The sequence below is a fragment of the Rattus rattus genome, chromosome 8 (assembly GCF_011064425.1).
Source record: "Rattus rattus isolate New Zealand chromosome 8, Rrattus_CSIRO_v1, whole genome shotgun sequence".
NCBI classification, from domain to species: Eukaryota; Metazoa; Chordata; class Mammalia; order Rodentia; family Muridae; genus Rattus; species Rattus rattus.
The window spans coordinates 20382164-20526342 of record NC_046161.1 but is presented as its reverse complement, the minus strand read 5'-3'; the positions used below and the strand labels follow the sequence as shown (position 1 = coordinate 20526342).

General features: G+C 43.5%; 1 protein-coding gene across 1 annotated transcript; it reads left to right on the top strand.

Moving 5' to 3' along the window:
• The first annotated feature begins 24532 nt into the window (after window positions 1-24532).
• Window positions 24533-113284, top strand: Dpy19l1 (dpy-19 like C-mannosyltransferase 1). The gene is given in 23 exon segments (XM_032909477.1): window positions 24533-24617; window positions 24620-24883; window positions 41549-41573; window positions 42168-42255; window positions 44919-45056; window positions 47903-48023; window positions 48676-48769; window positions 62111-62168; window positions 71135-71226; window positions 74107-74206; window positions 77119-77196; window positions 83732-83818; window positions 85295-85354; window positions 85784-85864; window positions 91837-91938; window positions 93889-93960; window positions 96393-96442; window positions 100290-100314; window positions 101612-101731; window positions 103277-103451; window positions 104101-104200; window positions 105213-105338; window positions 110670-113284. Coding segments are annotated over 23 exon segments (2238 nt in total). The 5' UTR covers window positions 24533-24592; the 3' UTR covers window positions 110827-113284.
• Window positions 113285-144179: the final 30895 nt, after the last annotated feature.

The window sequence follows — 144179 nt, the reverse complement described above, 5'->3', positions numbered from 1 at the left end:
AGAAATATTACAATGATATTCTAAAACAAGTTTAAAATTGCATCAGAGAAAGAAAGCCTCATCAACAAATGGAGCTGGAGGAGCAGGATATTTTCATGTAGAAGAATGAAACCAGATCTCAGTTTTAATCTCAGTTTTTTTTCACCCAAGTTAACTCTAGATGGACCAAAGATCTTAACGTAAGTCTGGAAGCTCATGATGAGAACAGGAAGAACACTTCAAGATCCAGGTTCAACAGAGAAGGTTTTGGATGAGATTTTTTTTTTTAAAGAAATTATGCCTACTGAAAAATGAGACTTCGTGACAATCAAAAAGCTTCCATACTGTAAAGGAGAATCAAGTGAGTGGACAGCCAAGGGAAGGAGACCGCTCTTACCAGATGTCCCCCTGCCTTAGAATTAATGTCTAGGGTGCAAAAGGAATTTGAGAAGCTAAACAGGAAACCAGGAAATGATCTAATAAAATGAACGCAAAGTTCTCAAAAGATAAACTATTAATCAGCAGTAAACATGAAAATGTGCTTCTTTTCGCTAGCCATTGGGGAAAGGCAAACTTAATCACACCGAGATTCCATCTCAAGAACTGTGGGTGGAACCTGACCATGTACAGCCATTGTAAGCATTACTGCGGAGGGTCCTCAGGAAACTAAAACTAGATACATTGTATACCTCAACTAACTCCTGAGTACTTAGCAAGGGTCTTTAAACCAGTACCTCACAGAGACACTTGCACATTAAATGTTTATTGCACTAGTACACTGTTCAAAATGGCTGTCAAGGAGCAACTTTGGTATTCAGAAGAAGGGGTAAGAGAAGAATGGGTAAAGAAAATATACATATATGTTGGTGTACATAGCATCATTTAGATTCACAGCCCGATTTTTCTACCATTCAACTCTTCCTTCTCCTCTGGCATAAGAGCTGTCACCCCTTCCTAGGTTGTCACTTCTACCAACTTTAGTTTCCCATGAATTTCTCTGCTACCCAGATATAATGCCACTTGGGCATTGCTCGTTTTACACCCTTGCTGGTGCAGGACCTCACCCGAGGGAAATCTTTCTGAGACACAGAATCCCTTGTCAGGAGGGGACACCTTACACGTAAGAGATGCCCTTCCTAAGTGAAAAAAAAGTTCTTTGAGATCAGCAGAAGTTGTGCATTCAAACAGTTGAGGCACAGCGCACAACACTTCGAGGGCAAGTTAACTACTGGTGATGAAATTACATCGGCTGTACTGTCTTCGCATATTATGAAAAACAGACAAGTAATAATCCAAATGATAGCTGTGGTTTACTCTCTGTATTTAAATGATTTACTACATTATAAAAGTTAGCTTTATATCTTTAAGAATAGAAAGAGATAGCTACCTTAAAAGGATTTGTAATACACAAAATAGCCTTTTATATCTCACTAGTGCCATCTTCTGGCTGTGAATTGTATGACATTTGTCATGGATTTATGAGAAATACTAAGATACTAATTTTATACCTTTTACTAGAACTCAAAACCATGAATATTCTTTCTCCATCTGTGTGATTGCAGTGGTTAGCACTGCACTGGCTTTTCTGGCCCTCACCTCTCCCTTTCCAGAGTTTCCTCGTTCAATCTTCCCCACTATTACCGGTGAGAATTTAAACTGGTTCAGCCACGTGGGAAATAAGTATTACTACACAAAAGCAAACTAAAAGTAAACTACCATGTGCCAGCTCTACCACTTCTGGGCGTGTACACCAAGCACTGTAAGCCCTATCATAGAGAGCCTTACACACCCGTGTCTACTGCCGTGTGATCTCTATGGCTAAGAAACTGAAGCCACCTATAAGGAAACCAACACAAGAAAATGTTGTCTGGGAAGTTATGGAATTTTGTCCAGCTGTGCAAGAAAGTGGAATTCATGACATTTTCAGGAAAATGGATGGAACCAGAAATCAGTGTGTTAGCATGGGATGGTCCAGTCTCAGACAAGCAGGATGCTCCTCTCATGGGCAGAGCCTAGATTTTAATCAGTGTATTGTGTATTGTATGTGTGTGACAGTACAGGTCATGAAATTGGAGAGAAGATTGTGAGGGGGAAGACCTGTGGGAGGCAGGGCGAGGAACAGGATACCTGAGATGTGAATGCAGGGGAAGGGAGATGATTTAGGGGGAGGGGCAGCAAGAGGGACATGGGACATGTAAGGTGAGGAAGGAGAACCGATAAGAACAAAGTATGTAAGAAAACTCACAATAAAACCCATTGCTTTGTGTGGTTTTAAAAATCTTTTTATTGATTCTTTGTGAGTTTCACATCATGCATCCCAATCCCATTCATCTCTCCACCCCTCCATATTCCCCCTCTGTCCTTGCAAACCCCCCAAAAGAAAACACAGAAGCCAGAAGGAGATCTTGCTGCGGATGCTGTGTGTGTCACACAATACACCTGTCGGCCCAAACAACTTTCCTTGCAAACATTCATCATAGCCAGTCTTTGGTCTGCGTTGAGGCCTCTGGCTCCTGCTACACTATCAATACTGGATCCCCACTGGGACTCTTCTCAGATATCCTGTTGCTACCCTAGGTCGTGGAGATCCTGAAGCTTTAGTGATGCAGAATCAGCCCCTTCAGGTGTTCCAGCAGTTCACAGATGACGTATATACGGGACAAGCCATCTCAAAGCTCTGGCCTAGGTGGTGGCTAAATTGGTCAGCTCTGCCTATTTGCTGAGTAGAGGGGCAGGACCAGAGTTTCTGCCCTCAGCAGCCCACACCATGAGGACGATCTCACTTCATTCCCATGCCACCAGGGCCAACTCTACTGTGCTGCTCAGGTAAGATGGTCACTCTCCCATGCTGTAGCCATTGAGTGGCAGGGGAGGGCCAGCTCTCCCAGCTGTTGTGCAAGCGCCCTAGCAGGTGAGGGATGGGGCCAGCTCCTCCCAGTCCTTGGACCTCAACATGGCCCCAGGCGGCAGCCCAGATCAGGGATGCCTACATGACTTTGGTGGTATCATGGGCCATAGACATCTACACAGACCTCTGCTACTGCAGAACCATAGACTCAGACATGCCCTCAGTGACAGCACAGGCCAGGACCTCAGATGGCAGGCAGGCTACTCAGGTCAGGCTGACCCTTACGCCCCTGGTGTCTCCAGTTCTGCCTCTCTCCAGAGTGCATAAACCATTCTGCTTCTCCTCCTCGCCCTTCTCTCCCATCTCTCCACATAACTTGCTCATCCTCAAAGCGGTACTGCAGGGTGGTGGACCTCTGGGTGTCTTCTACCTTCCTGCCTTCCACTTAACTTAAGAGAAAAAAAATTATTCATTTTATTTTATATGTGAGTGTTTTTCCTGCACGTGTATGCTTGGTGCCTGCAGAAGTCAGAAAAAGATGCTGCACCTCCTGGAAGTGGAGGTATGGATAATTGTAAACCATCATAGAGGTGCTGAGAATGCAATGTGGATCCTCTCCAAGCAATTTTGGGATTAACCCAATTAACAATACAAGCGCTACACCAACTCCACAACAATAGTGTGCGGTCCAGGTGAGACCCAGGGGCTATCCATTATTCTCGAGAATACTGCGAGTGCGGCATCAGTGTCTGGGGAGGGTTGTTTCTTAGAGGACCCTCTGGTGAGTGACTAATGAGACATGTGTCTGAACGTCTTTGGATATGTTTTCTAACACTCCCCAGGTAAAAGCCTAAGAATGCAAGACAAAAGCCCCCTGATTGCTCTCACACAGCACCTGAATGCAAAGGCCTCGCTGTTTTTAAGGCTATGTCACCACAGAGGGATGAAAATGACAGAACAGGAGGGTGATGTCAGTGAGACACACAGCTTAGCCATGTATTTGATGGTTAATGCAGTCGGAGACCCAGAGAAAGCCCCATTCTCAAGTGACGTTTTAATAGACGGGGAAGAGTGAGGCTTGGGCTAGCAATGGTGGAGCCATCTCGGTAGGATTCGATTCCCTATTTTATGTTCATGGTGGGTTAGGACTATACCCTCAGTCCAAAGACACCGCCAACCTTTCTTCACCTGCCTGAGAAGAGCAGACTCAGTGTGAGAACTCTTGGCAGCTCTCTGATGCTTAAGTTACTGAAGGGTTGTTAGGCATGGAAGGTTGAGTGTTGCATGGTTCTCAGAGATGAGTGATGTGATTCTCATCCAATATTTTTAATAAGGCACAGAAAATGTTTCTCAAGCCAAGAATCTGCTGGCCCATTTGAAAACAAGGAAGACATTAAAAATAAATATTATCATCATCCTGCTCTGTGCCAGAAGGCTGCTGTCAAGAGTCTAAGGCAGAAGGAGTGACTGTTCGATTGCCTTACTTTATCAGTGCAGCACCTGGGTACTCCTAATAACTTACAAAGAGGGAGTGTTTGTTTTTCCTTCTGGTTTGGAGGGCTCAGGCTGTGTCGACTCCATTGCGTTCGGGTAATGTTGGGAAACATGATGGGAGCACGTTTCAGAAGTAAGCAAGTTGCTTACCTCAGAGAGCGAAAATAGAGAGGCAGAAGGTTCCAGTGACCCTTACTCAACTCACTCTCTTAGGCATTTGTTGCCAATAATATTTCTGCAGACGTTATTTTTTAGAAACTAGAAAAGGAGCCTGCGGTTACACTAATACTAATCCACACTGTGCTAGCTTCCTGTCACCATCATAAAATGTTCTTGCAAAGCAGGGAAGGGTTTATTTGGGCTAATAGTTTTAGAGTTTTCAGTCCATGGTCATTTGGCCCTATGGCGTTGGGCTCGTGGCAGTATATTGTAAAAGTAACTTTTATTTACCTGATGTAATTATCGTCTCAGAGGTTTACTGCTGAATAAGCTCACCTTTTCGTGAACTCTGACTGTTTTTTCCAACTCAGCCGTTTTGGCTCAAACTTCTCTCCATGTTGACTGATTCAATCTGGCTTCTCTCACCTTCTCACTGAATTGCCCTGCTTGGCCTCAAACTAACTCAGGTAATTTGTTATAATCTGGCTCCTAATCATGTTCTGGCTTTCGCTGCCTCTGCTGACTTGCACTGAGCTTCATGAACTCAACTCCACTGCACTGCACTCACTACCCTTACTCCCTACTGACTGACTCTCTCTCTCTCCCTCTCTCTCTCTCCCTGATAGCTCTTAGATAGTTTTTCTCTTTCCTGTGCTGTTCTCATGAAAGGTGGGCAATCCTATCTCTGATTCATTCTGTCAAATCTCTCCCTGATTCATCACTTTGCCCCTCAATTAGACACCACTTTCAAGCTTGGCTGCTTCCTTCTACAAACTAATTTTACCTTAAGGGTGTATACTAAGGGCATGTTTGTATTTCAGTCAGAGGGATTAAAGGTGTATGGCATGTCCGCATTCCAGCTGGATCACACAGATCTATGTCTTTGGATGTGACCCCTTGCCAGAGCAGCCATGTTGTTAGATGGAATTCCTATACAGTATACATAGTACATTATGGCAAGAGCATGTGATACAAGAAAAGCATTTACCTCATGACAGGTGACAATTAGAGGAGAGAGAGAGAGAGAGAGAGAGAGAGAGAGAGAGAGAGAGAGAGACAGACAGACAGATTTCTAAACCCTGTTCAAGAACATGGCTGTAATGACCTAACTTCTTTTCACTAGGCCTACTTCCTAAAGGTTACACTGTCTCCCAATAGGATCTCAGGCTATGGACCAACCCTTTAATAACTAGGCCTAGTTGGAGGATTCTCATGATCCACACTGTAGTTCATGCCAATGTTTTCATGAATAGAGAGGAAAAGAACAGAAGCAAAAGTTTAAGAGGCTAACTCATCATGAATAAATAGTTTATTTCAAGGAAGAATTCAGAACTCATTCAACATTAATCAATTAATGTATTGTATCATATTAGTAGGCCATCGAGGAAAAAATTATGTCTATTTATAATATTTGAACTTTTAAATATCTCTGTGTGATTTAGGAAACTTCATAGAGGGAAATTTATTAACTGATAGACAACTGTTAACTAACTGATATTGAATGTGAAAAGACTGAACACTTTATTTTTAAAAACGGGAAACACGTCAAGATCATTTACTCGTCTCATTTTTCTATAGCATTGTTCTGAAAGCTCGGGCCAGTGTGGTAAGGCAAGAAAAAGAAAAGAGAAGCAGATCGGAAAAGAAGACACACACCCTATTTTAAAAAAATCCAGCTATTTCTATATTCCTGTGTGTCTGTGTGTATTGTGTGCCAACTGTGTGCATCTGCCTGGGGAAGCCAGAGGATTCCCTAGACCTGGAGTCACGGTCATTTGTGAGCCACTTGACACGAATGCTGTCAATCACGCTCCAGACCTCGGAAAAGCAGCGAGTGCTTCTAAGTGCTGAGCCATTTCTTCAGCGCCTCAAACTCTTCTCTGACAAAGTGATTACATAGATAATACCGTAAAATCCAAAGAAAAGGTTCTAATGCTAAAAAATGAAAAGTGATCGAAATGTCGATAAAAATTAGTTTTATTTCCACATATTCCCCAAGAGAAATGGCATTAAGATTTTACAAGTATGCTATTTCTAATAGTACCACCAAACAACCTATTAAAAGTAAATATAGTCATAGGCTCTAGATGCTAAAAATTCTATGTCCTGATGTTTAAAGACTCAGTTGAGCGATAGTAATACATGTTTGTAATTCCACGACTTTATAGGAGGATGGGAAGGGATGGAGACAGGATGATTAGGACAGTTCAAGGCCATTCTCTATTACATCATGAGTTTGATGCCAGCTTGGACTTGATAAGACCTTGTGTCATCATTATCATCATCATCATCATCATCATCTAATAATAATAATAATAAATATCAAAGAAAGCCTAATAAATATATTATATTCACAGATTATATGATGTATATAGATGCATATAATGATGCATATGATGTATAAAATATGTCAGTTTTCCCTATACTACACTATATAGTCCATGAAATTTAGTGGAGAAAGGAGGATTTCAACAACTTGAATCAAGATGAATCATAGGGCTAAAGTCTAAAGCTAGATGTTTTGTAAGCAAACATATGAGGAAAATTATTGCTTCACATGGTCTGCTAAAAGAATCCTTATATATGACCCCCAGACCTGATGCATTCATGAAAAATTCTTAAATTGGATTTAGTCAGAGAGTGAGAATTTTCCCAGCAAAATTAATGTCAAAAGAACAAAGATAAGTCGAACTATTACAAAAGAATTTTAGAATACACAGATGCCAAAAGACTTGTGGCCAGAATATGTAAAGTGCTCACCATCTAAACAAAACTGGAAACAACAGGATTCTAAGACATGTCATAAATTTAATAGCTACTGCCACCATGTGGGCACGTGCATCCGTATATAAATGCAGTAGCAAACAGGCACATGAAAAGACAGTTGGCCTCATCAGTCATCAGGACAATACAAATCAAATCCAAGTTATTCATAACCGTAATTTTGAATGCTAAAGTTTATATAAACATGTAACACTATAGAATGCTAGGTAGAACTCAGAGCCAGCTTAGTAATTGAGGAAAGCGTTCAGCAGCACACTGGAACGATCTCTCGAACACAGCTCTGAGCAGTTATCTCACAGGAAGGTACTCATCTGAATAAATGAACACGAGCACAGACAGGGAAGCACTCTGCAGGTGAACCGGACAGCTTATCTGCACCACAACTGGAAGCTACCGAGATGAACTTTTACCAGGGAATGGATGCACAGTGAAGAAGAAAGTCAAAGAACACAGCAAGGTGTTGATCTGCGTAACACACATCAAACCTATTAGGCCAAGTTTAAAGGGGGAGACTCAAAAGTTGTATGTGGGGAACCTACTATCATGAAACCTTGGGGAAGGTGAGATTATAGGAAGGAAGATGAGGTCAGTGGATGACAAGAGTTCAGAGAGCAAGAATTACAGTAAATAGGGCACTTAGAACATTTGGAAAGAGTTCTACACAGTTGGGTAGATTTGTAAATGTATTTTTACTCAAAATGAGTGAACAACATTATATGTAAGTTAAAACTTTTAATTAGTGTTAAATTAAAAAAGTTAAAAATTTTAGTGTTAAATTAATTTAAAAATTTTAAATTAAATAATTGTTGCAAGTAATTACAGCTAGAAGACTGAGGATGGAGGATTTGAGTTTGAGGCAACCTGGGCTATAGAGCGTGAGACCCTTTATCAAGATGAAGGTGAAAACGAAGAGGCAGAAGGGAGGGTGGACATGCTTACTAAATCAGTTTTTCTTTACAATAGCTTTTGTTAGTAAGGGGTTTTAGCCAGACTGTCTGATTCATGACAAACCTATGAAGTACATTTATTCCCAAATTACAAATGATGAAACCCAGACTCAGAGAAGATAGAAACACTTATTATCATTGTAATTAGCAAATGGCCGAGCATTGAGAGTCTTCTGGCTATAAGGGCTGAGTTCTTTCTCTGTACCATGATGAGCTGATTCACAGACAGCAACACAAGATATACCCACAAACACACACTGCAAAAGAAACTTGTAAATCAGACCCACACATGAGACTCTGCAACTAACAGCAATTCAAATGTGCAGATAGAAAATTCCGTTGTTTTTTATCACCATCCTATTTAGCATATATAAAGTGCCATGAGTTGCAGACCCTGTTTCCTTGGAAATTGCTATTTCCAGGACATAGCAATTGCATTGCAGAGGGTACCATTCCAAACTGCAGCAAGTGAAGTGTGCATGTTCCCTGTCCCCATTAAGCTTCTGGTCCAGCAAGCTTAGTCAAAGCACAATAAAATAAAGTGGAGAGTTGCACACACGGTCACGAGGTACATGAAAGTGAAATCAAGTAAGGCAAGGAGATGGCGTAAGAGAAGGGTCTGTTTGAAGACACGGACCGCCTCTGAGGTTGCACCTTAGATGGAGAGATCTGACTGAAGCAAAAGGCAGGGTCGTAGGGAGCATTGGAGAGGTCTAGGAAGATCTTCCAGTCTATGAAAATGGCTAGCACATGTGCCAAAACACACACTTGCTGTGTGGCAAGTGACCTATGTGGCTGGGTGAGCGAACAATGCTGAGAGGGGAAGGTGTGTGGTTATGGATGTCCTTGTAGCTAGCTTCTAATATTCCCACGTACGTTTATCTCCCTGGGTAGCTTCAAATTCTTTATCCGGTCATCCCTCTGCGTCCTTTATTTATCCCCACGGTGTCTGTCCTTGGCACCTCACTGGGCATAGAGCAGATTCTGAATAAAGTCATGATGGATGAAGATGTTAGAGTAGCCCTGCAGAGAAGAAGCAGTTTCAGGACCAGCAAGCACATAATAGGAGAGGCAGGATTTATTTGTCTTGATTTGCTTTCTATCGCTGTGATATACATTAAAACCAAAAGCAACTTGAGGAAGAAATGGTCTATTTTAGCTTACACTTCCAGGGCCATCATCCGTGGAACCCAGAGCAGGAACTTGGGGAAGGAACGTGGAGGCAGGAACCGAAGCAGAGACCACAGGGAAACCTGCTTACTGGCTTGCTCTCCGAGGCTTGCTCTGCTTGCTTTCTTTTAGCTGTCCAGGGGTGTCACTGCCTGCAGTGAGCTAAGCCTCCGCAGCCATCTTTAAGAAAGAAAATGTCCACATAGACATGCCCGTGTGGCAAACTGATGGAGATAATTCCTTGACTGAGGTTCCCTCTTCCCAGATGGTTCCAGTTTCTGTTATGTTGGCAAAAACCAACCAGCATCATATCATTGCTCTTGGGACTAAGAGAGAGTTCTTCTGATGAGGGAATGCCCTCACTTGATCATGGTGGCATTCGGTATCACCTAGTCAGGGTTGATACAGTGATTATTCAGGGCTAAGTGTCCACTGTGACACTCCAGGGTTACCAGTCAGGCCACAAGTACACCCCATGTCTCCAGGATACGTAGGCCCCTTAGAAACTAGTGGATCTTTAAGGAGAATATTAAGAAGTGTTCTTCCTACAAAGTGTTCCGGAGGACCGTGCCTTTCCACGGGCAAGGATGTTGGTACTCCACTCTGGGCTTCTGACATGACACGGAGACAGAGAAGACTCACCAGGCATCTAGTCACTTCGTCCCTCAGAGGATTTCCACACGTCGCTCCAGGAGCTCTGATACTTTCTTGTATAAACAAAATCAGGGAGAGGGGGCTAAGCAAAGTCAACCAAGCTTTTGAAATGGTTTTCTTCTGCCCTAGGGCTTTCTAGAGCCTTAAGCATCCTAAAAGGACAGCATCCCTTTGTAAAATGCTTATAAACTGCTTAGTGAATTGTTGTCCTTGATGACTGAGTAAAATGTACTCGATGCACATCTCTGTCAGCTTCACGACTGTATACTGCCTAATTAGCAGCAACCGATTTTTTTTAGACTATAAGCAAGATAATAATCTAGGTTTACCATCTGGGAAGCTTTCCCTACTCCCAAACCTTTCTCCTGTTTCCTTTCCCCCTTCTCCTCTCCTCTACCTCTCCTTATCACCTTCCTCCTCTCCTTCCCCACTCTCTACTCCCTCCCCACTTCTTCTTTTCTGTACTATACGAGAATATCTTGAGTAAAATAAACTCAGAAAGCAAATAGAAACTTAGTAGTGATCATTTTTAACTGGCCATAGAGCTCATGAAAGAAAAACAATGAAAAAATATGACATCTTAAAAACTTAACACATACTTATTGGCTTAGCTCATGCCCCGTGTGAGTGCCAAATGAAGATATATTATATGTATCTATGGATGTGTCTCTGAATGAATGTGTTCATTAGGCCTTGAGCACAGTGCCGCTGTGCTTTGCTGCAGTTCGCTAGGGGGAGCCTTTCAGCAGGATTCTGTGCTACCGTCCCCTGGAGTGCAGCCTTAGAGCGCTGCAGTAGAAACAGCACAGGAAGCAGATGACAGTTCAGGATCTTTTTTTTTTTCTTTCTTTCTTTTTTTCGGAGCTGGGGACCGAACCCAGGGCCTTGCGCTTCCTAGGCAAGTGCTCTACCACTGAGCTAAATCCCCAACCCCGACAGTTCAGGATCTTAATAGGGCACGGCTAACTCAGGAAAGAAGCTAGACCACACCACCAGTCCGCACCCAGAACACACACTTTCCTTGCAAGCAACAGAGTAGGCAGGTGGGACGCCTCCCTCTGCAGTGCTGTCTGTGCTCAACTCCAGACAGACTACCAAGTTATGAGAGGAGGCAAGAAAATCACGGCAGGCGGTAGGCTCGGTGCCACCTTTCAAAGAAGCCAGAGCCACCTGTGCACAGCCAGATTCCAGGAAAAGCCAGAGTGCCCTGGAGCCTGCTCCTGGAGAACAGTGTGTTTGCGCTGCATGATCCTGGTGGGAAGGAGCTGCCCCTGGATGCCAACGGAAGGAGGAGAGCTAGGCTGACAGAAGGCTTGCATAATACCTTAACCTCCTGTGCTTCCCAAGGCTCAGAAGTCATCTGGCTAATTCTGCAGTGAGTGGATGAATTGATTCTACTCCAGCAGCTAAAAAAAAAAAAAAAAAAAAAAAATCCCTGAGTGATCTTGGAAGTCACTTTCTTGTAGCCAACAGCATAGAGAATGACTCCGGTTTAAAAGCAAGAATTTATCAACTTACACTGCTTTGTGAATTGGCACACTCAGCCAGGAGGTTTCGGTGCTTTGCTGATGACAGTGTCTAGAACTAGGCTTCTCTTGGGGACTTTTCCATTTGTAATGTCCAGAGCCTGGGCTGGGAAGAACAACACATCTGGGGTTGGTACATTGAAGGTTTCTAGCATCTCTCCTTACCACAGGGAGTGTCTCTCTTTGTGGACTTTCTAGCTTGGTGACCAACTGGATCCAAAAGTGCTTGTCTCAGGTGGAATTGTCGATTTCTTTTGTGATTAGCTGCTCTTTGATCAGGAGGCTGGTCTCCATGTTACTTCCAGCATGCATTTCTGGGGGCCGGGGAGAAGTGCTGCCGGGGACCCAGGAGACAAGTCAAACAACCTCATAATCGAAGGATACATAGGCTGCTTAGAGAGTCCAGGGGGTCTAAGTTTCTCCTACGTTAAGTCAAACAGACAACTTGTGATAGATCTGTGGAGGGTGGAGGTATAGCTGAGCTGATGAGGCAGAGGGATTCGCCTGGTGAACACTGCCATGCTGCCCACACAGAAGATGGAGGAAGACTTAAGTCGCAACTGGTATTATGCCCTATCGCTTTGAGCCCAAAACTCACAGTTTCCTCATTCACAGTGCACTAGCGAACAGATAACCACCCAAATCGTAAAAATAGTATTTCCCCCTTTACAGTCACAATAAAGCCATCTTGAATGAGTATTGCCAGTCAGTAGCTTTGCTTTTGCCTGACTTTGCCCTTGATCCAAATCAAGCTCTTAGATCGTCACCCAATCTCAGTGGCCGGCAGGCTATGCTCAGTCAAGAGTGGTAGTAAGTTAGTTGCCATTGGGATAGTTACCAGAAACCACTGCATTTGTATAAGACAGGTAAACATGTTGTTCTATACTCTTTTCAATTGTCGTACAGTTCATTTCATCAACTCTTGGTTTAGAAACATATGTATGTGCCACCTACTCAAAAAACATAGAGTGCTCAAGTGCAGGAGTGTTTGGGATGAGGCTGGACTAAGTGGCACATGGTATTTCCTGACTGGGACATTCTACCCCCTTCCTTCCTTTCTCCTCCCTCTTTCTCCCCACTCTTCTCACAGTGTGCTGCACCCCCCCCCCACCTCATGCTCGCCTCACCACTTTCCTTTTCTGAGTTGGAGCCCAATGCTTGCCCAAACTCAATGCTCCCCCAGTACAACAGTGCTGTTCATCAGAGACTTAGGATTTGTGGTGGTTGCTGTCTTCAACAATTCGTTGCTGAGCTAAACCTTAGGGCAGGATAAGGCTTTCTTCATATTTACCCTCAAAAATCAAGTGTGCTGCCCAATCCCTAGTGGGACCTGAAGTTACAAATCAACGTTGTTGTTGTTGTTGTTGTTGTTGTTGTTGTTGTTGTTGCTGTTGCTGTTTTTAATTATCGAACTTCCCAACCAACAAGGCCTTGAGAATGTTGAGATGATTAATTAACGTGCTGGTTGAACTTGTATCTCTTACGCTCATTGTGAGCATTTGGAGTCTAACCAAAGGAGCTACATTGATGTTTGAAAACAAACTTCTCCAATATAATTTCTTCTTTTTAATGAAATATCTTCAAGTGCATTCTACGTAAGAAAAGACTGGGGGAAAGTGGTTATATAAGAATGTGAACTGAATGCTGAAGCCCTAGCATTTCCACACAGACATTATCACTTGAAATAAAAAAAAAAAAACCCATAATTTTGGGTGGATTTCTGGAAGAAATCTGAAGGTCAGAGGAAACAAGCACTGAGAGCTGAGCAGTCAGAGTTCCCTCTTCCCAGGGCGACTTGCGCCCATCTTGGTTTCCCAGGGCGACTGACCCATCTCCGTTCCACTTTATCAAAGCTTTGCAGACTGGATAGGAAGGCAAGACTTGTGACCTTCCTTCTTCCCTTCAGGGTACCACCAAATGACGCCACTAAAGTCATGTGACTGCTGTGGTCCATCCGAGGACCAAATGCATCCAGGAAGCTCTCACATGAGTCCCTGGAGAAGCCCTGATTTCTTCCCTCATGAAGAGTCACGTGACCTTTCAAAGAACATTCCCAGTCGAGGAGAATTGACCTCTTTAGCAACAATAAATCTGGGCCTTATCCTGAAGCCTGGGGTCCTCCCCAGATACCCCAAGCTTATCCCTGCTGACATCCTAGCAACCCCTATCCCTCCTCCCCAGCATCCACATCGGCACCACAGGCCTTGGCTTTACCCCCAACTACTTTTTGTTTAAAATCTGTTTCCAGGAAGGCTGGAAGACTGACACGCACTGCTGATGTCTTGTTCTGCCTTCCAACTACCTTTCCAACTTGGTTATATAAATATCTCCCCATTCACATTTATTTTCCGAGCCAGTGGCTTCCCAGCCATGAGGGTGTCACAACACACTGGCGTGCTTCCATGGGCTGTGAGCAGTGGAAAAGTCATTTGTTACTAACAATAGAATGTCAGTCTGCCAGGGGCTTAGTTATAAATATATAAATTAAAGGGGAGTCAAGTTAATCCCTGCAAAATGCCACACTCTGTTGCTCTGTACATAACTTCTGAAAGCCTACGATTGGAATGACGGCCACCTCTCCAAAGAAGCAATTTTGAGTTTTTAAGAGACATCACAGATCACAGTGCCTGCCTTCCATGAATCCTGCACCTCGACGGCAATTCTAGTTCTATAAGGACGGAGTAGTACAGACCTCTTCGAGTCTACTCTTGACCTGCTGTGTAACCACAAATGAGTCACTCAGAGTCCCTGTGTCCTTACGCTACAATACTGGGCATGGCAACATGCACCTTGCGGAATGCCGTGCGAATTACACACGCTCGTGTTTGGCAAGGACTACAAGAATGCCTGCACCTGGGAATGGCTGGCCTTTGAGCGTTACCATTTGGAACAGTGAGCTTTTCCCCTCCCCTTGCTGTCTGCTCAGTCTGTTTTGGGGTGGGAAGAGCAAACGTGCCTTTACTGTGATGGGTACTGTACTGAGGTTGGAACAAACAGGTGAGAAAGCCTGATTTCAACAGCTGGCTTGTCACGGGGCTGCAGGGTGGTTTCTTTGAGGCACTAGCTGTGTCACCTCTGTTCCGGTTTCCAGTGAACTGCTCCTTGGCTTGCTGGGACCCTTCCTCCTCTCTATCTGCCTGTGCCCTCTGCCTTTGTTGTCCTAGTCAGGGTCCTCTGTTCTTCTTACCTCACTGGCTTCTTTCTCCCAATGATCTTAACGAGTCAGGGCTTTGAGAGCACACACAGCTGGCAAACATGGCCAGCGGAAGGAATCATCAGCTCCCCGATAGTGTTCAGTGAGGCAAACTGGTGTGCAGACTGGGCCTCTTGCTCTTGGAATAGTTTCATCATCTCCCCGTGTAGCCTCTGCAGATGGACTGGGCTTCACCGAAGTGGGCGAGTCTGCACTGACTGTGACTGTCTGGGGTGCACCCCAGGACTGGTCTTCTTTTACCCTGGATACTTGAGTGAGTCTCTCCATGCACACTGGACTCCCATGGAGAAAATAATATCAAAGGTTCAGCTTTGAAGCAAATACTGAAAGTGCTCTATGGGTAACTTCTTAGAGACTGGGTTGTGTTTATTTCATCAGGGGAGAGAGGAAAAGAAAACAAACTTAGGTCTGTGTGAGTTTCAAGGGAACCACGGATCAGTGTGTGTGTGCGCGTGTGTGTCAGCTTGCCGTAACACTGTTTTAGATTCAGCTGTGAGTAAAGACACAACACTGGACCACTGTGGCATCCAATCAGGAGAATCCAGAGGCTCAACGTGATTTTCTCTGACTTTCACATTTGAAGCAAGTGAGAACTGAAGAAAGTTCGGAGTCAGGGAGGACACTGGCCTATAGCATCATTAAGTTGCTGTGTTCATCCCCAGACATCCCACCAACACCCCCATACAACCCTCAAGCCTGGCTGGAAGCCAGTAGCATGTGCAGTTCCAGGACCAAGGCTAGAATCTCATGCTTAGTGAGACTGCGTCTTCTGTTGACTGTACTGTCAGAACAAACTGCTCCCCCACACACACCCGTCTGAATGTCCATCTTAACTCACAGCAGTAGAAACGGGGGGTTCTGTTCCTCCCAAGACTGCTCAGAGGTCACCCAAAGTATTCCTCCCAAGGTTGCCGGGAACCTACTATGGTGTTCCCTGCTCCACAAGCAAGGTCAAGGCACATGACTCCACTTTGGCTCTTTTGAAGTAGTATTGATTCTTCAATGCACGATGGCCACAGGTCAGGGACAGAAGTCAGTAGGTAGAACGGATGCAGTGAGTCCTCTTCTGAAAAGACCAGTTCTCTTCCCCACTACTCTCCCCTTACCTGTTGTTTGCTACAAAACTTAGTCAGAGCTTCTTGGCAGGCAAAGCAAAGTGTTCCCTCCCTGAGGGGTATATACACTGATTGGGTCCATCTGCAGCTGCCCCTTCATCTTTAGTTACTTGACAGAAAAACAATGTCCCTTGCACAAGCTCAGGTCATCTGGACACTTGTTTAATAAGCAAAGTAACTAAACCTCTAAGCACCTTGATTTAAAAATATATCTGTAAGATTACTTAAGAATAATGACTGTTTGAAATGAATAGTGAATGCTTTGGGTGAGAGGACTTTCCTCAGTCTGTGGCCTACTCACATATCAGGTTTAGATATGTGTCTCAGAGTTTAACCAAACAAGACCCGGATTTGCTTACGAAACAGATATGCGTTGTGCATTACTGATAAGCTTTTTATTACAACAAATGCCCTTGATTATCAAGAGAAAAATTCATTTTGGCTTATGGTTTGAGTGATTGCAGTCCGTGATTGGCTGTTTGCATTACTGTTGGCCTGTATATTTAAGTGGAAGGACACAATAGAGCAAAAGTGTGTACTTTGTGCCCAGGAAGTAACTTGCTTGCTAGGAACCGTGATGTGGAAGGTTGATGAGTACTCAGAGATGATGTGGAGACCACTTTGGGCAAATTTGGATGCTTTGATGGATTACAGGAGAGAAATGACAGGAGCTGATAAGCCAAATACCTAGGATTATAGATTGATCAAGTTTGAGGAATTACAAGGAGGGAGAATGACTTCTTGTATTGGGAGAATGCTTACTTGATCAGATGAGGGCACTAGAGAAAACACGAGTTGAGATTTGGGCATTTGAGGCAACAGGGGAAATTCTAGTACAAGTATTAGTGGGCAGCGATGTATTTGACTCTGAATGCCAGGGAGGGGAACTGAGGGCCCAGGTTTAGATATGTGTAGCAAAGAAGAAGATTATTAAGCTTTATTGTCAATGTGAATAAATTTAGGATCCCCTAGGAGGCTGAGGTACATGTCTGGGTGTTTTGTGCCAGTGTATACAGAAAGATTATTTGAGGAAAAACACATCCTGAGTGTCTGTTAGCATGATCCCACGGGCTGGAGGCTTGAGTGGTTCTTCTCTCTCCCATGACCTGGCTGCCATGAAGCAAACAGCTGCCCTCTGCAGCACACTTCACTCTCAACATATGTTGCTAATCCAGCGTCAGAACATTGCCTGGGGAAAATGGAATAAAAAGAAAAGAGGAAGCTTTCAAATCCTGGGGAACACGAGTACTTGTAAACAAGAGGTACTTTCAAAGGAGAACAGAATAAAAGCAGACAAAAAAAATCTAGTGTACCCATGAAGCTGATAATGTGGAGGTTATTAGGACCTTGGCAGGAGGAAAGCTGTAGAACATTATATGCCAATGCCAGGGTTCTGTGAGCCTAGGAGGAAGATAAGGACCCAGGGACAGCATGTAGAAGAACTCTGCTGAGAATATCTATGGATGACGGAAGGATGGTACTATTAAAATACTGCTCTGAAGGGAGACACTACTTAAAACAGATGATTGACCATACTTGTGACTGTTGAAATCACCAAGAAGAATCAAAAATGAACCACGCAAATAGTTAATAAGGATAGAATGAGACACCAAGATAAAAGGATGGTGTAGCCTATCAACCAGAAGAGAGGTTGGGTATGTGAAGGAGCCTTTCTCTCTTTTGTGAAAGGGAAAGAAACCAAAGGTAAGTCACTGAAAGATATGACAGCTCCTTCTAGAAGTGTTCAGTGACTTGATGGGGCAGGAGAAACTCTCTTCTAGGAATGAGAGGGTTGGTGACATGTGCCAGTATAAGACATTAGTAGATGTTTCCTCCATCTGCAATGGAGAATAGGGTCAGAGGATGTAAAAGATAGCTGTTAGGGTCTTGTTGGTGATAGAACTAAGGATCCATAGGGCTTCCTAACCTTCTAGGTTGTGGCATTTCCCTAGGAATTCTTAGCAAGATGGCTGCGAATCTCAGAGCTGAACAGTGAAATTTTGCTATGTGGGTGAGATTGATTCAGGCAGGGAAGGGAGGTCGGATTCTGCCAGAGTTCAATGGTGGCCCTATCAATGATTCAGAATAAGAGACGGGAAGCACCAGATTGGATAACTTGGATTGTACAATACAAAGGCAAAGGCATATGGGGGTGGTGAAGAGATAAACGAAGTGAGCATAAACCTGGGTAGGTAAGATGGATTAGGGATGCTGGGCCCTGGAGAAGGAAATAGAAGGAAACGAGAAGCCTGTTTCTCAGAACTGTGAAGACAGGGTAGGGTTTGATACAGTAAATGATGAGTGAGGAATGAAGGACTATTATGAAGGACAAGTGCTACAGATATAGTGTTTAGATGGGGGCAGAAAGAAGCTCTAAGAAAGTACAGTGGTTGGATGTATGAGCCCACCATAGATGGTTTTAGGTGGAGATCATGGACAAGCGCTGTATGTGATGGGGACAGACTGGAGATCTTGGGAAGACTAACACAAGGCTGAGTAAAGGAGACACGGAATGGCTGCATGAAGCCTCCCCAATATTCCTCCTGGTACAATTTTCTATTGCTGTGATGAAATACACAAGATAACTTAAAAGAAGAGAACTTTATTTTAGCTTACAGTTTCAGCCCAGTTTTAGCTCAGTTGCTTAAAGGTGAGAAAACCTTGGTAGAAGCACATGGGCAAAGGAACCAGCCCACTTCGTGTCCGTCAGAAAACAGAGGAGGGGGTAGGGGTTCTGCTGTCTCCCAAATACTGTCCTACTTTGCTCCCAAATACTTATTTTCTATAACCAGACCCATTTCCTAAAGACTTTACTTTCCCTCAATAGTGTCACTAGCAGGGATTATGCACATAATTTTTGTGGGGATATTTAAAATCTGAATTATAACATTATATAACTGTCCCTGAAAGTTTCATGTTCATCTCACAAAGGAAAATGTATGTAGCCCTTCACCAAAGTATTAAAATATCCAGTATTGTTCAAAATCCAAACAAAAGTCACCTTTGGGATCTAAGGGAAACTCTTAGCTGTGAACTGTAAGCTTTTTAAAAAATAAGTTACACACTTCCAACATACAATAGCACTGGATAGACATTCCTAATACAAAGAGGAAGAAATTAATACCAATAACACTGGACCAATAACCCCAGTCAGGGAACACTAAATTCTATAGTGCCAATGTCCCCTTAGTCAAGCCCTACTTCCAATAGTACCATTATGAGAAATCAAGCCCTTAACCTGTGACCCTTTGAGGGACAGAGGGTCAACCTGATACAGGCCTGTGTACTGGTGACAGAAGACTGACCATATATTTTGTGAGAATTAGTCCCAGTTTTCCTCTTTGTCTGGGTGTAAGTGAGAGGAAGGCTTGGGATTCTGGTAAGGAGCTAATGGAAGCATGCTAAATGCTAGCAAGTTCTGGTCCAAAGGGGCTGGTGGTGGATTCTTGTCTTCCATTAGTCCCAAGACCACTATCAATATGGACGGGTCTGTGCCCTTTGGGTGCTGTCTGACCCAGGCAGATGTGGGAGCACACTGAAAGTCATATCATGGGCTATGCATTCTGAACTTTTCATAGCCCATTCATAAGGTAACTCACATTCAGTCCCGTCTGCAAATTTTGCTCTTATTTCCTCAGAAGTCATGAGAGCTGTACCCAAGCTGTGCAAATACATGGTTTAGGCTGAATCCAAAGTGTTTCCTTCTCTCTTCTAACTGCACCTAGGCCTAGGCCTAGGTTTCTAGCCTCTGTCCAATCTAATTTTCCCAGTTGACTGATTCGGTCCAGTTTCTCTTGGCTTCTGTCTAAATTGCTCCTCCTGGCCTCGTACTAACTTCGGCGCTATGTTCTAATGTTCTGTCTCATTCTGCCTTATCTGTGTCTAGCTTTCTCTCTCTGCATCCTGTGTCTGTAAGACTGGCCTGGCAAAACTGCCATACCTACCCACCACCTACCACCCATTTTTTTCTCTCTCTTGCTGCTCTAAAGTGGTCTCTCTTCCCTTGCTGTTCCCATGTGAGTTGGGTGTATCCTATCTCTCACTCATTCTGCCAAATCTTTCTCTGATTCATCACTTTGTCTGCCCCTCAATTAGACATCACTTTCAAGCGTGGCTGCTTCCTTCTACAAACTGACCTTACCTTCATTGTTAGGGATTAAAGATGTGTACCAAGAGCCTGTCTGTATCCTGGCTGGATTAAAATCCCTCTACACCTTCTTTCATTCCAAATAGGATTTCAGATGATCTTATTAAAACATGCTATCTGCAAAATACAGGCTTCAGACATTTGCTTTTCCCTGCTTACTGTGAGTTTCCGCATTCCTTCTTTCTATTTACACACAAAAAAATCTATGCCTAGTCTACATTTTACTTCCCTCTGAAAACCCCTCCATCATGCCAGCCATCACATCTTTTGAATTTAGTCCTTATGTTCTAAGTAATATATTTTGTTATGTGAGCATATTTTGCACTCGTGTATTTTGCCTCACCAATTAGACCTATGCTCTTCCATGATAAGAGATTTGACATATGAATTTTTAATGTCTCTAATATATGCTAAGGCATTTGGGACTTAGTAAGCCTTCGATAATTGGAATTATACTTTAGTTTAAAGACATGCACTTCTGCCAGAGTGATGGGCTGAGTACTACAACTAAGCCTAATAATAAACTCTCTGGGGAACACTCATGGGGCTCACGGGGGCCTGAATACTTTAAGTTACAAGGTCAGAATAAAGAAAGACACAAGATAAAAAAATATAAAAAGCAACAAAGTAGCAGTTTATATATTTTCTCCCCACTTAAGAGATACCTTAAAACAATGACAGGCTAATGTTGGAGCTTTGCTGGAAGCCAGTTGCTACACAGATAGATCTTTTGTACCAATTTAAGTTTCAGTGAAGTGACAGGACTATTCTGGTTCCTGTCATGGTAGAAGCAGCTGTTGGGCCAGGAAACCAGAATCTGGAACTAACTGTAGGGCACTTCTTTAAAATAGAGCTCAAATGATCTAGCTCCAGAGAATAAAAATTAGCACCAGAGATTCCACATTTGTCTGTTACCTATGAATAGGAAAACAGTGGGGTGGGGGACAGAAAAGGCATTTGGAAGATCCAAAATAGAACTTTAAATGGTGACACAGAGGAGGCCAACTCCTAGCACGGCCTCCGGTGATTCTGCTTACTTTCTTCATTACTCATTTGATATTACTAAGTTTTGCCTTTCTGGATTACTTGCCTTGATGTAGGATTTTATAATTTTAATCGTCATTCTATTATATCCTCTGCCACTTATCCTTAAAGTTGCACACAAAGTGACTTCAACACAAAGCTTGTATTTCAGTGGGCAAAGTCTAGTTTTATAGTGAGAAGAGGATTGGTGTTTTGTTCAGGGATCAGCCTTGGAACCTTTCTTGAGTAGTAGTTCTTTCTGGTTCCTGGCTTAGATTGTTTCTCAGACTAGTATTCTAGAAGGGTCACAGTAGGAAAAAAAAAGCAGAGAGAGCATAGTGAAGGAGCTCATGGCCAATACTTAATTTAAATTCACTATAACCTTGTAGTGATTCATGTGAGTATGCACTTTTTTTGCTTTTAAGATTTATTTATTTCATTTGTATGAGTTACTGTCCCCAGACACACCATAAGAGGGCATCAGATCCCATTACAGATGGTTGTGAGCCACCATGTTGCTGGGAATTGAACTCAGGACTGTAGAGGAGCAGTCAGTGCTCTCAACCACTGATCCATCTCTGAAGCTCAACATGTTTGTTTGTTTGTTTGTTTTTTATTAATAAAATGTAGCTTTTAGTTTGTCAGTTTTTTTACTTCAATATCAACCTGTATGTGCAGGTACTGGCCTAAGAACACAGAGCTGAATAAACTGTATTCTGGCTCTTTTAGGTTTTTAAAGATTAAATCAAGTCTTGCATATTCTCTAAAGACTTCATTTTCAGATTCCCAGGGAGAATCATGCTAGGCACCAGGGCAGCAGGGATTTCAACCACCCCCCCTTTTTTTTTGCTTTTGGATAAGGTATTGCTGTGTAGCACAGGCTGTCCCCAAATGTGATATCTTTTTGCTTTACCTCACCCTGAAGTGTTGCAATTGCAGCTATGCCTGTCAAAATCATCAGTTAAAAAAAAAAAAAAAAAGCCCAAACCAAGCAACGCCCCCTCAACAGCACACACTTCGCCTGTTTGTTTTCTGTGGATAGCTTCACAGGAGAGGAACTAAGATCTACTGGGTCCACCCCACCCCTAAGTAGTCCTTTTCTAGGTCAACCGTGCTAATTTTCAGTCATGTTCTGAGCTTGGGTCAAAGCTGCAGTTAAAGATGAGTACAAGAAAGAGAGATTTGGTTTCTTCCAGAAACTCAGGCCATGTGGAGAACGTGAAAGAGCTAGGGGCATCATGTTACGGGTGACTGTTTGATCATGCTGTTTCCTGTTAGCATTTTGTCTAAGCTCCACCCCACAGTTACCTGGCAACAGGCAGGTGTGCCTGACTCACTATAAAAGAGGCTGCTTGCCCCCTCCTCTCTCACTCTCTTGCTCTGCCTCCTGCTCCTGCTCTGTCCCCTTGCCCCACCCCCCTCCATCTCTCCACCTGGCCTCTACTTCTCTCTCTCTCTCTCTCTCTCTCTCTCTCTCTCTCTCTCTCCTCTCTCTCTCTCTTCCTCCTCCTATTCCTCTATTCTATACTATATCTTTGTGTGGCTGGTCCTTCTTGGGAAAGGGAGGCCTCAGTATGGCCCTGCCGAGGCACCCTCTTCCCAACACCTTACCACATCCACCAAAACATATCCTCCCTCTCTTTATCTTTTTATAAACACATCACCCATCCATTCATTTACTGAACAATACAATTATCTGACAATTGTACCAAAAGAAATGTCGTGTGGTTCCTCCCCACCTCCACCCCCGTTCCCCCACCACAAATTCCCTCACAGAATTTGAAGCATGAGGAAACTTTTTCTTTTCGTTTTTTACACACTTTAATTTTTTTCATACAGTATATTTTGATCATTTCCCCTCCCTAATTTCTCCCAGAACCTCCCTACCATTCATCTTCCTACCCACCTCAATTCTCTTAAAAAGCACAAAGATGAAAACTAGAACAAGCAAAATTTCAGTACAACAATAAGATGTCAAAGTAAAACAGAAACTCCACAAAAACATAAACACAGAGTTCTCTTTTTTTGTGTGTATTGGCCAAATACTGGTGGGCCTGAGGCCTGCCCTGGAATGTGGCTGACCCTCCTCTGGAAAAACTGACTGGGAAGCAGTCCTTGACGCTCCACATCTGAGGGACAAGCAATAGAATACTGTAGCCCCATGTGTCTTCTAATTAATAAGCATGCTAGTGATGAGATTATCGTTGATGTCTTTGGCAGACACGGAAGTAAATTTCTTTCAATCTGGTGGGTTGTAAATTTAGTATCAACCCCATATATAACACTGTATCAACCCGATACCTTGTTTCACAGTACAAAAGCATCTGTATGGAACCGTCAATCACTTTTTTATAGAAGTGTCTTGTTTTTAATACATAACTTAGTATTCAAGCTCAGGAAACTTACAAAGCGCAATATAGCGGTAAGTCCTCTCACAAAATCCCTTCTTTGTGCCTGAGTTAATGAATGCTCATATTAATAAAGTCGTGAGCAAGAGAAGCTAGAGCCTCCTGAAACCCCTGTAATTACAGTGGAGAAAAGTGGAACGATGTGCCTTGATTTCCAACATCCAGACTTCTTGGAACAAGCTCATTTGGACAGGAGCCAAGAAATAAGTCTGCTGCAATTCTCCACGGCTTTGTGCAAATAGCGATGGGCTGGAGGCAAGGAAGGTTAACTTGGAATATATTCTATTCTTTCTTTCTTTTCCTCCTCTTTTCCTGGGCTTCTTCATTAAGTCCTACATTCTGCTATGAGAAAATTCGTTTTCAAGTGTCGCATCTTTTAGCAGTTTCCATACTTTCAGGATACATCAGGTAAAAGTAACATGTGGATAACCTTCCCTGGCAGGCCCTTCTCATTTATGACTTGAGTTTGGGTTCCCACTCAGGCTTTCAGTTTACTTTCCCGCTCCAACCTACCGGCCACTCATTTGAATACTCGGTCCAGTCCCTGTTTCTCATCCTTGAACCAGAAAGCTGGCTGGCTGGTCTAGAGTGGCGAGGTCACACTTTACCCCGTTAGTTTTCTGCACAAGCCTAATGCACAGAGCCCCGGAGCGCACGCACGGCGCCGTCCCGTGGCCATCCGGTTCCCGCTCCGCGCGAGCCCGCGCCACGGCGACCTCAGAACCCCACCGCCCGTTCCCCAGGGCGCACGGCCGCTTCCGGGAGGTCGTCCACGCCGCTCCCCGGGCCGCCGGTCCCGCCCCGCTTGCAGGCCGCGCGTGCGCGCTTGGCCGCTGGAGCGCGCCTGGGCACGCGCGCTGGAGGGGCGGGGCCTCGCGGCTCTCAGTGTGTCCCCGCCTCCGCCCCGCGGCGTTCCGCTGTTGCCCTGGCAACCCGAGAGCGGCAACGGCGGAGGCGCGGGAGTCCGGCGCCGCCTCCCGGCCGCCCCCCAGTAGGCAGCGCCCGCCCAGCCCGCGCTGTCCCCGCCTCCCGGCCCGCCCTCGCCGGCCAGAGTGAGCGACCGCCAGTCCGCGGATCCCGGCCGCGGTCCGGGCGCGCGCAGCTAGCGGCGCGACTATGCCAAGATGGTCCTGCAGGCGCGGAGCAAGCACCGGACGCGGCTTCCAGGCCGCCCCGGCCGGCCCGCTCGTCGCCGCCGCCACTGAACAGGGCATCCGAGGTGGCCGCTGGGGAGCTGGGACCGGAGCGCGCGCCGCCGTCGCCGGGGCGCAGGAGCACAGCAAGCAGGAAGGGGCCCCGCGCAGAGACCGCTGCGCCCGCCCCGGACGGCCTCGCGGGCCGCCTGGCGGCCGGGCTGCACTGGGCGCTGGGCCTGCGGCGCGGGCGCGGCCGGACCTGGAGCACGCTGCTGCTAGGTGAGCCTGTTAGCAGCCCTCTCCGACTTTTCCCGGGACGCTCCTGCCTCCTCCCTACTCCTCCTCGCTTCTTCCGGGGCTCAGCTCCACTCATCCTCCTCCCCGCCGGCCGCCCGGGCTTTTAAAAACATGGCCCCGAGATCAACAGCTGCTCGGCTGGCCGCGGGCGGGCTGGTCCGCGCGGAGGAGACCCTCTTGTGCCTGCAGCGACAGTCCACTCTTTGCCCCTGCCTCAGCCGCTACTTCGGAGAATGGTTTGCTTGGTGATGTGAGCGATTCCTGGAGCTCGCAATACTCAGGTTTCCTGTCTTAGAAAGTTGCCAAACTTATAATTAAATTTTAGCGTGCTTTTCCCCTTCTTGGCCGCAAACACTGAGGGTGGCACTTCGTGGTTCTGTCACTTTGCAGGCTTTGTCGTGTTTTGGATGCCTAAGCTTTAACCTTGCCTGCTGGCATCTTTACCTTCTTCCATGCACCAAATGTAACCGTGAGCCTAAAAGAAATAAAGTTGAAGCAATCACGTGTGGACCGTCTTCTGGGTTCGTTTTCGATTAACTTTGTTGGATAAGGCAAGTTTATAGAAGTTTGGATTAATAGGCCTAATTTTTCCAAGCCCGTCATAAAGATTCTGTAATATTTTTTTTCACTATGGGATTTAGCTGTTGAATTATGTAGTGATATTTTCTTACTATCTTTTCACCAATGCTTAATGACCTCTGAGAGTATGGGGTGCTTGAAGTTTGGGGTTTAGACAGACTCTATAGCAAAATCAGCCTTCTTGTGGGGACAACCTCTACAGCAGCCACATAGTTACTGAAAGACAGTCATGGCAGTGTGTGGGTTCACGAAGGCTGGCCTTGTTACTAGAATTTTTTTTTTTTAATATTTGGGCCAAGATTTGGCAAATTCATAATTTTCATCATGCCTTCTTCCAGCGGATAGCTTGAGAAACTGGCAAGTGTACAGGTTAAATTCACCTTGGGGAGGCAGCGTGGTACAGTGGATGAGATCGAAGGCACCCAGACCTGGTGCAGAGTGCTTGATTTTGGTTAAAGTCTCACTTTGAGGGCCTTTCCTCCTGTGTTATGTGGAGTTATCCCATGCCCTACTTTACCTAGGGATGTCCGGAGGAGCAAAACTAAAAACTCTGTGGGTGATGCGTGTTTGTGCCCAAAGCACTTAACAACATCAGTTCCTATGTAAAAGCAAATGCATAACCCTGATTTCTGGTCCCACGACAGAATAAATCTCCAGTTTTCGTGAATGGCTAGTATAAACATCAACCGTAGTAAAGTAAGGGATGGCCCTGAGTATTTTAGGGAGAGATAATAATAGATTTTAAAGGATACAGCCTTTTTCATGTTTTACGGTACAATCCTTTGGGGTTTCTTATACTGGATGTCTTATATTTGGATTTAGTAATGCCCTTGCAGAAATACTGTTTTGTTCAATGCAGCAGGGTAGCTTTTCTCTCCATCTGCTCTTTTTGACGTTGCAAGTGGAAGTACAGTGAATGTGGCAGACCCTAGTCTTAGGTGTACCCTGGATAGAGGTCACAGGGGTGTGGAGTTAGGAGGAACACCACAGTCTTTGTCTTCTTGCTTGACCATCTGCTGTGAGACTACACAACACATGGAGAGAAGGCTCTGCTGAATGATCAGACCTGGTGTCCTTGGTTCAGCTCTGGCCCTGTACCCTCAAGACCGGTATCCACAGTGATATCCTTTGTGCCACCATGTTGCCAAAGCTCAGAAAGCCGCTGATCCTGAAGTGGTTCTAGCAATTTCCATGTGTTTGTAGGCTGCTTCGTTCCCTCTGATTTCGTCCTCCCAGTGTGGGTGAGAGTTGCATTTCAGGGTGGGCCTTTAAAATAACTTTTGGTCTTCCAGGTTGAGAGGTGTTGCCACTCACTTGTTGCTGGAATTACTTGTAGCTGCTCCACTCTAAAAACTACATTTTAAGCTGTCACAAAATGGCTTTATTTGTACTTTATAATAAATTTCCCGACTTGAAGAGCCATTATAGCAGCACATGGTTAGAGGTTTTCTTCATGTGTGCTGGTCCTGATAAGTCACCCATCAAGGTGGCTCTTCCCATTGTTCTGCAGCGATGAGCATTGCCTGTTTTAGTAAGTACATATGCTTTTCTTACATGTGACATTACTACTTATTTAATGGTGATGATTAAAGAGGTTCAAAATGTTTATTTTTAGAAGTTTTAATTCACTTGCTTCCAGCAACAGAAGGCAGTGGTGGAGGAAGAACCTTGAAAACGTTTTTTCAAACTTTCCTGACCACAGTAAACAATACACATTGCCTGCAGCCTGTTCCAACCATAGAAAGGCCATCCTAGCACATGTCCGTATGGATTTCTGGGCTCAGGCTAGAATAATTGAGCTGTCTTCAGAGGTAAGGGCAGGGTTTAGAAACCTAATGGCTGGCAAGGCCATGAACAGTGGGAATGTAGTACTGGAGAGGAAAGAGCAAGGCTTGGAGAACTGTCCCTGTCAGGCGGGGTGCTGCTGTGCTTGCGGGAGCCCACCCAACCTTCCCTCACTCTGGTCTCCTGCTTGTAGTGACCTTGCAGGCTACTGAAACAGCCTGTGGAGCCAACCTCCTGGGCCTGGGGTCGAGGCCCGGGTGGAGGATGGACAGTCACCAGCAAAGTTCCAGCTCAGACTGCCTTTCAGAAAGTTCCTTTTCTTTCCCTCTGAGCTGGCTAATTTTAACTGTCAATTTGACACTGCTTTAAATTACCTGGGAAGAGAGTGGTAGGAATTATATATCTGCGCTCGGCCAGTAGGAGGTTGTCTTTACTGTGGACTGATGGGAGAAGACCCAGACAATTGTTTGCTGTTCCACTCTACTCTGTAGGCAGTGAGAGAGAGGAAGCCGGTGAGAACAAGCAAGCGGAGATGAATCCACATGCTTCTGACTCCCAGCTCCTCTGTGAGTGTGGTGCTTTAGGCTCTGAGCTGCCTTCCCTGGGGTTTTAAGCCAAGTAACAGTGACTAAGACAGAAGGTTATATGTGTCACTTCCGGCCTGGTTCCTGTGGCAACTGCAGCCCCCTTGAGCTTCACGATGTTTGGGTGGGACTGTCCTGTGTTCTGAGGGACTGCGTTCCCTCTCCTGTGCTGCTTTTAGTCAGGATATTTCACAATAGCGAGAGAAATGAAACTAGGGCTTCCCTACAGCCTCATGTCTCTCTTTCCGGGCTAGCTTCAAACTTGTTGGGCTTCTCAGCCAAGAATTTAGCTTTTTAAACATTCGGTTTAGGGGTGTGTAAGATGAGAGATCTGGATGAGACCAACAGTTCTTAACCTGAGCGCTACACTGGGGCTCTCTGAACCCTTAAAATGACCCACGTATCAGAGCACTTAATTGTGTATCTAGGAGTGTGAATATGGCAATGGGGGAGTGCACTGATGGGTTTTAAGTGCTTATTTGCTTTTGGTGCTGGGGATTGACTTTGGGGCTTCTTCATACATGTTAAGTAAGTCCTGTACCTCTGACTTTTTGGAAGCAGATGAGTACCCCCAGGAAATGGAATTTTCATGGCTGAAGTTTACTGACACTGTAGACCCCAACTTTTCTTTATTTTTCACTTATTTATTGTGTGCGTGTGCATATGCAAGTGTGTATGTATATGTATGTATGCATGTATGTATGTGTATATTTGTGCATGTGTTTGTGTTTGTGTGTGTGCATGCATGTGCATGTTCATATGTGTGTATACATGTATGTATATGTATGTATGCCTGTGTGTATGTGTACATATGTGTGTGTGTGTGTGTGTGTGTGTGTGTGTGTGTGTGTGTGTGTGTCTGTATTGCAGCGCTTGCATGTCAGGATAAAATGCAGGTATCCGTATCAGTTCTTTCCTGCTGTGTAGATGTCTGGGCTAGGTCTCAGGTTGTCTGACTCCGTGCAAGGCACCTTTACCCACTGAGCTTTCTGCTCCGCTCTACCCACTTTGTTGAAATAGATGCAAGAACTGTCCAGTTGCTATAGTTCCCATAATCTTCATTGTTTCCTCAGAGTGGGGGCTATCGGTTGCCACTTGTCTGATGGAGCCTCATCTTTCTTACACCTACCTGTGTCCTGCACCTTATTAAAGAAAGAGGAAAAGTTCTGGTAGTTGGAGAGGGCTCTGTTTCAGGGTGAAAGTGAGAAAAATGTGTACTGAACACATACACATAATAGCTAGCAGTCCGGGACTGTAACGTAAGATGCCGTTTGTAAAAATTGTTAAGCTGTAATGGGTGCTTTGAGTAAAAATGGCCCCCATGGTCTCACATATTTAAATGAAAATGAAGAGGCATGAATCATTAGGGAGTGGTACTACTTGAGAGGGATTAGGAGTGGCCTTGTTGAAGTAGGTGTGGCCTTGTTGGAGGAAATATGACATTGAGGGTGGGATTTGGGATTTCAAAAGTTCAAATCAGGCCCAGTGTCTCTTCCTGCTATGGCGGATCCAGATGTAGAACTCTCCGCTTTCTCTCCGGCACCTTGTCTATCTGTGGGCTACCATGCTTCCTGTCATGGTGATAATGGACTCACCTTTCAAGCTGTAGGCCAGCTCCAGATGAATGCTTTCCTTTGTAGGAGTTGTCATGGTCACGGTCATGGTGTCTCCTCACAGCAATAACAGTGACTAAGAGAAAGGTTATGTCACTTTTATACTTCTGGCCTGGTTCCTATGGCAACTGCAACCCCCTTGAGCTTCATGATGTTTTGGTGGGACTGTCCTGTGTTCTGGAGCACTGTTGTGTGCCTTGCACAGGGTTTAACAGCGTCCCAGGTGCTACCTAGTGGCACTTCTCCAGTGGTGGCAACCAGATACTGGCCAGTGTAACTGGGAAGGCAGCCACCATACTGAAACTACTCTTTCAAAAGTCATGGCTTACGAGAGCCTGTGACTAGCCAGGGATAGGGAGGAAGCCTATAGAGGCAGGGAGTTGAGTCTGGCTGGGCACTGGGACCTGGATGGGCCAGCAGAGGTGTGGTGTGGTGTGGTGTGGTGTGGTGTGGTGTGGTGTGGTGTGGTGTATGGTGTGATGTATTGTGTGATGTGATGTGGTATAGTGTAAGCCACCTGGTATTTCAGAGCTGACCTACATTGCAAGCCTGTTTCTACACTCAGAAGCTGTTTCAACTCTTCCCCAATGTTTTCCATCATTGTTTATTTTTAAGATGGGGATAGTAAGTACTTTGATTAGAGTAAAAGAATAAGTGAGATAATGCATGCCAAATAGTATGCGTGGTTTCTTTATAGTCCCCATGTGCCAGGTGCATTCTGGGAAAAAGATAGCCAAGGAAACTGGAAGCCTACTCCTATGGAACTTAGATTCTGAAAGTAAGACTATGTGACTTGGTGGTTTCACTTCGTAGGAAGGGCATTGGAGGAAAGGAAGGGCTTCTGCATTGGAGAAAGTGAAGCAAAGTGAACAGATGAGATCCCAAAGCCAGGGAATGTCCATGTTAATAAAACCAAGAAAAGCTGTGTAAGGTGCTGTGTGTTTGACCTTTGCCAGGTGGTGAAGAAGCAGTGGGACCAATCTCAAGGCTAAGCTGGTGGGAACTGTACAGAGGATGACAGGGTGTGTCTCTCTCCCAAGGACGTGTAGGAAGGGAGGGACAGGTCTCAGTTACCCTCTCAAGGAGGAAAGGTAGCCCGTGTACCAGATCTACAATGGAGCTGGGTTTATTCCTGTAGCAGTGGGAAGCCCCTAAGGAGTGTTGAACAAGACAGGGTCATGTTTACATTTTAATTTTGAGAACTCTGTGCTAGAAAAATAGGCTGAGACAACGCAAAGACAGCGGAGGCCTCTAGCACCACCCTCAGGTGGGGCTCTGCCAGGGCCCACAGGAGTTGTCCTGAATAGAGGGCATGGCTGTGGAGATGGTAGGAAGGATCGCCTACAGATGGGTTTTGGAGATGAAAGGTAGAACTTGGAGATGAATAGATCTTGGCGTGTGGGAAAGGGAGGGAGTGTTTTCCAGGGCAGACAGGGAAGGCTGTAGCTGTGGAGCAGGACAGGCTTCATGGAGAAGAGCAAGGCCTGTACCCCAGACACTGTTCTTCAGGTGCTTATGGGACCTTCAGTTGGAAATGTCAGGTGGTGATAGGACAGAGGTTCTGACCGGAATAGACAGTGGTAAGTTTCCAGCGAACAGGTGCTGCTGTTCAGTCAGGTCAATTGGCTTCGTACACCACAAACATCGTACACCGTGGTTGGGTGCATTGCTGCAGATGGGCTCGTTAACAGTAGACTTGGGGCTGACCATGGCGTTATGACTGTCATATTTAATCAAAAGGGGTGCTTAGTGCCTTATGCAAGGTTGCTCCTGGAATTTTTAAGGTCAAGATTTGAACTCAAGCCTGGTGTCTTCTGAGTGCATGTGTTTAATTGCTATGTGGTGTTTCCTTTGGTGAGCGTGCAGCAGGTAGACCACATGAAGTCCCCCAGCCTGTTCTGAGAAAGCTCGGCAGTTTGTGCAAGGACAGACTTCTGCCTTGTTTCTTTCTTCAGAAGAAGTAAGGAAAAGGAATTATATATAGAGAGATACCAGAATGAAGAATGGAAAGAAAGCAGCTTAGTAGTTGGGCTGTAGGAGGAGAGCTGAAATGTGAAGCCCAGGGAACACTGGCCCCCTCCTGTGCTGATTTCCAGGCTAGAACTTGTACCCAGCCAAGCAGGCAGCTGTGAGGGTGTGCTCCTGTTAATTACCGGAATCCCATCAAAGCCAGAGAAAAGGTGGAAATTTGGGGGTTTGAAACCAATTTCTCCCTTTCTAAAATAGACTCTGGTTAACTCTTAAGAATACTTAGAATCACCTAAATATGCCTTGTTATTAATAAGATGCTCTAAACATGAAGTCTCTGAACATCAGGCGCTCCCAAGCACTAAAACTTCATGCAGTGAACTTAGTTCACTTCTTTTAAGCATAAGGCTGTATTCTTTATTTGTGATTTCTTTTTGTCAATAATAGTACATTGATACTGAAAGAGACTGAAATTTAATCTGTCTTTTCTCTCTGTCTATCTCCATCTTTCTATCTCTCTGTCTAACTCACTGTCTCTGTGTCTCTCTGTCTCTATCTGTCGGTCTGACTATATCCATCTCTCTATCTCTGTTTATCTCAGCTGCTGCTGAACAGCTGGGCATTTTAACCTTATCATATTATATTGTATTACTATCTCTTATGAGTGTAAAGATATATTAATGTCTTTTGTAAGTTTAATTAATGACATTTGCATTGCATAAACTACAAAGCTATATTATTTATGTATTTATTTCTCAATTTATTTTTTGGCTCATCTTTTGCCATTAACTGTGATTTGCCATTAGGACATTTCTAGGAGATGATCCGTCACTTTCCTTCATTCCAGCACTTCCCAGTGATCAGACCTAGTAAATGTCTCATCCTCTTCCAGATACACACTTTTAATCTCATTAAAGAAGCCAGTTTCCTTTGGGTGATCTTTTATAATTCAGTCAAGAACCATTTCAGAAGAGTATATTTTGAAAGTACAATTAATTTTGAGAATGCATCATTCTACAACAGTTGTGGAATGTGCTTTAATAATACTTCTTTTCTTACCACTATTATGATTAAGTGAAAAAAAGAAATAAAAGGAGGACATGACTGTTCCTAAGGGGTTGAGATTTTTATTATGGACATAGGGGAAAATACAGGCAGAGGCAGGGACATCGGGGGAGTCCAGAGTGGACATGACCAGGAGACTGGACCTGGCCAATCTGAAGAGAGTGCAGAGGGAGAAGGAAGACCGAGGGAGAGGGTCAGGGGCAGTGGCCAAGAGGCCAAGGGACCAAAAGGTAAAAAGAGGTGAATAACCAAAATGGCTGGGTTATATAAGGAAGAAGAGCTGGGCTGGAGAGTTCAGGGTGTGCCAGCCTGGAGGAGCCTGCCACGGGTGGGGACTGAGGGATGCCGGGAGAACCTGGATCAGTCCACTTTGATAAGTTTATAGGCATCTCAGCCTTTTGTTTGAGGTGGAGACATAAACCAGGCCCTTTAGGGAACAGGTACGTTGTCCATCTTTGTTTGTGTCTCTCCCCCTGTTTGACTTCTTCTGAATTGGCTGGGTGTCAGGTGTGTCGTGTAGCACGAGAGCCATCACAAGAGGAGTATTTGGACCTCAGTTTATAATTGTAACTTAATGTAGAGCCATCCGTTGACACAACTGCCACCCAAAGCATTGGCAAGATTTGTATTTGGCTCACAGCCTGATAAGGAGGGAGGTGGTTTAAATGCTCACCAACTGCAGTTTCAGCCGGATCTTAGAGCACAGCGCATGTGTAAGTTGACCAGTCACTTTTAGAGTTTGCTGCCTACGTGAATTTCTAATTTGGGAGGATTTTTGTAATTGATAAAAAGTGAGGTTTGATTTGTGATTTTATAATAATTAAATAATTATGTGATTGCCTTACCCTCATTCTTGCTCTGCATAGGCGTAGTAATCAATCAGGGCTGTCTACTCAATCCTTGTTCTCCTAGTTAAAATTTGATTTTAGAAGACCTTGATTTTTTTTTTTGTTCCTCACTCGTTCTTGATGTCTACAAAAATCTCCCAAGTAGTGTTGTTGTTGAGAACTTTACCCCTGTGGGCGTCGTTCTTGAGTTCCCTGGATGAGGTTTGGCCTTGCAGCCAATTCTTTGTCGGTCGTATTGGTCAATTGTAGGTCTCAGATCTGCAGCATAGACAACAACCGAAGGCCCATCGGTGGGAATAGGATCTCAGATTCCCTGGGACCCATTGACTCGTTACAGAGAGCAGAGGTCTCTGTATCTGCAGGTCTATCTACTCCAACTCATCTTCCTTTTGATTTCCTATTTAATTTAGAAAAATGAGTAAATTCTGCATTTAAGGGAGGAGAGTTGGTTGTCTGACAGTGCTGTAAAAATGATGATGAATAAGTCATGTTTCTGACTCACTTAAGTTAAATGGTAAGCTAGGTCTTCTGATACCCATGGGCAGTTTGCAATTCAAAGGGGTTTCATTATCCTAACATTAGAATGCTTTATCAGGGAATAAGCTCTGTGAAAATTACTAAAGATTTAGATCTTTCTGTTCCGTCTTCCCCTGTGATCCCTGATCTTTAGGTGAGGGAATTGGATTTTAGATGCATGTGTCAGTTGGTGCTGGACACCAGCCACATGGTCCTTGTTATCTGCATCTGCAGTCACTGGCTGTGATTTTCTGTAATGGTTTCAATCTGTTGCAAGGAAACATTTCTTTGATGAGTGGTAAGGACTGCATTATTGGATGGGTATAAGAATAATAAATATTTAGAATATAGTTAGGGTTTATGCTGATTTATTAATAGTAGCTATAGGTGCTCCTTCAAAATTTGTGACTTCCCTAGCTCTGGGAAATTGGCTAGGTTCCCAGTACCAGATTTGACTTCCCCCTTGTTGATTGGGCCCTAACAATCAGCTGTTGTTTACCACCAAGATATGCGTGCCACTGTTACACTTAGGGACATTGTGCCATGGCATCATTGTTTTGGTTCAGAGGTGTCACAGTTGAATAGAGCATTGGCTGTTTTCCTCCCTTGGAAACTTGCATGGTGCTTTTTGATATCTGGAAAGCTAGTCCTTAGGGAGGAAGCGTTCAGATCAGTGGCAACTTGGATCCTCTGTTCATGCGTCAGGCTCTAAAGTCAGATGCATACTGATAACTTTATGTGAACTGAGAAGGTTGTATTTATATATTTAGGGGTGTGTGTGTACCTGTATTTGTCCTTGTAACTTGTCCTATCTTAAAGAGACTTGCTTTCTATACTTTCCTCCTGGATTTATCAGGTTTTGGAAGTTTCCTCTACATATTCAGAAGGATATTATTTTGGTTGTATACTTATTCTTAAAACAGTACCATGCATTGTGTTTGCTAGTGAAGAGGAAGTTAACATATGGAAATTATCAATGCACATTACTGTTTGGTTTAGAAATATTTGTATAAGGCTAAGACTTTAAAAGGAGGATAGAATTCACTGCCCTTATAACGTGCCTAGTGTAATCATGCATTGCCTACTCTAGTGTTTGTACACACATTCATATTTGAATGTGAAGGCTGGCTTTGTGTGCTTTTCTGTTAAAGTCCAGCCTTCTGTCTGCGGTGTGGTGTGCAAACTGCTGTGCTCTGTTATTTTCCTATCGTCACTTAGTCACTTCATTGTTTCTTTGACTTGGTTTGATTTCTAAGACATTTCTTAGACATTTACTTCACTCTCTTGGCTAATGTGCTCAATATTTCACATCTGCACTTGGAGTCGGGGAGCCTGAGCTCTCTTCTGTGGTTTGTTGTGTCCTTGCTGCTTGAGACCTTAGGCCGGGTGGGGAAATAAAAACCGCTAGTTCTTTATACAGCCCCCTGATCTCTTATGTTAATATTGATGCAGACATTACATATGATCGTTGTAATCAGGAGTTCCGAAGTTGTTCTTAGCCAACTGTTGGTCATCCTCCCTTCCACTGCGAGTCCTAGATCTGACCAGAAGTTGTTCTTAGCCAACTGTTGGTCACCATCCCTTCCACCGTGAGTCCTAGATCTGACCAGAAATGGTTTCTTTCAATCAGGCTGTGAATTTTAGATGCAGCTTTGCTTCTCATTTTGAGACAATGTCTCTATTAGTAAAGTGAGCTTGTGCCTTCTTTTCCTATTAAAAATAGAATGTTTTCCCCAACCCCAAAGAGGGAAAAAATGGAAGAGATCAAACCTGTCAAGGCTTTGAAGTTTTCGGAACAGGAAGTGCAGTGCTGGTGGTAAGAGTTCTGGGCCCTACCTACATTAAGCACAGAGGCTGAGATAAGCCCCTGGCCCCCCATTTTGTACTCTGCAGATGAGACTAAGTCGGTGATGTCTTATAAAACCTGGAAAGCATTTCTGCTTAGGAAGGGCTTTGAAGGGAGTTTGTGAATTTAAACTCTTTCCCTTTCTGGACCCTCATTTGTGACCTTTTGGATTTGGACCTTCCTTTTCCTTGTCCCTCTCTGTCACTACCCTCCAGGACTCCAAAGCTTGCCTGAAGGAATTGTCAGCCTGCTCTTCTCACTGACTGTACCACGTCCCAAAGTGTGGACTGTGTGAACCACTTGAGGTTTACTAATAATACATTGCTCAAGCCCCTGTACCTGTTGACTCAAGAGCAGGACCCAAGAATGCAGTGGTGGTGTGCTCCTCTAGTCCTGTGGAGGTCTGTTAGGGAATGTCACTGAGCTGTCCATGTCTTCCTCAGGCTTCTGAAATGTTGATTGTTGGTTAGGAGGCAAGGGTATGGCCTGAGATTCTGCACTGTCACCTTGCTCCTGGGTAATAAATGCCTGTTGGCATTCAGGAGACTTACTAAGGGACCCTTCTGTTCTCACAGTAAATCTTGTACAGAGTCCCTATCCTTTGCCCCAGTTGTTCTGTGATGTCAGTTACTTCAAACCGTGAGTGAACAGAAATGCTTCCTTCCATGGGTTGCTCCTCATGACATTGAATCATAGTGAAGAAAAAAGGAACTAAACACTAAGAAATTCCTAGAATTTCAGGTGTATGGGGCCGGACTTCATGAACTCCCCCAGCCATGCTGGTATTTTGGCTGGCTGGATCTTGTGAATATCTTGTGCATGCAGTGGCAGTCTGAAGCTGTGTACAACAGTCTTGCTATGCCTGGCAAATACGGCTCGATTTCTGCTGCCGCTGGCTCTCCAGTCTTTCTGACTTCTCTTTGGCAGTGGTCCCTGGACTTTGAAGGAAGGGGATGCATTAGAGATACCTTAGATCTGACCACTCCAGTCTCTTACTCTTTGCTTGTTGACCAGTTGTGGGTCTAGGTATTAATCACTGTCACCATTAAAGAAGCTTCCCTGGTGAGGGTTGAGAGACAGTAATTTGTGGGTATAAAGATAACTTAAGAGGCATTTTATTACTGTGTTTACTTGGCAGAATAATAGTAGAGGGTTTCCCCCTCAGGCCTGTGACCTGACTAACCATAGATTCTTGGCCCAGTTAATGATACCAGGTGTGAGTTCTGTTTGGGGATCAGGCTTTAAATGTGACCAGAAAGTGATTGATTACTCCTATAACATTTATGCTATTTCATCAGTTGGCATGTCTTGAAGGGCAATAATTACTGTAGCTGTTTGCAGGGTTCACAGCTGGGTACAACTGTTGATCATGAGGTGAGTACAGCAGCACCATCTAGCAGTATAAAAGCTAGGCAGTAGGACAAAGCTTCCTGGTCACCACCAGCTTGATCTGTCCATGTCCTTTGTGTGACACAATATGCCTTTAGTCCTTAGGTCCCACCATCAGGAATGGAACCAAGAGCAACACTAGACTGTATGATTATGGGTCTGTGGAACTCCACTGAGCATCGCCTTGAGAAGAGCTAACTAATACCTGGCTCGCACGACTTCTTTCCACCTCTCCCTGGATTCTTGAGCTGTGGTTGGAATGTGGGTCAGCGTGGACAGGTGAAATGTGTCTTGTGCAGGAGAAACTTGGCTGTTAAGAGCTCCAGTAGGACACAAAATCCAGTTGCCCGCCTTCCCACACCTATGGCTGGCTCATCGAGCTGAGGGACAACAGGGCCCTCGATGCTCTGTTTACTAACATGGCAGAAGGTCCCAAAGCTTGGCCCTTGGCTGATTCTAATGCACCCTCTAACTTTCAGGAAGTAAATGGAAAAAGATTACACCTAGGTGTGCATCTTAACAAAAGGTCAATTTTATAGGTTTAGTTTATACCTTCCAATCAAACTTGGTTATACACAGTAATTTCTAACTCATTTGAACCGTGTGTGTGTGTGTGTGTGTGTGTGTGTGTGTGTGTGTGTGTGCGCGCGCGCGTGAGTGTGTCTGTGTGTGTGTGTGCGTGCGCACGCGTGCATGCAGGCTAACTGGAGTTAATTCAGGGACTTTGTTTACTTAAAAGTTTTGTTGTATTTTTCACCTCAAATTCCCCAAGATTGAAATTGATCCAGGGTAGCATAGTTAGGAGTTGTAAGAGCCCAGTGCCTGATTGAGCTTTCATGTGGGCACTATGGATGCTTCTAGTCAAAGTAGCAGGGCTTTCAACACCGTCATAGTAAGGGGCAGGATCCTGCAGTTACCTTTCCTTGACCTCCTTTAAGTTTTTTTTTTTTTTTATTTGCAGATTTCTTAAAAGTTTTATTTTCAGTAATAAAAAGTCAGCTACTGAGAACATGGAAAAAGCATGCTTATTTAAGTGGAGAGTAGCTTACCTATATTGTTAGAGGCTCCCCACATACACAGACCAAATAAAAAGAGGCTAGTAATTACTCACATTGATTTAGAGAAATTAATTTAGAATATTCTTTTATGAAGCCCACAAAAGTGGAAATGCTTTTAGAAGTTTCTGTCCCTTTGTCTTTATTCCTAAATCACATGTTCCTAAAGCAGTATCTTCCTGGAACTTCAAATGGCATACTATGGGTCATTTCAAATAAAGTATCTTCAGACTTTAATATAAAAAATTTAATCCTCATGTGAACCTGTGTGTGTGTGCATATGTCTGTCTGTCTGTCTGTCTTTCTCTCTCTGTGTGTATGTGTGTGCGTGTGTCTGTCTCTGTGTGTGTGTGTGTGTCTGTATGTGTGTGTGTGTATGTGTGTATGCATGCACATGTGTGTACCTCTGTGTGCATGCCTGTATTAATGTGCTTGTGCCTGTAAAAACCAGATGAACCATGGGTATTATTTTTTAGGAGCTGTGCACTTTGTTATATTGAGACAAGAGTCTCTATGTGGCCTGGGGCTTGAAGATTAGACTAAACTGGCTGGCCCATGAGCCTACAGAATGCTCCCTTCTGTCTCTCCAAGGCTGGGTTTGCAAATGCCGTTGGCTACCACACCCAGCTTTTCACTTGGATGCTGAGTTGCTTATCAAGTTTGTGTGGCCAACATTTTCTGGCCTGAGCCTTCCGCAGGCTCTCATAATTAGTAGCGTCTATAAAGTATATTTCCTATATTGAGGGATTCATTGCAACAGTTTTGTTCTTTTCTATTTAAATTAGTGAGGGACTGAGACTAGGAATTCTTTGTGTACAAGATGGTTGAGAATTTGGCACTGTCTTCCTTTCTGTTCTCTAATGTAGAGGCCGTACAGTTTGTGGATTGTAGGTTGGAAGTCTTAAACCTAGCCCATTAGTTTGCCTAACCTGTTGTGTATCATCCAGCAAGCTACTCAACTGTAGTGTGCCCCAGTTCTTACTTACTAATTGAGGACTTACTTATGCCCACACCACAGGGAAGCTGTGGGTATTTATTGGTTTCCTGCAGGTAATCAAAAAGGTCATCCAAAAAGCTGGGTAGGTGTGTAGTAAATGTTTGATGTTACCACTAACTTGAATGGAAGAGATTGAAAAGTGCCAAGACTTCCCATTGTTCAAATTGGTGCTAATGGAACCAATTAAAGGCACTAAAGATGGGTTGGGGATTTAGCTCAGTGGTAAAGCACTTGAGGCCCTGGGTTCGGTCCCCAGCTCCAAAAAAGATTCTTTAAAAAAAGGCACTAAAGACATCTGGCATCTTCCATCTTCTTCCAACAGATTGTGGTATTTTAAGAATGCAAAAGGTGCACGTCTGCTAAAATATGTGGGCTACTAGGCGAGTCACCCTACACATCTTTGGTTGATGGTTCAATCTCTGTGAGCTACCATGGGCTCTGTAGATCTCACGGTGTCCTTGACCCCTCTGGCTCATTTAATCCTGTCTCCAGCTCTTTCACAAGAGTTCCTGAGCTCTGCCTGATATGTGGCTGTTTGTCTCTGCATCTGTTTTTATCCATTGCTGGGTAAACCTCTCAGGAGACAGTTATGCTAGGTTCCTGTCTGCAATAGCAAAGTATTGTTAATAGTCACCAGGGGTTGGCGCTATCCCGTGAGATGGGTCTTAAGTTGGGGCAGTCATTGATGGCTGTTCTCTCAGTCTCTAACTTTTCTCTTGAATACTTTGTAGGCAAGACAAATTTTGTGTTGAAGGATTTGGGGTTGGGTCCCCTAACAATAGGAGCAGGGGTTGTCTTGGTCTCTGTTCCCTGCCATTGGATCCCCTTCCCCTAACTGGATTGCCTGGTTGGGCCTCAGTGGAGGGGATGTGCTTAGTCAAGCTGGGGTAGATGTTCCAGGGTGGGTGGTACCCAAGGCTGTTTTCCCTTCTCTGATGAGAAGGGAAGGAGGTAGTGAGGGGAGGAATTTCTAAGAGTGGGACTGGGAGGAGGAGGGGGGCTGTGATTGGGGTTTTAAGTGAATAAATTAAATAAATTAATGTAAAAAGTGCACAAAAGGAAGGTGACCTTGACAAATCCTTGTTTTCACTACAGAATACAAGATGAAACTTGTTCAAGTAAGAGAAGTCAAGCCTAGCATGGTTTTTTTTTTGGGGGGGGGCGTATTCTAGATGATATTGGCCAAGTGGAAGATGCTAATGGTAAAATTATAAAACAGAAAAAATTAACATTTGCTAGTGATATTATCTAAAATGGAGAATTTAAAATAAGCTGAAAATACTATACTCAGTGAATCGGAAGAAATGAGCCAAGCAGATGCATCTCCAATCACTCTGCACAGATTTGTACATCAGCAGTGATGCGGGTTAGCATAGAAAACATGTCACGGACATTAGAAAAATTAAAATAGAAGTAGGGCGAATACTCCTAACCTGAAATCCCAAAGCTCTAACGTCTGTGCGCACAGGTGGAAACTATCACCACCTGACCTCAGGATGAACCTGGCAAAAATGCGTGCGGCCTAAAACTCCGCACCTCTGACTGTACAGTAGTTCAGAGACATAGTTGATTTGTATTCAGACATTGGTGTCATCCCCAGCTATGCCATTGTACAGATATTTCAAAATGTGAAAAAAAATGATATTTAAAACACTTCTTGTCACAAGCCTACAGGATAAGAGTTTCTCCCTTTGTACTCTGTGATAAGAATTTTTCTCAAGGGTAATTGAGAAGTGATCTGAGTAACTGAGTGTGTATACCATGTTTATGAACACAGTCTATAGTCAGATGTGTCTCCAGTGATCTTTGTACGTGGGCAGAACCTGAAGCGTTCTGCGATGTGATCTGCGTTACCATTGGCCTTACCCTGAGTCTGTCTTTCTGTCTCCTTTTCTCCTTCCACTTTTACGGGAGTGGGACTTGCTGTGAAAATCCAGGCACTAAGGTAGTTTGCAAAGGTGGTGGTACTTTGTGTGTTTATTTCCATGTTTCACTTGTAACCCTAGCCCACAGTAATGTGGCTCTTTGTTCTAAGGTATTTTACCTGTGGACTTTGCTCCTCTGGGGTCTCTTTGAGGTGTTTTGACCTAGCGGCTCCTGTGGTATTGGCAACCATAGGGCCTCTATGCTGTGTGGAGTGTGTGAGGGCGTGAATGAGAACTGTAGCTGGAATGTGAGCTGCTCTCTCCGTGCAGTGCTTTTGAAGAGTCCGTAGTCCCTCCTAGATGCTAAGCCTGGTCCAGCCTTTCCTCAGCTTAGGCTTTGCACGTTTATCTCCAGTATGTTTATGAGGTCTACAGCCCTCTGGCCCCGAATGTGCAGGATCTCGTTGGAAATGCTTATCTGTAAGGAGAAAGTTTTCTTCATGCTGAAATAGTAATATAAATTTCTTTTTCTTTCAGCTTCCTTTGCAGCCCTATTGCACTGGTAAGATTGTTTTTCTTCAATGATATGTATTATGTAAATGTTCATAACTTACTGAAGATATGGCCCATGTATTTAAAGGAATGGCTTCTATAGCATAAGGATGGATGTATCTTATTTGTACTATGGTCTTCTGAAAGATTAGTTTCATTGATAGAATTAGAATAATAAAGCTGTTATATAAGGTTATCTATTATTAAAGAGGCTATATTTGATACTCTAATTTGCTTAACATTAATATGGTGTACATCTTGAATGTTAGATTGATGTTTTTAATCTTCTGGGTGGAGAGATGTATGAATTTTGTGAACCAGGCAGTTTCTGAATGGTACCCAATGGCACATTCAGTGCGTTCTATATTTTTATAGTACATCACTTAAAATATCGTTATGGTTTATTTTAATGTTAAAATCTAATTGGAATGTGTTTTCTTATGGCGAGGACTTTCAGTAGAATTGTTAAAACCTGATAGAAAACAAATATAGATACAATTGTTTTTCAGTCTTGTTGCAAACTGTCTGCAATCTGTAGGATTTTCCTTTGCTTTTGAAGTAGCTCTCACAGCCTGGCACCGCTGCCTTGTGTTAATGTTTCCAGGAGCCACATAACGCAGCTCTTTGAAAATGATCGGCATTTTTCTCACCTCTCGACGCTGGAAAGGGAGATGGCTTTCCGCACTGAAATGGTTAGTTCTGTGTGTGTGTGTGTGTGTGTGTGTGTGTGTGTGTGTGTGTGTGTGTGTGTGTGTGTGTGTGTGTGTGTGTGTGTGGGTGTGTGTGTGTGTGTGTGTGTGTGTGTGTGTGCGTGCGTGTGCGTGTGTGTGCGTGTGTGTGTGCGTGCGTGTGTGTGCGTGTGTGTGTGTGTGTGTGTGTGTAGTAGTTCGTTGTAGTATTTTGGGACTCTAAATATTTTAAAGCTTTTTTGGCATGAAAATTTTCAACAAGACATTCCTAAATAAAAGGAGTAGACAGTTCTGCCTCCTTATCTTGTAGCTTCAACAACAGACAGCACACAGTCATCCACATTTCCTTACCCATCTCTGTTTAAAGGAAATTAGACTTAACTTTTGTGCTACTACATTTGAAGTTACTCAAAGGACGTTTTGTCCCTAGCAATTCCTTAGCACCATCAGATGAAAAAAATGTTTGAATGAGCTGATCTGTGCTTGGTAGCAGCTGCTGTCCTAACTGAAGATGCAGACTGTCTGCACTCACGTTTACTGCTGGATTGTTGGGCCTTACAATCTGTAACTCCCTCTTTATATATATTTATATATACATATGCCAGTTCTTCAACATACATGTAGTATACATGTATGCTATATATGCTTGTCTATGGCTGTAACTCATGTTCTCTCTATGTTCCCATATCCTGTGTTTTCTGAAGACCAATGGAAAATATGGCTACTTTCTCGAAGGACTACTTCACAGCTGATGCTGGACCCTGTTAATTGTAGCATCTCAAGGTTCACACAGGGCACTGGTTGACTTCTCAGATGTTCAGTCTGGGGAGTAGCTTAAGGAGTGGTCTGGATGAGTTGTCTTAGAGCCCATCTTGTTAGTATAGACACTGTCATTATTTTTCTGCACTTGCTGACTTGTAACCCTGGAAAGGATTTTCCTGCAACATTGCTTCAGCTTTTTTCTAGGCTTACTAGTTAGAAGAAAGACAAGAAAATGATCCATTCTTTTTCTCATAAAAATGAATTGATTCTCTCACATCTTCTAGTTAGAATCAGTAGACTGATTGGCACGTACTGTGTAACCTCTGGTGTCTGGAGCTGGCCAGTCTCTGCACTTGGTTGTGCTGACCTCGGTGTGACCTCACTCGTGTTTCTTTGGTGTTCAGGGCTTCTTTCCTTTGGGTGCTGTATGACATATCCTACCCAGCTGGCAGCAGGCAGTTTTCCAGGGAGCTTGGGCTCTTTTCAGCTGTAGATGGCATGTGCTGACCAGGACTTCTGTGCCGCAGGTCCTCGCTGCTACTGTAAAGGCCATGGAGACTTGGCCTTTTAGTGAGCAGAATTAGGAAACTGCTTCTTTTAAATCAAAAAGACCAGTAACTCATGAATTTATATTAAAAATTTTAAATAAAAATTTAGGATTTGATCTTTTTTTACTTGGTGTTAAATTTGTTTTAATCTGGGAATATTCAAATTATTTATTTAATAGAATAAAAATGTCAAGCTCAGTACTAGAAATATAATTATTAAATGAGTTTTAGAGTTTTCTGGAAGTCTGCCTCGATGCAACGCATTGCTGTGTTCCACGTAGATCTCCCAGTAGGGTCACTTAGTATTCTCTTCCAATTTGATAATTAATGCCCTTTAAAATTTTTGCTACATAAATGTTTAAGTTGTGTGTTTTGTGATTAAATAACATGTTAGTATGTTTCTAAAATGAAAGAGACAGGAGGTACAGTAGTTTGGGGCTCCCGCCATAGCAGTATCTACCCAGGTTGAAGGAAAACAGTGGGGATCTGGCTTCGGACAGTCCCAGAGTCTAGAAGGGGCAGACCAGGCAGTCTCCATGAGGCCGACTGTTGTTTTCTGCCTGTCTGGGTGTCCTTGGTTTACTGATGCACTGCTCTTCAGTGTCCGCTTCTGTCCTCTTGGTCCTTTTGTCCTTCATGGATCAAGATCTTGAGCAGCTTGATCTTCCTGCCTTCAGTTCCTTAAGCACAGGACTCATGGCGTGGGGTGTGTAGTAGTGGGCATCAACTCAGAGCCCCCTGCGTGCTGGGCGAGTTCTCTGCCAGGCGAGCTCCATCCTCAGCCCTGCCTCATATTTTTTTGTTTCATGTCGTTTCAGCTTTGCTACAGCCCTTTTCAAAGTAGCGTGTCAGAGTAAACTTTCCTACTTCTCTCGAAATGCACCCCTCCCGGTCCCCAGTGTCAGCTCTTGCGCTGTGTTGCTGTGGGAGAAAATGATCTGTAAAATTATTGTTTAATAGGAATGTGGATAATGTGCAGTCTTTTTAAAAAATGCATTTAGAGTTTTAAATGTGAATGTGGAGGAAACAAGACTGACTTTATCTATTCAACTTTGGGTATTGAATACACTCTGCATACATGGCATATGCTGAATTGCATTTATACATATTTAAATTCTGATACGATTTTTGAAGCTATTTTGCATTTGATTATTTTAATTATCATGAAATTCTTATAAAATGTACTTTTTTGTCGCCTAAGAATTTATAAATGATCAGAAACCTGTGAAATTAATTGTAGCTATTACCTGCTTGGCTGCTCACTTTTTCAAAACCAGTACTTTTTAAATATTTGTAATCTAAGAAGATGAGTAACTGTGTACTTTTTATTGTAACTGGAGTGTGTCCTTCTTTCAGGGGCTGTATTATTCTTACTTCAAGACCATCGTGGAGGCGCCGTCGTTTTTGAGTGGGGTGTGGATGATAATGAACGACAAGCTAACTGAGTACCCCCTTGTTATCAACACCTTAAAAAGGTTCAACCTTTACCCCGAGGTGAGTTACCGCTGTGATGCTTCATGAAAAATGCCTTCTAAAAATTACATGGGAGTCTAACTCTTAAGGTCTGATTACCATGGGTCTGCAGTCTTTCTCTACTGGGAGGACTTCACTTCTGGACCAGTGATTATTGATCAATCCGTATGAATGCCCTCCATAGTTCAGTGTTGTCCCACAAAGTACTGCTGTCGAGTATTTCCTGTGACCATATGCAGGTAGACGCTACACACATGGGATTGCAGGGTGTGCAGTGTCTTTACATGTGCATTTTGTCTTTGGGGGATGTTTGTAGCCACCCTCTCCACCACTTTTATTTCAAAACAGGGTTCTCTGTGTCACCATGGCTGCTGGTGTGCCTTTTGTAATGGTGGTATACATGATCTTTTACAGACCTCTGAACTTTTCACACTTGTGAATATTCTAAGCAAAGTAGCAGCAAACTTGCGTGACTCTGACTCTTTATTATACACATCTGCCTTATTTAGGTTTCCTGCTGTAGTAGAACACTACGACCAAAGGGAACTTAGGGAGGAAAGGGTTTGTGTAGTTTATCTAATATTCCCAGTCCACTGAGAAAAACCAAACTGGGAATTCAAGGCAGGAACTTGGAAGCAGGGCAGGAACTGGAGAAGAGATCATGAAGAATGTTGCTTTCTGGCTTGCTCCCCACAACCTGCCCATGAGTGGAATGACCCACATGAGCTGGGCCTTCTCACATCAATCATTAATCAAAGAAAAGGTTCCACAGACTTGCTCACAGGTCAATCTTTTGTCAGTGTTTTCTCAAATAAGATTCCCTCTTCTTGATATGTCTAGCTTTGTGTCAAGTTGATAGAAACCACCAGTAAAACACTTAGTCATTTTTAAAGCTATAAACTTGTGAATATAGCCCGTCAGTTCAGCAGAATGTGCATTGTAATGATTTGGGGGCATATTGCCAAAAGCCTTCCATATAGGTTATACTGATTGAATCCCTGCCAACAGCAGTTTGGGAAATGTTGATTTGCATCCTTGCTGATTTTGATAGACAAGGAAATTATAAGTACTTGGTGCATTTTATTTAATTCATGTATATGAATGCATTTCAGTGCTATATAAATATCCATCTCTACTTTGAAAAAGAATTCCTGTTTATGCCCCCTTGTATCTGTTTCTATTGGGTTTCTTAAAGACTCATTTTTTATACATAAGATGTTATGATTATGACATTAATGAAATATTTATCTTTTTAGCTATAGATACATATTTTCCTATGCAACATTTTATGCCCATGAATCTTTTAACTTATGACTTTTAAATATGCATGTAAAATATTTATTCTTCATAGTTATATACGTATGTTTATATTTTTAACTCGTTTGGAATTTGTGTTGATGCATTTGTAGAAAAGGATATTCTTTATACTCGTCTTGGTAACTGCTGAGGACAGGCCCGTCTTCTCACACTGACTTGAAGTAGCTTCCTCTTCTAAATGCACAGTCAGTGGACTTACCAACGACTGTCACCTGCGTTTGGATTTTATGCTCAGTATTGCCTTATTGAGGTCCTGAGAGTGGGCTCTGAATGCAGACTTGCTTGTAGCCAGCGAATGAGGGAGTACCCTTGGGCTGTACCTGCAGGAGGGTGGAGGAGGCAGAAGGAGTGAAGCAGGGTTGAGCTGTGATGGAGTCTCTTCAAAAGCCCAGCCCCAGTGAATCCCATGGCTTCTCTGGGCTGGGATAGCTTAGCACAGTTATGCTTCCTTTGGCAAAGGCCCCTGAATACACATCACTTCTATTGATTAGCTTATCACAGGCTGCAGTTTCCCTCGTGTGACCTTGAGCACATTACTTTCTTCAGCCCAGAGCAGTTCTGTAGAGTGGTCAGTGGCTGGGCTGGGAGCGCCTCTGCCTGGAGGGCGGATCAGCTTCTGTCTGCTGCCTCACGTATGACATTGATCAGTGTGGGTATGCGTCTGCCAGTGTCTGCTATTTTAGTTACTTTCCGTGAGAGACCTTTATATTCACCAGGACATTCCCCTTTTATTCTTCTACTTCTCTAAATTAATCAAAGATAGTGGGATTTTGGCTGGGATTGTTTTATCTTTTTTTTTTTCTTTTATTTTCGGAGCTGGGGACCGAACCCAGGGCCTTGCGCTTGCTAGGCAAGTGTTCTACCACTGAGCTAAATCCCCAACCCCTGTTTTATCTTTTTTAAAAAAGATTTATTTATTATATAAGTACGCTGTCACTGTCTTCAGACACACCGGAAGAGGGCAGCAGATCCCATTACAGATGGTTGTGAGCCACCATGTGGTTGCTGAGATTTGAACTTAGGACCTCTGGAAGAGCAGTCAGTAGTGCTCTTTGAATTTACATCTTGAAAAATTAGACATACACATACTTTGTTTAAGTTTTTTATATTTCCTGGTAGAATTTTATATTTTTTAAAAAATGTTAATCTTGAAGATTTTTTATTTCTTACCTGTGCGTCACCAGTAAAAGACTTGACTACCCAAAGAGTCTGTGGGAGAGGCTGGGCCTCTTTAATTACAGTCCTTGTTGGGGAGGCTGAACCTTGCTTAACTAGATATAGAAGGAGCCAAACAGCATGAAAAGACAGTTTGACAATTATGAAAAACTCAAAACATACCTAGTAATGAAAACTTATTTCCTTTCATTTTGTTTGTTTTTTGTTCTGTTTGTTTTTTTAAAATGGAGACAGGATTTCTCTGTAGACCAGGCTATCTTTAAACTCAGAAACATCTTCCTGCCTCTGCCTCCCGAGTGCTGGGATTAAAGGAGTATGCCACCACTGCCTGGCTTGGAAATTATTTCTTATGATGTCTTTATTTTCTTTAAAAGGTGATTTTAGCCAGCTGGTACCGGATTTATACCAAAATAATGGATTTGATTGGTATTCAAACCAAGATATGCTGGACAGTCACCCGAGGAGAAGGACTCAGTCCAATCGAAAGCTGCGAGGGTGAGCTCCTTTTCATGTTGTCTGGTCGTCTGTTGGCCTGCAGTAGACTTACTGCAATCTCAGTGATATAAGTAGCAGCCATTTTATTGTGTTCTTGGATTCTGCAAGTCGACAATTAGAGTAGGCTGGTTTGCTTCCATGGTCACAGGGTAATCACATGGCTGGGAAAAGTGAACTGACCAGGAAGCTATTTTGGTCATGTTTTGGTCTTTGGGTGGAATAGTTCAGGTATTCAGAGAATATTCAGGAATGTCTAGATCCCACTTTCCAGGGATTTTGAGCTTTTTTATAGCAAGGTACATGCACAAAGTAGCTATGCTCTTCCCAGGGTAGCTTCACTCCGGCCGATGGCTGTGGCTGCTGAAGCGATCTTCCCAGAGGCAGGGCTGTTGCGTCCGCCTTACTCTGCTGTAGCCCAGCCCACCCCGTTACCTCCCTAAGGTGTATCAGCAGGCTTGCAGCCCTGTCTGCAGACCGGCATAGCTGAGTAGTGCTGTTCTCATCACTGATCTGCATGCCTGTCCTGTTTTCATATGGGAACCAATGAAACCATTTATCTGGCAACCGTTTCACAGTGAGCACAGTTTCATGTAAATTGCCAGACTCATAACATAATTTGTGGCTAGAACATATGTTTTGTTTATTTTTAAAGGACTGGGCGATCCTGCTTGCTTTTATGTTGCTGTAATTTTTATGTTAAATGGATTAATGATGGCACTATTCTTCATATATGGCACATATTTAAGGTAAGATATCTTCGAATGTATTTGCAAAATATAATGTTATTAGTAATTATTGATAACTTATTGCTCAATTTTAATAGTGTTTTTGAAATACTTATGTAAACACATTTCAGATTGTTTTAGAGCAGTGATTCTCAACCTTCCTTGTGTTGTGACCCTTTAATACAGTTCCTCATATTGTAGTCATCCCCAAACCATAAAATTACATCACTATTACTTGAAAACTATAATTTTGCTACTGTTGTGAGTTATAATATAAATATCTGGTAAGAAACGACCCCCAAAGGGGCATATCTCACAGGCTGAGAACCATGTTTTAGAGACTTAAATAGGATATGGTAGGCGGATGTGGTAAGTGCTAATGGTTCACAGGCCTGTGACCATATGCAATATGCATCATTTTTATGAAATAGAAAAGTGTCACTTTTATCAGATGATAGTGATGTCCATTGCTTTGCTAGTGTTAAAGGGTAAGTGTACTCCACGCAGTCTGCCTGTCTTCATAGTTAAGCAGAGTTCTTGCAGTGGAAGTAATGATAGTCTTTAAAGGTCTTACGTTTGTATTTTCCTTTGCATTTTGATGATAAATTGCAATATGTGTATGCTTCTCTGAACTATTGTATTTCACTTGTGTGTATGTGCATGTGGGCCTATGTGAGTGCAAGCGTTTGGAGGTCAGAGGACCATGTTGAATGTCTTAGGTACTGCCAAACATTTGAGACTAGGTATTTTGCTGGTGATTCCCCAAGTAGGCTATGCTAGCAAACTGGCGAACCCTGGGAATCCGTCTGTCTCCTTTTCCTGAGAGCTAGGATGACAAGTGAGGATGACCCACCTTTCCTCATGGGTTGTAATGGATTGGGCAGAGGTCCTCACGTTTGCAAAGCAAGCACTTAATGCCTGAGCCATCTATCTCCTCAGCCGCTTGAGCTTGTATGACCTTGAGAAGATCTGAGACATTTCTGTCTACTGCTTGCTGACTGACTAGTGCAGGACTGAGTGCATATGAATGTGGTTTTCCACTTGAGTTAATGGAAAGGAGTTGGGCTCCTGTAGGGTCCTGTTATCTTCTTTGCATTTTCAGTTTAACGGCTTGAAGACCTATGTTTTTAGGTCGGAGTTTGAGGTCACAGCAGTTACTTGATAAGTGCTTATCAAATGGAGAAGCAACTAGGTCATATTGAAATATATTTGCAATTTATAGTTTTATAAATATATTTATAAATAAACATTAAATATATATCTGTAAATAAATTGTATTATATAATATAATTACATATGTATAATTATATACATTATATAAATGTAAAAATATAACCAGAAATATTATATAAATATTTTATATGTACTTATAGATATAAGTGCATCTATTATTTCTAAAATAAACATAAATATGTAGGTAAATATATTTATAAACACATAAGTATATATTTATGTAGATTTAAAATACAGACACTTTACTGTATTTAGGAGACAATTTAAGTAAGATAAAGCAAACATGGTTACTGTTAGGTGTCACAGATAGCTCTGCTTTTATTGTTGAAAGACTCTCAGCCTTGACTAGAGGAACACTCACAGTGATTTCTTACTGTGCTTGTTGTAACTTTTGTATCAAGGGCTAATGGGGTGATATCTGCAGAGAATAGAGGGTTCTGGTGCTGTTGAAGGGGTCTTAGTGGCACTGCCATGTGCAGCTTTCTTAATCTTCAGCCATACCTTTCCTGGTAAATAAACACTTCTCTGTATAGGAAGTGTGTGTTCAGTTGTTCAGTCAACACCTAAGATACATGTTCTTAAGAGTGTGGGCCATGACAGGATTGGAGCAGGCAGAGAGGCGAGCATGGTGGCCTAATGCGTATCAGTGGCAGCAGGAAAGGGAGGGATTCTGGGACCCTGAGGAGGGACAAGCTTGTTCTGACTAGCCCAGCCCTGAAGAGTAAGAGGGTTTAGATAGGTGGAACTATCCAGGAGTGCATCCCCCCGTGAGAGGCAGAAGCTGGAGCAGACAGCAAGCTGACAGTTTGACCTGAGGGTCCATGTTCCCCGTGGGCTCAGGGTCAACTGAAGCTGCAGCTGTGTGTGGGCTAGATAGGCCTCAGTGCAAGGCTGTTTCAGACTTACTCTCAGGTGAGTGAGGAAGTTAGCAGGTTAACAGACGGTGGGTCATGATTCAGGTTGAGTGACTCTTAGAAGATCCCTAAGTGCCATCTGTCCCCAGAGGCATTCAATGGACACTCAGCACTATAGGATACTAGAGTATACCACCTGCTAGGAGCTTTGAAATCAGTTTTATAGGTTGGCACTCCAGTTGTCCTCATGGAAAGAGTATTTTAGGGGCTGGGGAACCTTGCTTTTCAAGCCTGGAGACAGACGTTTCACCTAACCCCTCATGTATTGGTTGTTTCTCTGTGGCTGAGACAATATACCATGGAGAAAGCACTTACTGGGGTACCGTCTGTTCCGGCATGGAGGCATCCCAGCAGGTGGCAGGCATTGCAGAAGAAGCAGGCAGCTAAGAGAGCAAACTGGAAGGGAGGTGAACTATAGATTTTCAAAGTCCACCTCTACTCTCCAACAGGTTATCGGATCTCTCCAGGCATCACTGCCACTTGCGGCCAAGGTCTGAATTGTCTGAGCATATAGGGGACATTCTCACCCAAAGTGCTATACCACATGACACACAGCAACAGCCACGAAGAGCCAGGCATGGTGGCACACCCCAACCCTGGGAAGGCTGACACGGGTGGGTCCTGTGCTCCTTGGCCAGCCAACCTAGCACACTTAGCCAATTTCTAGGCTGGCGAGAGACCTTTTCTCAAATACCAAACAAAAATTATAGATAGCACCTGAAGACTTACCCGAGGCTGTCCCACCTCAGAGGTTGTCCGCTGTCCTTTAATGCAGGTACACACACACACACACACACACACACGCACACACACACGCACACGCACATGCACACACACGCACATGCACACACATGCACGCATGCACGCACACACGCACACGCACATGCACACACGCACGAGCACACACACGCACACACACACGCACACGCACACGCACGCACACGCACATGCACACACACACACAAAGGCATTCCTGAAGATGTTTTACAGCAAATGCTAGCCTGTACCATCTCCAGGAGTATCAGTATTCCACGTCCATGTGTGCTGGGTTATACTGTGATGCTTTCCCTGTCTGCAGTTGCCGTCTTTCGAGGTCTACATTACATCTATGCTGGTGGCGAGGGAGCAGCTTAGGTTCAGAGCATCAGAACACCTTCTTCTCCTAGGGTCAAGGCCTCCAGCTTATTTCAGCACCGCCTCCTTCACGGCCTTTGACCTCTCGTGTGCTGCCTGAGCTTGGTGCCCATCCGTTGCCTGCGTTACCAGTATACACTCATTTTCCAGCTCTGTCTTCGCTGCTTGTGTAACCACAAACTAGAGGCCATGTTGCCTGTCCCCACAGATGCCAATAAGCCAAGCTAGGAATTACCCTTTAAATTGCACAGATCTGGGAAGGCAGAAGAACAGCATCCTAGAAACTACATTCCATCCTGTCTCCTGACCCCAGGTTCTAGGGTATGACAACAGGGGCTATCCATCATTCCACAGTTAGCCTTGTCTCTGAGGTTCCTGGCATTTCTGCTTCTGGTTACCCGCCCTCCACTTTCCCCTCTTATGGCCTCTCTCTGTGCAGTGGCATTTGGATGCCCCCAAGGCCACTAAGCCTTGAGCATCACTTGGTTAGAAGCTGCTTGGAACAAACAAGCCCCTAGTCAGTCTCTCCTCGCTCTCTCCCTCCCTCCCTCCCCATTCTGTGTAGATTCCTCCCTGCAATTTGAAGTCCAGTATATCCTGTCATTTTTAGTAAGCCTCAAGTAGATTTGTCAGCTTGCCACCTTACGCAAAGGTGTCTCTGAGGATAACTAGAAAACGAGCCCAGTTTCTCTGCTCACAATCTCAACACCACCAACACAGAGGCTTCTTTGGCAAGTCTTGTTGTTCACTTTGGCTGGATGGCTGCGGGTGCAAGTTTGATGTCCTGCTGGTTAAACTGGAGGAAATGTGCTTGTGTTGCTGGGTAAGTCTACAGTGTTGCAGTATGGGGTGCAGTCATGTAGGGTGGAGTGTGGAGAGCAGTGCAGTGCTGCTCTCCCGTCCTCATGAACCTTCTTTCTCTGCTAGGTGACTGGAAGCTTCCTAAACTCAGGACTTCTTGTCATTTAATGGAAGCAGTGTCCTGTAGGGAAGATTGAGTCACTGCTGTCAACTTGCGCTTTGACCACTTTCCCGTTCCTGGATCTTGGAGGTTGAGAATAAAAACTCCTAACCCTCAACTCTGCCTTCAACTCCTGTGACCAGCTCCCATTCCTAAGCTGTCTAGGGCCACCAAGCTGGTTTTTAGATGAAGCTGAGGTTTAGATAATATTAAATAATTACTTTATTGGAATTTGAATGTAGACAGAGCTTCAGAGTGTGTGCTCTGAATTTTAAATGTTCCTTCTATAGGAATTAAATTATCCATAGCTTTATTTAATTTATTATTTACATGTGCTGAGTAATGAAGGCAAAAGAACTGTTTATTCTATTTTCAAGGAGAGTGCTATTTTATTTTTAAAAAGTTTCACCTAAGGTAAGGAAGGCTGAGTGGCGTTCAGAAGGGTCCAGACTTTGTGTGCCCTCCCGCCTCACAGTTCATTCCTACGTCTCCACAGTCCTAGGCCTGAGGTGTTGTTAGGCAGACAGGCCTTCCTAACCCACGTGATACCTGCAGGCCCACCCTTTGAGTACTGACATGTATCCAGTTCGTCTGCCTCTCGTCTGCTCTGTTCTCAGTGCCACGCAGGGCTTGTGATCATGGGAGCCTTTCTCTGGTTGACTTCTTTTCTTGGTGTCATTGTATTGACTTTCTACCTACAGCACAAACTGGAAGAGAAGCAGCCATGCTGGCTGCAGTACATTTGTGACCTTACAGGTCCCTGTGATGTGCCCAGCCCAGGTTCAGTCTCTAGTGTTTCTCACTCAGCCACGACTCTGGAGTTTTAGTGTTTTAGTTTCAGTGTTTGCCGCAGTCTGTTTCACAGATAGCTTTTCTTGTAGTGGTTTTTAGACCAAAAGTAACAAAACCTTTCAAGTTTTTTTCAGGGTGGTGGTGATAGGAATATTGTTCAATACCATCTGACAGGAATATCTGTTCAGTGCCATCTGGGACTCTCCTGTGCCTGTGCTTCTCAGTCACTTGCATGTCAGAGCAGCGGGCGTCCCTGTATCTCCTAACATCCCTGTATCTCCTAACATCCCTGTATCTCCTAACATCCCTGTATCTCCTAACATCCCTGTATCTCCTAACATCCCCGTATCTCCTCTCCTAACATCTCCTGTATCTCCTAACGATCCCGTATCTCCTAACATCCCTGTATCTCCTAACATCCCTGTATCTCCTAACATCCCTGTATCTCCTAACATCCCTGTATCTCCTAACATCCTTGTATCTCCTAACATCCCTGTATCTCCTAACATCCCTGTATCTCCTAACATCCCTGTATCTCCTAACATCCCTGTATCTCCTAACATCCCTGTATCTCCTAACGACCCTGTATCTCCTAACATCCCTGTATCTCCTAACATCCCTGTATCTCCTAACATCCCTGTATCTCCTAACATCCCTGTATCTCCTAACATCCCTGTATCTCCTAACAACCTGGTGCTGAGGGATGTGTACCTGATGTGGTAGTCATTGCACACTGAGTGTCCCTGACCTGACCAGAGAGATTCTAGATTTGGCTTTTATATCTTAGAGTATTTGCATAAACATGTAAGGTGGCATCTTTGAATGCCGCCAAAATCTAAAAGTGAAACTCATTGTGTAAAATATTGCTTATTATTTTGATCTCTCTGGTTTTCTATATTCTGATTAATCCTCCAATTTTACAACCGAACTCTTAAGTTCATATATTTTTACCTTTTATTTCAGCACCTGGCACCTCTGTGTTTCTTTTCTAGAGACCCTCTGTTTGCTTGCATTAGGTGGCCATCTCTAGACTGCCTCCCCTCGTCTGTGTGTCACAGCCTAGGCTACCCACAGGATCCACCGTCCTGAGAGTTGTCACCTTTGCATTTGTCCTCAGTTGGAATTCTGTAGTGGCCTCCTCTTATATATCCTTTATTTCGGAGAATCACATTCTCTTGTCATTTGCAAACAAGAAATTCTAGAGATCATTTTAAAATAAATGTCTTGCAGATTTGAATATTTCTTAATGTATGTATGTATGTATTTATTTATTTATTTATACTCTATTGCTGTTTGCCTTGTTCCAGATTCTGTCTTTCCTTAGACATTGAAGGCTTGTTTTGCTTTTTTCTCAGCTTTGTTGTGTAATACTGTTTCAGGGAAGATATAGACAATGTACTCACCTTGGATAGGGAACTGGCAGACTAACACCTAAAGATTCCACCGAAATCAGCTTGCTAAACCACTGAGTTTGATTGCAGTTACTTACAGGAATAAGGGTGAGGGGTACTTAAAGGAGTAGAAACGACGCAAAGACAGCTGCTTTGCCATGGCTCCCACAAGCATGGGTGACAGCTCATAACGCTGGGAACTTGGAGCACACTGCACAGCCTGCACACAGCACAGCATACTAGAGAATATCCTTTCCAGGTAGCTCAGCTGGTCTGCTTCTCCCAGGCAGCTTATCTGAACTGCCTTTTCAGGGGATCTCAACTTGCCTCTCAGTTATATGTATTTGGGGAGGGGGGGCACCTAGTGAATTTGATGAGTTTCAGGGACTTCCTGAAGTCTTTCAGTTTACTTTCTGGGCTTAATGAGCTTCTCTACAGGATGGAGTGTTTTACCTCCTTTAGATATTCTGTGTCCAAGGTGGAGGTTTTTATCTTGGCCAAAATTGCCGCACAGCAGGGATGCATGCTATCAGTTCCTTCTGACCCCCCTCCCAGTTTGTTCCCTTTGTATCCGTCTTTAAAAGTCTCAGTGTAGCAGATGACAGTTTATTCTGTATGTGGCATTCTGGGCCCTTCATCTTGGACAATGACTCTCCTTAGTCTGCATGAACACTTTGTCTGGTTTGTTGTTTCCCCTCTTGCTTTTAAAGTGAGTTTGTTTGAATATAAGAATTTTTTGAAAATAAAATTTTAGGATTGTTTTTATCTCCCATTCTATCGGTTATACTTTCTGTTCCTTAGTAAACTTTCAACTTTTTAAAGAATCTGGATTTACAATTTTCTTCTGACTGTGCATGTGCGTGTGTGTGTGTGTGTGTGTGTGTGTGTGTGTGTGTGTGTGTGTGTGTGTGTTGTTTCTTATGGTTGATTTCCCCTTGAATTGTAGTTCCTCGTTTTCTAAGTAGAGTGCAGCAGGAGGCTGGTGATCCTTAGTGCAGCAGGAGCCTGGTGATCCTTAGTGCAGCAGGAGGCTGGTGATCCTTAGTGCAGCAGGAGCCTGGTGATCCTTAGTGCAGCAGGAGCCTGGGATCCTCAGTGCAGCAGGAGGCTGGTGATCCTCAGTGCAGCAGTTACAGTTTGGATGTAGAGAGCTTTTAGAGCTGGAGAAGATGATTCTGTTAAGGGAGTGGGACTTTCGACCAGCAGACACCGTGAGTCTGGAAAGCTGTCTGTAGAGGAGATCCAGACTCTTCTGCATGCACCTCTTTTGTGCCTCAGCAGTGTCTGCATGTGGAGAGCAAGCGGCAAGGAGAAACTTGGAATCGTAACCGTTTTCCTTCCTGCATGAGTGTGGTCTGTGGACAGGATACCTGTATAGTGCTGCCATCCACACAAAACAATGACACTGAGTGTGCGCACTGCCCAGGCAGCGCATGCTCTCCTGGTCCTCTTTTTGCCTTCACGCCGTGTGCTGAGCTAGCTTTCTTAGAACTGATGTATTTTTTTTTTTTCTCATGCATTTCTGTCCATTTCATATCTGCTGACTAGGGTTCCTGAGGCCACTGTGATCTGTCTCTGATGCGCTCCTCCTCTTTCTTGTGTCGTCTCAACTCTCCACTGTTTCTTTGGTTTTTGTAGCTGGAGTTAGTCAGCAAAAAGTGCCCTTTCGTCAGCACATGTCCCCGGCAGGCTTCAGAGCGTAGCGTGTGTGTCATTTGCCCTTCTCTCCTTCCAGCCTCCTTGGTCACTGAAGGTCAAAGTGGCTCTATGGTAGCAGAGAAACTTTTTCAACACGATTTTATTTCTAGATGTGTTCGAGAAGTCCCCAGGGCCTGGAAGACTTATCTGTACTCATCTCCCCCTTACTTCTGAAGTGAGCAGTCATTACAGTCTCGTGTCTCCATGATCCGGCTCCAGGTCCTGATGAGCTGTTCTTTTGAGGCTCTGTGGTAGAATGAAATGCTCCTTATTATCAGTGTCTCAGTGCCACACTGCTTCCTGCCTGCTAACTTTCTCTACTCTATACCTGTCCTGTTGTGCAGTTGTATGTGGTATTTTCTACTTCTCACCTTACCTTAATGCAGGCATTCACTGCTCGCCCACACAGAAGTTGGTAAAGTGTGTCTTAAATAGGCTGTGTTGCACCGTCTGAACCTTGGCCAGTTATGTACTTCGCTGAATGTTCTAGTAATTTGGCCTGCTGTCACATCTTTCGTCCAACCCATGTGGTTTAACAGTTGTATATGAATATTTAACGATAAGTATTTCACTTTGGTATGCATAAAGTGATGAACGTTGTTGTTAGAAAATACTATCATCTTTTCTCCAAATTCTTTCCCTGGTATGACTTTCCCTGTCTTAGCAAATGACACTTCGTTCATAGTAATGCCTATGCCTATTCCTGGGAGGTACCTCTGGCTTTCTTTCCTCTGCCCTTGGCTCTAATCCGAATGGGTCAGAGCATCTCAAGTCCATGCACGTTCCTCTCCATCACTGTCATTCCACACACGAAGCCTCAGAACACTGGCTGCCCAGCTAATGCATCAGCCTTGCCCTCACCACACTCTCACAGACACTGTATTCCATGTGGGCATTGAGGCTGCCTGAGACATGGCAGACAAGTGCAGATATTTGAACATGTGCTGATGTTTAGATTGGCATTGAGACATAGAATGGTAGACACGTTTTGGGAACACAGAGGTGGCTTGTGCAGTTCATTTATGAAGAGTTTTGTGGACAGTGGCCACCTGAGCACATTTTTATGTGTAGAGAAAGGTGACAAGCCTGGGAAAAGGAGGCCGTGAGGCTGTAGCCCTCTGCCTGGTGGAGGATGGCAGCCTGGCCTACTGTGTGGGAGAGCTATAAAGGAAGTGTGTAGACTGCAGACATTGGCAGGCAAAGCTGGGGAGTCTCCGGGGAAGCAACCACACCAAAGACATGGTGGTTCCAGCAGTTGCAGGAGGAAGCCCCTGTCAAGAGGCTGCTGGGCAGCACAGTGAGAGCTCCCCTGAGGAGGGCACAGTGGAAAGGCCTCTAGTGTGCAGAGACTCCACTGACCACATACTGTTGACCATGAATTGGCACCTACGTCTGGGCAAGTGGCTAGGGACAACATTGGCATGTTTGACAGCAAGCATGGCAAGCCAGAGAACACCGCAGGCTGCTGGATGGGTGCCATACATGCACGTGTCTATGTCAGCTGCCATTCCTGAGGGTCTGCCATGGCAAGGCTTGGTCTGGTAAGTGTGTGGTTCCTGTCAGGTGATAGGGAGGTTTGGTTAAATGCCTGCAGACACAGTTAAAGCAGCGACATTAACTAGTTATAAGATAAGCTGGAGACCTGGACAGGGCCAAGCAGAGAATACTTTTTAAAACCCTATTTAGTTGTTATTTCCATCCCTGTCTTTACTTTTTTCTCCTTTTAAAATCATTATTATTGTGTACATATGTGCACATGACATGTAACGCCATGGTTCGAGAAAGGAGGAAACCCATTGAGTTGCCTCTCTGCTCTTACCTTTGTGTGAGTTCAAAAGTTTGAACTCAGGTTACCATGCTTGAGAGGCAAGAGCCCTCTCCCTGGCCAGCTCTTCTCTGTATTTATGATTCCATTGAGTTCCATCACTGTAGGGAGAAGGCTTTCCACTCAAGCCTAGCTGCTGTTTTCTTCACTAGGCCAGCAAGAAGTCAGAGACTTAGTTCCCACACTTGGACTGAAGATTCTCTATTTAGCTTCCACAGTTGTTTCTTTCCTATGTACTCAGTGTTTATATAAGAAAACTTATTCCACATGTTATTTACTATAGCTTTGAAACCCTGAATGTGTTTTTCTTTTCTCCAAATACTATATTTTGTATGTAGTACTACAGAGAACAAATTAACATTTGTTATCATAGGATTAATAAAATCCATTAAAATTTGAGAATCAATTTCAGTTTTTAGAAATCGAAGAGTAAGAAAGATTATAGAATTATTCAATTTCAGAACTAGGAGTTATTTTTAATGGATATTTTAAATTTTAAGCTTTAATGCCCTGCCTTAATTTTCTATCTAAAATCATTGAGGCTCAAAGGGTAATTAAAGAGGCCAGGTAGACTTCTCAGTCCATAAAGTGCTTACTTGCACAAGCACGATGACCTGAACTCAGGCTCTGTAAAAAGTCATGCAGTACAGCAGCACACATCCGTAATCCCCAGTGCTCGGGAGGTGGACATGGATGTCTGGGGCTCACTGGCCAGCTAGTCTGCTAAGCTCCAGGGTCACTGAGAGATCCTGTTTCAAAACAGGAAGGTGGAGAGTCACAAAAGAAGATACCTAATGTCGACCACTAATCACTCTCACACACACACACACACACACACACACACACACACACAAACACACACACACACACACACACCACATAGACCACATAAGAAAAGGTGAGTAAAGTCTATTGAGTGGAGACGACAGATGTTCAGGAAGCTTAGCACATTTTATAAATTTGCACAGTGGTGGTTTTCATGCTCTTGATGGTTAGTGATATTGCAAAAGAGGAAAACTGAGACCTCAACTGTAATAGGGAAAATTAAATAAGTTTAAATATCTTAATTACCACATCTTTACTGGTTAGCAAAGTAACATTTTTGTGGCAGATCAGAATCATAGCTTAGTATTAGGGACACTAATTTTGATTTTTGTTTTTGCAAGTCACATCATTAAATAGCGATTGCAACTCAAATTGTTCCTTATAGACAAGCCAGCTCTACTCCACCACCCAGCTTGGCACATTGTGAAAGTGGGTCAGAAAAACCTGCCTCCCCGGGTAGCTAGGCACAGAAGACAGAAGGTGTGGGACTGGAACCTGTACTGTGCAGTTTAGTGAGAGAGATGTGTCTTTTGGAGAGCGCCCAGTCCCCGAGCCTCCAGCCTCGGGCTGGTAACAGCTGGGAAGGGTAAACAGCTATGGCAGTACCAGCCCGAGATTGGTCAGCCTTTGCACCTCTTTCCTGTTTTGTCTCCCTCTGCTTTTTCATTAAGAAAAACTAAAGTTAGAAAAGTTTAGCTTGGTTTCTGATTTGCTCAAAGGAAATCTTAAAAAGGGAATTTTTAAAATTCTTAAATGTTTCTTTTTGTTTTATGTGTTTTACTATAATCAGAGAAAGAGTTGTCTCCAGGGCCCATTGCTATAGGAACATAAGAAATAACATACTCTCTGTACAGTCAGACTACTGTGTATTTTTTATAAAATTGAGCATTTTGGCTGTCTACATCACATCTTCGGCATGTTTTCCTTGGCTTATGTGACCTGGCACATTCTAAATGTGTGAAAACAACCAACACGGTCAGATTTCACACATTCTCTGTGTTTATGGAAGGATTATCTTTAGTACTTGACTGATTCGATGTTCACAAAACTTTCTTTGGCATGATATAATTAAAATTAAATAAACGGTGAGTGGCGTCTTTAGTGATTTAACAGGCAGAACAGTCTATCACAAATTGTATATAAGCTCAGTGCCATTCTGATGAAAAACAACATTTGTTTTGAAAAGGGGGCTGTTAGCTCATACTCTGCAGAATGAGTTGCTGAGGATCACAGAAAACTGTCTCTATGAGTGGCTGGGCGTGGGGAGTTCTCCTTAGGCATAGTAAAGTAACCAGAATCTTACAGGATAAAAATGGTGCCATGTGACAGAAAGAATTACAGAATTAAATCAATTGATGCAATGGAAAAGGTTGTAGATTGTAGGAAATTACTGTTTGAGACAGCCTGGGTTGCATTTCTCTGAGAAAGGAAGGATTTCTTGCTTGGTATTTTGGCATGAATGGTGACTTTGAAGAGAATAGATTAGAGCTCTCCAGATAAAAGATCTAAGTGGGAACACGTGGTACTTGAAATTTTAGGTAGCTATCTATAAATTTTTAAATGGAAAGAACCTTCATGGACAGGGCAGGCCATGAAGAACAAATAAAATTATTAACATACTTACCCACATAATATTTTTCGAGTTCTAACTGAATTACACTATGAATTACGTCAGTGTACTTTGCGACACATATGACAGACAGCCATTTGATCCCCACAGTCTTTAAGCAGAGAAGCACACAGTCAGAACATGAGTACTTATGGGCAGCTCATGGAAGAAATACGTGCATTTCATGAGAACAGTACAGTAGTCTTCCATACAAACAAGGAGGGAAATATAAGTTCAGATGACAGTGTGGGCTCGGGCTCTGCCTCTGGAGTGAGTGACCAGGCGCTTAGCAACATGGGTCACTCTGGTCTCCTGGGGGAAGAGACACAGGAGCATGTGCATTCCCAAGATGTAAACATGCAACCTAGCAAGAGGCTGAAAATATCTGCACACCCATTAAGAAGAAATGTAGGAATTGCTGTGCTCGGAGACTGTGCAATAGTTAAAGATGTCTTTGGTAACAAGTAATGATTAAAAATAATAATAATAAAGTAGAAAAGAGCAAATATCAAGTAGATGTGAATGGCACAGACTAGAACGTGTATGATTATAGAGAATGGTTTAGAAGGAGACCCATGCAAAATGCCACTGACTTTCTTAAATGATGTCTCTCAGTCCCCCATCCCCTAAACCCAGGAGTATGCATATTTTGTGGGTGGTAATTAAAGTTGTTGTTTTTGTTTTTCTGACACCAGATATTCTTGTGTAGCTAAGCCTGGCCTTGAACTCCTGCTCTTCCTGTCTGTGTCTCAAGAGTTGGGTCATGGGCATTTCTCATCTCAGTCAGGTGTAAGTTCTTTTGACCAGTGATAGTTTGGAAGAAATCAAGCATTTTATAAACAAGCTCAGGAGAGGTCTTTTGTGACAAAGCCGTCTGTGTCGGTGGCAGGTTATCGTGGTACTTTGTTTTAAGGTTCAGATAAGGATTGACCTACCTTTCTGACAGGCAGTGAGTTACATTTTCCTACCCTCTTTTGCAGTGGCAGCCGATTGGGAGGCCTGGTCACAGTGCTGTGCTTCTTTTTCAATCATGGAGAGGTAAGTAGTCAGAATCACTACTGGAATACCAGCTGCTTCTGATTCATTTCCTTACATTTAATCTGTAATGGTGGTTCTTAAACATTCGATCCAGTTATTTTGACCCAAATTTAAATGCTAGTGGTCTCTTAGGTGACAGAGTCTTACTGATTTGAGCAAGCAGTCTGATTTTAAAGCCAGTGATTCTTATGTTAGGGTTAAATATCCTATGAAGACTATTTGACAAACCTATAAATATGTAACTATCCAAGGCTGTGCAAAGATAGCACCATTGTCAAGTGCATTGTCTCTGAATCTATGCTGCCTGGGTTCAAACCCTAGCTTTTCCATTTATTATCTGTGACACCTAGGCAAGTCAGTTAATCTGTCTGTGCATTCCTCTGCTTTTAGATGGGGTCATGATGTTATTTATGTCATAGAGTTATTACATAAATCAGATGATCCCATATGCTCAATTGGTAGTTTTATTAATCACTAATAGTTTTCAGATGAAATTCTAATAAATCCATATTTTCACTTCATTCCTTCTCCTGAGTTAATGATACTTTCAATGACCTTTCTAGTGACATGTCTGTCTAGACTTCTCACGGAAATGTTTGCAGGGGAAAGAAAATGACATGTGAGATGTCTCCATCTTTTCTCTTCCTGCCCGGAGTATCTCCAGTCTTTGAACACACACAGGTTTGAAGCCTGAGGAACGAGACACAGAGTGGCCTTGACTTAGAGTGTTTGAGTGTGACCGCGGCAGCAACCGTGCACTGCTACAGTTTGGGTTTGGGCCAGTGGTGAGAAGGAGGGCTTCGCCTTTTTCCTGACTGGATTCCGCACATTGTAATAGCCCGGACCATGGGATGTTTTAAAGCTGGTTCTGAGAATGGTGTGTGGAATGGTAAATGACTGCTGACTAATGGAGAAAGGAGCGTTGTATGGTAAGAGGAGGATGCTGGGGCTTAGGCTATTGAATGTGGAGGTCCCGGAGAAAGGCACTGTTGTTGAGCACAGAGGGCCGTTGTGCCCCTCATGGTGTCCTGGGTTATTAGTTCTCTTCCTTACAGTTTCCTTACATTCATTCCAAGTAGTAGGAACATTGTTTCTTAAAATCTTCAATTCTAAAAAGATTAGTTGATTTTTTTAGGTTGTTTTTTTTTTCCTCTTGACATTTTTTACCAGTTTATTCAAAATATGTTTAGTTAGATACCATTTTCTTTGGAAAAGGTACCTAGTAATGTTTGTAGAACATTGCATTGTGAAACAAATTGTATTGTTCATTCTGTGAGTCTTTAGGGATGCGTACAGCATAGCATTCACGTGACGGCACTGGACAGCCTTTAGATGTGTGCTCTGTGGATGGGGTGTGGGCTCAGCGACTTCGGGAGCCTGGACCTGCTGAGCCGTCTTCTGCCCCAGCACTTAACTTCCTTCGAAGAGATATTTATTCACATGCCAAAATACAGATGTATCTTGTCAGTTGCTTTAAGTTCTATTTTCACGAGCTAGTTGTCTTAGTAGTGGATCTAAGGTAATATTTGGTGTACTGTAAAAATTTTTCCCACAGGTGATAGTACAAAGAAATGTTTGCCTTGATGGAAGAACTGTTCTGTTCATAAGGCAAGGGGCATTGCTCGAGGGTAGACGTACTTTCCTGGTATTCTCAAAACACTGGGTTTGTTCCCCAGTTGCCCAAAATAATATCCAGTACGAATGGATCAATACAATTTTGAAAAATAATTTGAAACCCTTAAACTCTGAATCATGTGAAAATGGAACAGAGCTTTTCAGTATCATGAGTGGCCATGGAGAGGACCTGCATTCCAGGATAAATCAGGGGGAGGGGCTTGCGTCTTATTGTTTATTATGTCATTGTGGGACACTAAGACGAGGAAAGTCAGTAACTTCGCTGTTTGTCAAGTGTTTCCTTGTCGTAAGACCAAAACTTTGTGCTCTAGGTTAATGGTGCTGTGTACTTGTGGAAAAGAATGGATACTGGGGATGCTCACCCCTAGACGGACGTGCATAGCATATCCTCCCCAGTGAGACTCGGGGTCTGCCAGAGAGAGCAGGTAGAAAGGCTGGAAGAGCTGGAGGTTGTGGTTAACATCAAGGAAATAGTATTTTTCACCCACTGCAGCGTAGTTGCATGTGTGAGCTCAGTGATTATGACAGCAGGTACAAGACCCCTGCAAGCTACAACCTGACAGACTCCCAGCGTAGAGTGGAGAAGGTGGGCAACAAATCCCACCGTTGGCAGAGGAGCTTCAGGGAGAGGGAGCATCAGGATTTTGATGACATGACTCTCTGGTAGGTAGGCCATGTCCACAGGGCAGGCCCCAGTCCCAAAACAATCCAAGCACAAACTGGACTTGACTCTCGGTGGCGGGCCTCTAAGTTGGGGGAGTAGGGGAAGTGCAGTTACAGAGGTGAAGGAGGAGAAGATGTTCAAAATACATAAAAATGGTGTTTAAACAAAAGATGGTGGAGCCCAGGTTGTAGGAGGACACTGTGAAAGTCAGAAGATGAGAATAGTTCAGGGTTACAGAGAATAGTTACAGGGTTATAATCCATAGTTATAGTTATGGATTCCATGTTGAACAGAGACAGTGGGAAAAGCCAAGTGTCACAAGTGCCCATGTTGGCATTCTCCTGGCAAGGTAGTTACCACAGGTTAAAGCTGGATAAATAAATACCATAGAAAGATCTTAGAATGGGAAAGAAAAATCTCAGCCACTAGGAAAGGAAAATGGCAAACGGAAAGAAGCAGCACTTGAGGATGTAGGGAAAGTGAGCTTACACAGTGTTCATAATAAGCCACTGAAGGAAAACAAAAATGCTTCTCTTAACTGATTTGTCAGAAGCCTCTGTAAACAAAAGAAATTGGGGTGGGGTGGGGGATGGAGAGAGAACAAAGGACTCCTCTGTATAGGGCTGGAGGCTATAGCTTATGATGGGGTACTTGCCTAGCATCTGCAAGGGCCTTAATTCAGTCCCTAGCACCACAAGGAACAAAATAAAATCAACTAGTACTGTATGCTCTTCAACATTGTGTGTGTGTGCGTGTGTGCGTGTGTGCGTGTGTGTGTGTGTGTGTGTGTGTGAGAGAGAGAGAGAGAGAGAGAGAGAGAGAGAGAGAGTGTTCTCGTGGAGGCCAATGGACATCGGATCTGGGAGCTGGAGTTAATGCAGAGGCAGTTGTGGATCTCTGCCGTGGGTCTGGGAACTAAGCTGCTGGCCTGTGTAAGAGGAGCACCTGCTCTTAACTGCTCAGCCATTGCTCCAGCCTCACTGCTTTAAACTGTAATGTTAGAAATTCCTTATTCTGTGAAATAGGATCGCTTAGCTTTTTCCACAGAGACTTAAAAATTACTATGTATGATAAATGTTTTATACAAAAATACTGTTAGGAATGTATTCACATATAAATGAAAAGCCTTTGAAATTTTCAAAATTTCACTTTAGAAAAGGAAGTGAAGGTAGATGGAAATAGTGTCTTGAAGGCCAGGTCTAATTAACCCTTTAAAACCACCACAGCATATTTATCCATGCTCGCTTCTTAAATACACTTACCTATTTTTGAGAACTTCAATATCTAACATGCATTCTTCTTTCCTTTCTCACCCATTCAAATCCTCTTGTGTCCTTCTCACTTATAATGTGTAATTACATTGGTGTGTGTGTGTTACACTGTGTGTTTCTGTGTTTGAATACACACATATGGAGTCCATTTAGCATTGTTTATATTAGACAAACTGCTTGTATGTTCATCTGTGCAGGAAATGGTCTCTTTCTGTTTTAGGAGCTACTGGTCAGGTGTTGTGCTTCATATTGGGGTGGGACAACATGCACGTCACTTGGCTTGTCACTATGCTTGTCTCATCTCAGGCAACCACAGTGTTGACATTTCTTAGGTGCATTTTCTCTGTCATGTCTAGGAGATACTACTTAGAAGTAGTCCTCCCAGGCCTTTGGTTCTTCAAGTCTTTCTGTCCCCTCTTCTATGAGTTTTCATGAGTCTGAGGTGTAGGGGTCGTACTGCAGATCTCTCAGTTGGGGTTGGGTATCCCACAGTCATTTAACTCTGCAGTTTGATCAATTGAGGGTCTCTGTAACCATCCCCATTTGTTCTGTAAAGAGGCTCTGTGGTGGCGAGAGCTCCACTTAGCCTTCTGGCGTAAGGATAAGACTGTAGAATAGTTAGAAGTTATATTGGTTTAGGAAAATGGCAGCAGTAGGTTCTCTTCTCAGGTCTGTGACCTTTCCAGCCTAGGTAGTTGGCTAGATTTATGTTATTAGTTCCCTCCTGTTTAGCAGGCCAAGTCTAATTTGCTAGCTGCTGTTTATAGCCAAGATAAAAGTGGCCGTGTTGCACCATTGTGGACATCTGTCCTCCCAGCATTGTGCTGGCTATGGGCTTTTCAGCTGGCTAGGACCGCTAATGGCTTCTCTTCCTCAACAGCCTATATATCACCTTCTGATACTGTGGAACCAATCCTCAGGGAGGAGGCTGACAGTCCAGTTGCATCACAGTTCTCCAAAACTTTTGTCCAAAGTTTGTGGTGTCTTTGTCAATAGGGTCTACCTTCAAGTTCTGGAAGGCAACCAAAGGCAATGGAAATAAATGGCCATACTGGAGACTCCTTAATCCTCTGCTCAACAAAGTGCAGGGAAGCTTCCTGTACATGGGGTTCCGGGGTTTTATTAGGTATTAGGGCTAACATCATCACCCCATGTGGCATAATTGCATCACACACACACACACACACACACACACACACACACAGAGGCTTGTATACACACAAACATTAAGTTTGCTTATAAAATGTTTTCCCTGTGACTTTTGCAAACATTCTTAGTGTTACCTCTCCTTATCTGTGCTCTATATTCCCATCACTTCCTCTGTAGTCCCTGCCTCCTACCATCCCATCTCTAGAGCTCTCCCTTGCTTCTTCACACACACACTTGGAGCTAAGAGAGGACACATGGTCTCTGTGGTCTGGTGACCTCACTCAGTGCAGTATTGCCTAGTTCTATCCATTTACTTGCTAATTTTATTTAATTTTCTTTGCAACTGAACAGAATTCTAGTGCATATGTCCCATACTTTGATGATTCATCCATCAGGTGAAGGGTTGGCTTGTTTCCATTTCCTGCCTATTTTGACGAGGGCAGCAGAGAACATGGGCAAGCAGGTATCTCTGGAGTGGAATATTGAGTCTCTTGGATATTGTTAACTGGACTAAGATTAAAATACAAATCCACATGAGACTAATTACTTATTGGCATGATTATCTTGCTTATATAAAATTTGAAAACAGTTCTTAGAACACTGAAAACAATTTTGATAATCTTCCCAATATTTTTTCTAGCAGGAAATTATAATATCCCAGTGTGCATTAAATGGAACCACTAAAGATTTATTAACTCATGGTTACTAAGCAGATAGATTGATTAACTTTCAGTGTATTTTTAATTGAAAAATAATAATTATATGATCTGTGTATACATTGTAGATTATTAGTCAAAATAATTACTAACATTTTGTGATTAACGATATTAAAAGTATTCTTAGAGACATTTTAAATCCATAGTGTGCTGTTCACTGTGGTTACACCAGTACAGTAGAGCACTGACATTCTTCAAGTCTGATTGAGGCTTTGATCTGAATTTTCCCTTTCCCCACACCCCATCTCCTTTCCTACCCTGAATCTTAGGAAGCACCATTTTATTTTTTCATTTCTCTGAGTATAACTTTTTGTATTTCCTATATAAGTAAGATCCTGTTAACCTTTGCTTTCATTTACCAATTTTTCTTAAAATTCTTTTAAAAATTTTATTGTGTGTGTATGTGTGTGTGGTGTGATGTGTGTGTGTGTGTGTGTGAGAGAGAGAGAGAGAGAGAGAGAGAGAGAGAGAGAGAGAGAGAGAGAGATTGTATTAGTTTATGTGTGTGAGTATGTGGTGTGTGTGTGTTCACACTACATACACTACGTGAGAGTCAGAAGGAAGTGTAGGAGTTGATTGCTTTTCTCCTTCCCGTGTGGGTTCTGGTGTGAGCTCAGGCCTGGGCCGTGGCCCGCTGAGCCATCTCATTAGCTCTTCCTTTACCATTTTCACGCTTGCTTTCTCTTACTGTTGTGTATGTGCCTTCCCCAGACAGGCATTGCCTTGTTTTACATGGCTATGAGATTTGTGCTTTATAGCATCTGCCTTAAACACAGTGGTTGGTATATGTTGCCTAGAAGCTGCTACGTCACAATGACCTGACTTTCCTCATATTTAAGAAATTCAGTGATAACATATTGCACACTCAAATTTCCATAGTTATTCCAGGCAATTCCTTTGTGCTTTTGTTTTGGATACAGAATTTGATTAAGGACCACACATGGTTTTTAGTTATCATTTTATCTAGAATGCTTCTTCTAGAGTGGTCCTCCATCTGTTTGACAGGATAGACATTAGAATTTGGGCCTCTATTTGGTACGGACTCCATGATTTGTACCTGTCTCTTTCCTCACCAGTGGGCATTGATTTGACAGGTTTTGAAGACTGTAGCAGACAGTGTATATCATTTTTATTGCGAGATATTGAGAGGCTTGTGAGACCAGTTTGCCACATTATTGGATTTCTTCAGTCAGTCCCATGGGGCAGGTGGTGGAAGTCAGGTTTGTCTGTTGAAAAGATGCTTTTGTTCCTTGGCATGCTACTAAGTGTTTTGTGTCCTGATACTTTGAGATTTAGAATGTCTTATTTCCTTGAAGCATGTTACCAAATGCTCATATCCATTGATGATTATTCCCTGAATCATTTAATCTGTTGGCCTTTGATAGTGGCAGTTTCCGAATTCTCTTATTTTATCTATGTTTAATAATCGTTCTATAAGGACATAATCTTACTTTCTTTTTATATACACATGGGTTCTTTTATATGTAGTGTTCTATAATCTGGGCATTGTAATTCTTGATGTTCAAATCACTGCCAGTCCAATAGTAGTCTTGACCATAAATGGTACATAATTTACACATATTAATGTCATATACGGTGTCTGCTAGGCTGAACAGATTTTACATCTGCATCAATCAGGTTGCCATTCTCTAGAGCAGTGGTTCTCAACCTTTCTAAGGCTGTGTCGCTTTCATACAGATTTTCATGTTGTGGGGACCCCACCCACAAAATTATTTTTCATTACTTTATAACTGTCACTTTCTTCCTGTTGTAAATTGTAACATAAATATCTGCTCTGCGGCCCCCATGAAAGGTCACAGTGCACAGGTTGAAGACTGCCATTCTAGATTAAGGTACAGGTAGTTTAGGCCTGTTCATTTGGCACTCCTAAATTCCTCCAAGGGAAGTAAATTCTTTCTTCTTCAGTATTGATGAGTTTGGTACTTTTGAGACTTTATAGAAATGGATTCCTACCTTCTGTTTTGAAATAGTGTTTTTTCTTGGTTGAAAATTTTTACATGGACACAGTCTATCTTAGTCTTATTTACCTGCTCAGCTCCCCTCAGAACCTCTCAGCAGTCTCCTCCCAACTTCATGTTCTTTTTAATTATTATTATTTTAGTTCACTGAATCCAATCAGAGTTGGGGACAAGTGCACGGGTGTGGGCAGCCTGCTGGAACACTGGCAGCCTAGCACCTTCCACCCAAGAAAAGCAACTCTCCCTCCCCCGCAGCCATCAACTAGCAAGGGCTCCTCAGCTGGGTGTGGGGCCTTGGTAGCTCCTCCCACATCCATGCTGGGATCTACCTGGGTTGTGCAGGTAGCCATACCTGCTGTGAATCCATGTGTGCAGTAGCGAAATCATGTGCAGAAGACTGGGTCACAGCTCCTCCCGCATCCAACCTTACCTTATGCTCCTCTTAGTGATGATCCCTGGGCCTTGGGGTGGGACCAGTTGGTTTAGGTGCCCTGTAAATAGTAAATAGCTGAGCACTCTCGTCTCTTACTCTGAGCACCTTAAACACTTAAGAGTCTGAGCCAACCATTACCTCCACAGTCAGACTGAGAACAGCCTAGATCTGTGGGTGTGAACATCAATCATTCATAAGGCAGTTTGGTGGGGACTTCCCCAGGACTCTCAGTAGCCACTGGTACATCGGATGAGAACCCCAGCAGCTCCCCCCCCCGGGTTCACAATCACCTGTGGACTCCCCAGGTTTGCTCAGGCCCAGTGCAGGCAGCCATAGCTGCAGTGGCAAATTACGCACAGGAGACAACTTTTCTCCTGGTCTCACTGCTCCTAAGCTCTATCCATCATGTCTTCCAAGATGTTCTGAGCCCTAGCCGGTGTGGGATGAAGGTTTTGTCCAGGGCTGAGCAGTCACCCTGCATCTACATTCCCTGCTGCTCACTGCAGAGAGAGGTCTGAGAAGGATGGGGTAGCTTTTCATTCCTTCTCATCTGTCTGAGAAGATTTTCTCTCTGGTACTAAATGATGCCACAGGATCACCTTGTCCCAAGATCCCGAACCAACTGTCTTCACAGAATCTTGTATCCCGTTAGGGAAAATGGTATTTGGAGATCATACTTTGATCTGTAAGCACTTGATCTCCCCCAGCAGTGAGCACATCTTCATGCTAGAACAGTCACACTTTTTTAGGTGTTTTGAGATCCATCATGGACCGTTGTAACAAACATCCATCCTGTAGCCCTTCTACTCTCAGGCGAATCTCCAAAGGAAATACAACTTTTATCAAAATGTACTCGCACTCCCCAAATTTATTCGCATTCCCTGGGTTTGCTACAGCACTAGTCACAATACCCAAAGGTTAATTGATGCTCAGATGAGGAGTAAGCCGTGTGTGCCATGCATGTACTTCACATGTGCCTTGGCCCCGGTGCCTCTGTCCCAGCGTCACTTCCCAGCATTTGTAATGACAGAGAGCCCAGCACTGGTGTGCACTGCACCATTCGCCCTGTGCTCGTCAGAGCCTTGAGTAAGTGCATCCTGTGGCCTGTTTGCTTTCCAGTGTACCCGAGTGATGTGGACGCCGCCTCTCCGAGAAAGCTTCTCATACCCATTCCTTGTACTTCAGATGTTGCTTGTGACTCATATTCTCAGGTAACGTTCACTAATTTCTCTTGATGGGGTTTTGTTTTCCCTTAAACATCAAATTAGAGTTTTGTACTTTTTAAAAAGAATGTATTGTTTCCTTAATAAAAATTGGCATAGTATATTAAGGTGATCTTGTTATGTTGAATTAATAAAGATAATCTTAAAGTATTTTTTTAAATGTAACTTTTAAAGACCTTTTATTCATCTGCCCTCTGGTCCTTTTTCCTTCTGTGGTGACTGCTCAGGTAAATCCATGTTTGCTTCTACTCTCCACATTCCCTGGGCTTTCTCTTCTACCGTGTTAGCTGTCAAACGACGGAGGAAGCTGGCCATCCTGAGCCCCGTCCCGCAGGAGCAGATTCAGAGAATCTAACACACGGACTTCGTGTCCTGACGCCTGTCTAGTGTCTGAATATCAGATAGCAGCTATAGAGAGAAACTGCCTCCAGTTTCTGTGAGAAATCCAGGATTGAATTAGGTTTACGTCTTACTGAGAAAGAGCAAGAGCAGCTGGCGTTTCAGTGGACACAGTCTCAGTTGAGACAGGCACTGCCTTGATCCACAGCGCCAACGTGGATTAGGGCCTGTGAGTCAAAGCCTGGAAAAATCCCCAGCCTTCTTGGTCTGAGAACCCCATTGCGTGGTCTGGTGAACGTTGGGGAACAGTGGGGCAGGCTGGATGCTAAACCTTTGGGCAGTTAGAGGGCAGAGGGCCTGTCCACAGCTTCCGGTCTCATGCAGCCTGGTCAGTCAGACCTTCTACAGGTCAGGTTTGTGGTGCCTTTTATCCTGTGAGCTTTGTAAGTCCTCAAAGCTCCACTGCAGCCTCCCCCTGAGCCCTTGTGTTGTTTAGCACCTGCAGTCTAGGCTCTGGCACTGAAAGAAAGGGCTGTGTGCACTCTGGAAAAAGTGCTTCGTTACAGCCCACCCTCTGCTCACCGGCGGGACTATTTCACGTCCACATGGCTCCCATGCTTGGCTTTCCCATTCCATCTGTAGAGACACTAGACTGCTCAGGAGCGTCTGGGTCACTTCCTGTCCGCTCCCACTAAATCTGTTCTGGGCCGTGGCTCTGTGGCAGCTGAGAATGAATCAGAGTGGATCGATCCTTTCAGCCTTACCTGCGTGTGGGTCTGAGGTCCTAAGCTGCAGGTTCTGGCAAGGCTGCACTCTGCCTGGGCCTCTGAGAGAACCAGTTTCCCTGATCCTTTGTGTGTTGGTTTCTGTTCCACATGAAAGCCAGCAGTGGAGAACTGTGCCTTTCCCCACGTTCACGCTGCCCTGCTCTGCTGCCGTTTTTCTACTTCCAAGAACCTTGTAATTACCTGGGTTCACCTGCATAGCCAGGGCCCTCTCCTTTGCCTTAGGCTGGGCGATTAGAAATCTTAATTTCACCTGGACATGCCTTCCTTTTTGCCATGTCCTGTGTGACATCACAAGGCTTCAGATACTTCTCTGGGCGCTGATCCTGTAGCTGTGGCCTGCTTGTCTCTGGGTCGCTTTCTAAGGTCTTCCTCAAGATTCTTCTGTGGCGTGTGCTCCCCACCTCCTATTGTTTCTGTCTCCTTAAGGACAGGAGTGCTTTCGAAATGAGGTTAGCAATAGGTTTTATTTTAGCGAATTGGTCTGTGCAGTTTAGCATTTTAAGTGGCTTTGCACATCCAGGTTTTATAGAAATCGCCTTTCTCCTCCACCACAGTGTGTTTTTTTCTTGGTTGGTCTTAGGAATGTTTGGTTTTTCGTTTCTGCTGTCCAGGGCTGGTGGTGTATTGATCATCACCAGCTGGAATTCCTTTGGTTTCTTTTGGTTTTTATGTTCTCTGAGTGCATTCTGAATCTAGCTGCCAGATTAGTATTACATTCTATTCTATCGCCAAATCCATAATTTCCCTTGTTAACTATAAAATGAAAATGGAGCCTCATTCAAAAGGAGTAGAAAATGCTTTGTTTTAGAGTGGTATGAGAAGTAAGTATTCACTGTGGTCCCGCACATACATGTGAACAGGCAACCATATGGTATCGTTTCCCAGGGTGCAGCCCGATGTTGTCTACTTCATTGCAAGTGCTAGCTTTTATCCGATTACTTGATTTTTAAGATTGCCTGGTGCTTAAGAATTCCTGGGTTAGATTAGAGCAGCAAAGCAGGCTTGTTCCTTGGAGAAGTAGTAGTCTAGGAAGACAGCTATGAAGGTGCCCCTCACTGCCATGCCGGCTCCCCACCCCAGTATGCTAGCCTGCACACTGCACACTCTACTTCGTGAGGATGATGGCAGGCTGATGGTGGCACACTTGGGGACTTGGCACTGGCTCACCCGTGGGAGTAAAGGCTGTTCCTGAAAGTCTGGTAAAGTACTGGTTGGTCCTAACATGGCACTCCTAATGGTGGCTCTAAGACAGCTCCTTCCCTTGCCTCTACTTCTCTTTTCCAAGGGGCACCTGCAGAAGACTGGCTCTCATGCTGCTTCCTGGTACTGCTGTCTCATCCTGTGCCCCATCCCCACACCCTGCGTGGCTCACAGGATAGACCACTTGTGTCATTTCTCCTAGACACTCTCTTCTCCAACTCATGAGTCTGCTGACTCAACATTTAAAGAAGTTTGATTGTAATTCACAAAAATACAATGCGAAAAAAAATAATAACTGTACTCATCTGGCCTCCCTCCCTCTATTTGGCAGAGCTTTGTGGTTTTGAAGTAATAATAGGTATTTACTTTTTATAGAAAATTATTGTAATTGAGAATCCAAAGGTATAATTTCTAACCCATTGGTTCATCTTGTACACAGTTTATGTGAACCCCAGATCATGTTTGTGATTCTAATAGGCAGCAGTTGGGAGCCATGCTGGACTGTTTTGTAGTTAAACCTCCTGATATTTGTCTTTCCAAGGACTACACAACTTTACAGAGGGAGTTTGATTGCACTCTGCATTTCCAATGTATTCTTCATGCTTCCTTGGCAGTTCGCCCAGTTCGTGCTTCTTACTCAGGTAAGGGGGACACATTTTAAACTTAAGTATTTGAACTTAGGGCTTCTGATTGTGTGAGCTCATTTGTATGAAATTGTAACCAAGATTTATTTTTTATTTTTATTTTTTGAGGATTTTATATATGAGGACTGCATTAACACCACCCCCCACTCTTCCATCCAACCTCCCATGTGCACCTTTCACATTCAGTGCTTCTACATTTATAAATGCAGCCTGCTGTCTGTTAAGTGTTAACTGTTTGCACACGACTATAGGGCTGACTGCTTGGATTGGATCACCTGTCATCATCCCTGGAGCAGACTGATTCTTCTTGTTTCAGGAGTCTAAGGTCTAAGGTTGTCTAGGTCATTCTTATAATGAAAATTCAGAGTAGACCTTTATAAGATTCATTATTACTGAATGTTTTTACTTACTAGTAGAACTCAGGCGTGTAGGTATGCTTATCTGTTATCCTGTAATTGTTAGTGTGCTGGAAAGAGAACCCATGGTTAATCCGAAGGACATCTTAGTTCCATGTGTTTCCACTAGGATTAGTTGTGTAAATATTTCGCCGGTATTCATGCATACATAGCACTTATTTGCGTCAGAGCCATCCCCCTCACTCCCTTCCCTTCAGTTTCTCCCTTCCACACTTTCCTCCCCACTCATGTGCTTGGTGCTCACTGACCCCACTCTGGTGTGCTCTGCACCCTGCCCCTCTGGGTGCAGTTGGCTCTGTCTGTCTGTGCACAGGCAGGAGGGCATGCTTGGCGTGGCTTCCCTAATTGCCGGTTATTTATCATCTTGCCAAGGGTTCCCACTTCTCTCTTCCAGGTTTATAAAGCAAGGTAGCCCTGTGAGAGAGGAAGCCTTTGTGGGCTCAGGCGATTCTGATTTACTATTAATGAAATTATTCTTTCCACATTTATGTAACACTGGTGGAGAGATGCTTTTAAATACTCAGATACCTTGCCTCAGAAATAAAGGTAGATGATCTGGATTTAAATTTAAATATTTACCACCTTCTTAGACAAAGCAAACAAACAACCCAGAAAGACAGTAAGAAAAAGAAAACAACACCTTAACTTTTCTTTCTTCCAGATTAATCTCTTCTGAAGCTCAGGGAACAAAAGTGTGCACTTTCCTTGGTTGGTTAGTGTCACATTAGTGTGTTTAGGTCTCAGTCTCAGAGCCAGCACCCAGCCAGATGTCAGTGAGGTTAGCTACTTTGCTTTGTTTTATTTTTTGAGGCAGGATCTTGGTGGCCTCCAAGTGATGATGTGCTAGGTCAACTTCTCCATGCTGCCGAGCCGAGCTGAGCTGAGCTGAGCTGAGCTGAGCTGGAAGCTTCTCCATCCACCAGGCTCTGCTAGTTGCTGTTTTACTATTTAAGAAACAAAAAGGTTAGGGTTTTTTGTTTGATTTTTAAAAAAACATTTTCTCTGATCTTATCTTTGAGACTTTGTCTCCTTTAAATTCATTTCATCGGCTGAGTTATCCTTGGAGTCCCAAGATTGTGCCTCATAAGTGTGCTGCTCTGCTCCAGGAGTGAAGGGGGCTTTTAGTTGCTTCCAGGCAGTGGGATAGTCTGTGTGGAGTGGGAAGGTGAGGGATATACAGAAGGGTCTACCCTGCCCCTAGTGGGGCTCACACAGAACAACACATACCTGCCCACACATCCTCTCATGTTAATCCCCATGGGTAGCTGAGGAAGAGAAATCATGCTTTTATCATCATCACCATCATCACCATCACCATCATCACCATCATCACCATCATCACCATCATCACCATCATCACCATCATCATCACCACTATCACCATCATCACCATCATCACCATCACCACTATCACCATCATCACCATCACCATTATCACCATTATCACCATCATCACCATCACCATTATCACCATCATCACCATCACCATTATCACCATTATCACCATCATCACCATTATCACCATCATCACCATCATCATTATCACCATCACCATCATCACCATCATCATTATCACCATTATCACCATCATCACCATCATCATCACCATCATCACCATCACCATCATCAGTAGTAGTAGAAACATTTGTATAGAGGACTTGGAAATAAGAAAGCAAAACCAAAACAGAACTTAATGGTTGGATAGGTTGTATTTACATATTATTTATATCATATTTATCTGTTAACAGTTTTTTGCTTGTGAAGAGGTATAAAATTTAATTTAAATGTGTGTGTGTGTGTGTGTGTGTGTGTGTGTGTAAAGAGTAAAGAGACACTGTCATGAAACCCCCCTACATGAGCTAGAGTATCATTTAATCAATGAATTCATATAAATTTAGAAATTTTTGAATTGTGATAATTCTGAGAATTTTAGAATTCTTTATAAATAACAGAATTTTCTTCAAATTGAAAAAAGTTACTTGTAGTATTCTTTCAAATTCGAAACTTGAACTTTGATGATTTATCTGAATCATACATGATACTAATGGACATGACAAGCAGGGAGACTTAATGTGTTTTTACATAAAGCTACTTTACCTAATTACTTTTTAGTTTACTGTGTCTTCGGTAATTATGTCCTAGTGGTCATGTTGTGATTATATTCTCAAGTGTCTGATTGGCTGGAGGACTTTTTAATTATATGTGTTGACAGTAGAGTTAGGCTGATATCACGATGAGTGCTGTTTTGGGCAATCCACAGAGCAGACACTTCCCACCGTGTGCATTAGGAGTGCTGTGTAAGTGCGAGATCAGTTAATGGTTATATTCAGTAATAAGCTGCAGGCAGAGGGAAAAGGAAACCACTCCATCCCCTGTAAGGATAAACAATAAGGTAGTCTTGTCTTTATTTGTGTGGGTGTTTGTTTTATATGTGTGTGTGTGTGTGTGTGTGTGTGTGTGTGTTATTTTAACATAATTTCTTTTTGATTTCAGATTGCATCATTATTTGCAGTGTATGTCGTGGGATACATTGATACATATAAGTTACAGAAGATCATTTACACACATATGGTAATGAGTTCTCTTGTTTGTTTTCTACTTAGTCTGACCTTAATAAACTCATGATTGAGATCTGATTTGTTTATTTATGAAACTAGTTTTAATGTGTTTCTTTAATGAATCACTGTCATTCAAACACTGATACCGTTGCCCTTATTCTTAATAGACTACCAAGAAAGTTTTCATTTGGATCTCATTGTCTTTTGTACCACGCTGGGCACAGGGAACATGGAGTGGAGCACTGTCCATGCACAGAGCTTCTGTTAAAATGAAGTGGGATGTCCACTCACTGGGCTTGTGAGACATACACATGGCTAGAACTGCAGTGTTCATGCTTCTGACCTAAGCCGGTGGGAAAACTGGAACATCACGCATGTTAGAAAGCGGTTAAAAATGTAAGAGTGGTAGTCTAACAGAGAGCAGGGCATATTGAGAGCACAAAGCCAGCCACAGTGGAGGCCTTGGGGAGGAAGTGCTCAGCCCAGGTAAGGACAAGCAAGACAGAGGGTGGAGGCCAAGCACGTGACAGACAGAGGACAGCAGTCTAGGTTGGAACAGCTGGATGAAGCCTCCAAGGCTGGTTGGTTTATGCTGGTTGCATGTTTGTGCTTTGAAAGCATTTGTCTTCTCTCTGTCACGCTGCCTTTTACACGTAAAGTCAGTGTTTTCTTCTCTGGTGATCTCAATGTTAAGGCACTGGACTATAACCGGCTTTTCTTCCAGTGCACACTTAGGGATGTTGGTTTGGTTGGTTACAGGAAACTTATGAATAAAGTTATAATTTTAATGAGCATGAGTCTGCTGTCCTAGCAAAGCATAGGCCACTCTCACCTCTCCTCGAGGTGACCACTGTCCTCACTGAGCTGTCAATGAGTGGTTTCCTTCCCGTCAGCGATGTACATATTTTGAAGTCGTCCACATGCTCATGAACTAGAAACCTAATTTTTCAGGCTGATGTAGATAACTTTTTTCTGAGACTGAAATTTTCTCTCAGGTTTCTGGGATTTGCAATATTCACTCCTATGTATTTTCTGTGGCACAAACAAAACTGTTATTTCTGTTTCATTGTTGAAGACCATTGAAGTTTTTACTTCCACTTCTGTCTCTTCATTAACAAGTAATGACGTGTAATTTTACTCGGATCTTCTGGGACAGTGTTTAGGCATGTCTCGGGAATCTTTACCTAGTGCTGTTCTATGCCAAAGTATTAATATGTTCAGCTTGGTAACTATTACGTCAGTTTCTCAAATGGTGATAGTATTTAATAGAGCAGCGCATTATGGCTCATAGCACTCCATTTTCTTTAAATATGTTGTCTGGTTATATAAAATAGTGTAATGCAATTATAATTTACATTTTTCTCTTTTTTCCTACGAATCTGTGCATCTTGGTGAGTTTCATTTGTGAGACCTCCTGCTCCGATATCTTAGCGAACTTTGTCTTTGGTTAGCAGGAGGTGGGATCTCCGGTTCCGAGTGGTGTAGTGCACTGCGTTGGCTTTGTTGTGTGGATCACACCAGGTCCCGCCCTGTTCTGTGCGCTGCCTTGCTCTCCAGCTCCCTCTGAGCTTTGACTCTTTAAAAGAAACAAGTCTCTCGTGAAAGCCTCCCTTCCTCTGCCTGCGTGGTCCATGCTACCCCGTCTTCAGTCTCTTCTATGGTGATGTCACAGTAAATGAGCACAGTTCCTAACAGCTGCTATGTTTCTACTTCTCTTTGTGAATCCTGAGGTTAAACAGGTTTTTTTTGGCTTATTACTCTTTCAGTTTTATTGTTTTACCTTTTAGTTACATATCGGAAGTTGTTCTGAAGTAAAAACCATAAGCATTTGACTTGTCTATTCATTTTTAACATTTATTGTCTTAAATATGGTTTAATTTTTCTCCCTAAACTGGTTAATCATTTTTTTACTTTGAAGTACTTGGGTTGTTTCTGGTCATTAGCTACAGCCGAACGCTCCTGTGAATATGAAGATGTCTTTGCTGGTTTTCAGACTGGAATTGATCAAGGGGCAAACCTATTTTTATTTTTATTTATTTATTTATTTAGAGAAATGGTGACACTATTTTCTGTAGTGATGGTGCCATTTCACATTCTCTGCAATAAGTAGCATTTATTTTGTCTCTAAAGAGTAATTGCAGACAATCTAATGGCAATAGGACATCTCATTGCAATTTTTCCTTTTCCTTGTTTTAATTAAGAGATTGTGTTTTTTAGAGCAGATTTAGGTTTACAGCACAGTTGGGCAGAAATTCCCCTCTGTATGACACCCTTAAACTGGTTGTTCTGGACCAGCATGGCACTGCTGTCGTAGCTGATACACCTGCATTGACAGGTGATAAGTTACACCTGCACTGACAGGTGGTAAGTTACACCTGCACTGACAGGTGGTAAGTTACACCTGCACTGACAGGTGGTAAGTTACACCTGCACTGACAGGTGGTAAGTTACACCTGCACTGACAGGTGGTAAGTTACACCTGCACTGACAGGTGGTAAGTTACACCTGCACTGACAGGTGGTAAGTTACACCTGTACTGACAGGTGGTAAGTTACACCTGCACTGACAGGTGATACGTGCCTGCTGTTGAGGCTGCATCGGGGTGCACTCTTGGCATGGTGTATTGTACAGGATCTGATAGGCGACACATCCTATGAATGGGTTCAGTCCTGGAAGCCATCCAGCCTGCCTCCCCGTGTGCCTAGTAACTCCATCTTTGTATTGTTTTGTCCTCTGCAGAAGGCCATGCGTTTGGAGTTAGATAGCTCCTAACCTTTTGCAGATAGATTCATTTTTTCCACTTACTGAATTGAGTTAGCTTTAGTCTTCTCTGCCTTGATAGCTCATTTTTTCATAACCGAATAACATTTCGACCTTTCCCCCCTTTCTTTTGGCTATGCCATGGTTTATCCACTTACTTACTGAGGGACATCTTGGTTAAGTCCAAGTTTGTATAGCTGTGAGCAAAGCTGCCGCAGCGACATTTGCTTACAGGCTTCTTCATAGATTTAAATTTTAAATTCATTTGGAGAAATACCAAGGAAAGTTACTGCTGAATCATAGGGCAGCTGTTTATCTTGTGTTCAGAAAATTGCCAAACTGTTTTCAATAGTAGCTGTACCATTTTGCATTCCCATGGTAAGAGAGATGGACAGGGAAGAAAGAAAGTGGGATGTGAGAGAAAGAAAGAGAGAAAGAAAGAAAGAGAGAGGGGGGGAGGAGGGAGGGAGGGAGGAAGGAAGGAAGGAAGGAAGGAAGGAGGGAGGGAAGAGGGCTGCTGCTTCTCCAACCTCCTCTTCACCCAGGGTCAGCCGTTGGAAAGGAAGGGTCATTCATCCGATTTCTGACTTGGTGTGTGCTTGTTCAGGTCTTTGCTGTTGTTTAATTTGCTGAGTTTTAATAACTCTTTGTATTATTTTACACATTTATGTATTATAGTAGTTGTTTAACCGATGGCACCTTTCTCTCCTTTTCATCCATCCGCCTCTTCTTAGTGTGCGAGCCTTCTTACTCATCGTCCGATTTGGTTTGCTCGTGGATCATTGAATTGAGGGTTTTTTTGTTTGTTTGTTTTTTGTTTTTCTGCATCTATGTTTATGGTGGATACTAGCAATAGTTTTATTGCAATGCCATTTTCTGAATTAGAATGACAGTCATCTTGCCCATGAAGAGCGTTAAAGCATTTCCACTGCTCTGATATTGTAGATGAGCATGTTGCAAGCTGCTGGGATTTTCTCCTAGGAGGGGAGACTTTGGCATATTTCACAGCAGTACTTCTTTCTCCTCTTGCTAGAGTCATAGAGGATTTTCCTTAGTGGTCTTTGCTCTCAGAGTTTAAAAAAAAAAAAAGACCAAAGCGTAAGCGCCCATCTTCTCAGTGCCCACCTGAGCAGCCATTACTCTGTTGCAGTGCAGGTCTCCCCTCCCTGTCTGGGTGTCTCCATGTCACTGTGCTCCAGTGAGCTGCACCCATCTGTTTCCTTGTTCCGAGGCCGTTTTCCCCGGACCTCACTTCTCTGCCTGGCACCCAGTGACACTTCCAAGCTCTCATGGGTACTCTCCTTATAGAGTCTCTTAATTTTCACTTTTTGATTATGGTAAGATTTTTGTCACATGGTTCTTAGTAATTTCTGTACATTTGAAGAGATATCATTTCAAGTTATTAGTTCATTTTTGAATGAAGATTTTTGTATTGAATTTTAGGAGCTATGTATATATGATGATTATGAATATTTGATTCTGCCATCCTTTGTCCCTTATGACCATTAAGTTTTAGATTCCAGTCCAACCATTTCTTCATGTACTCTCTGCTCATAGTATCCTACCCAGGAAAATAGTGTGAAATCCAATTACAGGAAGCTCTGAGAGGTTTAGCATCCCAGCTTTCTTTTAGGCGTCCGTTCTTCTTGGAGCTAGCTTTGTGCATGGCAGAAGACAGTGACCCCTGCCTACGGGGCTATCTATTGTCCTAAGCACTGTCTCCATTGACTGATGTTGGAATTCTTGTAAAACGCATTGGTCCAGTCATTGCAGGGCTCGTGCCTAAGCAGGGTCAATGCCATTGGTCGACTTTGACTGTATGCCTGCTGCACAGCCTTCTCATACTCTGGGTAACATCAAGCCCGGAAACCCCAGTCTGACTCTGTACCCTGTTCCCTTCACTGTTGCTGTCACCTTATTTCCCGCTACATTCTGCATGGATCTCTATTCCTGCAAAGATGTGGGGGTTTGTAGTCACTGAAGCAGATTTGCAGATGTCTGGGTGTCTGGGTGTTCACGTCCTCACACAGTAAATATGAGCCGGCCTCTCATTGGTCATGCTTTAATTGCCTGCCTGTGTGTGTGTGTGTGTGTGTGTGTGTGTGTGTGTGTGTGTGTGTGTGTTTTCTCTATAAATCCTGTGCCTCCACAACTAAGCTGACCACTGAGTATTTTTATTCTTTCTGATGCTGTTGGCAAAATGATTTGTTTTCTAGATTCTTCTGTCAGATTGTTTCTTGTTGGTATGTGGATACTTGGTTGGATTTTGTGTGTTTTGAATCCTGTTACTGTCCTCTGTTTTTAACAATTGCTATTCCTCCTTTAGGCTTTTTTTCATTCAAAATTGTATCTGTGGCAGATTTTACCCTTCCATTTCCAGCTCGCTTTTGCTGTTTTCTTTCATGCCTCTCTAAGTGACAACTTTGAGTTGTCCCTGGTTACTATTCCTTGAGGGAGCGATTTTAGTCTCCCCCTGAGAGCGAGTGTGCTGTGACTTCTTCATGCATCCATCGAGCATGTGAAGGGGATCCATCCTGCCCGAGTTTGTTCAGTGTGTCTAGTTGGATGATGTCGAATTTTGCCAAGTACTTTTCTCTATCAATTGAAATGATCTTAAATTTTCTTTTATTCTCAAGTTGTAGATATATTTTTGAGATGAATTTCATACACAAATGGACATATATCAAAGGAAAACAAAACTTTTAGAATAAAGGATTGGCTTTCATTTTTAAGGATCTTTAAAATGATAAAGATGAGTCTTGAAGACCTACAGGAGATAAATGATAAATACGATGGGCATAAAATGTAAGCAGTAAGCACAGCAGAGACGGAACAAGGATGGAGAATGAACTGGGGAACTGCTTGTCCATGTTTGTTCCATGTGGAGCTTTTCCCTGTGACACATAAGAAGAGCATGAGGGAGACCACTACTCTAATGAAGGAACACAGTAGACGTAAGCAGTTCACATTCACACCACACACCCGTGGAAGGCTCTGGCTCATACACTCAGTATTTCCCCTGGTGTAATGGAAGCCTTTAAAGAAGTAACACACGGTGTGTGTCAGCAGCATCGCCCTCTCAGATTAGGGGAAAGGATGGGTGCAGTCTTTTTGTATAACACTTTGTCAGTATTTCGTCTTTTGATTTGAAATGGCTGCATCTTGGCCCATCAGGTTTTCTTGAGGTAGGGTTAGGGTTAGGGTTAGGGTTAGGGTTAGGGTTAGGGTTAGGGTTAGGGTTAGGGTTAGGGTTAGGGTTAGGGTTAGGGTTAGGGTTATCTATAGGGATGCACTGGCAGGTTCATAAGATGCATCCAAAACGTCCTTGCCGTTTGTGCCATGGATGAGGGAAACAGTAGAAGCAGAAGGCAGTTGTCAGGCGTTGGGCAGTACTAAGGGGAGTATACATTAGCTGCAGCTCGTGTGTGCAGTGGCAAATGCTTTCTGGTCTTAGTGAATTAGGTTGGTTTGGATTGATATGGGAAGCTTCTCTCAGCGTGTTAATAGCCAAAGCAGAAGAAGATTCTATGGGTGAGTGGCCACTTGGGACTTAGGAGGGAAATATAAACTGATTTCCTAGTGTTGGTGTCTGGGAGGGTGCCCAGAAAATGGCTGGTGATGCCCATCTTGGAGTGTGGGCATGGGAGGTAGAGCGAGCTGGGTTTGCCTGGCAGCCCATTTTGAGAGCTTCAAACTCCTTCCATCATGGCAGCAAGCAACGTGAAACTGAAAGCCCCATTCTTTCTTTGGGTCCGTGCTCACTAATTGTATTTCTTTTGGGTTTGCAGATTTCCCTTGTGCTTTGTTTTGTGTTGATGTTTGGGAACTCGATGTTACTTACATCTTACTATGCATCCTCTTTGGTAATTATTTGGGTAAGTATTCCTTTGGCTGCTTTTTATAAAAATATAATTTTATACATGTATGCAGTGAAGTGTGATCACGGATTTCCCATCTACCCTCAGCACTCCATTCCAGCTTCACCTCCATTCTTTTCCTTGATAGCTCACTATTTTTAGTTAATCTGTCTTTGGCTGCTTTAGAAACAAATAGTTTCATTTTCTTTATAAGTGGCTTGGGATTCATGAGTAGCAGGGTCATATGAAGTATCTATCAACTTTATTTCTACCTGACAGAGTGATGAAGTTCTCACTTGGAAAGCAGAGAAAATAAGACTCAGTGAAGTCACTGTGAGAAAGTTCCCAGCCCCTCACCGTGGCTGCCCACCCAGCCCCCCTCACTGTGGCTGCCCATGCTGCTCTCTTGCTCCCTCAGCTTCTCTAGTGCCTGCTTTGTTCATGGGCTCCTTGTCAAAGGTTTCTGTGCTTCTTAATTTTTCTTTTCACTTTTCCAGTTTAACTATAAAAGACTTGTTAAACTTAGAGTCTTGTGCACGTTAGAAAGTGACTTTGATTCCCGGGCATTAGTGGTACATTGGTGAACAAACCGAGGTTCTTCCCTCCACCTGTGGCCCATGTACCTTAGCTGAGCTGGTGCCTGAGACCAGCATGGCGCTCCCCATCGGAGCGCTTCCTGCCTTTTGAGAAGTGTCCTTCATTCACTTGATTGCTAGAACCCATTAATAAATTCTCCTTAAGCTCCTGTTTCACAAGTTGCTACTTTAAATACCATTTCCAAGAAATGTGCTTTTCCCGCCTGAGGCGCCCGTCCTCTTCAGCTGAAGCATGTTTGGCCGCAGTCATGGGCATGTGCTGATGCTGTTTTCAACCCTAACTCGAAGTCGCTGTCATCGTGCCCAGGACTAAGATTGGCAGATTCTCTACTGTATGTTTGCCAGGTTTGAAGTGTGTTTTTCTCTCAGGTGATACAGTGTAGGGTTCATGTACCTGGATGACAACACAAATATTTGTTGCTATAATAAATCTCATGTATTGTTCATCAGGTAAGTCAGGAGCTTTTAGCTTAAAGGGAACCTTAAAATTTTGAAATTTTATAGGTAAATCATGTATAAAATAGAGAGCTACAGCTTTTGTATATGCTGATTTTCTTTTTGTTTTACAAACGCACTGAAAGGATTTTTAGCATTAATTTTCTAAAGGGATGCTTTGAAATCACTAAATAACTGCATATGTGGACAGGGGATGATAACTGTGAAAACTCTACAAAACAAAGCAAAAGGCATGGCTGTGGGAAAGAAATTGGTAAAGAGAGGGGACAGGGCCCGAGGAGATGGGATGTGTGAGTCACTAGGATGTGTCTTATATATGTGTCGAAATGTCAGATAACCAATAAAGAAGTCTATCACACAGTGAGTTTTATATTCTTCAAAGCCTTAATTATGGAGAATATTATTACTTGAACTTCTGATGTTCATTTGTGTTCCTATTTAGGGCATGCTGGCAATGAAACCACAGTTCCTAAAAATGAATGTGTCTGAACTCAGCTTGTGGGTAAGCAGAAACCTGTGCACTTTTTTCTTCTCCAAAATCTAACACTGGTTTTATGCTTTACTTTTAAAGGAATTATGCACAGTATGCAAGGGCCCAATATATGAAGGGCCCTCTGGGTTTAGTAGTCCTCTGAAGTTTTATTTATTAATCCACGTTTCTTCTGAGGAACAAACGGGTGTGACCAACCCCACCATAGGAGTTGAGCAGTTCTTGTTTATATTGCTGATAAGCATAAATACAGTTTGCTGGAAATGTCTTATGTTTTCAGTTTTTATTTTTTGTTATAATAGCCCTTAGTTTCAGAGCAACAGGCATTTTCCCTTGGAGAGCGAGATATTGTTTGCATGGGAATAAAGCATTTGTTCTGCTCAGTTCCCCAGGCTCACAGAGGAGGAAGGAAATGAATTCCGTTTACATTCTCTTCTGTAGGTTATCCAAGGGTGTTGCTGGTTGTTTGGGACGGTCACACTCAAGAGTCTGACTTCCAGGATCTTTGGCATTGCAGATGATGTGAGTGGACTTTTGCTTAAAATTGAAAGACTTGAACAGGATCCAATGGGCAGAGAATAGATTATGGGATTATTAGAGTACCCTTACTTAAGCTAGATTTCAAGGTGTGAAGTATATATTATTTTCTCTCTTCAATGAAAGAAAATCAAAAACTGTGACTATGTGTATTTTTTAACCTCTAGAATTAAGACAGTCCCCCTTTAGTCCATGTCTATGTTACAAAGATGTAGAAAATGTAAAGCAGTAAGTCTGGAGATTAAGGTCTATAGCCAGTTTCTGACTTCTTTACAGTCTCCCTTTAAAACTAATAGAGCAGTATCTTCAAAGTCATGGCCAGAGACCTGCCCTGCCATCTTCTCTGTGGTCAGTGTGTGTGGAGCGTTTGTTTATATACCATTATTCCTAGTAAGAGCTGTGTTGGACTTAAGAGATTTTGTTATGTTTGGTTAGGACAGAGAATGAAGTGATAACATTTCTGTGTGCTCAGATGGAGGGTTATCCTGGGACTCTGAAGCCCAGGAACCATACAGCTCTGGGCTGCTAGGGGAAGGTGGGGAGGCTGGAGAGGAGGCGCTGCCGCTGTGGACAGCTCTGTGGGACAGCTCCTGCCGTGGTGTTTCACATAACTCTAGGCTGAGGCAGGAAAGGAGGAGTCACCACCATGGACAGTTCCTCAAGCTGGCAGTAGGCTGAGGCAGCAAAGGTGTCACCAGTGTGGACAGGTCCTGAGGAGCAGCTCTCCCTGAGGCAGGAAAGGCAGTGCACCATGGGGGACAGCTCTTGCACTCCTGTGAGGGCTGGCTGAGATGTTGTGGTGCCACCATTTTGACAGGAGCCGCCATTTTGGACAGCTCCTGTGAGACATTTTACTGCAGTAGCCGTAGGCTAGGACGGGAAGAAGGGGCCTGTTGCAATGTGACAACTTTTGTGGGCCAGTGTCTCTTCGGTGCAGCACTAATGGACTACAGTTTCTGTTTTATTTAGGATTCTTATGGATAGTTGCTTTATTTATTTGTGTGTGTATAGAAACATATGTGTTCATGGTGCTTGTGCGGGTGACTGTGGGTGAGTAGAGCTGGACATGAGGTATTCTGTTCTGTCACTCTCTACCTTACTCTTGAGACAGTGTCCCCCACTGAACCTGTAGCTAGGCCGCTGACAGCAAGCCCCTCTTGTCTCACCCTTGACAATGCTGGGCTGACAGGCATGTAGTCTCGTGCTCTGGCAGGGAGTGCTAATGTACCTCTCTCCTTGAGCCATTCCCTAACTTCACTTTGCTTACTTTATTTTTGATGTTGTGATGAGCACATTCTCACCTGGGGGCCTCCAGCAATTATATTAATATGAAAGATAACGAAGGCTGTGACAAAAGAGTGGTACATTTGGGAGCACGCAGGAGGAGAATCAGGAGCATCTCTGCAGATGAGAGGAGAGGACTGATGGAGTCAGTTTGGATGCAGAGGATGGGAAGGAAGGCAGTAAAATGGCTCCAGGCTCAAGCAGACTTTGGTCCTTTCTGTTGGAGGACAAAGTAATTAGGACAGATTCAGAGTGAAGGCACTGGAAACATTTCTGTTGTGGCCTAATGTCTTAGTATATGGTCAGTGAATATTTACACACGAGGTGACCTGAGCTTGGCGAACATCGCTAGAACTGCAACAGGGAAGCTACAGCAAGGGCTGCTGCATCCTGATGTGCTCTTGCTAAGGAAGCACATGCCAGGCACCCAGCCCTGGAGGGGCTGTGTCTTTCCTCCTCCTCTACTCATTATCCCTTTGGAGGAGCCGGAGCCTGTGCCTGCGCCTGTGCCTGCGCCTGTGCCCGCGCCTGTGTCCGCACATCTATCCGTTCTCTCTGGTGAGCTAGTAGGTATGCAGATTCACGTATTTCTACTTTGCAAGTTTTAAGTAGGACTCATTTCTCCAGTAATGAATTCTAAAGCTTTCAAAAACAAAAACAAATAACCAACCAAACTAACTAAAGCCCCTTGTACCTCCCAACATGTTCTTTTCAGCAGTTTTATGGTTCCTTAGGTTTGAATGGCCATATCTGACCTGTGAGATCTCACACAATTTACCTGAATTAAAGGAGCTTTCTCAGGATAGTATGCAGTCTGTGTTCCATAAGCTTTAGTTGTTGTGGTCATGGTTAGTATTGTGATTTATTGTTATTGTGTACTCTCTCTCTCTCTCTCTCTCTCTCTCTCTCTCTCTCTCTCTCTCTCTCCATGGATCCACTTGTGAGTCCTTGGTTTGCTAGGTTGGCTCAGGTTGGTGGATAGCGCTGCAGTGCATTGAGCTGTGAATGACTCTTTGTTAGTTCATTTTAATGGTGTTCTAGAGACTGCAATGCATATCATAATTTTAAATAATCAACTTAGGTTAATGCTGGCTTATTCAGGTTTAATCTATAAAGCTCTCACTTTAGAATCCTTTGCACTGTCGTCACACACTGACCCCGTGCCTTACTGCCAGCCGCGTGAGTTTGGATTACTGCGCTGTGTGTAATAGAGAGGAAGAACAAAGGGGGTCATTGCCTTTTGTGCGCGTCAACATTTTCACCCCTTTTATCACCTGTCTTCTTGTGTTTGAGGACGCTTGTTTCCTTTTAACCTATAGGACTCCATTTTCTAACTTCACATAGCCAGGTCTCTTAGCAATAGGTCTGTCTGGTTTTAGTTTTGTTCCTCTGTTTGGTTTTGGTTGTTGTTATTTTTTTTCTCAATTTGCCAGTTACAGAATTGTCTGTTGGTTGTAGCTTCTAAAAACCTGGCCTTTGTTATTTCTAAGAAGGCAATCAACATTCTTCATTAAATATTGATAAAGTTTCCAGTCATTTTTGCCTTCTGTGCCCTTTGCCTATTCCCTGTTCATATCACCTTCTTCTCTATCTACTGTGGGTTTGTAGAAAGCATGGGCTCTCTTGGAACTCTCTTGTGTATGTCCTCCAGGGGTGTGGGAATGTCTCCATCCCTTAGACGGTTGTGTCATCTCTAGGTTCTCGAGACAGCGTTTACACGTGCTCATGCCACTGGGATGGCACTTTAGGCTCTGGCAGGATAGCCTCCATCTCTCATTTCCTGCTGGTGCTGATTATGGTGTTTCTAATGTCCCATTGTCCTCAAAGAGACCATGCCATTGACTCAGCAAACTAGAGAATCCAAGGTGGTGTTGATGGTGGGTGGAGCAGCCTAGGTAGAGCGCCACAGACCCCCATTTCTTCTAGGAAAGTTAGTTTTTAATCAGCAAATGAAACTTGATGGCTGCTAGGTTAGAAGACTGTGACCTGGTTGTTTGTGACACTTTTGTCCAGTTTTATAGTTGCCTTGGGGGAGGGAATGTCTGACTCTTCCGGATCCAGAAGTCCCCACATTCACTGGTTTCCTAACTGACCCAGGGTTGTACTTCTTCCCAAGCAAATCTCACTTGTTCGTTGTGTTATTCTTTCTTGGTAGAGCTGGGTTTGGCTGGCTAGTAGTGTAAGCGTATTTGCCTTTAATCATGAAAAGTATACGGTTCTTTTTCACTTTTAGTCTGATTTGAGTTTCAGGATACTGGTAGCTTCCCATGGCTTTGAAGACAGGTTCACTCTCTTATTTTCAGAGAACATTTGGGTAGGCTGGCATTTCCCCCTTAATTGTAGCCAGAGAGCAGCAGTGAAGCCTACAGCACTCAGGATCTTCTCTCTGTGGAGGTTTTTCCCTGCCAACTTGACAGATTGCCTTAGGAACGTGGTCATCTGACTGGAGCTGTGGCTCGTGCCTTCAGGCCCACTTTGCCCCCTTTCTGTGTGCCGTCAAGGGAGCGTGCTTTAGATGAGGTATTACTGAACCCAGCTAGCTGAACTTGCATGTGCAAGTTTTATGTATACCGTAGGTGGGAAATGGTCCTTTGTTATTAAAACTACTACTTTCCAACGTCTCTAACTTGGCAGGTAACATTGTATGTCTACTGTGTACAGCATCATGTGTGGAAGCTTTGGTACATTATGCAACCATAAAAAGCAGCCTTTCTTGTATGCTCTGACCACTTCTCCCCTCACCTCCTCCTCTCCAAGCCAATTTTAACCACACTCTTCTGTGGAGATTAGCTTCTGTGGGGTCCACTGGCAAGATCAAGCATGTAGGAAGATGCTCGGCCCTTTTGATGTTACCACTCTTATGTTCTAGGAAGTTTGTCTTAATTGTTCCTGTAAATAGTGCTCGTCATATACTTTCTAATTTGGCATTTTGTGACTTTCTACATGATCTAAAGTTTATTAAATTTTGGCTTATTTATTTTCTAGCAAAAGGATTCCTAAAGCCATTCATAGTTATTTTGTAGTTTTACTGCATTTATGATTAGAAAAAAAATATATGAAATTTTAAGATACTGTTATGACTTGGGGGGTATGTGTATGTGTGTTTATACACATACACTTAGAATTTTTTTTTTTTTACTTTGCTTAAAGAGAGCGTGTCTGCTCTTCCTGTGAAGTTGATAGTCCTTCTTTATGGACATATGGTTACATCTTGCTGATTTGTGCTGTTTTTTATCTTCTGCTCCTGGAGGAGTGCTTATCATTTCTAGTGAATGCCGTCAGCTCACCTCTTTCTCGGGCAGTTGTCATCTCATACCCATCTCAATCCATGCTATCTCAATCCATGCTAGTCCGCATACGGCAGGCGCCATTTGACTCTGCCATTCACAAGTTTTTGTGAATCTCCATGTAGGTTTTTTTGTAGTGTGTGTGTGTGTGTGTGTGTGTGTGTGTGTGTGTGTGTGTGTGTGTGTGTGTATGTGAGGGGGGTTGGAGTTCTCTCTTTCTGGATTCTGGGACCACAGACTTCATTGGTTTGCACAGCAAGGACCCTCACCTGAATCTCACTGGCCCTGGAACTTAATTTTATGAGATGTTGCAGTTGCTGTCCTGGGTTTTCTGTCTCAAACTTCCATTGTTCATTTTCACTTCTGCTTTCGTGTGCAGTTATCTTTTGGAGACAGCATAGTGGTGTATTTGTCCCCTCAGCCAGTCTGAGCAGCTGTGCTGAAGTCGGATGGTTTAAGCTCTTTGTGCGGGTGGCACTTCCCTTTTGCTAGGATGCTTCCTCCATTCTCCCTGGGATTTGTTTCTGTATGCTGTTTTGTAACCTCCCTTCTGGCTTCATGGCTACCAGCCTGCCCCTCTCTCTCTCTCTCTCTCTCTCTCTCTCTCTCTCTCTCTCTCTCTCTGTCTGTCTGTCTGTCTCTGTCTCTCGTGGATCTACAGTCGTCCTTTCTCTCTGACATCTCCCATGTTACCACATCCCCTTCATCATATGCTCTGCTCTCTCGGCGACTGCCTGTTGTGTGGTGGCCTTAGGCTTTCTAATCTTTGCTGTTTTAGCTAATAATGAACTTGGAAGTTTGGTGAATGCCTTATGTCTGTGAGCCTTCCTTTTCTTGTTTACAAAATGAAGGTGGTTGCTTGCTCCTTATCATTTGTGGGGAGGCAAACATGACTGCACACAAGCCCATGTTGATTGATAGAAGAAGGCACCTTTTATACTACTTCCTCCCATGTCGGCTACCTTCAAACAGTCCTGTAAGGCCCTTCCCAGAATTGGGACTCAGCCTTCCCTCTGTGCTCAGTTTCCAGTGTGGTGGACAGGAATCTGTATAAGTTCCTGCCAGAACTCTCAACCTCCTGGTAGAGGGCAAGGTGGGGGCTGTTCCATCAGCTGTAGTGAGCAGGAAACCTGCAGGATAAAAGCCTTGGGCATCGCCGAGTGGGCGGTAATGGACCTGGGTAAGAAGCTTTGGGAGCTGACACGTGCTGGAAGAACGGGACACAACTGTGAGGTTGCAGGAACAGAACTTATCTTAACAAAAGCCCAGAATTGGAACAATGGACTTTTTCATGCGGCAAAAACTATTTTAGGTATTGTTAAGATTAAAATGCAAAATTATATTATTTAGCTTAGTGTAATGATTCCTGACTGTATTCCTTTCTAGGCTCATATTGGCAACTTATTAACATCAAAATTCTTCAGTTACAAGGATTTTGATACTTTACTGTACACTTGTGCAGCAGAGTTTGACTTCATGGAGAAGGAGGTAAGACATAATGTCCAGCTCTCTTCCCTTGGCTTTGGCCCTTTCCATTTTCATAAGGGGGCTACTGTTTCAGGGTCTCGGTGCGCGGCTGTCTTGGAAGAAGGATGCCTCGTAGCTCAATGAAAGCGCCTCCCCTTTGTGTGTTTATTTGTGCCCCTTTCCATGGTGACCATTTGGAAACCTGATTCAGAAGACCCACAGTGTGTAAACGAGTGAACCCCGCATTGCCGATGGCCTCTTTTCAGGACTACACCACTTGGTTCGCTTGGGCCCTCTGGATCTTCCCCTCCACTCATGTGTGGGGATTTGAATGATCTCACTGTGTTTAAATATCATTGAACACAAGTTTCCGTACTAACATTTCTCTTCTGAAGACTTGATTCAGGTATTTGATGATTACAGGAAAGCTAGCGAGTGGGTAGAGGGTTGTGGGACAGAATCCTGCAATGTTGATTAGTGGTTTTGGAGGAGCACGGCTTATTCTTTGTGTTACAGCCTATAGGTACTTCGTGTACTACAGACAGGTATTGTGAAGACAGAGTGAGATTTCGTGTTGTAAAATGCTTTAGTCTCACATATGAGATACCTTTTGCAGTACTTGATAACTAGTTTGTTTCAGCAAGCATGACCTTATTAGCCTTGGAAGCACCACCATTTGCATTCCTTTATTGCTGCTTACACCTGACACATTTCCTTCACGCCCATATGTGTAGGAATGTACTAAACTGGCCACTACTTTATTGACACGTTCATTACCCCTGCAAAACCACTGTGATAATTAATTCTCTGTCCTGAGTACCAGGCTAGCAGCCTTCAGTGTAGACTCTGGTGTGCTTAGTCAAGTATGCCTTGATGACTCTAATTCCATGTTGGTCTTTATTTATTCTGTTTATGACATTGATACATGATAGCTGATAAAAGCTATACAAATGGTAGGAAAAACCAAAGGAAGGGTATCTCTTGTAAGATCTTAAAATACCAATTTATCGAAAGCAAGGCTTCTTTGGGAAAGTGGTAGAGAAAATAGAAGGTAAACATAACAGAGAACAGATGTAGGAGGGGCTGGAGACTACGGAGAACATCGTGCGTGCTGCTCTAACCTGAGAGTGGCCGCTGCAGGTCTAGTGAAAGAGTTCGCGTATTGAGGCTTCATTCCACATAAGGCTGTTTGCAGTATGCTATGCCTGTGCATCTGAGTCAGGGTCTGTGCTGCTTAGGCCGCTGAGGATCTGACTTTCAAGGGAGTGCATGCCGTATATGGTATCGTCTGTGTAAAGTAGGAACAAAGACAAAGCTTAAATGTTAGTTATTCCACAACATACTTCCAAACTGACCCGGAAAGATGCTCAGTATATATAACAGAGTGAGCACAGGTGATCTTACCTGTGATTAGTACACAGAGGTATAAGCTGCATGCCAGCGGTAGCTGGAGTGGCTGCTAACTGAGAGCTACACAGGACTGTGCTACTAAATAATGGCTATAAATGTTTCTGTTGTTAAAGTGTAAAAACTAGTTTTATTACCTTCATAAGCATTGGCCATTATTCAGCATGTATTTGTATGTAAGAAAAAGAAATGCAATAGGTAAGAATATGCATAAAATGTGGGAGGTAGCTTGTCCATGTAAATAAACACTGCCTACTTGGGATGAGCAATGAGAGATCTCCAGACAGGCAAATAGTGTACAAAGAGAAGAATCGAGATGCCTTTCACAGGAGTTTTGGAAACTGCATTTTTAGTGTTTTCAACCTAGCACTGGTGAAATGTGTTTCTATGGAAACGTGCTTTAATTTCAATACCGGGAATCAGTGCACAGGTTGGACTCTTGGTTGGTGAAGGTTTGTATGAATGTTCTCTACTTATACCTTTAGAAATTCACCTGCCTCACCATTTGAAAAGAAGTTTTGTTTGGCTAAAACATTTCCCTCTAACAATACTGCTCAATCGTAGACTCCACTGAGATACACGAAGACACTGCTGCTCCCGGTCGTTCTCGTCATCGTCGCTGCCATTGGTAGAAAGGTGCGCTTGCCACTCAGAAGCCTGTTGTAATTGTATACATTGTATTTGTAATTTTAATTGTAATTGGTTTTGTATGGTAGTTACAGTTATCTGGCTATAAGATAATCTGATAGTTTGTCCTGGTTTATTGAAACATTTAGTATTTTCTTACTGATGGCCTTTGATACGAATACTTAGATCTCTGTCCGCCTAAAATAGACCCAGGAAAGAATCTGATCATGCATTTTGGAAGACATTTCTGGATGTCACAATTGACCCAAATACAAATTTATTTACCCATGTCCATTGGCTAGATTTTAATACTAAGTAATATTTCCAGAAGTATTTAGCACTTTTGCTCTTTTATATGATATATGAGCAGTTTTCAGTTACAACTGAATGGGGTTTATTATTTATCAAGAAGAATTGGGAATTCAAGTGTGTTGGTGAACTGGATAACTTGCTTAGACTCCATGTTTACTTTGATAATGAAATTCTAAGCCCTGGTGTAAACTAGGCCTGAGAAACATCAATCTTCTATGAAGAAAAGCAGGAGTGAGACTGTTTTCAAGTAGTTTGTGATGGCTGTAACTGTGTAGGACTTAAAAGATGAGATTAACGTTAATCGAAGAGGATAGGACAAAGCCCGACAATGTATTGATCTCTAGTGATTTGCGTTAGCACAGTGAATCTATCTGTGTGATCTCCTGTACTGTAATTACTGTTCACTTGGGTTTGTACTGGACTCTGCACTCCAGAGTATTTCCCCATGGTGTAATTTGATGTGTTAGTCAGTGTCCTATGAGGCAGACAGATAGTGCCTTGCAAGATCAGACGTTGTTAGCAGCTCCCTTCGTGCCCGCTGTCATACTAGACTCTGGCTTAGCTCCCTCCTCCTACAGCAGGCCTGGCAGCACCAACTCTCCACCTGCTTCAGCTCCTGTCAGATTACTCAGTTTCACTACGTGGCAGGCTCTGAGCTTGCTTTGCAGTTTTGCACTTTGTTCATATTTAATAATCCTCAAAAATTGTCAGATATTGACCATTAAGAACCTATTTAAAGACTACAGTGGTTGGGCGTGATGGCACATGCCTTTAATCTTCCTACCTGGAGGCAGATGCAGATGGATGTCTGTGAGTTTGAGGCTATCCTGGTCTACATACAAGTTGTAGGCCAGCTAGAGCTGCACAGTGAGGTGAAACTATGTGCAATAAAACAAACGAGACTGTAGTTTTGATGGCAAGATGTGATGGAATATCATCGCATCAGATGAGTGAAGCTCCACTGTGTAAAGAACAAAGGATTCAAATCGAAGCTGGGTAATTGTTTTCAAATATGAAAAGCCTACCATTTGGAAAATATGCCTACCTTTGGTGCCTGAGAAATCTGGTCAGTGGTAATTTTTGGAGATAGAGCATTGGACCAGAAATGCATAGATCAATGAGAAAGGTGTTAGAGACTGAGGCAGCAGCCCGGTAGTTCTTCTAGGGGATAAACTCAGGCATGCACAAGATGCTGTAGGGATGTTCCTGCTGGAGACAGGATGCTAACAGTTGCTGTCTCCGAGCCATGTGGGCAGTTCTGTGTGCCTGATTAAGGGAGGCCTTGCTATCACCTCATGTGGGAGGAGCAGGAGTGAATATCAGTACCATCAGCGCTTCTTAACCCTCACCCCTGTCTTCCCAGGGACAGCATTTCATCCTCTGGGCCTGTCAGTCACATCCTAAAAGGGGTATTGGAATTTTCGTAATAGGACTGGTGACTATTAGACAAAATCAAGGACTGTGCTAGTATAAAATAACATTGAAATTATTATTTACTGAGTGTTCTCATATCGTAGGGTGATATCACTATACAGCAAGGCAGGTCCAGGATAAGCCAAAGCCTTTCACTGAATGAGGAGGAAGGGTAGGTGGGGAAAAAGTCTAGGAAGGAGAGAGGAGGGAGAGAAGTTGGGGATCAAGATGGAGACAACAGGCAGGTGATCCAGATGCAGGTGCACTAGGTCAATTGTATCTTGTCTAGGTGGGCGGTTATAGCTTTATTAGTTGGCATGAGTTTATTGTGTGGATGTATTGTGGATTGAGAATTTAACATGTAAATCTGATTGTTGGGTTACAGTTTGTTGAGTCTTGCCTTTACTGGGTAGTTGGAAGTTTATTCTTTAACTACCAGGGAGCACTTGCTGGGAGTGTGGGCCGAGTCCGTGGTTGGGAGCCGCGACAGGCCAGCCACTGCTGGACTTCTAGAACCATGGTTTTGCTGGGACCAGAGAATTTGTGGCTAGCAGGGAGCCGCTGGGAAGGATACTAATCTCAGATGAATTAGCGCTAGTTCAAATGGCCCCATTGGAACTAGGGACCACCAGGGTATGCATCGGAATTATATTAAGGGTTTTAACATTTATTTTTTTATAACAACTTTTCTAAAGTCTTTAAAAATCCATTTGCAGATTATTAATGATATGCGGGGTGTCATAGCTAACCAAGAGACAGATGTAAGGTAAGTGTGCTCCTACTGTTCTTACTTCCATGCATTGAACATTTGCTCTACTGTGCTCTTCTGTGCTTGCATATTGTATGCTCAGCACTTCAGAAGGATGCTCTCAGCTGTCACCATTCCCTCCCTGTGGAGGAGTCTCGGCTCTGCATTCATTTATCAGAACTCAGGCAGAGAAGTCTGACCAAGCCCCCTTCGCCTTCCTTCCTGGAGGGACACAGAAATGCCAGTTCGGCAGAGAAAATCAGTTGTTCTGTTTGGAGACCATTTGAGAAATAAACAGAGAAATATAAAACTAGATCCATTCCTTATTTTCTCCTCAACTTCCTAAGAAGCAATATTTAAATCATAGTTAACCAACCATACCTACAGATTGGCAAAGAGAATGTACTTGTAATTAAAGAAATGAAAGCCTTTTCTAAAGGATGTAAAACTTAGATGCTGGGAAGGTTGACAACATCAAACAGAAGAACTTCAGTCTGATAAAAGATGCTAGAAGCATTATTGAACGGAAAAGAATAGTTGCAGAAAATATCTGTGGTATATGACTCAGGACTGATAACTGGTAACAAGCATACAAAGACCCAGAAAAACTAATGGGAGCGTCTCCATACACACTGGGAAATGAGCGCAGGACCTAGGAAAGGGAACCAAAAGAAGAGCACGTTTGTATTTTCCCTCTCCGTCACACTCATGCCTAGAACCTTCTCGTCAGTTAATGATGGTAAGCTGTCCCTGTGTCTGGGGTTTGCAGGAGTTGAACCCTTGTCCATGCACTGCACTCCCTTTCAGCCCAACCCTTCACATAGCCAATAGGGAAGAGTAGTCGTTGAAAGGGTATTTACAAATGACTCAGAGGGGCTCAGAAAGGCCTACAGTCTTGTGACGAAGACATTTTAGATAAAACTAAAGTCTTTCTATTTACCAGATTAGTAAGAATTGGCAATAACCAGGGCTTGCCCAGCTGGCAAGAAACACACAGTGGGCCTCCCCTTCACACTGCAGGTCCATCCTGTGGAAATGTTCACACAAATGGAGATGGAGGTCAAAGGGTGCTTAGCATGGTATTGTGTGTAATATGGAAAGTTAATGTGGTCAAGTATATATGTGTTAGTAAAGAATAAAACTATGGCCCTGGTATAAAGTAGAATGTTTTACCATCTTTATGGGAATAGTTTGAGCATATATCATTGGATTTTTTTGTTTGAAAAGCTAAGTAATACATATATATGTCAACTATAAGTTATGTGCTCGTATGCATTTTCTTTTATAACTTGAATATCCTCACCTTTACACTGTCCCTTGACCTTCACAGCCCTGCTAACATAATGGAAAAATCTTGTATATCATTTAGAAACCGTTGGCTATAACTTTGCCTTGCTTGTATCTGTGAGGATAGGCAGGGAAGGGGAAGTGCCTTTGGCATATGACGCCAAAACTTCTCCTCATTTGAGCAGTGGTTTGTTTTGTTTTGTTTTGTTTTGTTTTGTTTTGTTTTGTTTTGTTGAAGGAGTTTGGAGAAGCAGCTTCAAAGTTAGAACTGTAGTGAACAATTCTGGAAAAGGAGCTGAAAACTTTTTATAGGAAAATAGAACTGAGGAATAACTACAGAGGGAATTCAGCAAACCAGGGTCACTGGGGTTCAGCTCTCCTGTGGAAATGGACTGCCTTGCTGATCTTTCATTTAGCATAAGAAAAGGTCATTATAAAACAGACAGGATGAGAAAGAGGTCCGTTTCCATTTGGATGTGATCACCATTAACCACTTTATTCATGGACCTGGAGGTCAAGGATGGTAGTCCTGGCCTCAGGTAGAAACTGCATCGCTCTGAGGTCATCCTGAATGCAGTCTTGCTGGCCGGGGTGCTGGGGTTGGTCTTCCTTGCCATCCGTCCATGGGGGTGGCAAATGATTGCTGCATTTTAGCACTGCTTGTGCTTAGGAAATGAACCTGAGCTTTTGCTTGGAATGAAGAGGGGATGCCCTACCTTCTTCATGCTTGACTAGTGTATTTGATAGAAGCAATATATACACATTCTTTTGAGATCAGATTCCCAAATCAGATTATGTTCTGCCCAGGTTGGGGAACAAGGATCACCCCGATACATATATTCATCTTTGTTCAAATCTTGGGAACAACTCTGAAGCTCTTAGTGCACCCTTTGTCAGAAAGCTTCCAGATCCATTTTTCCTATCTGACACCTCTACTTTCTCCATGGCTTATCTCAGAAGCTGTAGTCCTAAGTCCTGCTCTTAGATCTGTAACCTAACAGGATGCAAGTCTTGCTATTGTCATATTTAGAATGCTATTCAAACTTCGACTACCCCTGCCAGCTCTTACTCTGTCCTGTCAGCGCTGCCTCTGTGGATTACCACCTCCTGCCACTTCCTGATACCTCTGCCTCTGACCTTGTCTCCAGATGCAAGCGTTTCCAGCAGAAGGCAGAACACGCCACATGCTTGTTCTCTCCAGTCCTTCAAACCACTTAAATGTCGCAGCCTTCATCCTGGTCTCCTGGACCTTGCACCCTCTGACCCTTACCTCCCATCTGTGACCCTCCCTTAGTGTCTCTCTGCCTTTTCTCCTCTCCAGGTCCAGTCTTCATGGCTGAGTCAGCAGAGCCTCCTTACACCGTCTGCTCTTGGCCCACAGGGTCTTCCAGTCTCCCCTCTGACCTACTCAGACACCACTCAGTGGTCACCAGCCTTTCTAGGCACTCATGATCATACATGTTACACTATTTCTTGTTCTCTGCAGGGAGACAGGACATCTGTCACTGGGGACGATTGCTTCTTTCCCTCTGAATTATATATAAACCCTGAGAGGAGAAGCGTGTTTTTCTATCTTGTTACCTCTCTATCTCCTGGGTGTTCAGTTGTCGGTGAACTTGAATAGATCATACTCTGGACTCTTGCACATCGCATTTTAGTGGGAAAGGGCAAGTAAGGTGATACCCTAGAAAAACATGTGAATTCTATCTCCTCTAAAAAGGGCAGTGGGATGGGTGTAGCCACGGAGTAGACACTGGGTAGGAGACAAGCCTCTCTGGTGGCTTTAGGGGTCAGTCAGCTTGTGACCAGGTCATGCAGTCGGGAGAACAAGGGAGAAGGTAGCTGTCCAGGGTGAGAAGTGGGGTCACTGAAGGAGGAACATTGAAGCTGATGGATTGAGAGTCTGTATTAGTTACAGAGGAACCTTGTCCATTTTAGACTTTGAAGCAAAGGAGTAAATGGCTGGCTGGTCTTTTCTCTAAATGTTCTTTCCGAGGCTGTGGTAATTGATGCTCAGCAGGGAAAGCTGAGGGCAGGACTCGTCAGTCTCTAAGCACAGTGCCCAGAAAGACTGTTCCAGCAAAACTGAGGGCAGGACTCGTCAGTCTCTAAGCACAGTACCCAGAAGGACTATTCCAACAAAGCTGAGGGCAGGTGTTGTTCCTGTTTGAATGTTAAGTCTGGTGCTGAGAAGACTGTGCATGTGACTTCTGTGTCCCTGCCATCTCTGTTGCTGCAGTAGTACAGAGAGCTCAGGGTTCATGCACCAGGGGAGGAAGTCGGCACATGGGCTCTGTAGGCTTCCGAGTTCTTCATGTCATGCCTTAAGTCATCCGCTGTGTACACTGTGTGATTATTGGCGTAGTAAATACATACATAGTAAGATGCACATTGCCATTTTAAAAATGTGCTCTCTTGAATGGTTGTATACTAGCACTGGGATAAAGGTTTTAGTTTTGATTTATGTATCTGTGCCTCGAGAGCAATACTAAAACAAGTTGTAAAAGCTCTTATTTGTAGATAAAAGAAAAAGTAAATGGAGTACCTCTGTAGTAAGTACATTTTCTTTTCATTTCAGAAAACACCAAGTTGATCATGGAGAGGTAATATTTAACGTTACCAAGACACTATATATATATATATATATATAGTGTGTGTGTGTGTGTCTGTGTGTTGTGTATTGTGTGTGTATTTTCATTCTTTGGTTTGTAGTTCTGGTATCTAGATTTATTGGTTCTTGTCATTAATTTATCTTCAAAATTCTTAGATATGTACTTTTTTGTGGGAAGGAGCCAGCTGATTGACTGACTCATTTGCTGATAAACATTGTGGTCAGTGAGTGAGTCCCTACAGTGACGTGGTTAGTTCCTGGAGCCTGTGAGCCAGGTGTGTGAGGTGTCCTTGTGTGGCAGAATGCCATGTTTTCCTCATCTTGTCCAGAAGCTTCAGAGGTGTGATGGCTGCTGTTCCCACCTTTCAGAGACCAGCAGCTTCACACAGCCCAGGGTGGAGCACTGTGGTGTGGAGGCAGAGGCCTCCGTTCCCCTGCCCACTTCTGAGCCTTGGTCTGATGGCAAAAACAGTAGACTTAAGGTAGACCCTGAAATCACGCTGTGCCTGCAAGCTTGACTCTGCCTGCAGTTGCACATATGTTTGCCTGTGTGGCTCTGACGAAATGGTGCAGCCTGACAGTGCATGCTAGCAGTTTCTCCCTGCCTATAGACAGGAGTCCTCAGGTCTCACCAAAGTGCAGAGAATAAGCGAGTGGAGTGCTCAGCCACACATGTGGTTTCTCTATGATCCCTTTTGCTACCAAGCCGAGTCAGGGACAACTGCAGCAGCTTCTGCACACAGGGCTGCTAAACTCGTGAACTCACTGCCAGGGCTGCCTGCACAAGACCTGTACACCATCAAGCCAGTCCATATTCCAGCGTGGGAGGGGCCTGTGCTTATGAACCTTTACCCCAAACTGGGGAGCTATTGACCGTTGATGGCTTCTGCAGGAGGGAGAATCAGTTGTCTTAAAGACATGGCCCCTGCTAGGTCCAAAATGCTCCAGTGGATGATCTCAACCCCATGAGAAAGTTGGGGGTTGGGGGAGGAGGAGGAGAAGAGAGGGAAAGGGAAGATGTGTGTATGTATACATAGTGCAAATTATTGTTGTTTTAAAGGAGGACACAAAGTTAAGAGGATGTAAAGAGTTTGGGGTGTGGCTCCAAGCCGCTGGAGCTAAGGGAAATTGTAGGAAATGATTGTGTTGAGAATGCCTTGTTTGAAATGCTCTGAGAGTTAATATAAATATTCCATAGAAAGAACATTTAAGACACTGTTTCTGCCCAGATTAACAATGTCTTCCCTTCACAAATGGTAGAGATGAACCCTTTTCTTTCCTCCCGTCAGTTGGTTTACCACGCTCTGCAGCTGTTTGCATACACAGCCCTCGGTGTTCTGATCATGAGACTGAAGCTCTTCCTCACACCACACATGTGTGTTATGGCGTCCTTGATCTGCTCCAGACAGGTAACTTGGTGCCAGGGAGTTCTAGCCCAGCCTTGGCTCCCAAGGGATCCTACAGTAGTACTGGCCGGCAGGCTGTGATTCCCTACCCCTGAAGTTCTTTGCTTCTGTCCACAGCTTCCTAAAGCCTAATGGTCTAGGCTGATCACCGTCTGCTCTTCTACCTTGTAAAGTTATCCTGGCAAACAGCAGATGCCACTGCAGACAGGGTTTGTCAGCAGTCAGCGCAGGTGCTGACAGAGAGGACAGCTCAACTGCAGAGGAATTTCTTATCTGTATATCACATATTTGCATTATTATTATTATTATTATTATTATTATTATTATTTTATTAGGTAGATTTTAGTTTTTCAAGAAAAAGTTCTTCTATATCCCTGGCTGTCCTGGAACTTGCTTTGCAGACCAGGCTGGCCTTGAACTCAGAGATTTCTGCTTGCCTCTGCCTCTTGAGTGCTGGGTTTAAAGGTATATGCCACCACCACCCAGCCAAGCTTTGAGATGATTTTCCTTGTATGTGCATTTGTACCTGCTTCCCTGATTTATTCTTTAGTCATCCTTGACGAGTCACTCTCATCATGTAATTATATTCAGAAAGTTTTGCTCCTCTGTAGTGTGGCTGATTCATCAGGCGGTCAGCAAAGGAACAGCATCGCCTCTATCAACTGTAACAAGTGTTTACTCTTAATTCTAGGAGTGTGTGTGTGTGTGTGTGTGTGTGTGTGTGTGTGTGTGTGTGTGTGTGTGTGTGTGTGTGTGTGTGTGTGCGTGTGTGTGTGTGTGTTCCCCAGAAGTGAGGCAGGGATGTCTGAGGGAAAGCACAGAGGGGCGGTTCTGTGCACGTGTGGACTGTTCGTGTGTAGCTGCTGTCACCATGCACAAGCTGTGTTAGAGAGGACCTACCCAGCTCTCATTCTCCTCCTCCAGGCTGGGCTGGGACAGCAAACAGAGCTGGTGGAAGTCCTCTGTCTTGACTCCCACCCCACTAATAGGGCAGGTAACCGTGTCTGTACTGTGTTGCAAACTCAGAAGGACTCTGCATTGGGTTAAGTTTGCTCCTGCTGTGGTCCTGGAGATCAAACCCAGGCCCACAGGCAAGTGCTGTAACTGAGTTGGGTCCCTAACCTATTCTGAACCAACAAGTTTTATAAATGGGTTCTCGGTTTTATTCTAGGTTGGGCCTTGTAAATCAGGCAGGTGGCCTGGCTCTTCTTGCAGTACTTGTGAAGCCGCGTCTCTTAGCTACGATAGTTTTGATACTGAATATCACTGCTGAAGTATTATTCGCTGGGCCAGCAAGATGGCTCAGTGGGTTAAGGACCCTCAGTGACCTCGAGTCCAATTCCTACAGTTCACATGAGGTGGAAGAGAGAACTGACCCCACAGTTGTCCTGTAGCCTCTGACACCTCCCACAGTAATAGTAATGAAGTTCTACTTCAGACAGTCCACATGTGGCACCACAGCAGAGGCTGGGTTCTTCCTCAGGAGTTGTCTTGCTGGTACCTAGTGCTTTGTCCTGACGGTCACCAGGGTTGTTTCTTGGATTTCAGCTGTTTGGATGGCTCTTTGGCAAAGTGCATCCTGGTGCTGTTGTCTTTGCTATATTAGCAGCAATGTCTATTCAAGGTTCTGCAAACCTACAGACCCAGTGGAACATTGTAGGGGAGTTCAGCAACTTACCACAAGAAGAGCTCATAGAATGGATCAGACACAGCACAAAACCAGGTAAAACAACAAGAAAGTCCTCCTATTTCTAATCTAACTTCATTGTCTTTCCACCATGTCATACATTGCCACAGAATCCAACCTGAAGTCTTTTAGAGGAGTCAACACTATTGGCTACATGGTGTAGGGCAGGGAATGCTGTACACATCTTAGTGATTTATTTTGCTATGTTCATATAAATTTAAATTTATAAACATTTTCCAGATTTGTGAGTTCTACATTTAACATTTCGTTATGTTTCCTTCCTTGGTGGAATTTCAGTATTAGCCCTCCATTCCCTTTTACCTGTAAGTGATGGCCCTTTAATTCATGTGTTCCCATGGAAACTTGCTGTCCCAGTAGGAAGTGGTTGGTGCTGTGAAACTTTTAGTCATCAGGAGACTACTCTCCAAGATATTAGAAAAGGAAAGGAAAGACAGGAAGGTGATACTCATTCCTCAGCGCTGACCACCCTGTTCCCCAAACCTGGCTGCAGACTGTCTCTCAGTCAGCCACCTGATTCATTCTGCTACTGCCCCTGAACCTTTAACTTGTGATCCTCCCTGGGCTTCAGCCAGCTCTGTTACTTGTGAAATGACTGGGCTGTCCTGATGGCAACCCCTACAGATGCTTGTCCAGCATGTTCCTGAGACCATGTAATTGCTTCCAGATGCAGTGTTTGCAGGCGCTATGCCCACCATGGCAAGTGTGAAGCTCTCCGCTCTCCGACCCGTGGTGAACCACCCACATTATGAAGATGCAGGTCTAAGGTTAGTGCACAGGTGCATAATGGGAAGGACAGTCTCAGACAGACAGCAAGTGAGGAGCCCAGCAGAAGAGGAAGGAGTGTTTCTGAGAAGATAGGCACAACGGGGTTATTTCAGAGTCATTCATGGGGAAGGAGCAGCTGGGCTGGAAGCCAAGCTGTTGAGGCTCCATGGTTCAGTCATGCTGCTGTCTTTGGTTATGGCTTTCTATTGGGCAAACAAAAAGAAATCCTGTCAGTTTTCCAAGGTATCCCAGTCTCCATAGAGCTATCTCCCACAATTGTCCAACATTGACCAGTCTAAGCCTCCCCCTTGCTGGACATTTTCCCTGAAATCTGAGGAGTCAGTTGGAAGAGATTCATTCAGTGGGATTTCCGCTCTGCTTTTATGATATCGTTTGCTATAATGAACTTAGATCTTTTGTCTGGTCATGTAAGACTTACTGTTTTTCCAGTAAACTATGCCTTCTCTTGTCTTGGAGGAGATGATAGATTTCTTATAGAAATACCTTCCAGAGGAGGGAAAGCTAGCCCTTTTCCAAATGATCAGATGATTCTGTTAGTATCTTGTTTTGCATAACAATGGGGTGCACATTTTATAAATAAGAAGCTTTTTCATTAAAAAGTCAAATTTCAGTGCAATTTTCCAAAGCAATTTCATACCGTAAGTTTTTCTTAAATCTAGAACTCAGTGGAGAGTTGTATGGGTTGAACGGTTGCCTCTTCCAACCGTGCTAGTGTGTTTGCTCTCATCCCTGTCTGCACACGGGGTTCAGGACAACTGCAAGCAAAAGCAAGGGAGCAAAGGCAGCATTAAGTTTGGAAATGTGGGCCCAGAACCTTGGGCAATGTCTCCCTTCTTGTTGTGATCTCCCTAGGCACCTTGCCAGCTCCTCCAAGGCTTTTCCACTGTCTTCTCTGGAGTGTGCTTAGTCTCATCTCAGGCTTGCTCTGTACAACACCGCCTGTGTCCCTTTTAATCGTGAACATTTTTGCCTACTTATTTTTTCTTCAAGAGCCAGAACAAAAATAGTATATTCAATGTATAGCCGAAAAGCACCTGAGGACGTGAAGAAGGAATTGGTGAAATTAAAAGTGAATTATTACATTCTGGAAGAGTCATGGTGCATAAGAAGATCCAAGTAAGTACTTCATACAGTTCATAGTTTATAATCTTAAGTGAGCAGTTAGCTTAGACCCATGGTAAATGCTCTGTATATATGATATGATATGATATGATATGATATGATATGATATGATATAAGATGTAAAATAAAATATTTTCAAAAGTATGAATGAACATCCTGTATATAATTTGAATTAGACCTTTTTATTCATCATAGAAACATACTTTTTAATAGTGATGTGTATGTGTGTGTATTTACTATTACCTTAAAAAATATATATATATGTATATATATATATATCCTTAAAGTGACTATATTCAGAATGATTGATAATCTTCCAAATTGTTCTTATTTGTGTTCGATTTCTTTCAAACATTAGTTAGAATTGAGTGCATTGTCTTTCAAAAGACCTCAGACTCTGAAACCAAGTAATGATGTAGTCTGGGTGTGCTCCGGTGGTCCAGCAACAACTCGGGGACTTCACTGTCCAGATTGAATATACACAGCTGACACATGTCCTGGGGCTGGATGTGGTTGTCTGGTAATAACACCTCAAGTGAAACTCTCCTTTCTTGCTTTACCTACATCCTCCTAAGTTTATATTTGAGAACTTTGTTTCTATGAAGAAGTTCATTGATCAGAGAGTAGCTACAATGACAGGAAGATCTCAAAATGAAATATAACTTCTGAAGTGGACGTGACCTAAGGCCTCACCAGGGGCTGGGCACACACCCGGAATCCCAGCACTCAGCATGCTGAGGGGACGATTACTAATTTGAGTTACATGTGGAGTTTGAGAACAGCCTGGACTGGATAGCAAGACTCTGGCTCAAAAACAGACCAATCAAAATGGAGCACAGCAATGCCGAATACAAGTGAGACAGTAGATGACAATGTCCTGCAGTGGCAGGACCAAGGCTTCCCCTACATGGGGAGCACAGGACCTGATGATTTCACCAAGAGTTGAGGGCATTGTATATTTTATATCAGAACTCTTACTACTGTTTAGCCCAACTGAAGCCTTCAGGGGACTGCTCTATCCTTGTATGCTGTTTACTACAGTGATACTACAGGGCATGAAGAGAAACTGATCACATAAATTTCGTGAATGGAAACAGTTCTATGATACAGTATCTACATAGCTTTGTCTACAAGACCTAAGTTAGTTACTGATTATTGAAAGCCCTTCCTATGAGTAGGTTCCAGGTAACTTGAGTTTAATCATTTATGGAAACCGTCAGTGCTGTTATAGTATAGAACATGTCTTAAATGCTTACACCCAATGTCAAGGAGGTGGCTTAGCATTAAGTGCACTGGGTGCTCCTGCAGAGAACTTGGCTTCCTTTCCCAGCACCCTTGAGCTGGCTCCCAACTCTGTACCTGTAGTTCCAGAGGACCTACTGCACTCTCCTGGCCTTCACTGGCACTAGGCACTTACGTAATGTACATACACATATGCACGCAAGACATTCCCTCACATAGAGGAAAAATTTAAATGTGTGTAGTGATGTGGATATAATAATAGTCACATACTCACCAATTGCCTCTAGTCTGTACAGCATACAGAATCCAAGTGCTAAGTGTTATGAGGCCATGCACAAAGGCAGTGCTGGGGGAGCATTTGCAACAGCTCAGCATTCTGACAGCCTTCTGTGAAAGAGGGGTCTTTATCTCCTTGGGCTTCCCCTTTTAAGAAGCATGAGGCCACTGGAACAAGAGAGGGCCTGAGATTAAATACTTTTTGCAGGGCGGAGTGTCTGGGAAGGAAAGCTCATTAGCTAAGCCTCCAAGCCTTTAGGTACCTCTTTATAATGGAGATCTAATCTTGAGCCTTCAGGACCTGTGGTCATGTCCTCTACCTGTGGAGGGGCTTGGGCTGTGCCTCTATGCAACTTATGGTCACAAATCTATGGAGGGCTGTGGGCTAGGGACCAGCCTGGTTTCCCAGGAGTCAGGGACACCCACTGTCCCTTCAGGGTCTCCGGGGTTCAAGCCTCCTCAACCGGGAACCAGGGTGCCTTTCACTGTCCCACAAGCTATAACAGAAGCCAAAGGAGAATGGACGGAGAGAAGGGGACAGGTTTTTATCCTATTTTTACAGGTACCAGAAGAACTGAGTTTTTCTTATTCTGTCTGCATCAGTTAGGTTGGCTAGAGACAACCTCCATCTTGCTGCAAATACTGGAAAGTAAAAGTATGTCAGAACAGGGCAAGCAAAGAGAGAGCAGGAGAGAAAGGAAGGAACGTCTAGTGCTGAGAGAGTGTGCATGCGTGTGTGCCTGCACATGCTTGCCTGTGCATGCTCAGCCAAGCATGCATTCATGCATGATCTCCTAATGATCTGCCCTAATCATTCCTCAGATACATCACCATGTGGTCAAAACTAAAATACACCCATTTTTAATTTCGTAATTGTAGATGAGATTTTATAACCTTTTATATTGTCTTTCTTTTTTCCTTCCTTTCTTTTTCCTCTTTATAGTTTCAAATAAAGCTTCTTTTAATTCAAATCAGGGTTTGAATAAAGTAATCATTCACATTCTTGCTGATGTTTCCCCAACCCATTTTCTTCTAATAATGTGTGCTGTGTGTTGCTCTGTTGTTAGCCTGACCCTGAACTGGCCTTAACTGATACTCTGATTCAGCCTTCTGGGGATCTCCAGTAACAGTGGCAGGCGGGGACCCTAAGGCAGCTCTTTGCCCCTTCATTTTGCCTTAGCATATTGAGCTCTAGAAAACCTAGAGTAGGTACTGAATTTTTAGCTGTCATGTTTTCTACAACCCCAAGTATGATAACGGTTCAGCCTTATGTGTGTGAGAAGGTTAAGAATGGAAACCAGAAGCCCAGCCTTATTCTAGTTCTTCAGCTCGGTAGCATCCAGTGTTAATGAGGCTCTTCAGAAAGTGCACTGGAACCCTCTGTGGGGACATCACTGGCAAGCTCTCTAGACAGTAGTCTGATGGAGGCAAAGTGACAATCTGTGCCTTGGACACAGTGAACATTTAACTTTCAAAAGGGAGGCAGGCACCAAGAGTATTGCACTATGGCAGCAAAGTGGGAGACGACCGAAGTGTAATCCACCAGAGTCTTCAGTGATCACAGATCAGAACCAACGGCTGCGAAGAGGAGCAAGCAGGGCTTCATGTACTAAGACCAAAGAGTAACTAAATCGTACTGTCACAAGTCCCACAATGTCCCCAGTTTTGTGTAAGCAACCCAGAAATGTCCCTGTTTATATTTTGTGTGAGAGGGAACATGGATCAAAGCTCTAGCAGCATAGATAGATAGATAGATGCTTATGTTTATTAGCAGAGCATCTGAGAAGTGATATTCAAGGCTAGGCATGAACCTGCTGAGTGGTGAATAGTCACAAAGATAAGATTAAATGGATCTCGGACTTCTCATAAGTGTTTTCTTCTCGTGGGGAGAAAGAAGGGAGGGACGGAGGGAGAGAGGGAGGGAGGGGGAGAGAGGGGAGGGGGAGAGAGAGAGAGAGAGAGAGAGAGAGAGAGAGAGAGAGAGAGAGAGAGAGAGAGAGAGAGAGAGAGAAACATAACCATGGTTCATTCTCTGTAATTTTAGCTGTTCCTTTCCTTTTCTTTTATGCTGAGTGGAGATTGACTGTGAGGGCCTCATGTATGGTATTCAGGCACATTGACCCAGACCTTTTTCCTCTCTGTGCATGTGTGTGTGTGTGTGTGTGTGTGTGTGTGTGTGTGTGTGTGTGTGTGTGTGTGTGTGTGTGTGTGTGTGTGTGTGTGTGTGTGTGTGTGTGTGTGTGTGTGTGTGTGTGTGTGTGTGTGTGTGTGTGTGTGTGTGTGTGTGTGTGTGTGTGTGTTGAGATATCTCAGTATCTTGCTCAGGCTAGTCTTGAACTTGAGATGTTTCTACTACAGCCTGTGCCAGTAGTACAGGCTTTTCTTCCAAAACAAGTAAAAGCAGAATAGCCACCTGGAAATATACCGACTCTCTCCATAAATGTGATCTTGGTTTAAAAGGTTAAAATTATTTGGATGAGTTATTTAGGCAAATATAACTTGGTTATCTTATTTATACCAGATTTTGTTTTGTTTTTGAGACAGGGTCCTTCTATGTAGTTCTGGTTGTCCTGGAGCTCAGTATGTAGACCAGGCTGACCTTGAACTCACAGAGGTCTGCCTCCATAGTGCAAGGATTAAAGATATGTGCCACCATGCCAGGCTACTTATATTATTGTTTATAAAAATATTTTTTGGCTGGGTATTGTGGAACACACCTAGAACCCAAAAAACCTGAAACCCTGAGGCAGGAAGATTGCATGTTTCGGGCTATCCTAGGGCATACAATGAGACCCTGATTTTGGAGAAAAACAAACAAACAGAAATACACTGTATTTGCAGTTTAATTATTCATTTAGCTAAGAAGTAAGCGTACCTCTGTCAGGTTTCAGGCATCTCATATATCCAGAAATGCTCAACCTGGACTCTCGGAAGATTTCTGGTAGTTAGATAAAAGCCAGCATTCCTCAGGAATTTGTGAAACTGGTTCCCATCGGCCACAAGTGTCATAAGGAGTCATTGTCCTTGCCCTGTCAGAAGGGACACATGGCTCCATTGGCGTGCACATGTGGTTACATGTCCTAGTCCATGCTGGGCCTCGGGCCCTCTCCATACCCAAGTCACTAGCACTGGCCCTTCCACCTCAGTCCCAGCTCTGTCACTCTCCTGCCTCCTGCTCTTCTCAGTTCTCTGGCAGACAGCCCTGGCCATGTCCAGTCTGCTTCTCTTTCTCTCTGCTCTGGACTCTGGATACTTTTTCTTTCTTACCTACAATAACAATCATAACCATCCAATGGAGCAGCCATGTTGGCAGTTTCTCTGCTATGTTCCTCCCGTACAACCACAGTAAGACTCATTTTAGAGTGTAATGAGTACCTTTCCCGTGAACTAAGCAAATTTCATAATTGTTAAAACTAATACTTTTGCACTCTGAGCCTGGGGCTGTAAATATCTGATTGTCCTCAGTCTACACATTCTGAGGGGCCAGCTTCCCTTACATAGTGGAAGCGCCTCGCAGCACATTCTCGATGAGAGCAGAGCAGAGTCTCCGCTATCGCATCCAGACCCTGAGAAACCTATTCCGTGCCCTTCTTCTACTCCCTGATACTCCCGCTGTGTTCCAATGTCCTAAGGAGGAGCTATGCATATTACAAAAGTAAAGGTAACTGTTGTGTGGAGTTAGGAACTTTGTCAATTGATGGGAGTAGGAAAGGTGGGATGAGACAAGAAGCGTAGACACTGCACTTGAATAATGCTGTCTGCAGTTGGAGAGTGTGTATTGACTTTAACGTGTATTCACTTCTCTAGGCCTGGGTGCAGCATGCCTGAAATCTGGGATGTGGAGGATCCGGACAACGCTGGGAAAACACCCCTGTGTAACATCTTGGTGAAGGATTCCAAGCCTCACTTTACCACAGTGTTCCAGAACAGTGTTTACAAAGTCCTAGAAGTTATCAGACAGTGACTGCACGGGCACCTGCCAGAGACCACATCAGTAATGGCTTTACTGCTTTGCCACTAACTCAGATTGCAAACCTTTTAAAAGTCTCTCAAAGTAACTGTTTTCAAATGGCAAACATTTGATTTGGTCAGTTTGCCAGTCTGATTGTAAAAATGACTTACACCAGATCGATTAGTTACTGTTTCAGTGCACCTGTTAAATTTGCTATGCAAATGAGTATATGCTTGTACTTGGTTTAAATATTTGTGTTACGGTGAACAAAGCCATCTGTGTAGAAATACATCATGGAGCTTGATGAAACTATAGTCACTTCTGGACTGGTTAGGGCCGTTTCCACCCTGCTTCCTGTTTACCTCCTGGTCGCTGACCACGTCAGTGAGTCTGTGACTCCTGGTCTTGTCAGCTGCCTCAGCTCTCAGCCCAGGCATAGCTGGCGTGGCTCACCTGTTCACCTCACTTCCGGGTGCTCTTTCTGTTCTGTGTTGCTCTGTGGACTAAGTGTGTCCTGTCTGTTGTTACCCAGACGCCTGGGTGTGGCGAGGGCCAGCTCCTGCAGGTTCCAGCCATGTGGTGGTGTTTCTCCGCAGACAGACTGGTTTCTTTTCCACAAATTCGATCTTCTCTTTAGGTTGACTAGCAAGTGCTTATTCTTGGTTAAAAAATTAGTAATTGAGTATTTTTCTCATTTTTAGTATTAATCAAATATTATATTTTAATACCTTTAATTCATTTAAAAATTTTTATGATTAATCACACTTTTAGGAAAAACTATTTTGGACAACCCCAAATATGATGCATCTATAGCTTGATATATATATAGAGAGAGATAGCTTATGGTGGACTGTAGTTTATGCTAATTTTACTTTCAGTATTAAGATAAAATAAAATCCAAGTAACTTCTGTCAAAATGTAAATGAATAGTTTTTTATTTTGCTTTCAAAATTGCCTGTCTTTAATAAGACAAAGCCTTAAGCCTTATAATTTTGCCTCAAAAAAAAAAAAAAAATCTCAGTGTGAGGAGTGTGTATGCTCGGTCTTCTCCAGCGTGTCCTTGTTTTTTGGGTTTTTTGAGTTTTTTTTTGTTTTTTAATTCGCAAATATGCTTCAAATTTCTTATACAAATTTTGTTTCTTAAAAGTTAATTTGTGTGAAATGAGATACTTCAAAACCATAATCTTCATTGTTGTAAGAAATGGTTTTGAGGTTTTAAATTCTAAACAAACTGTGACCATGGCTGACTACACATTTAATTATACAGTCTTCTCTTTATCAACCGCAGGCAGATTAACCTCAGTGTGGATTGTCCTTGAGACCTGAGCCCTCAGGGATGGCTTCCGGTGCCTACTCCTGGCAGCCTCGGAAGAGCCCTTCTCTTTCTGCCTTCTTCCCAGAGCCCAAGGACAAGCTTGTCTGGGGGCATTGGTCACCTGGAAAGACAGACAGCACTTGCAACTGAGGAGCGAGGCCTCAGTGAGGAGCCGGCCTCACTAGCCAGGGTCCCCTCCCTGAAGCTGCCCGGGGACGGCCATTCCCACTGTTGCAGACTGGCCAAGCTTCCTCATCTGATGTTTAGTTTTATTTCATAAGCTTTTACCAACTCAGAAAACGGGAGCGGCTGGAGGTCATGGTTTAGGAGTGCTGGAGCAATGACGTGCTAATGCAGAGGAATGGAAACAGGGACAGGCGTGGGTGGGAAGGACGCTCTCCCTGCCTCCTGCACAGCCATTCTGCAGCCCAACATGGCTGCTGTGTGGATACAGCAGTTAGGATTTTTTTTAATCACCTTTTAAAAGTTATTTTCTGTCCTTACCCTCTAACAATTCCCTTCACAATAAGTTCACGTGTGATGATGGGAAATTCTGTACAGAGAAACAAAACATTAAAATACTATTAGAGCCAGTTCACACACTGAGAAACATTAAAAGTAGTCTAAATTAGTTTCTCTGCAGAAACCTTTTGTAAGTGTGTCTTAATGTAACTCCACTAGCAAGCTCTGCTTGTGTGCTAGGAAAGCAGCTTGGAACTGAGGCCGTGGGGTCCCCTGTGTACCTGGCCTCCAGCACATGTGGTGGCAGCCCGTGCTCTGCGGCGTAAACACTTCGGCAGCCTGGAGCAGTAATAGGTTTTATGTAGCTGACAATGCAGTGTTAAAGCTCAGTGTTTTGCATATTTTTTGCATTTACAAATATTTTTGCTTTAGTGTGAGGAAGGAAGGAAAGACGGAAGGAAGGCAATTGAATTGTTATTATTGTGACATTAAAAAAGTAAGCTGGGAAATTCGTCCATTAAAACATAAACCTCTAAAATGCCTGGCAGAGTGTGTGCCAACAGCACGAGGAGAAAACGGGAGGATGTGTCTGAAAAAAGCAGTCCTGCACAGAAGTATTGTATTTTTATGAATTTTATGCCCCTTGTTTACATGTACTATATATGTTAAATAAAAAAAATTCCATGAAAAATGTGCCACACGCATTCTCCGCCTGCTCCTGTCCTCTGCACCCACTGTGGCTGCACATGTTCTCCTCGATGACGTGAGCCAGTTGCTTCACCTGCAGTCCTCGCTGACGGGGAGGGGCAACCTGGGGCCTGTTGCTGATGGTGGGGGCCAGAAGCAGCCCAAACGTTACGGTGTTTATGGTCAAAGCCACACTTCCTTTGTCCTTTCCTTCAAGAGACATATGGACTGGTATAATTACAGAGTTGCTGACAGCTTTTCCCATGCATTACACAAGAGACAATTTGTTATAAAAGTTCCCCCAAATTATAGTTCATATATTTGTGTATTATTGCTTATGCCACTTGAAGAGAAGGCAGCTTAGCTGTGTTCACCCATATAGAACTAACGTACTTCCTTTTTTTGTCCTGTTTTTATTGTTGCTAGATTTGTTTGTTCATTTGTTTTACAATGCAGTTTTTCTGTGTATAGCTCTGGCACTGTCTGTAGACCAGTCTGGCCTGGAACTCCGAGATTTGACTGCCTCAGTCTGACAGGATTAAAGGCATGTGTCATCACCACCCAGCCTAGAACTGACTTTCTAACAAAGCTGCACTTTGATTTCTGACATCTTTGGAGAACGATGCGCTGATGTCCTAATTCACAAGCTAGTGGCCATCAAAAGTACCCAGAAAATCTGCAAATTTGCTAAGCTTCTCACTTGGCTGATCTAAGATGGGGACCCCAGGTTTAGATTTGTATTAGTGTGATTATATCTGGTGGGCTTCATTATGACATTTTCATACATGAATATATTTGGGTCACTTTCGCCCATTCATTGCCTTCTCTTGTCCCCTCCCACGCTCACTGATCCCCTTCCTATTCCCAAAGAATCCTCTCCAGTTAAGTCTCATGTGTGTGTGCGCGTGCGTGCAACCTTGCTAGGCCCTGGAGATTGTGTTCCTCATTGTGGCCTTCCTCTGTCTCTTACAGTCTTAGTCAGCCCAGTAGAAAAGGAAGCTTTGCTGACAGCAGCACTGGTCTGTGGGTATAATCATATTCAGAAGCAGATTGACAGCTACATCATGTTCTTTCGGCAAGGGCTTGCCCGTGAGGGCTTAAGTCCTACCCAGCTATGGCTTTTGACTAGCTCGGCAGCACCAGGCACGTGAAGCAGGTTGCCAGTCTCATTGCAAAGCAGTTATCCTTACCAGTCCCGACACTATTGAACCACTGGCTGCATCTTGCCCTGCGGGTCAGTTCTGTAGTTAGCAGTGTCCATGATCATACACAGGAACATGGACAGTACCCTGCTAGCAGTTTGCAGAGCCCCTTCCAGCACCATAGAATCTCACCAGCAGGAAGAAGCTTCGAACTCAGTAGCAACTTGATTTCTGCATGCCTTTCAACCAAAGGATGTACTATGTTCAGTAACAGGGTCTTACCATGTAGCTAAACTATGCAGCCAGTATCAGGGACAGTGACCTGTATTGACTTTTGGTACATCAGAGACCTTTTGGCCAGTGGCCTGTGGAGAGATGGCTCACTCCTGCTATTGGGGTTTTCATTTTGAGTGTTTTCATACATGTATACTGCATATTTTGATTATATTTGCCCTGCAAAACTCTTCCAACCCCTCTTTTCTCTGCCAATGAGTTGCCCTTTCTTTGTCTTTGTGACTCAGTTTTGTTACAATTACATACAGGAGTGTGGGCAACTTCACCATGGCTAGACCCACTGAAGAATTGTTTCCTTCCTGCCAGAAACCATTAACTGAATAATCTTGTGAGAAAAGTGGGCCTTGTGATTGTCTCCCCTTCCCAAGGCAGTGTTGATGGGCTAGTTTTTCACAGCTGATGAGAGTTCAAGACTGCAGAGAAGAAAATATTCCATAACACTCTATCCCTTTCTCCAGCTCTTGGATTCTCCTTGGACCCTCTATGGTGGTTCCCAAGCCTTTGAGAGGTGTGAGTGGTGTCCTGTTGAGAGCACAGTTCTGCCACTCAGTTTCTCTCAGCACTTGGACCATCACTGATTGAAAGCATGCTTTTTAACTAAAGTAACAGCAACCCCGATCATCTCTGCTGTTATTATAGTGATGCCTGACAAGGGCAACTTAAGAGAAAAAGGATTTTTTTCCTAGCTCAAAGATCCACATTATAGGACAATCACAGCAGTGGAAGCCTGAACTAGCTGGTCCCATTGCACCCACGGATGGGAAGCAGAAAGGACTCAAGGTACACTAGCTTCCTTTCTGCACTCTATCTGGCCCATGGTGATCCCCTGCCCCAGGAAGGGTCCAACCCACAGTGAAGATGGGTCTTCTCACAGGCTCAGAACCATCCCAGTGATTCCAGTGTGACGGCAGCCATCACACAGGGTATAATCCAAATTGTTTTTGGCTTCCGAGAGCAGCTCAAACATTTTTATTTTTGGTTTTGAAATTAACTAATAAAGTAGGTTTGTCTATACATAGTTTGTTTGACCTAGTATCTACATTTCTTACCATCGAGGTTGTGTGGATTCCAGGGCCCCATGCTTGACAATGTCTTCACCAATCGATGGGAATGCACTCACTGGACCGCTGACCTATAGGGGCACTCCATTCCTGTCAGCTTATCCCAAGATGTCTTACATGGTCCCTTAGATCCAAAGCTAACTTCCTCTGTCCCTCTGTCACACAGGGACTTGGATTTAATTAAAACAAATGAGATAAGTTTGCAGCAGAACATTGCTATGAGCTATGCCTCATTTCAATATTCTGAAGCTGTAAACTACTTTATGTCCACTTCAGAGATGGAAGATGACTGGACAATCTCGTGCCATGGTGCTAGCCTTTGTAATCTTACTTTGCCTATGAGAAAACATAATGAATTCAATGACACGTAGGGATTTTAAAGATTTATTTTTTCACTTTACTAATTATTTTTTTTCCTCAGAAATCTTCAGTCTTTTCCCTATATTAGAAGGGCACTGTAACTCAGTCCAAGGTCATCAGCCACCTCCTCCTCCTCCTCCTGCCTTCCGTATTCCTGTGCCTACTTCGATGTTCCTACGACTATTCTCAGCACAAAAAGCACGAAGCTCCCTTTAAGCTTGCTTGTGTTTGCCAATTGCTCTTTACTTCACAGTGCTGCATCTGGACAAGTGTATTTTCACAAACCAAGGTGGAAGGTCTGAGAGATTTCCCCCCATGGATTCCAAATAAGGCAGCTGAGAACTTAGTCCCTCCTTCCCTTCCTTCCTCTCTTTATTGTGAAGAACTTTAGATAGTGATACCGACACTGGCTTGATTTTCAAAGCAAATTTTTAAACTCAATTATCTTTAACCACAAACTAATACGCTCAATTGAAAGTGTCCCTGCAGTTGTCATACAGGGAAGCAAACCACACAAAAAAATCAGAATGAAAACCTGGTACAGACTATCAAGGAGTCTAAAAGAAGGCGTTTCATCTCCAGTGTATTTAAGCACAGTATAATTGGGGGGTGGGGTTCCTGGTGTAATACAATCTCTGTTGCACAAGGAAGCATAATTACATTAAAACTCAACTCAGGGTAGTTTCATTTCTTCCGAGAAGATGGGCTCTTGAGATACACTACCTGTACTAGCTTAAGGGCCTGAGGCTCAAGCCTGGCCTTGGTCATCTGGGCTATGAGCCACCTCTGATTCTCGATGTGGGAATTTAGGGAAGCCTCTGGCTCTAAGAGTCATTTAGATTACTGCCCACTTCTGCTCCTGCTTGTAGGAGCTTGACATGGCCTGGCTCAACATATATCATCTTCAATTTCAGGTTTCTGGAGAGAAGAATCAATTTTTCATCTTTCCCATTGGAAAGACAACCCGTCCTGTGTGCTTAGCATTCCTGGTTTCTCCAGAGATCTGTGGGCACAAGGACTTCCATGCTATGCTCCCACCAGGCAATGTCTGTTAAATGACTTTCAAATAAAGAGCCATGGCACCTGATATTCTGTTTGGGTAGGCATGCTGTTTTAAATACAATATAATGTCATTTTATCAGTTTTTAAGGCACTTAGGTATATTTCATGGTATGCAAATGCAATACTGGGGAGAGTTTAATTTAGTAAAATTAAGCTCATTTAGTTGTTACACTAATTACTCCAATAGCTTTAATCCTTATCAAGTTATTTTTAATAAGACATGGAAATAAGAAGCACTTTGAAAAGATGTGCTACCATGCATGGGAGCATTCTCTGAGTCCTCAGGCAGTGCTCTAATGATGACGTCCTGTGTGGCCAACTGATGGAAACAAATGCGGAGAACCACAGTCAAACATTAGTCAGCTAAGGGAAGAATGGGAGGAAGAATTGAAGGGACCAGGTCAAGGACACTACAAGAAAACCTTCAGAATCGATTAAACTGAACCCATAGGGGCCACAGAGACTGAACTGCCAGAGAGCGTGTATGGGACAGACCTAGGCCTTTGGCACACATGTAACACTTGTGTAGCTCAATCTTCATGTAGGATTCCTAACAGCCACAACAGGGACTGTATCTGGCTCCATTGTCTGCCTTTGTATCCCTTTCCCCTAGTGGGCTGCCTTGACTAACTGCAATAGGAGAAGATGTGCCTAGTCGTACTACAGCTCAATATACTAAGGTGGCTTCATATCCATGGGAGGCTTCCCATTTCCTGAGGAGAAAGGGAGGGCAAGGGGAAGGGAGGAAGAGGATGAGAGGGAGGGACTGGGAGGAGTAAAGGATTTGATTCCAATGTAAAAGAAAGGAAGGAAGGAAGGAAGGAAGGAAGGAAGGAAGGAAGGAAGGAAGGAAGGAAGGAAGGAAGGAACCTTCCCATTCAAATCCTTCAGAGGTGTGCCCTCCAATTTCGGGTTGCAGTTAATTCCAGATGTATTCAAGCTGACAACTAAGAACAGCCATCCTAGGCCACCATGCCTAGCATGGGCTATCAGTTTAGAACTTGCTTTCCATGCTTCATTGCTGGGTTTCTACCCTTTCTGAGGTCTCCAGTACGTCATTTCATTAACAGCAATTGATGGGTTTGGGCATTTGGCTCAGTGAGTTCATTACGTGGTGAACAATCGTAAGGACTATAATTGGATCTACAGCACCCAAATAACAAAACTGAGACCATAGGAAGGAGACAGGAGGGTCCCTGGGGTCTGCTAGTCAGTCTAGACAAAAAGTTCTCAATTAAACATTATAGTTCCAAAAGTAAGATGAAGAACAATTTACAAAGACCTTGATGCTTGACCCCTGACTTCTGCATGTATCCAAAAACATGTGCATACAAGCATCTACATGCATGGACAACATGATTGTTAGTTCTTGCTGTATTTCTACTCATCATGGAATTCAATTGTGCTTGTTTAAATGCATCAATGTACAATTCTATCCTTTTACATATGGCAGAGCCTACGAAAGGAGGAACAGTTTAAATTTCACTCATTTATAAGTCCTAGCTAGTATTCAAGTTAAAAATTCAAAGAAATACTTTAAAAGTTACTTTAACCATTTAATATGTATGAAAAATCGACTTCTCTTTGCATGCGCGCGCACGTGTGTGTGTGTGTGTGTGTGTGTGTGTGTGTGTGTGTGTGTGTATAAATATACTTTTCTTGATCAGTGTCACTTTCTCTGTGAAGCCTTCCCTGACTGCCTGTCATTTGGCCAAGTGAAGTGTCCCTTCCTCCTTGCCTCGTCACTGATGAGCTCTGTACATTTATTAAAGTGATTCTCCCTATACTCTATTGCATCCTCGCAGAAGAAATGTTCTCTACCTATGGTGAGTTCCCATGCCTTCTAGCAGTGACCCTGCTAGTCACAAAGGTTAATAATATTTTGAATAAACTATACTTTCTACTTATAATATGGTAAATTCTAGGAGACATAAAATTCATTTTTAAACTCAAAGAAATGGAGTTTTATGTAGACTCTTGAGGGTAATGAGAAATAGAAAATCTTTAGATGAGTTAATATCACAGGAGAAAAACGTTTGTGATGAACTCCCAGACAGAAGTAACCCGGTAGTATAACCTGACTAGGCACTCTGGAAAGCAAGGTAGCCAAAGCAAGTGTGTCAGCCCTAGGTCCATGAACACAGTTGGGCTGTACATCTCAGGTATGGGCTAGCCTGTGCTGCAATGTGCGTCTGACTCAAGAGCAGGAAACCTGGAGATGTGATTACAAGGAGGTGAAGGGCATTCCTCACAGGATGAGACAAGATCAGTATGTTAGTTATTACTTGAGACCGTTAGGCAAAGGGTCAGTAACCATCCAACAATTCACCCTGGATTCTCCATCTAGCTACACATATTTCTTAATTTGAGCATAGTTTCTTGTTTTTCAAATATTTGCCTTCTAGATGATAATTAGAAACAGCAGAGGAAGATAAATCCACAATCACAGCAAGGGATGTTTAACACAGCTCTTTAGAAGTTGATATGATATGGTATGGTATGATATGATATGATATGATATGATATGATATGATTGAAGATGAGTTAAGAAATAAATGTGAATACTAAGCACTCTTGGCATGGTACTCATACATAGAAGAAGGGTACCCAACAATTAAAGACTGTGCACTCTGTTACATTCCATTACCTGTGAGATATTTCCCAAGGATTGACAACAGAACATGCACGAGGGAAACACAGCTCCCGAGCCTAGTGTGTTCATAAATGTAACTCAAGCACTTAGAGCCCCTGGCCACACAGATGCTCAGTCCTTGTCAAATGAAGGAGGTGGTCATACAAAGGACCAAACATTAATTCTCAAAAGCAAAACTGAGGACTGAAAGCCCTTAAATTGGAAGTCAATAGAAAATAAAGAAATACAATTTTAAGTAATACAAAAAAAGAATCTATGACAAAAATTGAAGGAACAGGAGGGAAAAAAGCTATCATCTCACAACCAACTCCAGGTGTATAAAGTGGCTCTAAAAATCCAGTTATCTTTCTCTTCTTCTAAGACCATTGCACAAAGAAAAAAAAAAAAAAGACTGATGAATTCAAATGTCTGTCAGGAATATAGATAAATAATCGCAAAATAATCCCTTCAGGAAAGGCCGAAAGGAGCACAAATGGATGAAATAGAAACCAAATAGAAGAGATCTACAACCCCAAGGCTGTTTAGGGAAACTGTGATCATGACAAAGGTAGGAAGTTACAAAGCTAAAATGACAGAATTTGCAGAGAACTGATGGATGGCGGGAAATCCAAAGCAACTTGCACAGTAAGCGTGGATTTCAGCGAAATGGCTGCATTCTTTGAAAAATACAAGTTTTCTAAACTGAACCAAGAAGAAAAAGAAAATACAAGTAAGTCAGTCATAGCAAAGGAACCGAATACATTTTTCTTCAGGAGGAAAAAAGTCTTCCCCCAACGATATTATCCAGTTTCATATGCCTTTTCTGCTGCAACCTTCAAAACAGTGATGCACTGGCTACTTTTATGTCAACTGGCCACAAGCAGAGTTATTTGGGAAAGGGGACTCTCAATTAAGAAACTCCTCCTGTAGGCAAGCTTGTGCTACATTTTCTTAGTTGATGATCGATGTGGTAGGGCCCAGGTCACTGTGGGCGGCACTACCCCCTGTTAAGGTGTCCCTGGATGCTTTAAGAACACAGACTGAGCAAGCTAGCAGAAGCAAGCCAGTAAGCAACACTCATCCATGACCTCTGTATCAGCTTTTGTCTCCAGGCTCCTGCCTGTTTGAGTTCCCTCAGTGATGTACTGTGATTGGGACGGTAATAAACCATTTTCTACCCAAGTTGCTTGGTCATGATATTTCATCACAGCAATGAAAACCCCAAGATATGTTGTTACAATTCGTTTCCAGAGACAGAAAATAGAAAAACAGTTTTCAAAACTTTCTGTTTATTTGGTGGCATGTGTGTAAGGTGTGTATGCATATGCCATGTTGTGTATGTGGAGGTGAGAAGACATTTTTTAGGGAGTTTGTTTCCCCCTACAAAGTGAGTCCCGGTGATCGAACTTGGGTTATCAGGTTTGTTGGCAAATAATTACCAACTGAGCGAGCTCATTGGTCCTGAAACTTAATCTTTTAGGTAACCAGAGCATTAATAGCTTACACAGGGCTGGAGAGATGTCTCAGAGACTAGGAGAACTGGTTACTCTTCCAGAGGACCAAGGGTTCGATTCCTAGCAGCCATATGGTGGTTCACAATGGTCTATAATTTCAGTTCCAGGGTCCCCAAAGTGTTTGTGGGCCCTGTACACAGATGGCACATAGATATACATTTATGAAGACAAAACACTCATACACATAAAATAAATATATCAAAAAGTAAAAGTAGAGAAGAGTCAGTGCAGTGAAAGAAAACTGGAACTATGACATTCGAGAATCAAGATGTAAACAAGGAGCCAGAAATCAACTTGTAATAGTTTCAGCCTTTTTCAAAGCTGCCTATACATTGACTCAAATCCATATAAGACTCTCTTTTGGGACTTGACAAATGGCAAATGTTTTGGGGTGAAATAGAACAAGGGTAAGTGTGATGAACCTGAAAGAAGGGCACTTTCTCACCAGACAGCAAGGCTACTGTCTCAGCAGAGGAAGAACATGTCTGCACAGGAGTTGGAACAGCTGGCTAACAGCAGGAAACAGCTTGGGACCAAATGGTGTATTTAACAAAAGAAGCTGTGTGAATCCGTAGAATTAAGTCCTCGTTTCTCATACACGGAAGTACGATTCCAGATGGGTTAATTGCAAAACGCACAGACAACAGTTTAAGAGTTAGAAGACCAAATAGGATACTATGTCCCTGCTCAAGGAAGGTTTTTCTCAAGCAAGGAATTCTCACATCCCCCACCAGACTAAAGAAGGGATCAGTATCTCACTGTGACTCCAAAGAGCAGAAGATGCACAGGAGAGATTCACCACTGTAGACCAGAGGAAGAACCAGAATCAAGAATCAGGAAGAATTATGGAAGCATGGAGGACCTATCAGAAAACTAAAGGGCGTGGCACAGAGGACCTATCAGAAAACTAAAGTCCGTGGGCCTTTCCTAGAAAGCAAAGTCACGTAACCCATAGACATAACAACATCCAAACAATCCAGAATCGATGCTGTGCAAAGCAGAGCTATATTCTTGCTAATTTTTAAGACTATTTTCATATAATACATTTGTAACAATCGTCCCTCCAACCCTCCCTCGACTCATCCCAGATTCCTTTGCCTCCTCGGCCATCTAGTTTGTAATTCTTTTTCTATCTCTCTCAAAAATGAAGGCGAGAACAGGAGCGACAACAGCAAAAACCAAAGAGAAAAGAGAACGCAAATCAGTAACAAAGTACTGAAGGAAACAAAAATGCTAGCAAAAAGCAAGGAATTGTGTTTTGTGTTGGCCAACTACACCTGAGCACGGGGCCTGACCTGGAGTGTGGTTGATATACCCGCTTGAAAAGCTGTCTACCCTCTTGCTCTCTCTTGCTCTTACTCTCTTCCTCTTTGTCCTCTCTCTCCCCATTCCCCTCTCCCCTTTCTCCTCTTGCTCACGCCCTGCCTCTACTCTTCTCTCTCTCTCTCTCTCTCTCTCTCTCTCTCTCTCTCTCTCTCTCTCTCTCTCTGTCTCTCTCTCTCTTTGTCTCTCTGTCTCTGCCTCTGTCTCTGTCTCTCTCTCTCTTTCTCTGCCCTACTACCCTCTTAACTCCCCTTCCTGTGTCCTGAATAAACTATTTCATACTAAAAAAAAGAAAAAAAGAAAGAAAAAAAAAATGAAAAGAAAAAGCTGAATAAAGCTACCATATAGGAGGTGTGTGTGTGTGTGTGTGTGTGTGTGTATGTGTGTGTGTGCAATTTAAATGAGGTCACAATATAATTAAGAGTCTATGCCCCAAGGACACTGTTGTTAGGACAAAACGACAACCAACAGATTGGGAAAAGATCTTTACCGATCCTACAACAGATAGAGGGCTTATATCCAAAATATACAAAGAACTCAAGAAGTTAGACCGCAGGGAGACAAATAACCCTATTAAAAATGGGGTTCAGAGCTAACAAAGAACTCACAGCTAAGGAATGCCAAATGGCTGAGAAACACCTAAAGAATTGTTCAACATCTTTAGTCATAAGGGAAATGCAAATCAAAACAACCCTGAGATTTCACCTCACACCAGTGAGAATGGCTAAGATCAAAAACTCAGGTGACAGCAGATGCTGGGGAGGATGTGGAGAAAGAGGAACACTCCTCCATTGTTGGTAGGATTGCAGACTGGTACAACCATTCTGGAAATCAGTCTGGAGGTTCCTCAGAAAATTGGACATTGAACTACCTGAGGACCCAGCTATACCTCTCCTGGGCATATACCCAAAATATGCCCCAACATATAACAAAGACACATGCTCCACTATGTTCATAGCAGCCTTACTTATAATAGCCAGATGCCCTTCAACAGAGGAATGCATACAGAAAATAAGGTACATCTACACAGTGGAATATTACTCAGCTATCAAAAACAAAGACTTTATGAAATTCGTAGGCAAATGGTTGGAACTGGAAAATATCATCCTGAGTGAGATAACCCAATCACAGAAAGACATACATGGTATGCACTCACTGATAAGTGGCTATTAGCCCAAATGCTTGAATTACCCTAGATGCATAGAACAAATGAAACTCAAGACGGATGATCAAAATGTGAATGCTTCACTCCTTCTTTAAAAGGGGAACAAGAATACCCTTGGCAGGGAATAGAGAGGCAAAGATTAAAACAGACACAGAAGGAACACCCATTCAGAGCCTGCCCACATGTGGCCCATACATACAGCCACCCAATTAGACAAGATGGATGAAGCAAAGAAGTGCAGGCAGACAGGAGCTGGATGTAGCTCTCTCCTGAGAGACACAGCCAGAATACAGCAAATACAGAGGCAAATGCCAGCAGCAAACCACTGAACTGAGAATAGGACCTCTGTTGAAGGAATCAGAGAAAGAACTGGAAGAGCTTGAAGGAGTTTGAGACCCCTTATGAACAACAATGCCAAGCAACCAGAGCTTCCAGGGACTAAGCCACTACCTCAAAGACTATACATGCACTGACCCTGGGCTCCAACCTCATAGGTAGCAATGACCCATCCTAGTAAGATCACCAGTGGAAGGAGGCAAGACTGAACCCCAGTGAGCAGTGATTGTTTTGGGGGAGGGGCGGCAATGGTGGGAGGATGGAGAGGGGAACAACCATAAAGAAGGGGAGAGGGAGGGGTTAGGGAGATGTTGGCCCAGAAACCGGGAAAGGGAATAACACTCGAAATGTAAATAAGAAATACTCAAGTTAATAAAAAATTAATAAAAAAAAGAAATGTTCAACATCTTTAGTCATAAGGGAAATGCAAATCAAAACAACCCTGAGATTTCACCTCACACCAGTGAGAATGGCTAAGATCAAAAACTCAGGTGACAGCAGATGCTGGCAAGGATGTGGAGAAAGAGGAACACTCCTCCATTGTTGGTGGGATTGCAGACTGGTACAATCATTCTGGAAATCAGTCTGGAGGTTCCTCAGAAAATTGGACATTGAACTACCTGAGGACCCAGCACTGCTACTTCTGGGCATATACCCAAAATATGCCCCAACATATAACAAAGACACGTGCTCCACTATGTTCATAGCAGCCTTATTTATAATAGCCAGAAGCTGGAAAGAACCCAGATGCCCTTCAACAGAGGAATGCATACAGAAAATGAGGTACATCTACACAATGGAATATTACTCAGCTATCAAAAACAAAGACTTTATGAAATTCATAGGTAAATGGAGGGAACTGGAAAATATCATCCTGAGTGAGGTAACCCATCACAGAAAAACACACATGGTATGCACTCATTGATAAGAGCTTCCAGGGACTAAGCCACTACCCAAAGACTATACATGGACTGACCTGGACTCTGACCTCATAGGGTAGCAATGAATATCCTAGTAAGAGCACCAGTGGAAGGGAAGTCCTGCAAGACTGAACTCCCAGTGAACGTGATTGTTGGGGGGAAGGTGGTAATGGGGGAAGGATGGGGAGGGGAAGCCAATATAGAAGGGGAGGGGGAGAGGTTAGGGGGATGTTGGCCCGGAAACCCGGAAGGGGAATAACAATCGGAATGTAAATAAGAAATACTCAAGTTAATAAAGATTAAAAAAAAAGAGTCTATGCCCCAACTAGACATCTTACAACACTGAGTAAAGCATCCAGTGCCAGGAGTGGATTACATCTTGTTGGTTTGGGTGAGAATGGCTCCCGCAGGCTTATATATTTGAAACTTAGTCACCAGTGAATGGAACTGTTCAGGAGGCTTCAAAGCTGTAGCCTTGTTAGAGTGGGTGTGATCTTGTAAGCAGAGATGATTCACTGGGACAGGCCTTGAGATTTCAAAAGCTGATATCAGCCCCACCCCACCCCTCTCTTTTGCCTGTTGTGTCTGATCAGAATGTAAGCTCTCAGGTACTGGACCAGTGCTTCACCTGCCTGGCGATTTGCTCCCATCATCATAGTTACGGACTTACCCTCTCAAACTGTAAGTGAACCCCCGGTTAAGTTCTTTTCTCTTAAAATTTGCCTTGGTTATGGTGTCTCCTCACACCAACAGAACGATAATTGTAACAGGAACCAGTTAAATTTTGATTAGATTTAAAACCCATCCCATGAACTAGAACTCATGTCTGACAATGGTAAAGCGGTCAAGAACCTGAGAATAGATAGGTTATCGGAACATGGGGGAAACTTGCTACGATTATTCTGCTAAAAGGTAATAGCAATAAAACTAATCCTAATAATATATTGCTCTACCCACAGTGCAGATCATCATTGAACTCTCATCATAGAAGCTTCCTCTCACAGTAGATGGTAATTATCACAGAGATCCACAACTGGACAATGTGCAGAAAGAACCACCTTCTTATTCTGTTATCTAATTGATGTACATACATACATACATACATACATACATACATACATACATACACACACATTCATACATACACATGCACACGAGCACACACACACACACACACACACACACACACACACACACACACATACACACACACCCCTACATGGAATGTCATTATCTATCAATTTTTTTCCCTCAAAGCTCAGGATTCTATGTGAAAGAGGATATAGAATTTTCTAATACTAAAGGTGATGATTCCATGATTCCAACGGTGTCTTCCATGAGCAACAGGATTGCTACACATGTGACCTCCCAGACGATGACGGCATGCAGATTTATACAGGCTAAAAGCAAACAACGTCCCCACACAGGGAAGGGGAAGTGGACACAAACTTCAGCCCCAGCCACAGAGCAGCCTGTAATTGATTCCTGCTGAGAGAGGGAAAATCTGTTTTCTCTAATATTATCATTTTAACCTGTAAAGTTAGTTAAAATGTTAGTCTGAGAAGCAAGAATAGTGCACACGAACTCTTAACTTCCTCCTGCTGGAAAAAGAAACCACTGGTTTCCTGGGTTTCTGGAAAATAAAATAAAATTTAAAAATAAAATAAAAATAAAGAGAGAATCTTTGATTCAGACTGATTTCTAGAGTTCTGAAAAAGAAAGCCAATTTCCCTATGGCAAGCTCTCCCTCAGTCAGGAGCCAGGTGCACATGGCTTCTTGTTCTAGCTTGAGTATTTGCTCTCTGAAGTCTGCAGTTGATTGGGGATCTAATTTCCCTCCTCAGAAAGCACGGAACCAATACTCCCTGCCTTGCAGAGTTGTTGTAAAAAAGAATGCGAAGGCATCTCACACAGCACTCAGTACTCACAGTATAGGCATTCCAAAATTCCATTATTATTGGTATTTGAGTGGAAAGCGGCCTCAAAGAAGCTAGCTGAGGAAAGCCAGCAAACGATGCTGCCAGGGACCAGTGCCAGGGGCTCTGAGCAGCTGTGTTCAGAAGCAGCAAAAAGGCGTCACAAAGCTCAAGAAGACAGACAGCTGCGCCCTGGGGACAAGAACAGTTTTCTTTCTGGTGTCTGAGCTTTCTGCACAACGGGTCATGATTTCCTCAGGGATAACTTCCAGGTAAAGCCAGTTCTGGTGAACCAGGCCTTCTCCAGAGTACCAAACACTAGAGGGTATGATTTAGATCTGGAATGCATTCCCAAGAACCCATGTACTGTAATGGCGGAGACGAGCATAGAAGGTAGAGAGAGGCTTAGGAGTGGGTCTGGCTTTAGGTAATTGGCATGTTCTCTGATAGAGTATTGTGGAACCCTATCCCTGTTTCTGTTGTTTCGTTTCCCCATGAGTGAGCAGTTTTACTCAGCAATCTGCTCCCATCCTGACACATTGATCTGTCAACAAGCTCATAAGCATTGGAACCATGCATGGAAACCTCCAAATCTCTTCCTTTAATGTGATTGTCTCAGTGTTTGTTAGAGTAACAGACAACAGACAGTGTTGCTGAGGCTACTGTGAGCCTTAAGACAATTATGAAGGCAAGAAGTAACAAAGGTGGAAGGATTAATGGACAAGCCTGAAGACATTACATGCCTTCACCAAGGGCAGCATTGGCTGGGCCAGCCTATGGAAAAAAGTTAGCTGGAGAAACCAGGAGGATTCCTCAAGATCATCTCACACAGAAAAGAACATAGGCCCAGGGACCCTAAAGTACCATGTCATTCCCTCTTGATGTACCTTGGTGGGTCCTTGTGACTACCCAAAGTCCCTAGAAGCACCTCACATATGCTAGAGCCTGTCTTAAGCTCTCTGGAGGAGTGTCTGGAAGAAAAGCCCAGGTTTCAGTGAAAGAACCACCATGAAGCCTGGCTAGCAGGAGGCCAAACTGAAGAGCTAAGGAACATGGCCAGCAGAAATGCTTAGAACAGTGAATAGACATCCAAAACCATCTGCAAGCATCCAGAGGTGATCAAGAAAGCCAATCTGAAACACTCAAAAGAGTGGGATCCACAGTGAAGTTTCAAGATGGGTTGCCTACAGATACTGAAAGCCAGGGCAGACAGGGTTAGAGAGGAGGTCTTCCAGATCAGAGTCCAGGTCTCCCTAGGAAGACAGAGGAGCCGGTGGCAGCACAGTTCATCAACGTCCCTTACCAGAGAGGGCATTCCCACATCTTCGCTGCACAGTAAGGCAGTTCCTTGCCACGCACAATTATAGAGCAGTTGAAATGTGCCTGATAGGAAATTACACTTTGAACTTCAGTTCTTTTCAAGCAAAGTTGAAATAGCTGCAGGGTGGTAGTGACAGCCACCTAGTACAGTGTGGCCCCAAGAGTCTGGCTGCTCATATGGTAGGTACTGGGTCTCTTGGGTTGATTATATTCCACGGATCGAGGGTAGCAGTTTCTTAGACTCAAGTTCCAAGAGAAGGGCTGTTTCCCATCTTATCGTGAAAAAAGAAGTTATCTTTTCTTCCCATGTTTCCTGCTTTAATTGTGTCCACTACTGGACATGTCTCAGTTATCTCTCACTCACCTCTGGTCAAAAAAAAAAAAAAAAAAAAAAAAAAAAACAGTCCTTACTGTCCTCCTCCCAGTTAGCTGGATGCCTGCTGTGTACTCTCTAAGCTCTTGGGTGTGTCCATCGTCCAATACTGGCTAGCTTTTCTGACCACCCCTTACCAAGCTCAAATAAGTTGGCGTTCACTTTATGCATCATAATTCACCCCGTCCTGGCTGAATGACTGCAAACACAGTAACTGACTTTTGAGCTAGCTGTGGTATATTCTCCACGTCATAACCTGTAGAATTTCATTTCTAGGATCCTATTTAGAATCACCATGTTAAGTATCTGCTGCAAGCCAGGGATTGGGCAGTCATCATAGAATAAATGGCACACTCCAGACCAGTAAGGATGGCTGCAGGTGTGTTGGGAATGTAGGAGTTTCATCAAAACCAATCTAACTAAGACCATGGGACTAGCTTGGAGGAGCTCAGGGCAGGGACTGCATTGTGCCTTGGCCATTCTCCAGGAAAGCCTGAGTGGAGTTCAGCATTGTGGTAAGATTTCTAAAGTTCTCTGTGTCTAGCATGTAGGAATGATGATTCTAGAGCACCGTGTACGGGGTACATCTTAATGGGGCATTGGTTGGGTGACATTTCTCTACCTGTCAATGCTTTAGTCTTTTACTTAACATTAAAAAGGGGCTCTAGAAATCTAGCGATGCCAGCATCTCTTCTGTGACTTCTCCTTCTTCCTCTCCAGGAACTGAGGCAGCCTGTTTGCCTGTACGGCAAGTAAACGTGCAGCAAGCTATGGACTTCTGCTGGGGTCCGGATGAGAGAAGGGCTGTGGCATCCAAATGCCACTCCGTTGCCTCTTCCAACATGGAAATCTCTTTTCTTCAGCCTCCTTCTCTATTCTACTGCCTTAGGGTCTCTGTCTCATCTCTCCTCTGGTCCACAAAATCACAACAGAGCTGCTTTGGGGCAAAGCCTAAAATCCTGTCCATTGAGTGGAACAATTTATTTCCCGTTGATTTGATCGTCTCATCTGGGTTCTCTCTTCCTAGGGGGAGTCGCGCTCACAGTTAAATGTGTTCTCCAGGTTGTTTTGCTCACTGGATGCTTCCAAGCTCTAAGAGATAAATTCTCTGACCCTTAAGCTTACACAGCAGGCATTTAAAACAAATATTACCTGGCTACTTTCTCTTTCCTTATGATGCCCAGCACAAAGGGGCGAATCGGGGCTGCATCGTTCAGGTCTCATTCCTAATCATTTTAATAGCAAACTCCCCGGAGGTGTTTCTTTTTAGCATTTCCTCCCAAGTGCCTTGCCAGGTCACCTAGAATCAGTTCTTGCTATTTCTTTCTCCTGGCTTTTCACTCAAATGGTAGCGATTCACTCAAACATATGGAAACTTAGGGTGGGGAAGAGGGAAAAGTAAGTGAATGACTCCTCTGTCAAAACAGTGTGAGTTCCACACCTGTCCCTCTCTCTCACTTTTCTCAGAGTGGGTCTGGCAGGGGGAGTGGGCTGGAAGCTCGGCGCAGCAGAGCGTATGTCACTCCCAGCAGAGCCAGACTCCCTTTTGAGCTGTGCAGGGAAATGACTGAGTGATGACAGGAAAATGGCTGCCAGCTCCAAGCAGGCTCGCCACCTCTGAGAAGCATCATCTCTTCAGATGGTGTTTTCAGCATGAGCCTGCTCCCTCTGCTGCATCTGCGCACCTGAAGCTCTGAGTCCTGTCCGCATGCGCAGGGCTTGCATTGCTGAGAGCCGTGGAGTGGTCTGCTGGAGGATCCCACCATGCAAACCCAACATACAACACCAGAGAGAAGAGAAAAGGGATAAGCTGGGAGGCTGATTTGAAGGGTGATGTAGTTTGGATTTGGACTGTCCCCAAAAGGCTAAGCATTAAGGTCTTTGGTTCACAGCACAGTGTTTACTGGAAGACAGTAGAACCTTTAAGAGGAAGGACCAATTGTCTTTGAAGGGGATATTGGAACCTTAGACCCGGTCCGCTACCACTTCCCAGCGGCTTTGCTGTTGTCTACTTGCCCTACGAAGGATCAACGGTCCTAAACAACAGGACAGATGAGGACTCCAGGCTCTGAAACTATGTGCCTCTTTCTAACTTGCTTAATCTCAAATATTTGTTATAGCAGCAGAAAGCTGATGATCACAAAGAGATAGGGAATTATAAAGAAAATTCAAGAACTCCAAGATTTTTTGAGGGGAATGTGAGTAAAGAAAGCTGGATTTCCTATTTCAGAAGCTATCGGTGTCTTCTCAGACACGTGACTCCCCATTTACTCTTGGGCAAATTACTTCTTTGGATGCAGTCTTCTCACAAAGTGAAGACACTGAATGAGGTGAATGGTGTGCAGACCGTATTCCCAAGAGTCGACGAAGGGCTGGGACAAATATTTTAGATGATGACCTTCTCAGAAAAGTTAGTATGCCAATATTCAGCATGACCTTCTAGAACAACGATAATATGAAAGTTGTCACCAGGGCCGAAAGTAATGGATCAGGTTTATCTAAAATTCTAGACTTATTTCTATCTGGTATTCCTCCTGAACACGTGACCTCTCTTCAAGAAGGGAGGGAGAAGCTATGGGAGGCGTGAAGATCAGCCTGGGTCCCAAATATGCAAATAAGGTATGGAGATGTGAAGTCAGAAGGAGACAAGAGCCACAGCGGGCAATGCTCGTTATTTATATGAAGGGCTTGACTGAGGAGCTGAGAGGTTATGGACAACAGATGAGGAAAGAAATTTGAAATTTAAATAAAAAGAAAATGCAAATACTTCCCATATTCCTTGCAGGGTTCCTCTTTTCCTTGTGCACATACTTCTTAGTCTGGAAAAAGAACCTCCTGGAGCAACTTCTCTTCCTTCTGTGTGTTTGCTGACGAGAGTCCATCAACTGTTGTCTATTTCAGTGTCTTATTTTGCCTCTATTTTGGGACATGTCTTTAATGGGCATTGAATCTAGGCTTTTTTTGTTTGTTTGTTTTTTTCTTTCAGCATTTCCATGATTTTGCTAACAGTGATACCAGTTTCACTTTTTCCAAGGAGAAATCTGTAATTCTCATTTTGGCCCTTCTGTCTGTAAAGACTCAGTGTTCTTCATTGCTATTTAAATTATTATTGGTTTTACACAACTCAGTTGTAATGTGTTATGGTATAATTTGCTGTGTTTTCCTTGTGCTTTGAACGCTGTTCTGCCTCTGAACGTCTTAGACCAGACATTAAATCTTCAGATGTGCTTTCTCTCCTTGTTGTTTCTGCGAGATGGCAGCCACGGCATTAGCATCCCGAGGCTAGCTGATAACTCTTGTTATTTGGGAGGGGGGCAGGAAAGAGATGGTCTTTTAGCTTCTGTTTTTCATTTTGAAAGAGAAACAGTATTGTTTTTCACTAAGCGTTTTCATTGTTACATTTCATTGTGCATGCCACCTAATGCATTTTATTCTATATTAAGAGCTACAGTTTTCATTCTCTAAGGTGACATTTGACTGGTTCCTGTGTGTGTGTGTGTGTGTGTGTGTGTGTGTGTGTGTGTGTGTGTACACAAGAGTGTGTGAGTGCACGTTCCTGTGTGAGCACAGATAGAGGTAAGAGCATCAGGTAATTTCCTCTGTCTCCCTTCAACTTGTTCATTTGTGATGGCATCGGTTACTAAACCTGAAGATCACTGGTCCCACTAGACTAGCTAGCCAGAAAGCTCTCAGAACCTACCTGTCTTAACACCCTCAATCCTGAGGTCATAGCTAAGGGTTGTTAGGTCTGGCTTTTTATGTGAACACTGGAGATTTGAACTCAGGTCCCATGCTTGCGAATGGCGTTCTTACACGCTGAGCAATTTCCTCAGGTCTGCTTTGGAGTCTTTACAAAGGATCTGCCCTATCTCTACCTATCTTATGAACATACTGGCGTGTAGCTGTAATGAAAACTTTCCAGTCTTCTGTTTGTTATGGTCTGTGCCCATTTCCGTTCATTGATTATTCTCTTGATTATGAAACACATTCCCCCGCTTTTTGCTTATCTAATAACCTTTGATTTGGTGCCAGACATTGTGAATTTTATCTTGTTGGATCCCGATTATTTCTTTTTATTCCCATAAGTATCTTTAAACTTGGATCTGGGATGCAGTTAAACTGCTTTGGAACATTTTTCATCCTTCAGTCTTGCTTTTCAGATTTATTTTTAGCTAGGTCCAAGGTGGTACTCCCGAGTACTCTGTATGTGCAATCTGGTTAGTAGACACAGGCATCAGCCACATCTCCTTGGACACTGCTCTCCAAGTTCACCAGGTGCCCTCTTACTTTCTCTAGGTGTGTACCTAATTGTGTTCTGTTGAATATCTGAGAAAAGACTTTTCTAATGACTGTGGTACTCTCCCCCTTTAGGTGTTCTGTCTTGCAAGCCCAAATCTATTTCCCAGTTCTCAGCTGTATTTCCTCACTTCAAAGAGCTTATCGGGCTCTGTCTAGGATTTCTGTTCATGCTGTAGCCTGTAAACTCTCCAAAGGTGATAATCTGGGGCAACATAAGGGCTCCCCTCATTAATTAGGTAGCCCAGGGATGCCGGGCTTTCTTGCTAATGGTTAGGTATAGCTTGAAGATCTTAGTTTATATATTTTGACCACTCTTCTCACAGATTTCTTTGGGAAGGTACACCCAATTCCATTAGAATGTCTCAGGTGGAAACAGAAGTCTTGAAACTGAGGTTGTTGGAGAAAATGTAGGTCAAGCGTAAGGAAACAAAATGTTATTTTTGTGTCACCATTAAAAAACTTCCTGAGGAAGCAAAGTTTAGAGCAGCAATTCAAGGAATGGCCATTCAGAGCCTGCCCCACATGTGGCCCATATATATACAGCCACCAAAACTAGATAAGTTTGATGAAGCTAAGAAGTGCATGCTGAAAGGGACCGGATGTAGATCTCTCCTGAGAGACACAGCCAGAGCATGTCAAATACAGAGGGCAATGCTAGCAGCAAACCACTGAACTGAGAATAGGACCCACTTGGGAGGAATTGAGGAAGGACTGAAAGAGGTGAAGGAGTTTGAAACCCCATAAAAACAACAATGCCAACCAACCAGAGCTTCCAGGGACCAAACCACTACTGAAAGACTATACATGGACTGACCCAGGGCTCCAACAGCATATGTAGCAGAGAATGGCCTTGTTGGGGCACTAGTGGAAGAGGAAGCCCTTGGTCCTGCCAAGGTTGGACCCTCAGTGCAGGGGAATATGGGGGCAGGCAGTAAGGGGGATGTACAGGGGGAACACTCATATGGAGGAGGGGGAGGGGAAGGAATGGGGGCTTATGGACAGGAAACCGGGAAGGGGAATAATATTTGAAATGTAAGTAAAGAAATATATCTAATAAAAAATTAAAAAGAAAAATAAAAACTTCCTGAAACGAGTGACTGGGATACTGAAAAGGCCTCATGCTTTAAGTGGACAGGGGACATTAGTTATGGGTTGGCTATTTATTATAAATTCCTTCTGAAGCAAGGGACATAAAATAAATTACAACTTTCAGCAAAAAGGGATAATTTATTGGTTTAATGCTCTTTTGAAAAGCCCAAGGAAGGTAAATTTGTCACTCGTGTTTCACTGAGACTTTGTCGTCTTGCGACTTAAGCCTAAGATAAAGAGAACCGTCCTCTGTCCATCAGCAGTAACCTGGTGGATGTCGCATGAGCAATGTCAATACTTCTGGCTTAATCACTCTTTCCATAAAAATAAAATATGTAAGTCATTCCGGGCGTTTAACTCATTTGGACTAAAATCTTCTTTGTCTTTTCTGTACTTCCCCAAGACCATGCCTGTTCCTGTGCCTGACAGTGATTCTAAAATCCTATGCCACGGGGACAGGGCGAGCCACAAGGCCATGGAAAGTACCTGTACAAGAGATGCTCTTGCAAGATGTCTTCTTCTTTTAGACATTCATGATTCCTGGGACTAGAATGGTATTGACAGGGTTTAAATGCACTAACTGTGGGGTTTCATATGGCACATACTAAACTGATTCCATTTTTAAAATCATTCTTGTATTTTATTGGTTTTCTGGTCTTTGAATTGAACATCTGGATAATTGAAAATGTTCCAGTACTCATATTAGGTCCTACTAATATTTTGTTGTTTGCCCAAACCGTTAAAAAAAATCTGATAGATCTTTTTTTAACTCGTTCATCTCTCATATGTTACATCCCAACTGCAGTTTCTCCTCCCTCCTCTCACCTCAGTCCCTTCCCACCACCTCCCCTCGCCCCCCTAGATCTACTCCTCCTCCATTTCCCTCCAGGAAAGGGCAGGCCTCCCAGGGATATCAACCAAATGTAGCATATCAAACCGCAATAAGGTATGGTACATTCCCTCATATTAAGGCTGGGCAAGGCAATGCCGAAGTCAAAAGATGGTCCCAAGAACAAGCAAGAGAGTCACAGGTAGCCCTCACTCCCAATGTTAAGAGTCCCACAAGACCTCCAAGCTGTACTATGTATATGCTAGAATTTGATTGATTTTAATTAAGGGAGGCATACCTGAATAGAGGTGGGTCATTTTGTTTATCTTTTATGCTTACAGAGTTTGATGCCCCACCATGGTAGTTATGCACTCAGTAATATTGTAAACTGTGTGTCAATTAGTTGTGGTGTGGGTGCGTGATGGAAGGTCCCACTGCTCTCATCATTTGCTAGATGCTGCCCTGTATCAAGCCATATTAGACAGTGTACCCGAAAGGTCTAGGTGCTGCTGCCGTCAGCCAGGGATAAGGCATTTCACTGCAGTGCGCCTTAATTTTTTATTACTTTTATTTCCGAAGGATCTGTCATACAGAGAGATGGGATGAGGTACAGATGATATGGCACTAATGATTGATTGGGCGTTGTTTATGTTTACCCATTCTCACCATTGTTGTTCATGTAATCACAATATGTAATTACCCAAGGACCTTTTATTAAATCTACCATGTGCCAAATACGGGATAATAAAGACATATAAAGCAAGAATGATCCTTCTCGTCTGACTGATTAAAATTCAGTGGAAAGTATGGGGGACAATGTAAAAACTATAAACTCTGAAGAATGCTATGAAGGAAACAGAACATTGATATTCACAAAATTCAGACCAAATAAAGATTTTTTTTTCCTTGCTTCCAATCTTCTGTATCTCTCCGTGGTCTGGATATTGTTGTCCTAATCATTATCACGGCATTCAAATCCTCTTTACAACATGGCTTTGACTCAATGTTCTCAGCCACTGATGCACATGCCCCACCCCAATACACCAGGCACAGCTGACTTCTCACTGCTCTGTGGGCATTTGTGATTCTTAAAGGGAGCCTTTCAGTGGCCCTAGATAAAGGATGACTCAGTCTCACTGCGGTGGTATGTGGAAGGTATTCAGATTCTCTAGAGCAAAGGTTCTCAACCTGTGGACCCTTTTGAGGAGAGTCAAATGACTGCTTCACCTGGGTCGCCAAAGACCATCAGAAAACAGAGATATTTGCATTCCAATTCATAATAGTAGCAAAATTATGGTTATAAAGTAGTAACAAATAATTTTATGTTTGTGGGTCACCACAACATGAGGGACTGCATTAAATGGTTGTTGTATTAGGAAGCAATGGTCTAGAAGATCAGACCCTGTAGAATGAATGTATATCACAAAGGAGGATAGTTAGATTGGTTTACACTGTGCAGGCTGGATAGCTCAATCGTGCTGTCTGCACACTTGAGGAACACTGAGAACCAAGTAGATGACCGGACTGTAAGAGTGGATACATCAGCATTCCGAATCTGCTGCTGAAGCCAGCGACATCACTTCTGGACGTCTGCTGGTCTTTATCCCTTGTAGGGATGTTGAAGAAGTCAGGGGCGGAGGGAAGGGTGACAGTAGCAGAGCAGATACACCCAGCTGCAGAGAGCAAAGGTAGGCAGGCAAAAGCAGTCTCGCTTCCCCCAGCTCAGTGGTTTGCAACCTTCCTGATGCTGCCACCCTTTAATACAGTTCCTCGTGCTGTCGTGACCCCCAACGTACTATTTTTTGCTACTACTTCATAACTGCAAATTTGCTACTGTTGTGAATTGTAATATAAATATCCATGTTTCCCAATGGTCTTAGGCAACCCCTTGTGAAAGGTTCATTAGAACGCCCCTGCCCAAGGAGTAATGAGAACCAATGCCTAAGGGTCTCTTTTTATCTGAGGGGCTGCCAGAAGGTGTTGCCCTCTCTGGGAAAGACTTCTATGTCAGTCCATCCTGGAAATATTCTCACAGGTCCTAACAGTAGCATTTCCTTGAGTTGATTCTAGAGCCACTAAAACTGCCAACCAGAGGGTAACTGCAGAGTGGATTGTACCTGAGGGCACGGGCAGGGAGTGGCTTGAGGTCCAGTGAGAAAGTGTGGACAAAGGAAGAGGGTGCCTCAGTCTGAACACCAGGGCAGCAGGAGACATTCCAGAACTTGTTCGCAGATGGCTGCAATGGGAAAGGGAAGGAGGCAGCAACACACCCCCAGCGCTGTGACCTTGAAGAAATTGCTGAGCAAGCAGTCGAGCCAGTCAAAGCGGAAGAGGAGTGATGTTAAAGTGGGAACACCTCTTTAATCGATATATGGATTGTTTTTTTTCAGAGAGAGAGAGAAGTCAGAAGAAATTTCTTCCTCTGGGACTCATTAGAGTCTTATAAGGAAAAGTATTCAGACTTCCTGCCAGTGGGTTCTCACATCAAAGGGTATCATGAGAGGATCATTTTATCAGTCTCTAACCCAGAGTCACATAACTGTGACTTGCAAGATGCAGCTGGCCCATATACCCTGCTGCTGCATTTTCAAACTGGGAAATTCTCACTGACTTTCCTCTTTTCTCCCTTTCTCACAAATGAAGAGATCTGTTAATATTTTGATAGAACCATGATCACAGATATTTCATATCTGGTTCATCACAAGACTGACCATTCCCCTGTGGTCATTCCAGCTATAGCTTGAGAAACCTTGAAGAATATTCTTTAAAAGGCCCCTTGTGGTGGTAGTACAGGGACATTGCAGTCTGAACCACCGTGTACACAGGGGAGTCATAAGTATAATCATTCCTCCTGGATGGCCAGGGAGTTGGGAACTTACTCTCTGGTGCTCCACTGGGTTTATGAGCCACACAGAAGTGCTCTTGGCATGGCCTCTCTTCGTCCTCCCATGTCTCCTCCTCAAGTTCTGTGCTGGAGACTTTACCTGACCGAACCCCATACCCTACACTGTAGGGAGGAATCTTGCAGGCTAACTGCAATCTGTCCATTAGCTAGACATGGCCCACAATACCTTAGATGTTAGCAATAACAACTTACAAGTTATTTCTTGTGTTCAAGACACTCTGCCAAGAGCTTTTTATAACTCCTTCAGGGGAATTGGGCACTGACATTATTATGTCCATTTTATAGATTCAGAAACACAAAGAGATGAACCCAGGGTTTCATGGAGAATGGCTGGGGAGAGAGGATTCTTAGATTAAATTCTTAGCAGCATTTGAACGACATCTTAATCACCATTGTTGCTTCTAAATAGGAATGATTCCCCTTTTAAAAATCTATTACCAAACTCAGAGATACACTCAAATGATCACAGCTGTCTGAGACTGGTGGTCGATTGGCCACATGCCACATGCCACATGGGACTTCCTACACTTAGTTTGTGGTGCCCTCTCTCCTCTTTCTCAAAACCTGGGTCTCAATCCCCTCACGTAACAATCTGAACACACCCTTTTCAGGAAACATGGCGATATTTCTTTGGCAGTCTTGATTTCAAACATTTGGCCCCATTGTTTTATTTTCTTAGAGCCCATGGCCAGGTTGTGTGTTTTTAACTCAGAATATATATCTCCGTGGTATGTTTTTAAACTTCTCAGTCTCTACTGGGGATTTTCCAAAATTACACACAAGTCTTTCTTATGAGACAGTGATGTTCCCAGGCCAGAAATCATTATCGCTCAGATGTATGTTGCAGTGCAGAGCCAAGCTTGGGACTGTGCCCAGGGCAACTGATATGAAGAGCAAGGGAAGATGTAGGGAAAATTCCACCCATGTCTTCTAGCTCTCAGTACCGTGTCCTGCTGTTTCCTAGTACATGTTAGCTATGTAATCTTTCTTCTAACCAAGCTGATTGATTGAGACCATGGATGCTGTCTCTGAGCATTAAAGATTGATGAGAGCTTTGCATGTCACATCATTTGGAATTTAATTTTATCCAAGATCAAAAGCCACTTGTAAAGTGTCAGTGACAAGAGTTTCATGTGTGGGGGGATATGCCACACGTACGAAAGCTGGCTTATATTAAGATGAGTGACCTTGTTCACTAATCCCACCTGCCCAGTAGTGTCTGAAAGAATATCACTGCTAGTACTTCAAGAGAAGGCTTCACTGGCATGTAGTGGGTAGAATTCTACTGAGTATGGCTCAATTTATGGCAGTATTCAGAATCTGGACTCTCCCAATCATAGCACAAATGCTAGATAGAAAGGGGACTTTCTGAAAGTCCTTCCTATTGCTGCCACAAAAATGCCCACAGATGCAGGGGTTCAAAACTGCACACATTTAATATCACACAGTTCTTGAGTTCAGATGTCTCAAGTAGCCTCATTGAGTTTAGGCATTAACATAAGGTGCTTTTCTTTTGGAAACTCTAAAGTGAGCCAACACCCTTAGCTTTCTCAGCATCCAAAGGACACTCCCTTTGCTCGAGGCTCCTTTTTCCTCTTTAAAAACAACAATATTAAACTAGGGCATTTCCAGGCTGCAACCGTCTAGTCCCTGTTTTACATTTGTAAGGTCCCACATACTGGCAGTGACTCTCTCCAGATTTAACTCCTTGATGTCAGACTACCTGGGTAGCAGACTCTATCCCATGCATAACCTGAATTCCCTCTGTCATGTCACCTAACGTGTTCAGGGGTCCTGGCATTAGACTGGGAACACCTTTGGAGGTCATTATTTTGCCTTCTGAAATGGGCCTATCCTTATCATGAAAATATTGGCTATATCCTAATCTTAAATCAGATTAATTTAGTGCCCTTATCAAGACTGGTCATCAGGAAAGTTTTATAATCTGGGGATACTATGGTATGATCTAGTAGAAGCAGGTGTGGGCCACTCAAAATACAGAAGTCCTTTCACTCCTTGTTGATGAGTGACTAACTAAGGCCAAAGGTTGCTACCTGACCCTGGACGGTTTGATTTCAGGGAATGTGTAAGCCATGAAAGGTTCTGGAATTAATCATTTCTTCCATGTGGACAATTGCTAAAGGGACTATAAAGAAGTTATATGGAAATCAGTGGGTCTCTTCATAGGAGTGCCTGAGGCAGTATCATCCAATGAAAGAGCAGGGGATCCCATGACTACCTTTACCTCCCTGAAGGCTGGGACATTAGGGAACGAGTGCCTGTCTGAGTGCCCAGGGCTTACCGTAGAGGTAACTGACCTTGTCTTCTAATGAAACGTGCCATGCAGATGTTCTAGGCTTTGACTAACTCATAAGCACTATCTTTTCCCTTGGCCCAGCTTTGATAGGTAGGCAAAAGAAGACTGTAGCCAACATGAATGTATGTAAGGTGTAAAGTCATACTCTTAGAAGAAATGCCGAGATTTGAGATTCTTAGGAAAAATTATTGCCCAGGTGTCCTCTACCTTGGACGACTACTTTCTACGGCCTTCTATCCATGCGGTCTTACTATTCCAAGCCTCTTCAACTGGGGAATATACATGTAAGCTACCATTCTCTGAATCTACATATCAGAATTTCTTATGTTTTAGAACAAGTAGGATCTGAGATTTTGATAACAAAGCCCCCATGACTGGCATGCAGTGGAGAATAGGCCGCTGTTGTCATTTCTCGGGTCTCTATTTGAGCCTAGAGTACTACTCTCCTTTGGAGACCACAGAATGATTTATTCTAGAGAAAGTCTATAATGAGTCTGTGTCTTCGATGAAGGATTCACAGTGGCACCGCTATGGCTCCGTCTGATACACTGATGCCCTGCAGGGAGGTAGGTAGGAGATTGCTTTTACATTGGGAATGCAACACACAGAATGGGAAACAAAGCCCACTGGCAGCCAGCAGTCTTCTCTCTTCATCTCCACCTGGCAGCGTCTGGGATGCCCGTTGCCTTTGGCAGAACTACAATTGGATGTTATTGTTGGATGCTGGCTCCGAGGGCTGTCTGGAAGGATGAGTTGCCCCACTTTTACTTTCCTCTGCAGCCTCCCTGCATGGGCTGTCTGGTGCTCTGTATCTTCTGGTGTGAATGACGAAAGAGGAGCCAATATCCTGGTGTCCCACAATTACCATGTGAAGAAGGCCATGGGTCAGTAAAGAGGCATGGTGATTGATTACGCAGTTGGTTTCCTGGGCTTTCTAGTCCAGGGATGACAGAGACAAAGGGATAGTGGCTTATTTCTGGGCTGGATGGAGCAGAGAGAGGAGCTATGACCCTGGACTGAGTGGGTGTCCTGCATGGCAAAGTTGGGCTTTTCACCTGACTCTGTTGTCTCTCAAGCAGTTGGCTGGTCTAGAATGGACATCTACCCTTGCCAGAAAGGGTTGTTTTGTCTTCCCCACCCCTCAAATTTCTGTCTTTGTCTCTCTGCCACTCTGTTAAAATGAAATATGCAGAAATAAATAGGCATGGTTGAAGAGCATGCTGCCACGCAGAGAGCAATCCAGTGACGATGGACCACAGGATGACAGAAGGTGAGAACCTGGATAAACAACCATCCAGCCTTGCTTTCTGTCCTGAAGCTTTGCCAGAGCCCAAAGGACACTCCTACCCACCATCACATTCTTCAGGTAGCTTCTTTAGTCATATAAGTATATAATAGTTTTTCAATGTTAGGCAAATATTACCTCGGATTTATAGTTCAAATCAAGATTCTCCTCTTTCATACTCCTGGATGGCAGAGGGCTAGAATCCAAACACCAGCAGGGCATGTGCACTCTGTATAGAAGAATCACCTCCAGATTCTAGAACATCTGCACTTCTGTCTCAAGGCTGCTCCTTACGTCAGTGCCATCTCTTTTCCAGTGTCACCTGTACTATATATTCTGCTCCTCCTGTTTCCCTCTTATTAGGCCTTCTCTGGTGTTTGGGGACCACCTGATAATTTAGGAGGTTCCAAGATTAGAAGAGGGACATTTTTGAAGAGATGATGCTGAACATGCCCTGAGGATCACAGCTCATGGCATTGGACTAGAGGGTCACTAGCAAGCCTGGCCAAGGAAATATCTAATTAGTCTTGAATGCTTATGTCTAAATAAGGTGCCTTCACCCTCTTGCTAGGGTAGGTCTCCAGTAGTTGATTCAAGCATCCATTGAACTATAGTTTGTCCTTATTTACAATCTTTCCTATGGTCTTCTAACTCTTTCTTCTTCCTTTTTAGATTGCTAGGCTGGTTTCAAGTTGCACCAATTCCCTGGTTCCAACTTGGGCTACTTTTATTTGTGATATGCTTCTCTAACCTGTGATCCCATCTCAATGGATCATTTCCCTTTTGGAAGCACACAATGGCCTTAAAGGTATAGGAAAGTTTGTCCACATGTTGTAACAATTAGGTAGACGTAGCATTCTCCGGAAGCCAAAGGTAAAACCGGGGAGAGCAATATAATGGAGAGGAGGCCGCTGTGCTTCCCTCCCGCTGAGAAACCAAGCATCAGATACCGTACACAGAGGCAGAAGGGAATTAGCCATCTGGACATCTTTAGGAGAGGAAGCAGAGAAATTTGTAACTGGTTTAGCTGCCTTAAAGGAAGACATTCTTAGACATGATTAGGAAATGAATGAGACACTCTGGGACATGGTGAGGGTTGCACTAATAAAGGATTCTTCTCAGAGTGGCAGTTTCTGGGATAGATAATCTCTTTTCAGACATTATGGAGCTAGTCCTAAGAGGGCAGGTTGTCTGGCTTTGTGTGTGTGTGTGTGTGTGTGTGTGTGTGTGTGTGTGTGTGTGTGTGTGTGTGTGTATACATAGACATATACGGCTGTTAAGGTAAGGAGAACTTGGGGTTCTTTGTGAGTAGAACAGTAAATTAGGCTCAAGTGTAAAGTTGTTAAACAAACAGCCCAAGAGAGATCAGGTAGTTGATCCAAATTAATTCCAGCCATGGAATAGTCAGGGCTTCCCCTGGTTTTCTCCTTCTGGTCTTTGCATGACTTAGGGTCAATGGGCAACAGAACTGCTCTCCTCACACAGGTCCTTTTTGGGTTCTGTTCCACTTAGAGTCTCTCAGAGGATGAGTCTTGTGGGTGTCTGTCAGGTAGACAACATGCTCGGAATCCACTTGGGATTTCAAGTCACCTCAGGTACCATAGCCAGTCATTCTGGAAAACTCCAGTTGCTGGAGTCCAGATTAGTTTACCTGTTGTAAGAGAGTTCTGGAATTTCCCGTGAGCCTTTCAGACTTTCCAAGCCTCAAACTTTTTCACTAGGTGAAAGGGAGAGGAAAAGGAGACTCTTGTTTGAGATAACGAACATCCACTCTGAAAACCACCATAGTTACTCAAACATCATCCCAGCGCTTGGGGAGTGGAGGCAGAAGGATCCACAGTTCAAATCATCACTCGCTACATAGTCCAAGCTGTTTGAGTGAAACAAAGTTACGAACAAACAGTATTCACTCCTCAGAGAGTCTCAGTGGGAACCAAATACCGGATAAAAGTCTGAGGTCTCTGCTTTTGTTTTGCATCTGTCGCCTCTGCTCAGCCTTAAGACCCAGAGACAAAGCATTCCTGAACCTCCAGTCACCCTGGATTCCAGAAACAACAAAATCTCACAGAAAAGACCCCTGCCCCATTAGGGACAGTTCTTTCTGATGATGCAACCCCAAGCCGGGGCAGAAGGATCAGTTTGCTGCCCTCATGCCAAGACTGCGATAAGAGTTTTGAGCACCTTGGAGAACCAGAGCTGAGATGTGGATTAACCAGGCTTCACATGCACTGGGACAGCTCATTTTCACGTGCCCCATTCCACTTCATTCTCTACTTAAACTGAAAGCTCACAGCTCTTCTCCCAAAGACAGACTTGGGAATCACTATAGTTTTTTAAAAATATGTTCCTCTTTCTGATTCATCCTGAACAATACCCTTTCTCTGCTTTTCACCCTGTCCCATCTCTTTAGTTGGCATACTGTGGATGGTTGGCCGTATCTAGTTTTTTTTTCTTTTCAAGGGAAGGGCTGCCAGATCCCAAGCTTTTGTCCCCTCTAAACTCCAGCTACAAACAGGATGCTATGTGACAAGGACACTGTCATGTTGAGAAGGCTTTTGTAATAGTTAAGCTAAATAAAGATGAGAGATTTACTAATACACAAAAAAGAGGGTAGGCTGTGAATCTAAGGTCAGAAGACAAACCACAGAAAAAAGACCAGGAAATCAAAGGAGTGATTTTAAAGATCTCATCCTTAACACCTTAACACCTCCTACCCTACTCTGTTTACCAACATGAATCATTCTTCAATTAAAAACACC